The following is a 144,179-nucleotide window of genomic DNA, read 5'->3' as shown; positions in this document are numbered from 1 at the left end:
GTAATTGTAATTGAACATATTGGACAGACATAAATACCCATGTAACAACCTCATCCTTCCTGCTCTCCTTGTTTCTACTGCAACTTTATGGTCACTTTTAAAGTTCAAGTATGTAAAATGTTTAGTTAGGTGCCCTACATTTATGAACACTAATAATCGTCTTTGGTTGAGCTACACAAATGACATGTTACAACACAGTTGGTTCTAGTTGGAATTCTGAGCCCAACCGGTGGGGTCGTTTGTTTTATGAGCAGTCAAGGTAAACCCTTTAAATGTCTTCATGATTTAATGTCCCCCAAACAGTTGATTGTGCTCTGAAAACACAACGTCCACATGAATCGGGGTTTTTTTTAAAGTTGATATTAAATTGAAAATGCACCTGGGGATGGCGTTAAAGACGTATTTTAAACCACTGCAGGGTTACCGCTCCTGCTTTTCAAGCCTTAATTTTATTTAAAATTTTTTTGCTTGATATTCTGTGTTTTCAATGGTACTCTCTGGTTTTAATAAATGTTTGCCTTAAAGGCTGTTTTATTATTTTGTTGTTATTTATTTAGTTGAGGAAGGTTAATTAACTGTTATTGGATTATAATACATTGTTCCCTGCGCCTTAGGGTCGGGGAACAGGTCCTGACTGTCATCTGCACTTATGCGCCGAGTGGCAGTTCAGAGTACCCAGCCTTCTTAGAGTCCCTGGGTGGGGTGCTGGAAGGTGCTCCACCTGGAGACTCTGTTGTCCTGCTGGGAGACTTCAATGCTCACGTGGGTAACGACAGCGAGACCTGGAGGGGCGTGATTGGGAGGAACGGCCTCCCTGATCTGAACCCGAGCGGTGCTTTGTTATTGGACTTCTGTGCTAATCACAGTTTGGCCATAACAAACACCTTGTTCAAACATAAGAGTGTCCATAAGTGCACGTGGCACCAGGACGCTCTAGGCCGCAAGTCGATGATCGATTTTGTAATCGTATCACCAGACCTGCGACCATATGTTCTGGACACTCGGGTAAAGAGAGGGGCTGAGCTGTCAACTGATCACCACCTGGTGGTGAGTTGGATCAGGTGGCGGGGGAGGACGCTGGACAGACCCTGTGCACCTAAACGCATAGTGAGGGTGTGCTGGGAACGTCTAGCAGAGGCCCCAGTCCGCGAGATCTTCAACGCACACCTCCGGCAGAGCTTCAACAGCATTCCGAGGGAGACTGGGGACATTGAGTCCGAATGGACTATGTTCAGCGTCTCCATTGCCGAAGCTGCTGCATTAAGCTGCGGCCACAAGGTGGTTGGTGCCTGCTGTGGTGGTAATCCCCGAACCAAATGGTGGACACCAGAGGTGAAGGGAGCCACCAGGCTGAAGAAGGAGTCCTATCGGGCTTGGTTAGCCTGTGGGACTCCGGAGGCAGCCGACAGGTATCGACAGGCCAAGCGGAATGCGGCTCAGGCAGTGACTGAAGCAAAAACTCGGGTGTGGGATGAGTTCGGAGAGGCCATGGAAAAAGACTTTTGGACTGCCCCAAAGAGATTCTGGCAAACCGTCAGAATTAGAGAACTTTTGTAGTTGGTAAAGGTGACACTTGGTCAGTTATGAAAGTGTCTCTCTTTTTAACTGGCCAAATCCTAGTGGTAACTTTTGTTGTACAACTTACCTGGTCAGGTGCACGTTATGTTTCAAGTTTCAGTTTAATATCTGCAAAACGTGAAACATTTTCACAGATTCTTTTATTTACAATATCTTACAACATGATACCACAAGCCACAATTTTTAGATTAAAAACAATTCTGGCTTTATTTTGCTATCAATTCATAGAATATAAATATGCATGTTATAATAGGTTTATTGAGAGTTAAAGTTGGGTGCATGGCTGCTTTGACTCACAGCCTATCCATTCAGCTCCATCTGGCGACTTCACTTCCACCAATTACTGTCACTTAACTGGAACAGATTCATTATCTCTCTCTTATATATTTATGGGTTAGCCCATATGAGCTGGTGGAGCTGGGAATCTTTTTATTTATGTACTAGCAAAGATAGCAAACATGAAGCGTAAGAAAGACATTAAAAAATCAAAAAGAATGTGGACTATACTGGGGCCAAATTAGACATTCGCTGATTTAGCTCACATTACAAATGCACAAATTCAAATGGTCAGAAGTGGACTCCATGTGGGTACCAAAAAATAGGAGGAGCACTGAGGCATTAAATGAACACATAAGCTTTTGCATTCCATTAATGAAGTGAAAACCTTTTGACAGTGCACTCAAAATCACCTTTGCAGGGGTTCCTGTTAAATATATCGCCATGAATAAAGAATAGCTAACAAAATAAAAACCAGTGCTATCATGACTGGTAAAAATTTCCAGGAACATGGATCTCTTCTCACGTTGGGCGTATCAGGTAAATAATACACCCAACGTGTCTTGTGTCAATATTTTGGCAGGTGGAGAATGTTTGCCTTAGGCTCAACCATAATATCAGGCAATGATTGTTCAAATATGACACCTTTCTGAGTATTATTGTTCTTTCTACGAATGCGTGCACACCCATGAAAAGATTAATAAAGTGCTTACTTGCCTAACTAGTTTAATACCTGATTCCTTTTATTCTTGAAAGCCAAAAGTTATCATCTTATGTCCTCTGACAGTGGACTCATCTCTGTGCTTGTCCTGCTAGACCTCAGCGCAGTGTTTGATACTATTGACCATATTATTTTATTATAACGATTAGAGCATGCTGCAGGTATTACAGGTACTGCGCTGCAATGGTTTGTATCAGACTCCAATTTGTTCATGTAAATGGAGAGTCCACTTCACACACTAAGGTTAGTTATGGAGTTCCACAGGGTTCAGTGCTAGGACCAGTTTTGTTTACATTATACATGGTTCCTTTAGGCAGTTTCATCAGAAGACATAGCATACATTTTCACTGCTATGCAGATGACACACAACTTTTTATTATCCATGAAGCCAGACAATACACACCAACTAGTTAAACTGCAGGAATGTCTTAAAGATATAAATCAAAGATATCTATTTTCCTGCATCTAAATTCAGATAGAATTGATTTTATTATGCTCAACCCTAAAAATCTTAGAAATATGGAATCTAACCAGATTCTTACTCTGGATGGCATTACCTTGGCCTGCAGTAACACTGTGAGGAACTTTAGAGTCATTTCTGACCAGGATATGTCTTCCAATGCACATATTAAACACATATGTAAGACTGCTTTCTTCCATTTGTGCAACATCTCTAAAATTAGACATATCCTGTCTCAGAGTCAAACTGAAAAACTAGTTCATGCATCTACTACTTTGAGTCTCTAATTTGTTATTTTCAGGGTGTCCTAAAAACACCCTGAAAATACTGCAGCAAGAGTACTGACAGGGACTAGAAAGACAGAGCATATTCCTCCTTTATTGGCTTCCCTTCATTGGCTCCCTGTTAAACCCAGAATTGAATTCAAAATCCTGCTCCTCACATACAAGGTCTTAAATAATCAGGTCCCATCTTATCTTAATGACCTCATAGTGTTACTGAACGGAATCATGTGCAGGCTCTGGGTCGGGAACAATAAAGAGTCTTTATTTACAGAAACACCTGGAGAGCTATTTACAAAGTGAGGGAAAAGATGGGTTCCGGGAACCCACACGAACAGGGAAAGAAGCTTGCACTAAACACACGCTCCTAGGTCCACACTCCGTCCACGCTCCATGCCACATGCTCCTCTTCACTCTCCTCCGATCCACAAGAAACACAAAGCTCGATCCAATTCTCACACACTCGGTCGCACAGGTAACACAGGTCCAGGGAAATCTATTCACAAAGATACAAGAAGATTACCACAGGAAGATCGCTAGAAAAACATGAGAATTTTAAAAGGGAGTTTTGCCTTCCCACTGTTGCCAAAACACTTACTTATAGGGGGTAATGTGGGGGTGAACGTACAGACGACACATGAGCTCTAGCTTTTTCCTCAGACTTTATTCATCACCAAACATCAACTGTAGTGATGGGTCGGTCGTGAACGAAATGGCTCTTAGAGCCGGATCTTTGACATGAACGACGTGAGCCGGCTCCTTATCACGAGCATTTTTTTTTTTCCTTTCTCTCGCCCTCTCTCTCGCACTTTTTTTCCCACTTCACTCAGCATGCGAGCCTTGTGCTTTACGCTGGGAAGAGGGGGGTAGTTACACTCAGTAACACAGGAACAGAGCGGGAGGGAGAGACAGAGAAAGAGAGCCAGGGACAACAACGTCACATTAGAAAGGTATAGTAATCATCCACAACTATTTTCAGTTGCAGATGATAAAGGATTCAGAAAGTTTATTCATGCAGGCCCATATGACAGAGAATATGCATGTTCTTTTTGTTTTCATATTATAATTTATATTTAATTGTGTTGTGGTTTGCAGTGGTTTGTGTTGTTTCACTTTAAATTTGTAAAAGGAAAAAGCTGAAAATTTAAATAGTTAAAAGTTGAAATGTGAATAGTTGATTTTTGTATTATATGATTTATTTATTACATTTTATGTGGAGTGAATAAATAAAAGTATATTTACGGTGGCCCCTACAGACAAAGCACATACAAACTCCAAAACACGTACAAACTCTGAAGCACGTACAAACCCCGAAGCACATACAAACTCCAAAACACGTAAAAACTCAGAAGCACATAAAAAAGACAACAGAAGTGCTCCAGGATGCTAGGGCGCAGTGTTGAGCTTTTGTTACCTAGTGGCTACACAAGTCAGGAAGTACCAACGACCAGATTTGGTGTGTGGTAAATTAACTTTTTTTTAAAAAATTATTTGACTATGTATGAATGCTTGTGTATAAATACACAAACAATACACATGTGCTTTCATGCTTTCAATTGTGTAATTTAGGTGATCTAGGTAGCTCTGTTTTGGAAGTTCAGTTCATCCTAGAAATGTGTTTTGGAGTTTGTACGTGCTTTGTCTCTAGGGGCCAACACATATATTTATATATAAACATATATAAATAAAACCACTTTTTTTTACATTAGTAATTCCTTTTGTGCATAATTTTATATTATTGTTAATAATAAATTAATTAAAGCAACAAAACAACCTGAAGAGCCGGTTCGGAGCCGAAAGAGCCAGCTCTTTTTAGTGAGCCGAACCGAAAGAGCCAGTTCTTTTAAAAGAGCCGGAAATCCCATCACTAATCAACTGAATACATTGCGCCAAAACCCAGCAAATCCCCTCCTCCCGACCTGGGTGTGAGTGGAGCCCTCTGGTGGGCCACCACGGTAATATCATTGTTGGGGTTTTCTCTGTTGTATTATTGTAGGGTTTACCTCACAATATAAAGTGCCCTGAGGTGACTTTTGTTGTGATTTGGTGCTGTATAGATAAAATAATACTGAATTGAATTGAATTAAAAAATAAGCTGGTGTAGAATTGACTGAGATTACATTAACAAAACAATTAAATTCAGCAGCATGCTTTGCATTTCTCTAGTTTGATCTTTAATTCATGAGTTTTACTTTGAGACGCTCTGTGCAGGGATACCAAGATATTAAAGCAAGCAATGAAAGAAAACCTTAAGTGATGCTTATAGAGGATAAGGCTTATGTGGCTCTTTTCTTCTTCTTCCTGGCTTCACTCATTCTTGAACTTCACCTCTGTTATCCATCCCCCATTTGCTGCAGGGCAAAACAATATTTATCTCTGTCCTTGTTTATTCTCCTTTAACATTAAATATTAAGGGATCAGAGTGAGACATGTAGAGGTGCAGACAAAGACAGATGGGAAGAGAGCTTGGGGGAAAATTCATATTTCACACCCGCAGGGACTTTAAAAAAAGATAATATAAAAAAAGTTTAGAGGGCAAAAAGCAAGCTAGAAAAAAGAAAGGCAACAAACCATAACTGATGACTTTAACCCTCAGCTCCCATGTCCCCATCACTGTTATGGATCCAGAGTAAATAGCAAGCTGTCACACTGTGTAATCACATGGGAGTACCAATTCAAGAATCTGAAATTATTACTTTTCATCCAGTACCCACAAAAAATGTCTTGGTATCAAACCTTGTCAGGCTGGGTGTATAGCTGCTGTCTGAAAGGTACTACTGGCTTTGTCCGCTCCTGGAAAAATTCTGTGATTTGACCACATTAATCCCACTAAACACTGGACACGAGACAGATGTGCAGGTCATTTCTATATCCAGTCCGTTGGACGTCCAAATTCTGGACATCTCATCCACAATTTGGACATCCAACCACCAACGGCATTGGGACATTCAACATTTGAACTGAGTAATTTTTTGGAACATCCTGTGAATGTCTATGACAGGTACAGGAAGTTTAAATCATTAGTAAATGCAATTTTTTTTTTTTACAAACATCAACATTGTTGTTATCAACATCATACATATGAATACAGATTACCCATAAACAAACACAGTTTATTATGTGTTAGTCTATTGATTTTTTTGGTACATGTGGGCTTTTTTTTTTGTTGTTGTTTTTTTGCTATTTTACATTTTCATGTTTTAATTTAATTTAATTTAATTATTTAATCAACCAATTAAATGACCAGGTTAAAACTGCCATTTATTAAAATGTGTAGAAATATTAAAAACATTGAAATCCATGTTAAAATGTAAAATAATAATAGTTAAAGTATTTAGAGAAGGAGTACAAAGTTTTTAATAATTTAAAAGAGCATTTGCATGCATTTATATATAGTTCATTTTTGCAGGTATCCTGTTTTATTTTGAAGAACTCATGACTGTAAGAGAAAGTAAAAGCTGTAGCTGGACTGAGAGAAGTTGTGATGGAAAGTATGAGAAGTTTATGCAGATGTGTATGTATGAACTATCTGCTTGACAGCCTTTGTCAATACATGCATCTTGCAAACTCTCTTTGAGAAGCCGGGGACATTTCTGCTCAAAATCCACTGTGCAGATGCTCACTTTTGTTTTAGTGTCAAGAGCCCGCGCCACCTTGAAGATGTCAGCTGATCACTCTTCACTCATACTCTATGATCTAGTCCCATTTCAGAAGGTGGCACATTGTTCCACATCATTTTCCAATAACGTCATTTCATTCTCTCAGCCGCAGATGATAACTGGAAACACATACAAAAGAGTAAACAAGGCTACAGAAAAATTAATTGGTAGCCTATAGAAAACATGTCCTCCACCCTCTGGAAACATGGGACCACAGAGCATATAGAAGCAGTATAAAAACCATGTATAGTTTGATGTTGAAAAGACATCATTTGGACTATAAATAGCCAGTACAGGTCCAACGGATGTCAATGCTAAACGTTCAGTAGAGGCTGAAAAAAACAGGTCGCCTGGTGTTACAAGACATGTAACGCCAGCTGAGCTAAATGTTCTTGTAACCAGAGCTTGTTAGTAATATTTAAGAAAAGGCAACTAAAAGATACTGAAAGTATTAATTTTCAGCACTTTACCACAAAAATCAAATAGCTTTGCAACAATGCAGATTACTTAATACACTGTGTAAAACAAAGCAAAAAAACACAAAACAAAACAGTAAAAACAGTAGCCTTTTGATAAATTAAGCTGATTTAAATTATATTTCAACAACTCATTATAGGACCAGCCAGTTGGTTTAACAATTATAGCAAGTCTCCTCCTGCGTTTTCAGTTTTAAAACTCATACTATGTTGTTTTATCTAAAACTTTGTTAGGAGCTAAATGCAAAGCTCAGACAAGGCTGGTAACAGTTCAAAGACTTTTCAGCAATGCAGGAATTCTGTTTGACGATGGAATGCGACCAGTCAGGAAGGTGCTGCAGCAGGTGAGTGCCAAGCAGACATACTGCTGCCAGAGTGAGTGCAGCAGGTTGACTGATGAGGGTGGAGGGTAGCAGACTGAGGGAGATGAACTACTGGCTAAAGCCTGGCAAGGAGAAAAGGAAGAGAACCTGAGGCACTGATAAACACAGGATTGTGTAGCCTGAATGGTCTGGTGGAGAACAGAGCTTTAGTGTTCAAACGGCAGGATTGGTAGGTGAATCAGAGGTGCACAAATGAATTGGCAGCAGGATGAAAAGTGCACCCGAGGTGTAAAATGGTGACTCACAATAACACAGGGAAGAAGAAAAAAAACCCCCAAGAAATACATTAAATGAGGGAGAAGTGTAGTCTAAACCATGACAAAACTGTGCCTTTAGGTTTTACCGTGCTTTTTCTGTATTGCAACAGTCCAGTTGCTTCAGTTTAGTGGACACTAATTTAATCCCCCAAATACAGTTTAAATAAAGTCTGATTTTGCTAAATATTTGTCATAAAATGTAATATTACAATAACCATTTCTCAGTGTAGTGGAAAAAAGGAAGACGACTTTACACCTTAATGCTTAGGGTATTATCAGTGATTTAAACAGTCTTGCATTATACATGTGCATCAGGGGAAGAATGAAAACAACAGCACTGACATACAATTATAGGAAATGATAAAATGGCTCAAGGTAGGGCTAATCCTTATCATAAACAACTACAGACTGGAAGACTAATAGAAAAGATAAGAAAAGATAGTGAGCCTATGTAGACTTTAGAAATGCAGAAAATAATAAAGCTTCACAGAATCCTGGAAACTAGATGTTATCATGGATATACACAACTGTGCAAAAATCTTGATCACCCTTTCTTTATATTTTGATAGGAAAATAGGGAATAGGTGAAGCAACATGCAAACATAAATGGAAATATAGTATATGAGGCAAAAATGAGTCTAATGAGGTATTATTAGACTATTATTCTATTATTATTAGACTCAACTTTATTCTTCAGTACAGCCTGTGATCAGCTTTTTTTCTAATTTCTTTAACACTAGAACCACCAGGAAGTGTCACTTTGACCTCGTTCTGCAGGAAACAGCAGTAATGGCAAATAAATAACTTCTTGAAGAGGTTAAGTTTATAATTGTTCTCTAATTTTTGAATTGTAACTAAGATTTAGCATTTCGGATGGGGCTTCAGCAAACAGCAGATGGATCAACTGAAGGTCAACTGTGTCTCTCAGGTCCTGCGTCAGGATGTTGGAACTTTCAGGGACATGACTTTCAGATACTGTTCATCTAGTGTAGATCGTTTATTACGGGTGCCACTTCTTTTATCCTTCACTTACCTCATTTTTTTAAGCGCACACTGCAATTCCAGGTTTTCAGCTAATTACTCTTTTGGAATCACCTTGTTGGTGCAAAAATAATACTTCATGACTGTCAAACTGTATTAGCGTTGGCACTTTTAAAGTGGGAAATGGGAGCAAATTCCGTGTTTTTGTTATAGGGTGCTAGTAACTTTTTTCTTTTTCACTCACTATGTGTTTATACACCTGTGGTAGAACTTGACTTTAGTGGCCAAAGAAGTGCAGGAGACAGATGCTGTCCAGTGTAGAGAGTGATTCATTCACCATATTGTGACCAAACAATATTTACAAAAATAAATAAGAAACTCAACTCCATAGTTAACTCGGTACAAATAAACATAACTGAACTTAAACCAAACTAAGCTAAACTAAGGTCAAAATGCACACAGCTACACTGACCTGGTCGTTTCCCTGAACACCTGCATTCATCTGCTTAAATAGTCCATTCACCCCTGGACTATTCCATTAGGTAGGTGAGACAAACATTTCAATACTCAAATCTATACTGCTACTCCTTCCTAGCAATAAAACTCTAAGGTATAGTCAGTAGGAAATCTTTCCTGCCTGTGGCCATTTCCCTGTACAACGCATCCACTTAACACACTGGTTACTGCTACAACTACACATGTTTCTTTTCCAGCTATTTATTAATAAGTGACTTATATATATATATATATATACTACTATTCTTAGTTAGCGTATTGTCTGTCTTGTTAATGTTGGTTTATAATGGAGCAGTGTAACAAAAAAATAATTTCCCCCAGGGATCAATAAAGTATTCTGATTCTGATTCTGATACATATTACAACAAATTCATTTCTCTACAAGCACTCTAAAATCAGCTTTATTAAATTACAAAGATTCTCCCTTCTTCACCTAGTCTCTTCCTGTGACCTCAGATTAACCAGGAAGCTATAAATACAGGAAATAAAACCACATTTTCTCCTTTTGTTCCTGGAACACAGGTAGGTAAGGTGAGTTCAGACTACACAAATTAACAGTTAAAATAAATAACATTTTAACTTAACAAACTTTGTCAGAATTTATTTAAACCAAGAAGTTATGTTATATAATCTGTAAAAGTGCAAAACATAAACAAACCTGGGATAGTAGATGTTTACCTATTACAGAATACATATGAGATATGGCTAAATCAAAACAAGAATGTTAACTAAGACTTTGGACAAATGGTGTTCTCACCCACTTCGTCACAACACCTCTCTGCATTTAATTATTAGTTAGGCCCCTCTTTTGTGGATCCAGCCTTCAGTTTGGATTCGGGAGACAGACGCCATCTCTACTTGTAAGATTAGGCTTAAAACTTTCATTTTTGCTAAAGTGTATAGTTAGAGCTGGATCAGGTGACCCTGAATCCTCTCTTAGTTATGCTGCAATACGTCTGGGCTGCTGGAGGATTTCTTCTTCAGTCACCTTCTCCACTCACTGTGTGTTTATACACCTCTCTGCATTTAATTACTAGTCAGGTTTTCTCTGTTTTCTTAGTATTATTGTAAGATCTTTACTCCTTAAAATATGGTGTCCTGAGGCAATTTTTGTTGTGATTTGGTACTATATAAATAAAACTGAATTGAACTGAATAGTAACAAAATGTCAAAAGATAAAAAGACAAAACAATGATTCATCCATTGACTTGGGTACCTTTTAAAACAAACAAACAAAAAATACTTCTCTGAAAAGGATTGGTTACAAAGAGTGGACTGAAAATGAATGAACAAGAAAGTCTGTCTCCTTTAAGCAAAATACTAAGAAGTAAAGGAAACTGAGGTAACAAGACCTTTGCACAATGTTACACTACAGTAGAAGTATAAATTCATAACTCATACTGCTTTGTAGGTACTGCAAAGCCACTACTAGTATATTATTTAAAAATGAAAGCCACCACCTTAATTTTAAGGAACTGCCAAATCTAATAACTGAAACTTATGAAAGATTAAACCCAGATTGTAGAGCTTTAATTTATAAAGAGAGGCAAATCCAGTCACTTTATTGGCTTAATCATTCTCATAAATCATTAACTCTGGGTCTTGAAATCCTAAAAACACTATACTAAGTAAAAAATCAGATAAAATGATGGGTGCCAGTTGTGATTATATTAGAGCTAACCCATGACATTACATAGAGAAACATTTTATTAAAACACAACAGAATTTATAACAATAAAACAAAAAATCTCTGTATGTGTGTGTGAATTGGTGAGTGAAACAAAGGAAAGAATGCGATGCAGGTTCAGATCTGGCTGGTGTAGGTGTGGAGATAAGCAGACAGAAGATTTTAGAGCTCAGTGGGAAACTTTGAATTAACTTTCACCCAACATTACTCTTAACACAGAGCCAGACGAGCTCAAGCAGAGTCGAATTTTACACGAGAGTAGAGAGACAAGAGCACACACAGCCCTGTTCACAATAAGGACTGCACAGGTCAACAATGTAGTGTGCAGCACACCACGTGCTTTTTCATTTATGACACCTGCACGTACTGACAGAGGATAATGTTGTCAGTTATTTTTACTTTATAAATCAAGCTTTCAATGTTTGCAGTGCAAATTGTCCACAGCAATTTTTACGAAACTATAAGACAGTAAGTCTGTTACTGAAATACAGGCAGCAACCAAACAATCCAGTTACGTGCAGAGACTGAGAAAGGAGTGCCTGGAGAAACACTGTTGTATTTGGAGTCAGGGGACTGCAAGATGAAAGAAAAATGCAATATGAGAGTTGCTTCTTATTAGAACACTGAGAAATCCGGATGTTTAGGACTATGATTATCCAGATGATTGCAAAGATTCAGTAGGGAACTAGGACTCCCTGTAGACTGGCAAAAAGCTAATAAGTAGTATGAGATGCAGTCGCATGCACACGAAAGTTTACATCCTTATGGCTATAACTTCCACAGACATTAAGAGGGAAAGTAGCAAACAGGCACTGGTAATTCAAATACTGTATACTTGACAAGCTGATCATCAATAAGCATGAACACCACTCTAAAAGCAGTGATTTGGGGAGGTTATGGGGTTTGTAGCATTACAGTGTGTTTTAAAACAATGCCAGACATTAACAATAACCTCAGAGAAACGATTGTTGTTCCACACCAGTCTGTGGATGGTCATCAGGCCATTCCAAATGATTTGAAGGCCATTATTCTACGGTGAGAAAGATTATTTACAATTGGAAAAACATCAAAACAATAAGTTGCAAATATTCCCAGGAGGGGACATTCCTGCAAATTCACTGCAAGGTCAGACCATGCAATGCTCAAAGAAAACAGAAAACAGACTCAGACTCTACTGGCTTCAGTTAGGATGTTAGAGTGCAATCAGAAAACAACTGAACAAGTCTGGCAATGTAATGCACATTGGCAAAATCCAAACACAGCATATCAGCACAAACAACTTATACTAGCTGTAGAATGTGTGTCTGACTGATAAATAAAATGCCAGCAAAGAAAAAAAATCAAGTCGATGCAATGACTGACATCCTATGGCAAGACCTTAGAAAAGCTGTGAATGCTTACAAATATCCAGCAATCTGTTTTCTTCTGTTTACCAAATTCAGCACAGTAGGGGAGCTAGAGCTTTTTCCCAACTGTCATAGGGCAAGAGGCAGGGTAGACCCAGTGTGGCCAATCTATCACAAACACATAGCACCAGGCAACCATTCACACTCACATTCACCAATTAATCTAACCCTGTGCATGTGCGAGGAAGCTGGAGTACCCGGACAGAACACATGCAGACACGATGAATACATGAAAACCCCACACAGAAAGGCCCCAGGCTGCATTTGAACCCAATGCGTCCTGGCTGTAAGGAAACAGTGCTAACCACAGAACCATTCTGCCACCCACTTACAAGCATTCTTAGTTTTATTTTTTTTACAAACTGTCCTTAACATTTTCTTCTTTCTAAAAGGGTAAAAAGAAACAAACTATAGATACAAAGCTTTCTGCTTCATTAACTGGAACCAACCATCTGACAAATAAGTGGCTAAAGTAGCATGTGTGACCTACATAGAGGACAGACATGGAGACATGGACTGAAAATGAGCCAGGGGATTGAGTAAGTGTCAGAAATAATCATCAAAAGACACAGAGAAGCTCTGGAAGGGTTGACTGACTGAGCTGTGGTGTGGTTGAAAAAACAAAAACTGAGACAAGCTTGTTGGAATTTTTTTGTTTGTTTGTTTTATTGTCCTCAGTATACTTAAAGAGAAAAAAATTCAACCACATAAACAAGCATATGTGTGTCAAGCAAACACATTAACTATACATTATCAAAATGCATCAAACTCTTAAGGATATGCTGCTATAACTATTTAAAGAATGTTAGCTATGTTTATGTTTCCGTGATGTAGGAGCACATCCACATCCACACACTAGTCATTAGCATGTGTGCGTCTTTGATCACACTCGGGACACGCTTGCTTGTTTACTCCAGTGCAAGGTCACTCTTATCGCTTTGTCAAGTTGTAAAACTCAATTAGTGATTTATCACTTTGTTTCAGTTGGATGAACTGACATTCAAATTCATCATCGTCATGACTACATTACAGTATGTGGCCTGTGCAAAGCCCACGTTATTGCTTATCCATATATCACAATAAAAGAGCTGTATATTGCCTGCTTGGCATTTTCCAAATCTACATAATGTTCTGCTTTTCTGCATTGAGTGATACCTTCCTAGAACCTGTGTGCATGTTGGAAACTTGCCCAAGACAGATTAGTTACGCTAATGGTGTATTATGGTGCTAGTACTGTTATTCTGAAGGATATAATGGTTTGACATTTTTTTTACGTGTTACAGGAAGAAAGGCTGATACATCTCAGCGGCTCTACGTATCCTTGTGTGTAGCACTCTGCCTACACAGTGACAATGATTGTGAGAACCAACGCTTAGTTTACTGTTCATCCATGCCAAGCCAATAAAGTGTTCCTCATGGGTGATGACAGTATGCATAGGTCAAATGCGACGGCTTGAATTGAAAAACACATATTCTTTGCAGTTATAGCTCATTAGTCCGCCCACCTTTTCTTCTGCACATTTTCAGTGTAAATATTTAAAGAAAAAAAAAAGTAAAAAAGTAAATTTTGGAAAGAAATGGAAACAAAAAGAGAAAAAATATAAACATATGAATAGGGATGGGTACCGGTACCTGTACCTGTTCTGACATAAACGGTAGTAACCAGACTGAAAAGCAGCACACATTTCGGTGCTTTCTTTCGGTGCTTTTTTTTCCTGAGATGTCATACACTTTCCATTGTTTAAGCACTGCTTCCAGCCAAGAGTGATACCATATATGCCCTATAGCTGCAGAAAAGCCTAACATTGTTATCTTTTTACAAAAAAACAGCTGAACATGAGAGGTTTTTGGACAAAGTGTGTGTTCTCCATTCTTTAAGCACCAGTTTGAACACCGTTTAAGCACTGGCACCGTTTCAAAAGTACCAGTTTGGCACCGGTATCGGATAAAACCTAAACGATACCCATCCCTACATATGAATATATAGCTCAGTGGTGACAGTTGCTGCTTTTTATTACATGTTATTAATGTGCTTTTTTGTTGATTTATTTAGCAAATCCTCTAAATATTTGCACTGCTTTAAATTCAATTTCAATTTTATTTATATAGCACCAATTCACAACAACAGTTGCCTCAAGGTGCTTTATATTGTAAGGTAGACCATACAATAATACATACAGAGAAAAACCCAACAATCATATGACCCCCTATGAGCAAGCACTTTGGCGACAGTGGGAAGGAAAAACTCCTTTTTAACAGGAAGAAACCTCCGGGAGAACCCGGCTCAGTGAGGGGCGGGGCCATCTGCCGCTACCCGTTGGGGTGAGTGTAAATTTACACTTGGATTTAATAAATGGACAGGCCTCGTCTGCTCAACAGCCTTACAATATTTAAATAAATAGAGATAGCTGTGTAGTGTGTGTGGAGTGTGTAGCTTTACAATACTGAGGAGAACATACTCTACTGTAAGTGTTTATTTCAAAGTTATTTTACGGCATGTGTGCTGGGTTCATCTCTGGCCTATGGCTGGCTACAAAAGGAGGGTTTTATTTGTTTGAAGACATTTTATAATAGATTTACTTCACTGTTCGCAGTTATTGGTGGTTCCTGTCGCAACGCAATTCTCACTCAACTTCAAATTAAGGACACCCCGACCTGCAGTAATCACCTAACTTAATAAAACTGGGAATTTCTTTCCGTTAGTTGGTGCAAGACAGCCCCAAACCATAATGTGTTATCCACCATAATGCACTTTTGGTGGGATTATGTTTTCATGATGGTATATTGTGTCTTTTTTATGGCACATAGTCGATACTCCCAAAAACATTCATCATCCCAAGCGAAACATTACAGAACATTTTCCCAGTTGTGTTTTGGATTTCTCTGTTCTTTCTCTGTCTTACTCGCTTTGTCTTCACACCATAATGCCTGTTGATTGGTTTGTTTTAGGGCAGAATCATGCACATAGCTGTTTACAAAGGCTGAATATTAATTAAATCCTTTGGATGGTAATCTGTGGTTCATTTTTACCTGATCGCACACTTAGATTTTTCTTTTGAAATCAGCTCAGTGAAGCATAGGGAACGGTAGCCTATCACAGTAATAAATCATCCCCATTTATGAAAGATTGTTTAACTGATGAATCGCTAAACACAGACCAACTCTCAGTCTGGAGTCTTCTGACATCTTTTTTTTTTTTTTGACCATTTTAAGACAAAGATATTAATATTTCTGGAACGGAGAACAAACACTTTGGAATCACAGATACAGAGCTTACACTGGATAATAGTAATGCTCAAATGTCTGTGCAGCATATCTTCCCTTTTCAATTATTATGTTATTATGCTGTTGAATATGTATATATTTATAATATAAAGTTAGTTCAATTATGCACTTACAGCTTTTTAAAAAGCAATGAAAATAAAATTCATTTTCCAACTTTAGAATTGGAACCTAAAAAACATATGTAACCTACAGAAAAACACTAAAACACAACTAAAATACCCATAAGCCTTGAGAGGTGTGTTATCTCCACTGCACCTGGTTCACTGTCACTGTATGTTTGTTTCTCTTTCTCTCTGTGAAACTGGGTAGTGGAGGTCGGAGGGGGCCCTACCTGACCCTGCAGTGACACAGAGAAAGATAAGACACAACCAGGCAACCAGAAATGAAAAAAATGTGTCTCAGTATTTTTTTTTGCTCAGTTGGCTCAGGTGCTGTATAAAACTCTTATAATTTTAGTAAAAACCCTGTAATTTATCCTTGAACCAGTATGTTTTATGAGAATTTAATAAAAACACATATTGTACTAAGCTGTTATGGCTGCTATAGGGAAACAGATAAAAGTGATATTATCATAGCACACTGATGCATTATAATTACAACAGAAAATAGTTTATGTAGTAAATACTCTCCAGCCTAAGATTCTGTGCTATCTACGCTAAATTTTAAAAAGCTGTGGTTCCTCAAAATCTCAAAATATGCATTCAGTCATGATGATTCCACATCTATTAGTCTAAGAATCATAAGAAGTCAAATGGATTATTCAATAGCAATCCCCTGACAAGCTCGTGGGAAGTGCATCAGTGTGTGTCCTATTGTAGTCATGCTGGAGAGAGACACAAGGATTACTGATTTGTTACAGTCCAGTGTGTACTGACATGTGACCACAATCTTCTCTTTTTTCCTCAACAAAACACTCCATGTATTCCTAGGAGCCATTTCTGTTTTCGTCTGGTTTTTGTCAAAAACCACAGATGGTCCCAGCACTCATATCGTTAAAACAGAAAGGAAAAAAAAAAACAGAGACAAAGACAAAGACACACAATAAGCCAAGTGAGGCACCCATGACCGAGATATTAGGGTAGGTAAAAAAAAAACAAACAAAAACAATTTTAAGGTGTCTGTTCAGTATATACAGCGGTGTGAAAAAGTGTTTCCCCCCTTTCCGATTCCCTATTTTTTGTATGTTTATCACACTTAAATGTTTCAGATCATCAAAAGAATTAAAATTTAGATAAAGATAAAAGTAAACACAACATGCAGTTTCTAAATGAAGGTGGCCCACAGGTGGCGTTGGGTGAATAAGTGATTGTGCCCCCCACTCCACCAGCACATCTGCTATAACATCATGTACAACATGTATCACAACTTTGGAAAGCTGAGTTCAATTTCTCTAGCCACACCCAGGCCCGATTAATGCCACACCTGTCAGTCACCAATCAAGAATTCACTTAAATAGGACCTGCCTGACAAAGTGGAGTATAACAAAACATTCTCAAAAGCCAGACATCATGCCATGATCCAAGGAAATTCAGGGACAAATGAGAAACAAATTAAATGAGATCTCTCCCCCACAGTGAGAATCATTATCCACAAATGGTAAAAACATGGAACAGAGGTGAACCTTCCCAGCAGTGCCTGGCCAACCAAAATTACCCCGACAACCTGTCCAAGACATCACAAAAGACCCAAGAACAACATCCAAAAAACTGCAGCCCTCACTTGCCAAGGTCTGTGTTCATGACTTCATCATAAGAAAGAGACTGGGCGAAGATGGCCTGCATGGCAGAGTCAAACCAAAAACCACTCCTGAGCAACAGGAACATAAAGGCTCATCTCAGTTTTGCCAGAAACATCTTGGTAAACCCCAAGACAAGATACAGACGCATTAAACACTGTAAATGTTCATGAAAAGTCAAATTTATACTAACCAAAATATAGATCATGAATAAAGTACTTACAGAAATGTGTTTTTAGCAGACATTTAAATAACATTTGAGGGAAATATAAAGGAAACATTGGTGCTGCTACCTCAAAAGACTGGTTGTATCTTGGTTTTAAAAGATTTCACGCATTTAGTCATGTAGACACGGTAATTTGACCTGCTGACTTTTGGTTGTTTATGCCAGGCGAGTTGGTTTGAGTATTTTACATTCTGTGGTTTACAGAGAATGGTCCAGAGAAAAAAAGAAAAATATTAAATAAGACACAGTTTGCTGAAGAGTTGATTGAGTCTTGCTGATGCCAGAGATCAGAGGACAATGTAGTATCCTTAGTACCAACTGAGCATTGTTTAAATGTCACAGGCTCCCAGAATATTGTTGCTGACCATGTCCCTCCTTTATGAACACAGTATATTAATCTTTTGATCGCTGCTTCCTGCAGGATAATGTGCAAAACTCAAGTTGATTTATTGAACATCACAATAACTTCACTGTCCTCAAATAGTCTCTACAGTCACCAGATCCCATTCCAATAGAGCACATTTGGGATATAGTGCAATGGGAGATTCACATGATAGACATGCAGCTGACAAACCTACAGGAACTGTGTGAAGATATTGTGTCAAAATATGGACCAAAATCTGTGATGACTGTTTCCAGCCCCTTGTTGAATCTATGCCAAGAAGAATTAAGGCAGTTCTGAAAGCAAAAGCGGTCTAAGAAAGTGGCCCATGGCTGTAAAACATTCCCAACAGCAATGATGGAGCTCAGGATTCAACCTGAGGGCAACTGCTGTGTATAAAACGTCTTTGTGTCTCAGTTGCACAGAGTAGATTTTGATTTGCTGTTAGGTCCTGATATAATCTATCTCGGGAGTAATTGATAGTTCTGACTAGAAATAATGAATAGTTATGGATAATGCTTTCGCATGCTGTGTCATGCCATATTTCATTAACTGAAACAGCTGGAAGCAACAAACATTGCTTCAGCTCCTGTTGTCAGACCAGTGAGGCTGACTCCGATAACTCAAGCAGGTATACCATTCAGTGCTCTCAGATATTTATGGATCAAGGTTGGATCTGAAATGTGGAAAAAGTCTCACTAAATACTCCGTACAGAAAAAACAAGCTTACTTCGCCATTGTCTGGGGGAAGTGTTGTGTTTCTGTTATTTTTCCACTCGGCTCCTCCACCTTGGCTTTGCTGGTCTTGGGCGGAGTCTGGCACCAGGGCCAGCCCAGTCTCACCTGCAAGCCATTGGCAGCAATCAGCGGTCCTGCATTTAAGGCCAGCGCTGATTTCCACTCTTTGCCAGATCGTCTGCTACTCACAGTGGTAAATCAGCCTCCATGTATGAGTTCAAGTTTGTTTTCCAAATGTTAATATTCCGTCTTCCTGTGCTACAGTCTCCACGCCTAAGGACATATTTTCCTACATTTCAATAACTCCTTGGATCACTGTCCCGCTGGCCATTCTTGCAACATCCACGGCTCCTGTACCACTCACCTGCTCACTTGCTCTCAGGATTCCCCAGATCACTCTCTGCTAGAGCAAACACCTGTCAAAGGAATTCCCCTCCTGTATCCTTCTCTGTTTGGACACCTCAACACTTACCTGGACACTCCCCTTCCCCCTCAAAGCTCCACAGATCTGCCAAACAAAGTAAGGAGAATGCTGGTCATTTCCATAATCACTTCAACAGCTACCTCACCTCTACCTCTGTTTCAGTATCTCCTCACCGGTGACTCTTGTCTCTTTCCTGCCCCTGTGATCCAGTCTCTTGAGAAAAAGATGAAATAAACCTTCCATTCCTGTGAAACTTCCCTTCTGTTGAGTCTGCTTTTGGGTCCGCCTTTTTGATCCAGCCTTTTGATTGTCTGGCAGACTTATGTTGTTTTTTTGCTTATTTGTCCTTAGATTTTCTTTTTTGCCTGGCATGAGAATGTGTGAAGGAACATAGATCACATACTTCACTCATAACTCATTATGAGCTCTATATGAAATGGTATATTTGTAATAACCTGCTTCCTCAGGAAAGCAATCAAATCCTTAGTTTGCTAGATTCTGAGGATAAAAAGGATATGGTGACCTTGATTTTTCTTTATATGCAAACACTTGAGCTAATGACAGGAATGAAGGTGGAAAGGAAATATTTTTACTGTGGGTTCATGACTTTGTGGTGACATTACTTTCTAATTCGAGTAAGGACCTGGCAATGCAACTCGGTGATAATGTGGTAATAGTGGTGTAATAAAGTGGAAACAAGGAGAGCAGTAATTTGTAAGTTTTTTACCAATTAATTACCACTTTTGTATCCAAGTAATTATCTTGTATCAACATCAGTTATAGTTTGTGTGACAGGCTAGCAACAGGGTTACTAATGTGGAAAATAGTGAATACTCATGAGGAAAACAATCCAGCGCTACAGAAGAGGAGCGAGCACAAAGAGAGCAATGTTTTTTTTTAAGTGGCAGGTAATTTAAAATGCAATTGTTCAAACAATTCAACAAATTTCAGAAACAAAGCACAGAATTGTGCAATTTCTCACACAGTTTGTCTGCCAACTAAAGTTACAGGTGCTGTATTTCCCAGGAAGAGAACAGAGTGTGAGATGGCTTCACTCACAGAAGGTGAAAGATGTAAGAAAGGCAGGACAGGAGAGGAAGAAGAGAGGTTACATTTAAAGTTGAGGACTTCTCTGCAACATCTGTTAAATTGGAAATTTAGAGCTCACATGTAACATTAGGACAAACAGATTAGCTCAGACGTTCCCAAAGTGTGGGGCCCGCCCCCTAGGGGGGGCGCAGAGCCATTGCAGGGGGGGCGCGGCATGAAAAGGGAAAAAAAAAAAAAACCAACGCTTGGACACTGCTAGCACGGGCGCCCACACAAAGGCAAAGCAGGAGATGAAGCATAGCTGAATATGTTTCCAAACCAACTTCATTCTAAGCCAAAGACTAGAAAATATGGTGAAGCATATCTTCCCTTTGGTTTCACCTGCACAAATGCTGAGGTAGGTCTCCTTGCAGGATTGGTTTTCCCTTCGTTGGGAGCAGCGCTGGGCTGTTTAAATCATGGACAAACAGTATCCCACATTCTTGATTTGTAGTTCACAAACACTTGTTGTAATGACTAACTACTCTTGACATTTTGGAGATGTTAGCTCTTTATACAGTAAAGTTACAGTGGGATACAAATAACATCAGGCTGATCCTGCCACAATTTGTTCCCCGGTTCAAATCACGGACAAACAGCGTCCAACAGTTGTTTATGTTTTTGAACCCATTTTGCAGAGGGATTTTTTGAAAAATGTATTGATAGCAATGTTGAATATTATTACACAGAAAAAAACAACTACATGTAAAATAATTACACCGTGACGCCTCTGCCTTTGTAAATGGAGGGACAGTAACTGCATGTATATGTAAGCGTGTAAAACCTGCAGATAGTCAGATTAACAGTATTTCGTCTCTATCTGCCATTCTGCAATTCATCTCATGTAAACAATAACGTGCACACAGCGTGACGTGAAAAAAGGCACATACCTTTGACATTGCATGACGAACTCTGTATTCCTCATCCAGTAAACGCAAAAAAGGAGTTTTAAAAAATCTCCATTCTCGGTGATTCGAAACGCCGTTTACGTGTGGACGAAACAGCTGCGTTTTCAAAAATACCCGTGTAGGTGTGGACATAGCGTAAAAGAGTTAGTAGTTTATTTTCTTACTACCTGTAATTTATTGCAGATTACTTGTAATTATTTGCTTAATTGTTTACTAAATGTTTGAGGTGTGAAATAAACCGCAATGGAGCAAAATATGGGTGTGTGTGGTTGGAGGATGTGTTCGGGCGTGCGTGCGCGTGCGTGCGCGCGCGTGAGGGGGGGCGCGAACATTTTTCTTGTAAAACAAGGGGGGCCCAGCAAAAAAAGTTTGGGAACCACTGGATTAGCTTGTCTTGAATTTACAGCCAAACACTGTGTTGCCCTGGTGCACAGTGGCTGTGTGGAGTCTGTTTAGATGTGGAGACAAATACTAATATAACAAAAATAGTTATTTTTGTTTGTTCTCTTTGCACAAAAATAGTTAGTAGAAATGTTCTCCAAAGACTTTTTACTGTGAGTACATTTCAGAGTCTGTACTTTATCACTTTGACTACTTTCACTACACTTTTAAGTATTTGTACTAAAATTAAAAAATGTGCTGATAATGATGAAAAAGATGTTGGCTCCCCCAGAATAAACAAAAAATTCATTGATCAGGAATCCTTCGCTGCATGCAAATTTTTACAATTCATTCATAAATAAATCATTACATTCAAAGGACTTTAGACTACAAGAAACATTTGCCCATACAGCACTTTATTCTATGTACTCTGGAGGAATCCAGAGTACCCCAGGCACAGAGAGAACATGCAAACTCCGTACCACAGGGCCCATCTGCAGAAGATTCAAATGCAGAACTTTTTTGCTGTGGGTGACAGGTAGCCACTGTTAGCCCCAGAATTGCACATCCTTATTCTTGTGTTAGATGGGCTATCAGTGATGAGCTATGGGGTATCACCATGTGTGCACTCAGCATTTGTTACCTAGAGCCTGTGTCATCTGTCCTTACAGTTTACATGTCAAGTATGCACCTGTCCAACACTGTGTGTTGTCTCTATGCCTGTCTACAATGGAACTAACTCTGCTTTCAACAGTTGTCTTATTCTGCAAAATAGTATGCAAAAGTCTAAAATCCTCCCTCATGTATTTATATTTTTCAAGGAAAAGGGGGAATAGGTGCAGACATAAATGGAAATAAAGCAAGGGTTTAGTTTAGTCACCCTTATTCTTCAACACTGCCTGAACTCTGTTAGATAAGCTTTTTTGTAATATTTATACGTAGTCTTCTAGAATAGTTCTCTGGACTTCTTGAAGGACATTCAAAACTCTTCTTCAGAAGTGTTCTGAATGTGTTGGTGACCTTTTGTTCAATTCTCTGCTTAAATAATGGTCCCTGGGACTCTGGGTAGGCAGACTTTGCTCAGTTGTGTGTTTTTATATTCATGTATGCTTTAACTGCAGTATGTTTAGAACCACTGTCATGCTCAAGAATTAAGTTGTTGCCAGTCAGATGTTTTCTAGATGATACTGGATGGTGGACCGAGATCTGACCATACTGACTGTACTGCACTCATAATTCCATCAATTTTGTCAAAATTGCCAACACCACTGGCTAAAAAGCTGTTCAAGACCAATGGAGTATCTATCCCTCTCTTTTTGGCTCTGTTTTGTCACTTCCTTTTTTACATTTACAGTAATTTGAATCTGAAAATGGTGAGGTACAGGACTGGACTGAATAACTTTGACAGTACATCAGAAAGCCTGGAAAACTATTACAGTCTGCCTCCTTTTGAGACACACAACAGTGTATTGTTTTAAATTATTACCACTGTTAGGATATGCACAGGGTTGGTGTGACAGCATGGTGATGCTAGGAATAGGGTAAGATGAAGGGAGATGATAAAGACGAATAACTGAAAGAAAAAGACTAAATGTGAAATTTTAATTTGAGAAATATTATCTTTTTCATAACCATAGCTACATTTTCAATACACTGCAAGCGATGCATATGAAAAAAGTGGGATCAGGGGCAAAAGACTGGAAAAATTCTGTAATGCCATCGCCCATCAGTATGTCATGTCACACATTCAAGTCGTGAAGACAGATGTGACATCTCAACCAGCTGCAACAGCATGGCTGGCATTGTTTTCAGTCTGTCTTTCTGTATTTGTGTGCTAGTGGCAAAATGTGGATCTGAAGACACCTGCTGTAGCGAAAAGTAGCACAGAGAGTAGTTTGGCAGATGTATATATATCTGGCTGTATGTGGATAGATTTTGTTAACATGGTGATGTTGCTATTGCTGAGATGCATTCACTCAGACCCACGAATGCTGAATAAGGGGCACTGGAAATGAATCGTTTCCCACTTTACACCCCCGTCACACAATCTTCTGAAATTTTCATGCGTTTTAACTCCAGCTGAGACATATTTTCATCTTGTGTATGAAAATGTAAATAGTTTATAATTAGTGTGGTCTGCAAATTCTGTGTTGTTGCAGCTTTTGGGACCCCTTTTTCTCCAGCCTTGTGAAATTCTATTCAAGAAACTTGGGGAGCAAATGTACCCACACTAGTGTGACTTTGCTGTTAGCAATAAACTGTGCTAAGGGAGCAAACATTAAGCATGACATTTTGCTTTCAGTTGCACTTCAAAGTCAAACCTGTGCCCCAGTCCACCCCCGAGAACTCCCCACATCAAGATATTCATTTTGTGCCTGTGTGTCATTGTGCCTTTGCATTCTCACGGTTAGCTTTCTGTTTTCATCTTTCTCTCTTCAGTGCCTCTGTCTTTCTCCTGTATAGTATGTTAAATCTCTAAAATTAAATGTACATCAAGGGTTAGGGCTAAAAGTGAAAATGTGATAACAGAAAAAAATACTGGGAGGAGAGATTGTAAAGAGGGAAAAGTAACTAGAATGAATCGAAAAATATAGAGACATTAAAACCATTAAAGTCTATTTGGGGTAACTACAAGGAGAACGTGGTGTGTGAAGAAAAATGCTGGAACATAAAAATTGAGAGAGATGTGCGCATGTGTGTGTGTTTGTGAGAGAAAGCGAGGCAGCAGATGCAGTGTGGAAAATGCATGTGTGTACAAGAGCGAGATTTAAGGGGGGAGAGAGAGACAGAGCAGAGCAACACAGACTGGTAAGAGAGTGGGAGCTGCAGACTGAGAGACAGAGGAGAGTGCTGGAGAGAGCAGAGACCGGCAGCACAAGGCAGCAGCATGTCTGTTTCTATCTGACGACTCTTGGATCTCCCTGAGCACAGCTGTCGGGCTGCTGCTGCTGACGACTTGTGTGCTCACTCAGTGAGGGAGCGCTTGAGCGCGTAGTATACACCAGAGTTTACCAGTGGCTATGCATGTTCAACTCTACTGGTTTTCATAGCACTACCACACGTGTGAGAAGATTTAACCAGCTTCGCACTGGACCTGACTCAACACCCATGATCCCCAGCCAACCTTGGCATACCCTCTCATTAAGGTAAGGAGATCATTTATTTTACTGACTGGATGTGTTTGGCGTTCTAACCAGACTCGTACAACTTTTCTGTTTCTTTGCTCAAACATTGAATTTCTGATTATAAAGTATTGCTGTACAAGCTTTGTAAATTTAGAATACTATTTCTTTAAAATAAATAAACTACATGTAGCCAAGTACATATTGAGCTTGTCCCAAGCTCAAGTTTCACTGTTTATTGTCTGACCTGCTTAACATGTACACACATTTTTATAGACTTGCTTATATCAAGTGCTGAAATCCCAAAGCTCTTACATTACCGGTGAGATTCTAACGAAGACACAATCCTACTATGTTCTTACATCCAAGAGTAACTCTTTTCCTTAAGGAGTTAATGCAATAAAAGGTGACTGGGTGAGCGTGTAAGTGTAGGTTTAAAAGATTATGCTGTTGAGTTATTTGGTTTTCTTGTTTCATCATCTATTGAATTAAAGTCACTTTACATCTGTCATGTGACTCACAATAGCTATGGCTAAAATACATTTGACTCATTTACTCTGTACACTGAGTGTATTTTATAAGATGAAGATTCTATTAAACTTTGATTAACCTTGAGTAACATGGAGCAAAATGTACCCCTGCCATACACGCGACTCGGATTTCCCGGTTGATGTGTCTGTAAATTGTGTCAGTGAATGTACTTGTAGTGAAGACTCTCATAAAACATAAATAGGGATCATCAGTGTCTCTCCTGAGGAGCTTGACCAAAGATACGTTGCTCCCTCAGTAATGCCAGCTGTATCTATCAGAATCTCTCTCTGTCTCTCCTCATGTTGAGACTCCAGTGTGTCTAACTCTATTTGCTTTGGTGTTTTATGGTGAGTTTACCATCAGAGTTTGACACGGAAAGGTCAAATGTGAATAAAGACTTTCTCGTGTTAATGGGCTAAGAACAAATCCTTTATGTTGGTTATCTTATGAGCTAACCAAACTCAATACTCGATTTGATTTTATCTAATCAATTCTGCTCAGTTACAATGATGCCTTCTTGAACTGTTGTTTGACGCAAAAGCTTGCCCAAATAGGTAAATCAAATGTGATTGCCTTCAAGCTTTTTGGTTCTCTAATTTAATCACAGCTCGATAAAATCTTTATCAAAGGTGTTTAGTGCTAAAGATAAAAACAAAAGTATCACGGGGAGAAATCTAACCGCTTGTGCATCTGTTAATTTGATGATCACAGCATCGCTAGACTAGAAAAGCCTGACAGGCAAAGCAAAGACATTTAATTACTTACGGAGGCTATATACAAATCAGCTGCATAATATTTGACTTGTAAAACAAACAAAGACTCTAAAGGCAACTTGTAGCATTAGGCACTAAGACTTTAGCAGCAGTCACATTGTAAGGTTGTTCTTACAGCACAGAAGATACATCAAACTGAAAACAAGTCAATGCCTAGAAGTCTTTGTTGTGTCCTCTAACCATTCCTCAGCAGCTCTTGCAGTGTGACAACATTAGAGATCAGAGCCAGCCTTTACTTCCCATGCACATCACTATGCCCACATCCCTGTCACCTATGCATTGGTTTTCCTTCCTTCTACTAACCTCTGCAGAACATTTCTGACCCTTTCTACCCACCACAGTTTGTCTCTTTTCAAAAATCTCGTAGGTCCTATCACTTATCCACATTTAGCTCTCCAAGGAATGACTGTTTCTAATAGGATATATACCCCAGCTTCCACCCCCTCCACATAACTGACACCTTTGTAACAGTATTAATTAATCTCACCTGTCAGTAGCTGGTAGTTGTATATGTCCTGTATAATGATGAGGATCAGACATGGGAAAAGATTAATGTTAAGGATTCAAGGACCACAAACGCCTCCACTGATAAGATATCAGCAGAGGCAAACAAAACACTACGTAGCCACAGTAGTGATTTTAAAAAGGAACATGATAAATATCTGAGATACAGAAAAAGTACTGATGAATTAAAGTTTCAGTGAATTTCAGTGGAAGGTTTAGCATTTGAGAATAACGCAGGGTCTTAAATCAAACAGGGAATTCTGTGGAGTATTGATTTGTAGTGGGACTTAAACAACCTGACTAGAGGCAGTTGCAAAGTAGACTTCTATGTGAAAAAGCTGACATTTGAATTTCAAATATTTTAATCAATATGAATAGAAAGATCAGTCCGAGGCGAGGACCAATTTCTGGGGCACATCTTCAGATGAGCCCAGGAAGCTAAAAGTGGTACTCTGGGCAATTGCATTGAAATCTGCCCAACAGGATATTATTCAAAGCCTTCCTACATGGGTCTTTAAGTCTTCAGTTTAAAACTGATCCACAGAGTCAAAAGCTTTATAGATGTCAATAAAAAGCTCAATGTTGCATGCTGTTTTTATCTGGATAAATTGTATAAGTTGCCACAGAGAGATTAACCCTCTCAGGCTCAAAGTAAACTTTTTTTTGCTAATGCACAACCAAGTCCTGCAGTGGTACTTCTGAGTAAAAAAACCCCCATAAAATATGTATGTGGGGTAATCAGGTTGTTAGTTTTTAACTGTTGCAAATCAGCAAAGCCTGTCTTGAGAGGGTTAAAAAGATATGGCAAAAGCAGAGTAATAAAATCCACTGCTAGCTTTAAAAAGTAAAAGTTTGAGGTTTAAAGGACCTGCTGACTTCCTGGCTTTTAAATGTTTGAGGGCTTTATGCACCTGTGGGACTGTCTCTGGAAGAAAATTAAAGGAATAACTTATGAGAATATTATCATTAGAGCAAACATTAGAGGGACTCTGATAAGTAATGTTAAGAGAATCAGAGAAAATGAAAATCTTGTTCAGACTGGCAAGAATTTCAGCCTTATCAGAAATTCTTTATGAATCTTTAAAGATCTTTGTGACCTTGTTTTTGTTTCAGACATTTTAAAGATCAAATGATTCTTTAATCTTAAAAATTGAGCTATTAGTTGCAGGTCTAACATGAAGTTATGAAGACATCCCTTTGACTTCAGTGAATGGTGAATCTTTTTGTCTTTCATTTCTGACATTTAAGATCCTCATAATAATCGCTGGTTGATGCCCTACTGATTATGTATACACCTATTTGTGGCACATGTTTGGTGTGTGTGGATGAATGCGTGTATGTATGTGTCATCTGACTCTGACTTTATTTATTTATAACCCATGATATAACCCAGCTAGTCGCACTGTGACTTTATGGAGGTGTCATTTCAAGCATCAGTTTCCACATCAATGTGGGAGGGAAGGCGCTTTGCAGTGACGTGCCAGTGGGTGTGAAAGGCTGAGTCCACAATAAATCAGGTTTATGGAGCAGATGAAGGAGAACTCCCAAGTACCTTTGTATTAGGAAGGTGATATTTTATATTGACCACTCACCACATCTGCTCTTTCTTCAAGGTGATTACATCATGTTGGTGTCCTGATGTTTCCGGACTACTACTTTTTTACTCTATTTGCTCCTGTTATTTTACATCTTTCCTTTAAAATGGGTTGAAGAGTTGCCAGAACAAATTAATGTAATCTATTTAGTTGGGGAAAGTGCTAGCATGCTAGAACGATAGTCAAGGTTACGTCATTGATTATGAATAAAGAGGGCATGCACACACACATGAACACGCACACACTCAAAAAAAAAGACTTATTACCCTTGTTTTTATTGTGAGATGTAAGTGGACGAGGTCACTGACAGTGTATAGGAGTGCATTATGAATGAAAATTCATCATATTTCCAGTGGAAAGTCACACATGTGGTTATTATGTTCACACACAAACTGGCGGAAAGGCTCATTGATCCATTAACTTGTAAAATCAAGCGTGTGGATGTGGGCCAACTAAATCATGTTTCATTTACTTTTGCTAACTTGATGTCTGTCATTTGAATTTCATCTTTTTGCACATTTAATGAAGATGCAGAATGAATGTTTGAGAATCTTACAGGAAAATGATAAATGATAATCTACTGTTAGTAGTTGATGTATTAGTACATCTTAATATGCTTCTACCATAATTAACTACGTAGGTATAATTGAATTATAATTGCATTTAGTCGGTTACAGTGTATACGGACAGACTGCTGTGCAGTGTTTTTGTGTTATTACAATCAGTCCAAGTCTTGGGTGATAGAACAGCAACTCGTTTTTTTTTATTACTCTATTTGGTCTAATGCAACAATAATATTTATTATCTTACAGTCAAAGTAATAAAGGTCAAAATTATTTATCGCTTCTTAAAAAAATTCAAACAGTCTTTTTATAATCTTTATCCTTTATATGAAATTTTAAAGGCTTAAAAACAAATAACAGGATCAATAAAATAAATCTTTTACATATCTGGCCCTCCAATAACACTGCTCACTTTTTTCCAAATTAAAAAACAAAAACAAAAATAAATAAAACCCAATACCAAACCATATAAATAACAGATCACAAATCCCAGCTTCATTCAAGAATGTCTTAAACAGAAAGTTGGAAAATGCTGCTTAGGGCATTATGAGAATCAGAACAAGTGTAAAGCACATAGTTTTCTACAAAGAGCTTTTTTAGCTGGAGTCTGATCTCAGAGCTTCTAAAGACCATAACAATTTTGTCAAAGATTTCCCCTTCTTCCCAGCACAAATCAGCAGAAATCACAGGACATGCCCAAGGGATAATGTGACATCGAAGAGCACAATACACTCTTTGCTTTCATTCTCATTTGTTTCTTACCACATTGAGAGTTTAATACATTACAAATACACAGAACGGCTGAGAACCTCAATTTACATCAAAAAGACCTTTTTTTTTCTCTTTAGTCTATTTATAGACTACTCCATTTGAAATCCTTAGCTTTTCCTTGTACGCAGCACTATCTCTACTCTATGCTTCGTATGTGGACCATATGAAATTGCATTTTAAGGACAAACACAAAGAGCTAATAAAAGTTAAGAATTTCTTGACTTCCTCAGTGTGTCCAAACAAGCATTTCTTTGCAATTTAGTGTCCTAATCTGCAACTTGTGCGTAGGAATGCAGTTTAACAGCATTAATTAAATGAATCCAGTTTGGAGTTACTAATGTGATTCATTAACCATGTCTTGACGTTTTACTTTTGCTGCATGGGGAAATCATGTTTGCTTCTCACTATCTGCTCTGTTGCAGCTGCGGGCTCAAGTAAAAACAAACACAAGGAAAATCCTCTCAATTCTCCAACCTACAATGAATATCAGTTATTGAATTGGTAATATTTTGCATGCATTTTACACCTAATGTTTGCTGAAGGCAGACACATTGCACTTCTTGCTTCTCATCAGATGTTAACACTCTGAAAGCTGAATATACACTGTGTAAGGCAAGAGTCAAAAGCCCGCCAATAAAACAATTGACATTGAGTGGCTGTAATTTGACAGTAGCTGTGACAACTCATTGAGGTAGTAATGGTTCTTTAAAACGCTTAGTAAAAAAATCCCTTCTCTGAGTTACCATATCCTACAATACTAGGTGTGACATCATCACATGAAATAATTTGCCTTCGATTGTGATGATGCCTAGCAACTAGAGTGACAGGCTACACCCATTGCCTAGCAACAGCGAAAAGGCACCTAAAATGAGACCGCCAACCTCTAACTTCAGGGTGCACTTACAGTGGGGCAAAAAAGTATTTAGTCAGCCACCGATTGTGCAAGTTCCCCCACTTAAAATGATGACAGAGGTCAGTAATTTGCACCAGAGGTACACTTCAACTGTGAGAGACAGAATGTGAAAAAAAAATCCATGAATTCACATGGTAGGATTTGTAAAGAATTTATTCGTAAATCAGGGTGGAAAATAAGTATTTGGTCACCTCAAACAAGGAAAATCCCTGGCTCTCACAGACCTGTAACGTCTTCTGTAAGAAGCTTTTCTGTCCCCCACTCGTTACCTGTATGAATGGCACCTGTTTGACCTCATCATCTGTATAAAAGACACCTGTCCACAGCCTCAACCAGTCAGACTCCAAACTCCGCCATGGCCAAGACCAAAGAGCTTTCGAAGGACATCAGGAAAAGAATTGTAGACCTGCACCAGACTGGGAAGAGTGAATCTACAATAGGCAAGCAGCTTGGTGTGAAAAAATCAACTGTGGGAGCAATCATCAGAAAATGGAAGACATACAAGACCACTGATAATCTCCCTCGATCTGGGGCTCCACGCAAGATCTCATCCCGTGGGGTCAAAATGATCATGAGAACGGTGAGCAAAGATCCCAGAACCACACGGGGGGACCTGGTGAATGACCTGCAGAGAGCTGGGACCAAAGTAACAAAGGTCACCATCAGTAACACACTATAACGGCAGGGAATCAAATCCCGCAGTGCCAGACGTGTTCCGCTGCTGAAGCCAGTGCATGTCCAGGCCCGTCTGAAGTTTGCCAGAGAGCACATGGATGATACAGCAGAGGATTGGGAGAATGTCATGTGGTCAGATGAAACCAAAGTAGAACTTTTTGGTATAAACTCAACTCGTCGTGTTTGGAGGAAGAAGAATACCGAGTTGCATCCCAAGAACACCATACCTACTGTGAAGCATGGGGGTGGAAACATCATGCTATGGGGCTGTTTTTCTGCCAAGGGGACAGGACGACTGATCCGTGTTAAGGACAGAATGAATGGGGCCAAGTATCGTGAGATTTTGAGCCAAAACCTCCTTCCATCAGTGAGAACTTTGAAGATGAAACGAGGCTGGGTCTTCCAACATGACAATGATCCAAAACACACCGCCCGGGCAACAAAGGAGTGGCTCCGTAAGAAGCATTTGAAAGTCCTGGAGTGGCCTAGCCAGTCTCCAGACCTCAACCCCATAGAAAATCTGTGGCGGGAGTTGAAAGTCCGTGTTGCTCGGCGACAGCCCCAAAACATCACTGCTCTTGAGAAGATCTGCATGGAGGAATGGGCCAAAATACCAGCTACTGTGTGTGCAAACCTGGTAAAGACCTATAGTAAACGTTTGACCTCTGTTATTGCCAACAAAGGTTATGTTACAAAGTATTGAGTTGTATTTTTGTTATTGACCAAATACTTATTTTCCACCCTGATTTACGAATAAATTCTTTACAAATCCTACCATGTGAATTCATGGATTTTTTTTCACATTCTGTCTCTCACAGTTGAAGTGTACCTCTGGTGCAAATTACTGACCTCTGTCATCATTTTAAGTGGGGGAACTTGCACAATCGGTGGCTGACTAAATACTTTTTTGCCCCACTGTACTTGAGTCCCCAGCAGTGTGCCTGGATAATCGGTTCTCAGAAAAAGTACAGCAACACACACAGAAGCTCGATTCAGTGGATGTTAGAGATTTACACGTTAGATGATGTGCTTCTATGGCTGAAAAAAAGTACACAGAACATTTTATTTTTTACCATGGTTTTAGATTTAATTAAGTCAATAGTGAGTGTGCATCCCTTCAAAGGCAATTTTGCAGCTGTGGTTCCTGCTTATCACACTCAAAAAAAAAGTAGGGACATTTCAATTTGATGACAGCAACATGTCTCAAAAACAGAGCTATGTTTGCCCCTCTTTAGCTTCCCCTTTTCTTTTAACAACAGTACATGAATGTTTGGGTACTGAGGCGATCAGCTGCTGGACTTTTGGGAGAGGAATGTTGTCCCATTATTTTCTGATAGAGAGGTCTAGCTGCTCAACAGTCCAGCTGTATCCATTTGTTTCATCATGCAAATGCCACCAGATATTTTCAGTTGGCGAAAGGCTGCAGTATGTTGTTTCTGCAAGGCCTAGCCTGAAATTATCTGGATGAGAACATGTTGAATCCAAAACCTGTACTAACGTTTCACCATCGATGGCAAAGTTGAAAGAGTTTGAACTAAATTCTTTAAAAATTAATGAATTAACTAATTAATTAATTTTAAAGTCTTTAAAATTAAATTTGCAAATTATGATTAAATACGTATTAAATAATAATAAAAAAAAGAATGAAATTTAATTAAAATGTCAAAATTAAATTATTGACTAAATCAAATTAGTGACTTACACTGTTGCCAAATGGTGATTGAGAATATGCTGCTATCATAAACATGCTGCAAAATTTACAGTACTACAAGCTGATGTCCCTCATACAAAATGTTTTTAGTCATGCTAATGGAAATTAAACAGTCAGGATTTCAAAAGAAATCATGCTGAACACATTTAACAACAGCTATATTTAAAAGCATTTGTATTATGAAGTAGTCAGAGGGAAACTTTGCAGTGTGTTTGTAAGCGATGTCATATCACTGAAGCTGCATACAAAACAAAAAAACTGGCATTTTCTACAATTTTAACAGTGAATCAGTCTAAGATGATGCAGGGTGAAGTGGAACAAGAAGGACCTTCCACACTGAGGTGTAGATGAAGAGCTGCAGGCAACAGTCGGAATCCAACTTCTGAGCAAGGTAACCAGCTCCTTTGACTGTGCCCTGCTGTTTCACAGGCTCACGTTCAGCATAAAATCAGATCATAATGGTTCCCTGAATAAAGAAATAATGCCAATTGCTCTCTCCCTTTCTCATCAAAAAATTAGCAATTTCTTTTTGCTTCCCCTAGAATTGTGTAATTTCCAGCATTGAACCATTTAAGCTGTTTTATTAGGAGCAGCTAATCAGAGTTAAATGTCCAAATAGAGTGTTTTTACTCAGCTGTGTAGCTGCAAATTGGTTATGGGTTTAGTTTTGCAAAACTCTGCAGAATTTGTTATGGATAAAGTTACAGTAATAGCATCAGCCAACTACTGCCTGCAGTATAAAGACTCACATGTTCAGTCAGTCCTATACTGTGAATTGTTAACCTAATGTTTGCCTTAGTCAGTGAATTTAAGAAATCCATGAGGAATTTCAGTGGCTGCTTAGTGGCTTTTGGTATGTTAGTATATTCAATTCTATATTGAAATTATTATACAAAAATTTCCAGGTTACACAATGTTCATAAAGTTGACTGAAAAAACAGTCTTGCTTGCTAGCTTTACAAAAAGAGATCATGTGATGTGGAATTAAATGCTATCTACCAGGCTGAGACTGTGGCCACAGTAATTGCCTACATTAAATGGTCTGTGTACAACATTAAAAAAAAAAAAAACCTTCTGTGTTCACAGTCATTTCAGAGTTTAAACAGCACAGAAGTAATTTTCATGTTTCTTTAATTGGTATCATTTTTAATTGGGATTTTGAGGATGTCACAGGTAAAGTTTTCACTGAGGGCAAAGAGTACCAGAGGTCTACTAATTATGACAATGGTAAATGCCTTAAATACCCAACTGTGTTCCAATTAGGGCGTTCAACTCTCAGCCTAATGCTCACACCATAACCACCTTTAGTGGAGGGCATCTTTTCATTTTTTTTCTCTAAACACTGCGTCACACCATTCGCATGTATACCGTTCTCTTCTCGTACAGCCTTTCTTGAGCATAGTTTTCTTTTTGAAAAGCAAAATTGCTACTTGAGTTGAAGCTGATATTCACCTGTAAGTCGAGTTCAGCTCCAAACCCACTTCCCTTCTCTTGTGGTTCTCTCGCCCATAGTCACAAGTTCCCTGGCTATAAAAAATTGCCCTCGGCGTGCACACAACTAAATACAAGTGTTGATTTATTTAGTATGGTGCAATATTGATATTATCGCAAGTGGCACAATATTCATGTGCTGTGTTGCCTTTTTAAAATTAGATTTACTCACATTACAAGGAGATTAACTCAGGTGAGTCAAAGGTTGAAAATAAAAATCTTTTCTGGCACAAACTATAACCTTATAACTCTATAATCAAAAGTGTTCACCCAACGCACAGCTTTAGTTAACTATACAAAACAGTAAACCGGTAAATGACTGACAAACATAAATCTAAAATGTTCAGACAGCTCTTTAAGTTTTGTTGTGACATGCTCATAACATTTGATCTCCTCTTGATGAAATAAACAGACGGTTTAAAAATAAAAGTGTTCTTGCAGCAGTAAGCCCTGGCTGTGCAGCTGCTTCCTACATGTCTGTGTCACAGAGTTATGTGTGTTATGTACTGTATATGCTTCAGTAGACAACTTATGTAACATGCTGGTCTAAATACCATAACTGATGCAGTGTGGCTACACTTTACATTCTGGACAAATATTATAAAAATGAAAAAGAAAATGTAACTGTGTCGTAATTGCAACCAAAAAATAAGAATTAAAAATGCTTGAATTATACATATTTGACTGTAACTCTCACATTTGACTAAGCATTGTAGACACATGAGCCCATGCTGCATGCACACTGTGCTTTAAGCTGTTTAATCAGCTATTGTTTAATATGGTTACACAGAGATGAATCCAGCCTTCTGCCATTTACAGTACCCGGATGAGAAATACTGTATACTTTGGCTTATGTACAGCAACTTGTGTGTGTTAGAGGGTGTGTGTGTGTGTGTATTAATACCCATGTGTGATTATCGGAAAGCGTAGTCCCCCCCAGGGAAGAAATATCCTAAATGACGAGCAACCAAATGTCAACTATCCTTATCCTCATGTTCTTAATGCATTATGTATGAGGCTGTCACTCTCAGCTTAGACTATAAGGACAACATGAACATGATTTTGCACACATACACCAGCACACTAGCAAATGCATAAATAAAAACACATATACACACACACACACACACACACACACACACACACACTGTGTGCTAAATTCCATCACATTTACACACTCAGTTATATTGGTAATTTAATAGGTTGTGTTCATACTTGCCAGATGTCTGTCTCTGTTCCTCTTTAAATATGGTGCTGTAATCTCCCAGACTTAGGAAGCTACAATACAATAATTATATTACTGTGTTTCATATAGCGTGTGTCATATATTGTCTATATGTGATTATTAAAATGTGCCTACACTAATGTTAGGCAAACACATTTAAGTTGGCAAGCTGAATAGACATATCCAACAACCTAGCCAGCAAGTATAATAAAATCAACACACTGTTGGATTTAGAACTGATTATCATGTCTTTACAGCTGGAGCATGTAGCATCCTGTTAGTATGTGTCTTTTGTCTGGTTTTCAGTTCTCTTCTATCTGTAAATCCATATCCATACACACAAACAGAAATACTCTCTCTCTCACACGCACACATGCAGATGGATATATTTAAATATTTACTACTTTGCCATCTTCAAAGAAAAGCAAGTCCAATCACTCAAGTAAAATCAATTTGCAACAGCAACAAATTTGTTCCCAAGATGCATCCATGGCAACAAAAATGGGAAGTACCCATTTGTTGTCTTTCATAATCCTCCCTCCAGTCATTCAGAATAAAGCATCAGCAACACCTATGCAAGATTAAATATATAAAACCAAGAATACCAGATTCAGGTGGAGAAACTCTGTACACTGCAAACTCCCACATGTGTTATGCACACAGGCTTAAACTTCGAGGTGATTCATTTAGGATTCACTATGGATTCTGACAAGCAGTTAGTAGAACAGTCCACATACCTTACAGTGTCGCCTCTTCATCTCTCACATTCTTTTCCTCTGAAAGATTACATTACATCTCTGTGCTATTCTCCCTCTTGCCATTCCCTTTTCATGTCTGACACAGATCCAAATCCCCAGTACCACCCCACACCTTCTATCAACCTATAACCACCTCATTTGTGTCAGGTCTGAGGGTGACACACTCTGAATTCTTTAAAAAATGTAGTAATATGATGCTCACCAGTTTTAGATAAAGAACCAGAATTTGAAAATAACCCAACTGTTGAAAAACTCACACTGCAGCAGACATGTTCCACCAATATACAAATAACTCTGTATTGTACCTGCTGATATGAATGAACCTCCTACCTGTTTGCACCTCCACTCTGTGCACTGGACATCCTACTGGCACAAAACAGTCATCCACACATGTATTTTTCTACAAGGGAAAAATGCATTTCAAGGTCAGGAAAAACAGCTTCCACTGGCTGTTCCACTCACATGAATAGGGTTTTAAAAGACTACAACGTTTGGAAAAAACATGACTGCCTGTGTCCGATATGCTAAAAATACTCGTTTTTATGCTATAAAATATACGTTGAAAATTACAAAGATGTACTGTATAATGTATAAGGCAGGATCCTTTTGGTGTATGACATCAACAGCTTATCAGCAAACAAAACCTTTCTACAAAACCCTGACATCAGGGTTTTGTAGAAAATTACTCATAAAAAATATCCCTGCTGACCATAAATGCTCCAAAAGTTATGCAGTTTCAGGGATTACCTAGTTATTTGTACCTAATGATTTGGCATTTACCAAAGGTACTCAAGACTTCATGTTTTCCTAATCTAAAACATCCAGAACAAAAAATATTATTAAAAAGCCTTCACACCATACCGTAAAGATAAGAGACATGAAAGTGCTACAGAGGCCTGGAGAAGTCATACGTCAGCTAAGTTTTATGATTAATTCTTGACACGAGGCAGCAAAAATTAATTAGTGTTCACAGAAAAAAGTTATAAATGTCATCATGCCAAAATTTTCCAGGAACCCATAAATTGTAGAAATTCATAGAAGTGCTAAAACCACCTGCAGCAGGGGTGTAATTTCTAGTTGTTGAAATCTGTCACTGTTGCCAAAGTATCAGAATTTTACAATTTACTTATTTAAAGAGTCTATATACTACCAAGACTACATGAAGTACTTTCTGAAAGCCTGCTAGAAGATGTGAATGCTGCTTTAAGGCCAATCCATCACTCAAACCAAAGTAGCTGATTTACACCAAGGCAACAGTGATTCTTGAGAAGCTTGGCAATAAGATAAACAGTACCCAGCAGCAGCAGTAACCCCCATGATGGCCAAGATCAAGGTAGCACAGAGAGAAGTTAGCCAACTGTCAGAACTGTAGAAAGGTGTGATGAAGAAAGGGCTGCCTAAAAATACACCAAGCCACTGGTGCCTGAGGTCTTATGATGGCCCAGGATCCAGAAACCATCACAGCGGCAGACATCAGAGAAAGTAAAAAAAAAAAAAAAAAAAACTCTTTCACAGTGTGTCTTGTGTAATGAACATTGTTTGTTGTACAAAGCTTGTGACTGATATATTCTTATGATGTTATTCTATATAGTGGAAAAACAAAAAAATACTGTAAAAATACAAGTCAGTGAATAACAGTATATTTTAGACAAGAATACAACCTCCAGTATCTCATATTAGAGACTCATATTTTACTGCCACCTTCTCTTTTGCATTTCTGTGGAAGGGTGAGTTGAACAAAATATAGCATCATTCAAGCAATGCACTTACAAATCTGTGAACCTGTGATCAGCAAAAACACTTTAGGGAGTTTAGGGATCAAGAAATACAGCACATTCATGGCACAAATGATAGTAAAGGAGGTTGTGGAGTTTGCTTTTGTGACAATGGCTTGAAGGAAAATAGAGTGCCACCCCCTCTATTTGCTTTTGGCTGGTGCAGTATCATTGGGGCATTGATAGGAATATGTGTGTCATTGATGCCATTTATATACACTGTATACAATGTTTCCAATCAATCCATTGTCTCTTGGAGCTGTGCACCATTTGAGACGCCAACGCATACATACAAAAACCAATTCATATCAAAATTCATATGAGGCTCCAATTCAATACAAAATAACAGTGACACTAATAGGATTTCACCAGTGTATTGTTTTACTCCTTAGGTTTGACTTAACAAGTTCAGATACAGTGTCAAACATGTTTAGACTCTATTTATCTACATAAAACTGTTGAGACATTTGACCAAGCCACAAAGTCTCATAATCTCCCGCTACTTCCTACTTTCTGTGACTAGCACGAAATGAGAATCCTCTGTTTGCAGGATCTAAAAGGTTAAGACAACTTTATATATTTACTGTTTATTAATAGTCAGAGAATTAAGTGGAGAATAATTGAACTTCACAGACAGATAATCAGATCTGACTGGATAAATGTGCTCTTTGAGTGACAGTAGCATCTGCCTTGTGACAACCTCAAAGGGGAATATTTGTGTCAGGGGGCTGGGTCTGTGATCCAGCATTTTGAGTTATTTTGTGTTTTTTGATTACTTATTAGATAAGGTTAAGTTCTGGGGTTATTATTAGTTCGTCTTAGTTGAAGTTTAGTCTAGTTTATGTTATCCTCCATGTCTACTTGAGACTTTTTCTGTTTATCATGTATTATCTCCTTGTCTGTGTAGGTTCCCCTTGTGTCTCTCTCCTCTGTGTCCCTCCTCCTCTCTTGCCCCTCTCTCTGTCTCTTGTGTCAAGCTTGCGTGTCCCAGTTCATGTCTCTCCATGTTTCCTGCTTTATTTTGAAAGTGCTGTTTCCATGTTCAGTGTGTTTAGTTTTGCTTCCTCTATGGTGTCATTTTCAATTCAATACAGTTCAATTCAATTTTATTTATATAGCGCCAAATCACAACAACAGTCGCCTCAAGGCGCTTTATATTGTACAGTAGATCCTACAATAATGGATATAGAGAAAAACCCAACAATCATATGACCCCCTATGAGCAAGCACTTTGGCGACAGTTGGAAGGAAAAACTCCCTTTTAACAGGAAGAAACCTCCGGCAGAACCAGGCTCAGAGAGGGGCGGCCATCTGCTGCGACCGGTTGGGGTGAGAGAAGGAAGACAGGATAAAGACATGCTGTGGAAGAGAGACAGAGATTAATAACAGATATGATTCAATGCACAGAGGTCTATTAACACATAGTGAGTGAGAAAGGTGACTGGAAAGGAAAAACTCAATGCATCATGGGAATCCCCCGGCAGCCTATGCCTATTGCAGCATAACTAAGGGAGGATTCAGGGTCACCTGATCCAGCCCTAACTATATGCTTTAGCAAAAAGGGAAGTTTTAAGCCTAATCTTAAAATCTTAAAATCCAAACTGGAAGCTGGTTCCACAGAAGAGGGCCCTGAAATCTGAAGGCTCTCCCTCCCATTCTACTTACTCTAGGAACAACAAGTAAGCCTGCAGTGCGAGCAGTGTTCATTTGTGTCAGCTGTGTTTCCCCAGGTGTTTCCACTTCCCTCATTACCCTTCTGTGTATTTAAGTCCTCTGTCGTCCTTTGTTTAGTGTCAGGTCATCTGTTGAGTTTTTGCCTTCATTTATCCAGGTTTTTCCATGTCCAGGTTCTTTTTATGCTCAAGGTTTTATTCTTTGTCTATTGTGTTTAGCATTTAGTTTTCTCAGTTTAGTTCTTGTCAGGTTTGCCTCAGTTTACATCTGCCTTTTGCTATGTACCTTTTCCCGGCCACAAATAAACTGCTCGCCTTTTGTGAAATTATAGTTTTATTCTAAGTGTCTGCATTTGGGTCCTCTTCGACCCTAAACACGGTCTGCCAATGCAAGCTGTGACATTTAGTTTTTTTTCTATCAGTTTTCAGCAATATCACTTCCTCACATATCACTCACATATCATTGTAGTGAAAGCTCTTAACAACAGTAACACAGAGGTCAGGGCTACATGATCTCTTTTCCTTTGGCTTCTTAGATTGTTTCAAAAACAACGCTACACTACATTTGTGATGTTTATTGACTTGTATTTTGGCGGTTAAACAGTTTGTATTTGGATATTCAAAATGGAGTGAGCCTGAAGATTTTTTCAGGCAGACAAGCTGCACTGCATCATACATAGGTAACATGCAGTTTATTCAGGCCTTACAATTTGGTGTTGTTTTTAGGCTGCAAAGTTTCAAATTTCTCCATCTGACAGTTCTCTCACATCCCCTCCACCTTCATCCTACCATCCACCTGTAGACATTTAACTCTCTCCCTATATGTAATAAGTGTCTTCATTTAACACAACATGAAAACAGTGCATACATTAATGTCAGATAAGTTCAATAAGAAACTAGACAAGCATTGTTTTTGTCTAACACAGATCTTCATGGCCAATCTAATAATTTTGCTTTGATGCACTAACTACAGACTGGTCTTTGGGCTGGAAGGATACAAATGCTGACTGAATGAAAGGATTGTTCCCAATGAAATTATTCCTCACTAGACAACCAAACGCATCATAGTTTCAGTTTAATGCATCCTGTCACAACTTTGAACAAACTCAAGCCTTTTTTCCTGGCTTTCTTTTAACCAACACTCACTGTAACATTGACACTACGAGTAGAGAACAATTGCCTAAGGCAACATCTGATAGACTTCTGCTGAAATCCATTGGACTGTACATTGCAAAAAGGGTTCTTTTATGTTGAAATGGACTATAATTTCTTAAATAAAAGTTTTTCAAAGTTTTTTTTATTAACCAACGTATGTGACAAGCTGTGAGTGAGTGTTCTATTCAGGTATAGTGGAACTGTAACCTTGTCATTGTGGATATATATTTTCCCTCAGCTACCTGGTAAATAATCCATCTGGATTGAGATAGCTTTTACTTTGAAAAGACTCAACAGGAATTTTCCTAAATTATGTTACACAGTGCCTCTAATTTGATTGTATTTAGAGGGTTAGGTTGACGCATGACTCATGAGGAATGATAATTGGTTGGTTTAGATGCCAGGAGGGAATGAGAGGCAGAGTAGGGTCAAAGACATTGAATAACTTTTGCTCTTGAGCTACTTAAATCTCAAGTGAATAAATAACTTTTTAAGGTTTACTTTATTTCCTTGTTTTATACAAAAAACACTCATCTTCCATGTTTCTATATAAACAGCTCCTCCAGCTAAAGTGGGAAACTGTGTAAAATAAAGTCCCTCAGACTTTTCTAAATTTCTGGCTTTGATTATATTGCATCTCTAGGACCTTGTCCCTTTAGAAGTATATCCATTTTCATTGGACCACAGGTGCTAAATTTGAAATATGACAGATCAAGAGGCAAAATTCTGGACCTCAGTAATTCCCTGGTTACAGCCCTGAATTCAAGGTACAGCAAATGCTTGGAAGTCAATGGCTTTACTTTGGTAAATCTACTCAATGAGCAGTCTCAAGAGTCTAGTTTAATGGGTTTATTTCAGTATTCTGTCACCATCTGTCCAAGAAATAATCTGCCACTGAATCAGTCTAGTGATCTCTTCTCTTCTACCCCCCTTTATCAGTTACTTCATTTCCTTTGGTCAGTTTCATATCAAGATTCAGGGTCAAGCTGTCCGTCACCATAAATCCTATTTTCTTTGCCATGGAACTCACAATTTTGAATATAACCCAGCTTGTAAAGTAATTAGAAGGGAGTTTAGAAAGGGTCTGAAATTAGAAGTGAAACATCGGTGAAATATTTTTTTTAGAGATGTCTGACCTTGATTTGAGGTGGGTGTAAATTACATTTATGAGCAAGCTCTGGGTGTGAGCAAACACTGGCATCTTACCAGCACTTTATCTCTCTTGAAGCTTTTTGGCATGCACATGTTCTGCAGCTTTCACTCCATTACCGTGGATCAGCCAACAGACAATGCAAATGAGGTGTAGCTTTTCTCCATTGTAGCCATTTGATTAACCAAAATTAGATTCTTCAGTGTAAGCCTTCCTCTGGGTCACTGAATGCTATAATAAATGACTTCTTCACTCTGCAACATGAGAATAGTGCGGCTGTGACGTTTCAAAGGGAACAAATCGCTGTTAAAGTATATACCCACCAAACACACGGCTACTACTGGATAAAAATGTAAAAATTGTATAGTTTTTATAGTCATACGTTTTACATACATCTTTTTTTTATATGGCGATTTGTGTTATATATTGGTTGAAGTAGAGAAAACATCAAATATTTAGCATACAGGTTTAATACCTAAGCTTATCTGTGATTCCCTAAGCTCTCATAAAGTACCAGTCATATAATTCCCAGCTAATCCACTTTAAAAGTCAGTATCTGTGGGTGATTTTTGTCAAAACTTGGATGCATTGTTTTGCAGTCACATGCGATTTGGAAAACACTGCAAACTGGCAAGTTGTCTCTTCATAAGCACTGATGCTGGATACGCTAACAGGATTGTCTTTTATGTGTTGTTGTTGTTCCTTCTGTTTAGGCTGAAATCAGTTTGATGTTTGTTTGAAGGCACACTGTGACACCTCTGCTTTTTGTGTAGTGGCATGGCTCCAGGGAATGTTGGCCTATTAGTTAGACTGTTATGAAATTTTCTACATTTTGTGGACTGGAGAATAATGCTACTGGGACCTTTGATGTGTTTTTTTTTTTTTTACTATACCATAGCAAGTCTGATTTTTTTTAATTTAACTGGAATATCTTGTGTGGGTTTTCAGTACTCTAAGTGTAACACAGGCTTTTATCATTGCCAGAGGATGAATTGGGACACTACACTATGTGTTGGACAATGTTGCCAAGCCAACATGGTAAAATGCTTATAAACTATAAATGTGATTATAATAACTGTCAGACGATTTGTGTGTGGATTTCATCATCTAGCTTCATATTTAATGCAACAGAAAAAAATGAGTCTTGCAATGTTAATTAATATATATATATATATATATATATATTGCTTTTATAATAAAGTAAATAAATTAAAAGTTAAGTTCAATTGCAACCTTACCCACAGATAAATTTCATTTTCTTGAAAAACCTTAAAATATCCTTTTTCCAGGGAGTTGGCTGGGCTCACAGGCTTAGCAGGTGACTTTGGGTTGCAAGGCTGAATGCAGTCAGGGTTTGACTCCAACCCAAAGCCCTTTGTTTTCTTTTCTTCCCCCACTCTCTTTCTCCTCTTCACTGCACTGTACAATAAAAGCAGACTTAAATCTTATTTCAGGTGTTATGACTGTTTTAAGTGTAGGATGTGAGAATGGAGCTGACAGGAAGGTGGAAAAGTGAAAGACCACAGAGACGATTCATGAATGTAATGAAGGAGGACAGAGGGTTGGCGTGACAGAAGAGGATAGGGTGAAATGGAGGTAGATGACTCTGCTGTTGCAACCCACAAAAAAGAATAAGAAAAACAAAGATTTTGTTTCCTTCAGGAAGAACAACTTAAAAGAGGTTTTGACTTTTCAGGAAGAGCCATCAGCGGGTCTGCAGTCTTTCCAGCATATATGGAACATAGCAAGTTGTGTACGAAACATGACTCCATGACTCCATCTGCTTTAATTGTTTGTGGTTTGTGATCTTCACTATGCAAAATGCATTGTAATCTCTATTCCTGCTGTAAACATCGGCATAATTGCAAAGTGTGTATATTAGCATGCTGACATTTAGTTTAAAATAAAAACGCAAAAAAAAACAAGTTTTAAGTACAAACTCGACAGTTTGACTGCAACAGAATATATTTTTATCGCTTTGATTGAAAGTCAGTGTTTTCGGTTGAAAAGCAGAACCGCATACATCATCATACATATTTTAGAACTTATAGCGTATGACATATTCAGTGCCAAGGTTCTGGAAAAAGGGAAGAAAGTACTGTGCCAAACAAGGATTTGAGTTTTCTTTGTACCGGAAAGAACCACATCATTGAATAAAGTCATTGATTGCGTAATGCTGCTAAAAAAAGATCCCATTAATGTCCTCATTCTGTCATCAGCTGACTGAATTAACTATTATAGTTCAAGAAGACTCCTTTGGCTGAACTCTTATGACACAGTATAGCCTATTGTTCAGCTCCCATGTGGACGTTAAACAATAGCCTGAATGCATGAATCCTTCATATGCAGTGTTCTTATCAAGTCTCCCTCGAGAGTACATAAAGGTACACGTAAAGGTATACGTTCCTTCAAATATGAGATATTTTTGTCTTGTGTCTTATTATAAAGGTGTTCTCTGGCTTCCATAACCTTTTTTCTTTACTCAGGGGTGAATAGCTGGGGTGTCAAATCTAGTGTCCGGGGGTCAGAATTGGCCTGATAAAGATTCAATTTCGGTCCGCTGGATGGCTTCGGACAATATGAAGTAGGACAAATTTTGGACTTTCCCCATAGCCATTCACAATACACCAAGATAATTAATTTATAGATTTCTGTGATTTTCCATTTTACTGCTTACAATTTAGGAAGTAAATTTACAGTTTTTTTCATTTACTACAGCAGCATTTCTTTATCACGTAGAAACTAAGAGATGCTGTTAAAATTGTCCTTCTTTCTCTTTTATCTTATTGATTAAATGCATAGATAGTTTAAGAAAGAGATAGTTTAAGAGTTTAAGAAAACATTTTTAACAGGGGCCATCAAACAAGGAAAATGGTATATAAAAATGGCACGCAAGTTTTGGATGTGTTTGTATGTTTGGGCCCTTTTTTTGGTAATTCTTCACAGCCTGTTCTTACAACCAGTGAAATATGGAGATACTTGTAACTTTTAACCATGATATAAACATGTGTTTGATGTACGTAAATATGCGATTGTCGTTAAAGTTTTACTTATTGAATTACAAAATTAAGCAGTGTCTTATGAAATTTGCACACTTTTTGAAACAGTTTCTTCATTATTGTCTTACACAAGGCTCCTTGTATATTATAAAAGCATTTGTGACCCCTTTTTCCCCTCTCTGTGTAACTGGTCAGTTCAGCAGTTCATAGAAAACAAACAAAAATGCTATTGTGTGTTTTGGTTTTATTCTTCCTCAGTGATATCCTCGTGGAAAACAGCGGGCCAATTACTTAATTTGTTGTTTATTCTGAGGTTGAAATAAAGCATTGATCTGAAGTGTTCAACCTTATCTATCTTGACCTCATCTAAGGAGATCTGTAGAGCAGTGACTTCGCCTGAGGTTACAGTGATAATGTCTTCTTGGATTAATTTAGTAAGTTGTCTTTTACTTTTTTGTTTTCTGTTCATCCCATTGCAGTCAGGATGTTAGAGCCTTGAAGGCTGTTATGTTGAAGTTCATGACTGGCTAACTTGTAATGTAATATAAAAAAAACATTTTATAATTTATTTATTTTAGAACAACAGAGCATTTTGTAGCAAATCAGGGAAACGTATTACTAAAGGTTGTGGTGGCTTGCAGAGATGTGGTTTACATGGTAATTGCAATGACATGCTCAAAAGTGTTTCCTTGGCAAGTGATCCTGTTTTTGAAATGCTTTTTATTTTACCAGAATACTGTCATTGGGTGATGTGATGATGTGAAATGATACAGTTATTGTCCTCACTGGTCATATTACATGACTAAACAGCCCCTGACACATTGACACATGGATACAGAATCTGGACTGATAACATCCACAGTGGGTGTCACATGTTTGCAGCAGATCTGTGTGTAAAGTCTTCTATGATCAGGGTTGTTCTGGTGCATCACTTGTACACTCGGTCGGATGGGGATTAGGGCAGTTTTGCTGTGTTGTTTTTTCTAGCTATTCTTGAGCAGTGTGGTGGGGTGCATTATCATGCTAGAGGAAGGTCACTAGTGTCAAGGAATGCCATTCCCATGAGTGGGTTTGCTTGGCGAGAAACGGAGTTTAGATGCATGCCGAAAATAATATAGACATGAATGCCAGGAACCAAAAATATCCAGCAGAAAATAGCTTCGTATTAATATCATCAGCATTATTCACTTGACCCGTCAATGGTTTTGATTCATTAAAATCCTGAATAGATTTTGCCCGAAACGCCAGAATCTCAGGTTAAACCTCACAAAATTTCAACAACCACCAAACATTTAAAACAGTACATGAGAGCAGGTACACGGATTCTGCACAAAGACGTAAACACAAAGCGCGGACCCACCGACGGATCAGAATCAGTGAGATGTCGCCTTTCTCACCCGACGGCACGGATACGGTCGGGGCTGAAAGCTGACAGCTCGCTGATTCTGATGTTTCGTCGGGTCCGCGCTTTGTGTTTACGCCATTTTTGTGCTGATTCTAAAGCTGTTAGTTTTATTTCTCTCCAAACAATACTGACCGAACCAGCAGCAAAAGAAGATCCAAACTACGCTTCACAAAAACATCGTCATGAATTCCCTCTTACTTTTGCTGTTTTGCTTCCACCACACTTCATGCACAGCTCTCTCTCTCTCTCTTTTGGTGTGCTTCAAGAACAGTTTCCCGTCTAAAAATCTGTTTTCTGCATTATTTGCTTGCTTGTTACGCACAAGTCTAACGTTGTTTACTGTAAATGACCTTTAAATTTGGTAAATATTTTTACGTTTGTTTGAAAGGTACTTTGGGTTTTATTTTGAAATCCATGCTTTTATTTTGAAACAGGAAACTGGCGCAAAACCGTTAAAGGGCTTGTTAGTAACGTTTCTTTTAGGATATGGTAAATAGGTCGTTCATGGGCTGCATCCTCCTTCGCGGTCTACGTGGGCCGGGTCCTCAGAAGGTCGGGTAGGCTGAGGAAATTGGACGGTCTAGCCTTCTGATTAGTGCCACCGCTGTCTCGGTGGAGTTTAATAAACTCGGCCTTCTGCTCATTGCTATCTAAAATATAACAGGACACTGGCGTAAATTCTCGACCGTCTCATACTTCTGTTTAATCAGTTTTCTATTTGACGTTTAGTCAGCTGTGTAAAAACCAAGGAGGAACCCACCTGAGGGATTAATAAAGTTTTATTTTATCTAATCTAATAACTTTAATCTCAGCCAAACCGATTTACTCACGAACAAACAAAACACTGAAAAAAGCCCAACAATAACATTTTTAGGTTGTCTAAGTCCATCCATCCATTCGCTTCCGCTTATCCTTTGCAGGGTCGCAGGGGGTGCTGGAGCCTATCCCAGCTGTCATAGGGCGAGAGGCGGGGTACACCCTGGACAGGTCGCCAGTCTGTCGCAGGGCCAGGGTTGTCTAAGTGACTTATATATTACGTTTAACCCAAGTAGCGAAAGTCCGCGGTGATCTGAAAATGATGTGCCGGGAGTTGTGCCTTTCTCGGCCGCATCAGTAATCCTCGAGCTCCCGGCTAGCTATCGAGCTGGTGGGTAGCAGACGTCTCCGAAAACGTCGAAGCACTTTTGCAAATATGCGATATCTTGATAAATCGAGCAGATATTTCTCGCCTTTTTTTGTGACCCAGAAAGATTAGTATGAGTAATTTTAAAACTTAGTAGCGGCCGCCATTGTTGGAAACTGGAGTTTGGCTGGGCCGCGCTATGAATTCTGGGATATGGTAGGCCACGAAAGACACACCCGACCCATCCTTCAAATTCGGGGAAAAAGAGGACACATTTGTCGGCTGCATTCGGAGGAGTCTACAAATTTGGACAGCCTTCGGCGCGTCACTGTGACGTAATCGGTCTACAAATGCGGCCTCAGGAGGATGCAGCCCATGAATTTGGACACGACAATAGTGTGCCTTAAAGTGAAAAATATGTACGTTTCCTTTGCCAATTAGTACCTGGCTGACAGTGGCACAAGGTTTGTTAATGTTTCCTTTAACAGAATAAGTTACATGCAATCAAAATGAGTTTATGTGTTGTTAACCTTGACCTTTATGTGTAGTTGTAAGTTAGTGAGGTGATATAATGAATTGAGTGATGTAAATTTGATGTATATGCTATATGTGAGCAGGAGAAATTTGTTTCCTTTGATGTTATGGTATTAATATTGCTGGTTTTGTTTTGCTCCTAGCTCTTACGGTGTCTTCACTGAATGTTTCAATAAAAACCTTTCCAATAAAACCTCTGTGAAGCATCAGTATAAGAGACCATCATTCAGCCAGGGATGCTACATTTACAGCGCTGTCGCCCGCTGTTTTTTTCCTTTTACTTACTTCCAAAAAGAAAGCCTCATTTCTGCTGTTCAATAGGCTTCTGAACAAATGTAAACTTTTTAAAATTATATAAAATGCAAAAACGCTTAGCCGCGTCTCCAATAAAACCGCTGTAACTTCAGAGGAAATGTTCATATGTTGATTAATGGTTTTCTTTCGTTTTTGATGTACTGCAGAATATTTTTATAAAATCCCAGGCCAGGAAAAATCACCTTCATGTTTTTCTGTATTTTATCTTCAGCTACTTTGACACATCTGCTGTGATGCTCACACCTTTGATAAAGTCTTGCGAGTGTCAGCTTCCTTTTTATGGATACAAAAATATGTAAAATGTACTGATCTGAATTATAATATTTCTGACTGTCTAAGGCAAAATTTCCCAGATTTAAATTGAATTGAATCAATTCTAGAAAACAGTGACAATACCCAGCCCTAAATGAAACTTCTTCCCTGTCTCTGTCAGTCCCTGCATCAATTATGCCTCCAATACAGATGCATAAAAAAACACTCCCAAAACAGAATAAATTATTACAAATAAATTATTACAAAATATATAGAAATAAAATATATAAAAATAGAGGCAACTTTGCCTGTGGTAGAACGTATACAATGCATGAAAAAATCTTTACTGCAGATTAATTTAATAATACTAATTTTGTGTTGTAAGATTTATGACTTTCATGCTTTCATAGTGGTACTTAGGAGAGCTTGACATTTTTTATCAGGTGGCACACTGTAAAAAGTTTGAGAAACACTGATAAGGTAAGTGTATGTGTGCTTTTGGAAAACATTTAAAGCTGCTGTACAGAGTCTTTGAAACAAGCTTAAAACATTTTGAGAATATAAACAGAGCACTCTGCTTCTCTTTACAGCTCCTCACGTACGTACTAAGGCAGTCATACAGACAACTGGACGGTCCAGAAGTTGGCCTACGTATTACTGGCTGAGGTTTTAGTAGAGTTGTGGCTGAACCACATAAAAATATATCATTAATTTTAATCTCCCCAATCAATTATAATGTTATGTTGGAATGTTGTTAAAGAGGGTCAAAAATGTTTCAACCCAGTTTGTTTTGCAGATTCTGTATAACAGCTTTAATATAGGGAGAACACTTCCAGATTGTGTGAGTAAAATTAGTTTTTTTTTCTTTGTCAGTTTAACAGTTTCTGTTGTGCCTGTCACTGTTCCCTGTCTGTTTTCTTACCTGGTTCTTCCTGACCTTGTACTTTCTCCTCACATTCTCCTCTTTCATCTCTCCCTGTTCGGACTGACAATCATACACAAATAGATTGTATTCAATTAGATGAAAAATTACATTAATATGAAAAAAATACTATTAAGATCACTAACAAAACGTCCTCTCTCAGTTTACTTTCAACAAAAAGGCAAATAACCAAACCACATGAACATCTAATAAAAGATATAAATATTGAAACACTGATCCAACGTTATTCTTGATTGACGGATCATTTGATTTTACACTTTTACCTGAATGTGGCTTCCTTATATCCATTATGAACCTGGCTGTCTCTCTCTACACAAACACACACACACACACACACACAACAGGAGTTATAAGGTTAATGGGCATCCAGTCAGTTAGCTAGTTAGTATCTGTAACGTTTGTCCTGTAAAGCATCCACGGGACACGGGTGTGAGGACAGCAATACTTTTATTAATACTGTGGTTTTCAGTTCACTGGGACACAGTCACTCCCGCTCTCTGCTGTCAGGTCCACTCTTCCGCCTCCGACTGTCACTGCGAACATATAAAGAGTGACAATCACCTTCACTTCTCAGCACACCTGTTCACCGCCGCCCCGGGAGCTCACTGCGTCAACCCTCCTCTGCAGCCGGCCAGAGACCACACCCACGCCACAGTATCCATTTCAAACAGGACAGTGGTAACAACAGTAGGCTACGGACAATTTTAAGTTTTAGATTTTAAATAAGTTATATAAATTTCAATGGGAGCAACAGGACTGTCAAATGTCGCTGATTTTACTACAGAGCAGGACGGATTGTAGGGTAGCAAACATCGTTGTTTTTAACACTGCAGGTTACCTGGGTGTAATGTTTTTCAGCTAAAAAGAAACATGTTCTGACTCCTACCTAACTATATAAAGAGTGACTGAAGGTTAAATGCAGCTAACATGTCCTGTTTTAAGCCAGGCACTTACACCTCCGCTCCGCTGCGTCTCAGCCACCATCGCTCTAGTAGCAAGGGCGCTAGAGCCAGAGTAGGGGAGAGGCGAGCTGGTACAAACCATTTTGGGAGGGGGGGGTATCTATACTTTTGTTGTTGAAATGTTACGTTTCAACCAAGTACTGTAATCTTTTTATATTTTTAGTAGTGTGTCACACAAACAGCAAATATTGTGAAAAAAAAGTAAGAAATCTTTGGGGGTCCTTTGATTCATTTCGGCTAAAATCGCCCCTGGTGAGGACATTTGACAGTTTGACAATTTTTTAAAATTCCTACTGAATCCTTTGCTAGCTACCGGTAACTATCTTTCTTACTATTTTTCTTGCTGTTTTGACACTAGAGAAGATCCAGCACCCATTGCAGAGGCACATTGCAAGACTTCCACTAAGAGACGTAAAAACAGCAGTTTCAATAAAGAGAGTTCAGAGGTGCATAAGAAAATAATCCTGAACAAAACTGCAGTTGGGGATTTGACTTAAACAGTTCTGCGTGCTGAGGAGCAGGTGAGAGCTAGTGTTAGAAATAAACACCTGTCCATCACTCATAGTTAGAATCACCATCAACCACCATCATTCTACCACTCAGAATAAAATAACACCTGAGACTTGGGCTTCTCTCTGCACCAAATGCCACTGTTTGATTTCTTTTCATGCAGACGCGTAATGGAAAAAGGCTGAAACCCTAAATTCCCAAAACACTTAAAGCAATGCAGAGCACCAAAACAATGAGCAATGCACACAGGCACACACACGTAAAAATCCATGCCCACAAAGACCACAAAACACTGACAACTGCAAGACTTTTTTTTAAATCGAATATTCTGACAGTACACAGTTGCAGTGATATGAATATTGACCTTAACAAGACAGAAAAACCCCACTCCACAGCAGACACTGACAGCTTTTTAATTTAACTAATCACATGTTAACTTTCTGCAGCTGTCTGACACATCCGCTGCCCTCTAGAAAGTATTCCCAGCACACATTCAAATACTGAAATGTTAAAAAGGGGTTGGCTATTGATGTCACATATCACATGTGACATCAATAGCCCAACTGGGCTGTCAGATGCAATAGAGTCATGATCTACCAGATGTCTAAGAGATGACTCATGCTATATTAAGTGTACTAAATAGTAAATAGTCTGGTACTTGTGTAGCACTTTTCAACTCTATTTGAGCCCTCAAAGGATTTTTGTACAACATGCCTCATTGACACAATCACTTCTTTCTCTACATCTGAGCCCTTTTAATCTAAAATTCACACATCAGTCGCATCAGGGGCAACTGAGGTTTCAGTCTCCTGCCCAGACAAGAGGAGACTTGAGCACCCATTATATGTCCTGAGCCAAAGTTGCTCCTCAACTCCAGCCACAAGGGCTGGCATTTGCACTCAACAGATTAGCTTAAAAAGTTGCAGCCAGAACAGAAGAATGCTTTTTCTTTATACTGCCTTGAACCTTATGGACGTTTTTGTGTAATTTTGTACATGCAAGTAAAACATTTGAAGTTTTGAAAGCAAGCAAAAAATTACATGAGGATTGTTTTATTAAATTTAAGCTTTTCATTGATGCATTTGTGCAGTTAAATGCATGTTTTGCAAACATACAATATTACTTTAATAGCCAGATACAGAGTCTCTGTAATATCATGCACATGATACTTTATGTGCATGATAGCCCAGTCAGAAGAGTGTATCAGTTGATGTCAAAACTGGCCAGTTACTAAAACAGCTTCATATAAACCACCTTCTGTTCAGAGTTTGATTATTTTTAAGAGACCTGATGTGGAAAACAAACCCAGGCTCTAGCAACTAAACTTTGACATTTAATCTTCACACGCCATCACCACAAATGTCCTTCAAGCCAAGGAAATTGGAAAACATTGAGATGATAAGGTAGGCATTTACTTATTCACAGGGGACATATTATTCAAATTCCACTTTTTTGTTCTTTTTTTTTTTTTTTATCATAATTAGTTGTTAGTGATGGGATTTCCGGCTCTTTTTAGAGATCCGGCTCTTTCGGTTCGGCTCACTAAAAAGAGCCGGCTCTTTCGGCTCCGAACCGGCTCTTCAGGTTGTTTTGTTGCTTTAATTAATTTATTATTAACAATAATATAAAATTATGCACAAAAGGAATTACTAACGTAAAAAAAAGTGGTTTTATTTATATATGTTTATATATAAATATATGCGGTGGCCCCTAGAGACAAAACACGTACAAACTCCAAAACACATTTCTAGTATGAACTGAACTTCCAAAGCAGAGCTACTAGATCACTTAAATTACACAATTGAAAGCATGTTTGTGTATTTATACACAGGCACTCATATGTATTCAAATAATTTAAAAACAATGTTCATTTACCTGTTACTACCACACACCAAATCCGGTCGTTGGTACTTGCTGGCTTGTGTAGCCACTAGGTAACAAAAGCTCAACACTGCGCCTAGCATTCTGGAGCACTTCTGTTGACTTTTGTACGTGTTTTGAGTTTTTATGTGCTTCTGAGTTTGTACGTGTTTTTACATGTTTTGGAGGTTTTACGTGTTTTGGAGTTTGTACGTGTTTTTACGTGTTTTGGAGTTTGTACGTGCTTCAGGGTTTGTACGTGCTTCAGAGTTCGTACGTGATTTGAAGTTTGTATGTGCTTTGTCTCTAGGGGCCACCGTAAATATACTTTTATTTATTCACTCCACATAAAATGTAATAAATAAATCATATAATACAAAAATCAACTATTCACATTTCAACTTTTAACTATTTAAATTTTCAGCTTTTTCCTTTTACAAATTTAAAGTGAAACAACACAAAACCCTGGAAACCACAACACAATTAAATATAAATTAAAATATGAAAACAAAAATAACATGCATGCATTCTCTGTCATACGGGCCCGCATGAATAAACTTTCTGAATCCTTTATCATCTGCAACTGAAAATAGTTGTGGATGATTACTGTAACTTTCTAATGTGACGTTGTTGTCCCTGGCTCTCTCTCTCTCCCTCTGGCTCTGTTCCTGTGCTACTGAGTGTAACTACCGCCCCTCCCCCCTCTGCCCAGCGTAAAGCACAAGGCTCGCATGCTGAGTGAAGCAGAAAAAAAGTGCGAGAGAGAGGCTGAGAGAAAGAAAAAAAAAAAAAAAACCCACATGACGGCTCGCGATAAGGAGCCGGCTCGCGTCGTTCACGTCAAAGAGTCGGCTCTAAGAGCCATTTCGTTCGCGAACGACCCATCACTATTAGTTGTGTATCCAGAAATCCAAAAAATTATGAGAATAGACTGTCCCTTTGTTTCTTTCCTTTCTCCATAGGTCATAGGTGCTCCTGAAAAGCCCTCTGTTCAGATGTCAAAAACCTTCCCCTTGTGAACACATCGAAACGGCACAGATCTGCCATAAAATCCACATGATCAGCCACAGTTTGATGCTGTTATTTGCTCACTAGAGCTACTGTTTCTAACTCTAAGTGAAGGAAGCCAGCGGCCTGTTTCTGTCTGCAAGAGTGAACAGAGTCTTCTTTAACTCCAAGCTGATAACCCAGTGAAAATCTATCAGAAAACAATTTCCTAAACTGCTGGCTGGCTATAATAACAGTCAAATAACACTCATAAAAAGTGAACTATTTTATAATAAATTGGCTTGAATAACATAATTCTTTTTATTTCCATGCATGAAAACATTTAAGAGTACAAAATATTGTTTTCAGGGGTGTGGTATTTAAAACAGTGCATTAAAACTGAATTGAAACTTATTACAAAACCTAATTAATTCATTACTTCACTTCAGCAAAACATTTATTTTTTATGGTAGCGTTCAGGATGGAGCATACAAGGCGTGAGGAACATAATGTTGGAATTAATGCAAATTTTTATGCACTGATTACAGTGGGTGTAATTACAAACAGAGCTGCTGCAGGCTATACAAAATGAAATTAACACTGTGGGTTACACAGTTAATTTAAAATAAGTTTGAAAGAGTGATCTGCTATCTGTTCTGCTTTACCGTTTATTATTGCATTCCCAGGAGAAGTATTTTCTGCTCAGAGCTATATGTACATTATACGCAGTGTTGGGTAAGTTACTTTAAATTAGTAACGTAGTTACATTACTAGTTATTTCTATCAAAAGTAACTCAATTACTTCAAGTTACTCGTTACTTTCAAAGTAACTAGTTACTAGGGAAAGTAACTTTGGTTTTACTCAGAATTCTCTTGTTAATGTGTTGCTTCCATAACTTTGCCAGTCTTCTAGCTTGCTTACTTGCCACAAGTGCACTGTGCCACCTACCAATAGAAAGGAAAAGATAATGTGCATATTTCCACGACAGAAATCCCACACCTGGACCGTCATTGACTGCTGCCATGATTCTAGCCTACATCACAGCGTCATGTGCGCCTTTTACATCCAACACAAAAACTGCAGTCGTGGTGCTTTCGATTGTACTCAGAACTCTGAAATTCTGCCTTCTGAATAGGAAGATGTAAGCAACACCAGACTGCAGATGAGCTGCATACAGGGCTGGACTGGGACAAAAAATTGGCCCGGGCATTTTGACTAGAGACCGGCCCACCATTATAGGAAAAATCATAAAGCCTTTGAATGAAAACAAACGCTGTTGTGACAGTGATGTACACTGTCTTGATGGTATATATTAGGGGTGCAACGATACTCGTATCGATATTGAACCGTTCAATACATCTTTCGGTTCAGTACGCATATGTATCGAACAATATAAAATTTTAAATTTATTTTATCAACTTTCCTTCTGACGATGCTGTCTGTGTTGAGCGCTCAGTGGATCTGCGCTCGACAGTGCAGCCTAGGCGGAGTAGTCGAACGCAGATTCACTGAGCGCAGGGCAAGCTAGCGAGACAGAAGTTAAGCTCTCCTTGCAACATGGCAAATTGAACCTCCCCCACCCTCATTCAGATCTGGCGTTTGGAACTATTTTGGTTTTCATGTAAAGTATGACCCTGAAGGTAAGCGCGTCATGGACAAGAGTAAAACAGTATGTTGGATGTGCCACGCAATGCTCAATTACATGGGTGGGAACTAGTGTGTTAGCGCAGTTAGCTCGTTAACGTGTTGGCCGTCCAGCCCCACACACGGGGCGATCCGCGGTAGCTCGTTAACGGAGATTTGCCGTGTTGTGGCGTTAACGTCATTTCAACGAGATTTACGCTGACATCATCCTAGTGCAAAGACAAGTGAAAACAGACAAAAGCAACAAGCACGCATGCTACAAACTTTACCCGAGTCATTTAGACAGCCGTTAGCACATGATTCTCCTTATGGGGACCTGATATGTTTAATATGCTGCTGAGAATATAGCCCAGAAGAAGCGTATAGTATAGCTTTTATTTTGGAAAGAGACATTTCTCTGTAATAAACTCTCTTTTCCAAAGATGAGTTATTCCTCAATCAGATACAGGGCTCGCAAAATCGCTAGCCCGACGTCCCGGGGCTAGCGATTTTTCCAGTCGGGCTACCAAAATCTATCTCTGCCGTGCCCGTGGGGCTATCGTAGGAAGGAAAAATATATGTCAATGCTTTTGCATTCTTTCGGAAATGTAGCTGGGTAATTATGTCCTTGGCATCGGTGAGCCATTGTCAATATGTGACATATTGAAATTGCGTTTGAATTTGCGCTTGTTTTTTGCTTTCACTTTGCAATTGCGCGAACTGTTTTATAGAGAGCGACAGCACTGATTGGTGAGTGATGATAATTTGCGCACCAATTCCTCTGACATCGTCTTATCAATCGTTAGCTTACTATGCAAACATGACAAGTGAAATCTCCTCCTTTAAGCAATTACTGTGATGTTCCTCCACCTCCAAAGAAATGTCAGAAGGAGTCCGAACCACAAAAGAAGTGCGTATTCTCGGAAAAGTGGTTGCAGGAGGTGAGCTGGCTTCAAACAAATGATGAACGCACAGAGATGTGGTGCAGAATGTGCCGTGAAAATTCAATAAATGACAAATTAAAAAGGCATGAACATTTTTTTTTGTATCGAAAAAATACCGAACCGTGACACCAAAGAATCGAACCGAACCGAACCGTGAATTTTGTGTATCGTTGCACCCCTAGTATATATGTATCAATCTATCAATCGTTTGTTGTAAGATTCAGATAATTATCTTTTAAAAGCTAGATATTTTAAATGAGAATAAGAAAGTAAATGGTAAATGGCCTGTATTTGTATAGCGCTTTTACTAGTCCCCCCTAGGGACCCCAAAGCGCTTTACACACCCAGTCATCCACCCATTCACACACACATTCACACACTGGTGGAGGCAAGCTACAGTTGTAGCCACAGCTACCCTGGGGCATACTGACAGAAGCGAGGCTGCCATATCGCGCCATCGACCCTTCTGGCCAACACCAGTAGGCGGTAGGTGAAGTGTCTTGCCCAAGGACACAATGACCAAGACTGTCCGAGCCGGGGCTCGAACCGGCAACCTTCCGATTACAAGGCGAACTCCCAACTCTTGAGCCACGATCGAAAGAAAAGTATTTCCTTGTGCCCACCTCTCCCTTTTAATGCCCTACCTGCCCCCCTGGCAAAACTTTGCTAGATCCGCACCTGCACAGTTACCAGCTGTCAGCTACCTAAAAAAGGATCCTGGTGTTATTTGTCTCTCAGAAACGGTTCATAACTTCCCTTCAGCTCATTTATGTCACCTAAAAGGTAAACCTGTTTCTCCATCACCTGTTCAGCTTTGATGATTCAGTAAGGACATCTCCTGGTTTCATCTTCATGTTTCCCTCTCACCAGATAACCAAACCGATATCATGACCAGCAGCTTTTTTGCAGCTGTGGCTCCAGCAAACATCAGCTGATACTAGAAAGTAATATTAAATAAATTCTAACAACAGCTGATCAAGCTTAAACGTGCTGCTGTTGTTTAGTGCGACATCGGCTGGTTTCCTCTTTCTGGCGCAAAGTGAGTGATAAACAAACAAGAGAGAAAAGCCGATCAGCTGATCATTGATCAGTTTTCATGATTGAAGTAGAAACAGGAGATGGACGGGAGAGAATGAGAGAAGAAGAGGCAGCTGTGCAGCAAAGACACAGAAAAACTCCAGCTTTGTGTCTTTTTCATTGTAGCTGAATTACGGGACAAACTGTTCCTTTTCACCTCAATAAGAAACGCGTAATATTTTCTCTGAATACCAGACGGGACGGTTGGCAACTCTACTAACTTATGAACAAAATAAAGTTCAACATCTTCATAGCACCCACCCAGCTGTATAGAAACTCCGTCATGCTAGCTAGTACGCAGTACAGAAAAAGTCAGAATAACGAAAATAAACTCCACCTAAACTTGGTTTATATCTGACCCAGATAGACTGCAGGTCATAACTTCTTACCTGAAGTTCAGTTCACACTTGGACCGGCGGCGGCCTCGGGTCTCTTTTCCTTCTGCGTCCCCTTTCTCTCATCCACCTGCTGGCCTCCACCACTTGCTAATGTTACTGAATCTGTGGAAGCTCCGCGATAGCCACCACACGAAGTAACGAGTAACGACCCTATCTAAATCCTAGTGACGACTAACATGTTCCTGATTTTGGCATAATAACTAGTTACCGTGCTCGTTACCACAATAATAACGTAGTTACTGTAACGCGTTACTTGATAACGCGTTAGTCCCAACACTGATTATAAGTTATACAAGATGAAGAAATAAAAACAAGTAAGAAAAGTTTAAATATATGTAAAGTACTAAAAAGTATTCACATTATACTCATTGCCTCAGAGTAAGCCATGGGTGCATGCTAAAGTTTCTTTTCCAGCATGCTCTGAGACAACTACTGAAGTAAAAAATGAAATAAATTGTTAAACTACATTAAATAAATGCTGTTAATGTGATCAAGTGTAGTCATTGATGTTATAGTTCTTCAAAAATAATTCTGCAATGTTCCTGCTATGAAATACACGTTGCAATATGACTGAATTGTGGGCACAGTTAATAACTTACCTTGTAACTTATCTTGTAAGCACAGTACGAATAAGCTAAAAGAAATGGTCAATGCCATTAGTCCTTCTGAAAACACGAGATGGTTGTACACTTTTTCAAAATAATTTGTATGTCTGAAATGACAAATGAATAAAGGGAAAATTGTGAATTATTATGTTTATTAAATATTATCTCTCCATCAATTCTTTAGTATACAATTGATATCAACATTATCTAAATTTTGGATCAGAAGTTAGTATTGATAAAGCGCTCATTAAAAGTCAGGTCATTCCTGCTTCGTCCCTGACTTGTTCTTAAATAGCTAACCAGGTTTTTGTGCCACTTACAGCAAAGCATTGCGCAATCCAAAGAACTTTCACACTGTGTCTTTTTCACCATGCAGATGCAGCTCTACACTGCACAACAAATCTATCATTCTATCTGTCTAAACTGAAACTCTGAACTATTTTTGGTAACTTTATTGGAGTTAAGGATGAAGTTAAAACTGCAAAAAACAACCAGATAAGTGTGTGACCAGATCAAGGTCTTTCTATTATTTGAGCAACAGTGCAGTTGATTGCTCGCTCACTTTCTCTCTCTCTCAATAGAAAAATTGAATTCCTCACTTGTCCCTGTGTTGCCGTCTTTATGTTTAACTTTGGGTCCTCTACCAGAGGCCTGGGAGTTTGAGGGTCCTGCGCATTGTCTTTGCTTTTCCTGAGGACTGCGCTCTTCTGGACAGAGATCTTGGATGCCCTGCCAGCTAGCATCTTGAACCCTGCTGTTATATGCATGTGATGGATTGTCTGGGGGTTTTCCTGGTGTGGTAGACCAAGAGACTGCTCCTGTTGATCATGTATAGTTTTGGACTCGTCAGGATCAATGTGTGAGGCATTCTTTTGAGGCTTTACTGTAGTCAGTACACAAGATGCACAGATTGGTCAGTCTGGTCTTACACTCTTCAGTGGGTGCTCTATCAGTCTATTAGTAGTTGGTGTTTTCCCTCTAGAGTTTTGCCAGTTACTTTCTCAACGCTGCTCATGTAATGACTGAGCAATGTGCCTGTCCAACAGGAGCTTGCATGCTGTGCTGAGGCTATTGACTGATCACATCTGTGGATCCTTGGGGATCAGAACTGTCTGGCTTTTGGCAGTTCTGGGTGTGTCTCATCCATTAGCAATTGGTTCATTTCTGTTGCCGAACTCTCATGGAGTGCAATTTGCTTCTTAAGCCAAGGGGTAAATCTTGTCAGGGTCTAGTGTTGTCCAACTCTTCATGCTTGAGATTCTTTCTTGGATGTCTGCAGCTATGGTGGTTACTTGATTCTGTTCAGGAAGGTTGCTGTGGTCTGTGGGCATTGTTGTTATGGGTTGTGTACTCCAATATGCTCTTCCAGTATTGCTCCGTCTCCAGCCTTGGTGGGGCTGTTCTCAGATTATTACTGAGAGTACACCTCGGATGGTTCAGTGGAGAACAGCTTGTCAAGGCTGTGAGTATTTGCTTGGGAGTTTCTAAGGCCTCAGGTATGAACAGTTTGTTGAACTTCTTAGGCCTACCTTTCTTCATTAGCAAAAACAAGTAAATATCATGGTCTGGGTGAGTCACAGTAATTCTCCCTCTGGGTGGAGCCTTCATCGCTCTTCCCAGGATTCCCACCTGGAGCTAATCAGATCAGCTGTATTTCTCAACCAGCCTTTGCCAGATTGTCTGCTAACCAATTCGGATCATGGAAAATACTTAACCAACCTCGCCATAACCCAGACCTTCCCAAAGTGTGGGGCCCGCCCCGTAGGGGGGGTGCAGAGCCATTGCGGGGGGGGGGGGGCACGGAATAAAAAAAAAAAAGGGCGGGGGGGAGACAAAACGCTTGGACACTGCTAGCACGGGGCGCCCACAGAAATGCAAAGCAGGAGATGAAGCATAGCTGAATATGTTTCCAAACCAACTTCATTCTAAGCCAAAGACTAGAAAATATGGTGAAGCATATCTTCCCTTTGGCTTCACCTGCACAAGTGCCGAGGTAGGTCTCCCCTGCAGAAATGGTTTTCCCTTTGTTGGGAGCAGCACCGGGCTGTTCAAATCACGGACAAACAGTATCCTACAGTTGTTTATGTTTTTAAACCCATTTTACACAGAGAGGCATTTTTTGAAAAATGTATGGATAGCAATGTTGAATATTATTACACATGAAAAAAAAACTACACGTGAAATAATCACATTGTGACGCCTCTGCCTTTCTAAATGGAGGGACAGTAACTGCGTGTGTATATGTAAGCGTGTAAAACCTGAAGATTAACAGTATTTTGTCTCTATCTGCCATTCTGCAATTCATCTCATGTAAAAAGTAACGTGGCGCACAGCATGACGTGAAAGGCGAAACAGCTGCGTTTTCAAAAATACCCGTGTAGGTGCAGACGTAGCGTAAAAGAGTTAGTAGTTTATTTTATTACTACCTTAAGTTATTGCAGATTACTTGTATTTGCTTAATTGTTTACTAAATGTTTGAGGTGTGAAATAAACCGCAATGGAGCAAAATATGGGTGTGTGTGGTTAGAGGCTGCAGTAGCGGTTTTTGACACGGGCGGTTGCCCGGGGCGGCATCACGGGCATATTGGGAATGGCATAGGCACCGATCGGTTTTCTATCGCCCATTTGCTGGGAGTAAGGGCGCCCTCCGTTTGCGAGGTGCGCCTGCTGCTTGCGGCACAGGGAGGAGAGGGCGGGGCGGCGGGGGATTCTCTGGCTGGCTGGAGTGGCATCTAATAACCAACTCGCAAAATAAAACTAAATAAAAACAAAACGTCACCAGACATCATGATACAGACTTATAATTTGCACCGATGTTTTTTTTCGAAATTCTATAAGCGAAAAGTGTGCGCCTGCTCGCTGCTGAACTCAAAGTAAACTTTATTGTCATCTCCGCTACATACAGTCCAGTATATAGAGAGACGAGACGACGAGGCTCCAGTTACAGCAGTGCAAGTAAACAAACAATAAATATAAGAAGAGTCAGAAAATAAACATACACTTTAGTTTGATGATTTAAAGTCTCACACACAACCCGTCGAAAGGGGAGGGAGACCTGCTGCTTCCAAATAGAGCACATTTCATTCACAATGATGTAAATCCAAGCCATTATGTATTCATGATTTGAGTCCTGGGTTGTGTGAAATCCCAGAAATAAACCTTAGACAAAGTGAATCTGTGAACTAAGGTGTAGGTTTATTAGGTTATGTTGTGGTTGGGTTATCCTCGAGTTGGGGGATTTGTGTTCATACTGGAGTGCAAAATTAAAACCAATATAAGATGGACAAGAAAAGTTCAAAGCCATCACGTGCTCAGTTTAGAAAGAAATAGAAAAGAAGAGGAAGAGAAACAAGCAAAAGATACAGGTAAGCAGGTGTGTCATTGGATAATGGCAGGTCATCCTGAAACAATCAGAATCAGAATACTTTATTAATCCCTAAGGAAATAATGTGGATTACAGTTGCTCCAAAAAGAAATGGTAAAAATAGCAACAGTAACAGACTAAACTCCAAACAATACAATATGTTACAGATTTCAATATTAATTAGTCATTGTCAGTTGTTGATTTGTCCTGTTCTCATTGTATGACGAATTATGATGGCTGTTTGGTAGCCGTTTGCATACAATGCATACTCTTTCTCTCTTCATATGTGTGTGTGTGTGTGTGTTTCTCTGGCGAAATTCAGTATGGTTCCGACAACAGTTTTATGTTAATGTATAATCCTTAATATGTTTTATGTGTGTGTGTGGGGGGGGGGGCAGAGGGAGTGTTTGCCCAGGGCGCCAAACAGGCTAGGACCGCCACAGGGAGGATGTGTTTGTGCGTGGGGGGCGCGAACATTTTTCTTGTAAAACAAGGGGGGCCCAGCAAAAAAAGTTTGGGAACCAGCCTCACCTGCCTGCCTCCCTACTCCTCTGTTTTGAAAACCTTTGAACAATTCTCCACTGGACTCATCCAGGTCTCTACCTCACGTCCTCCTCCTCCTGCATCACTTCACCTGCAGACAACCGGAACAGTATTCATTCAATCCTCGGAACCACCCTGACTCTCCTCTCCCTCTGTTTCAGTGGCCTAGACCACCAGCTCTCGAACCACATTTTGTTTGTCAAGCTCGAGCACCTGAATCCAGTCGCCCTAGCCCGGAACCTCACTGTCCATGTGTATTGCATTTAGTTAACCTCAGTCTAGAATCTCATAGTTCATGTTAATCATTTATAATCTTGTTCAGAGCTTTAGTTCATGTTTTCAAGATGCCTTTCTTGTGTTCACTTTGTAAACAAAGCACTCAGTTCATGCTACCAAGCCTCCATTCGGCTCTTGGGTCAACTTATTGTTCCTGATGCCCACGCCATGACAGTAAAGGCACAGTTTAAGCACTCCAAGTGAAAAACATGTCTTGAATCACTATATCTAGAATTAAAAATACCCTAATGCCATGACAAACAAGCAGGACATGTGGTGACGAGTCATGTTCACATTTTTGATTAGTAATGAATCATGCTTCTAATTAGTAACAAATCATTATTTTATGAGATATGGATACACTGTTTAGGCAAAGCATGTGGGCAAATACACACCTGTCCTGTCTAGTAGTGCAGAAGTATGTTTCTTTGCCTCATTGCCGTACCTATATCTGTCTCTCAGCTTGGCTCATGCTTGTTGATAAAATGAGCTTTCAAAGCTAATCTTGCAGGCTGTGTTATGTGTGTGTTGTTTGTATATTGAGGAGTGGGGCAATATTTCTGAAAGCTTTTTTATTTGCTCTGAGATCTCAGGATATCAACTAGAGAATAAAAGCGCAGTCTGGGCTGCCATCAGCCACATGCCAGAAACAGAGGCAGAGACACGCTGCCTTTACTGTCTTATCTTTATTTCATTATTTAAAGCCCAAGGACTTCTAAGAAAATTACCAGTTCTAAACAAAGTTATATATTTTACTTGCACTCCAGACATGGCTCTTTTTAATCTCTACCTTGTGTGCATGTAATTTGCTCTTCTCACAGTTGTTTCGTGCGGCCTTTCAGGAAGCACAGAAGTGTGCTTCTATTTTATGGAAATGGGAAATGAAATTGGATTCTGACAGATGAGGAATTAGAAATGACAGTCATGCAAGTTTTTTGTTTTTATTTATTTTTTTGTTAGTTATTTTCTTCTGATTTGCATTGTTTTTACTGTAAACCAGATGTTGACCACAATGATAAATGGTGAGAGACTGTGTGTGCTTAATTACTGTGAGCTACATTGTATTACATCTTGACCCTTATCACAGAGCCAGAAGTGGTCAAAAGCTGAGAATGCAAGACAAAAAAACATTCAAAATCCCAGAGATCAACAAATTAATCTGTCAATATTGAATTGACTTTCTACGGAGCCCCGCAGGGGACATGGGAGAAAAAAATTAAGAGAAACTTTTGCGTGAACTCGCAAAAGTTTTGCGAGTTTTGCGAGATCTCGCAAACGTTTTAGCCGCATTCTTCGGACGCTGGCTCAAAGCCGACCGGGAGGTCGAGGCACGATGTGCCGGGAAAGCGGTGTTCCGTAGGTCTCGACCTTCCGTTAGCTTCGAGTTAATGGGAAGAATGCGGCTAAAACTTTTGCGAGATCTCGCAAAAGTTTTGCGAGATCCCGAGTTTGTTTTGCGAGATCTCGCAAAAGTTTTGCGAGATCCCGAGTTAGTTTTGCGAGATCTCGCAAAAGTCCGTCTTAATTTTTTTTTCTCCCATGTCCCCTGCGGGGCTCCGTAACTTTCTTATAGAATTTGAGAAAAAATATTATTAGAGATTGATTTAGTGTTTCTAATACGCCAATGTTACACAAATGTTAAACTTATTCATTTTGTCTTGTGCCAAACTGTGAACTTTATACATAGTGCACTGGTGGCATGTGTCACTAAGTGTTGAGTTTAGTATTCTTTAATATTTGGATTCTGGGCTTTTAGTTTCTTAGTTTCTGGTTTTGATTTATTTCTAGTGAAGTTTTTATTCCTTCCAGGGTTTCGAGTTTTATGGAGTTCAAATCTCACTTTAGATTTGATTCATATCTAGTGTTTGACCTTTGTAAGAGCTAGTTATGCTTTTGGTATTTGTTTCTTTGGTTTTTTTCTAATTATAACCTAGCAGGCATCCTTTACATGTACTTTTGGTCTGTTTGTTGGGTTTTGTAGGATTATTTTTCTTGATATTTGCTGATTGGAGTCTCCATGTGCTTATATTTGTACTTGTAACCTTGAGTTTTTGTACTTCTTCCTAACTTTGACACTTTGTTTGCCGTGTTCATTTCTCTTTCTGTTTTATCCTTAGTCTTTCTCTGTTTATCTTTATTCCCACAAAAGGATTTAAGCATTGTTTTGAATGAGTCTTTGCTATATTATAGGCTTTCTGTTCTTAGGGTTTGGATTACTGTTTTGATTTTCATCCTAAGTCATTTTAAAGCCTTTTAAATATAGTTATTGTTAATATTTGTGGTATTAGTTGTTCTCTCTCTCTCTCTCTCGCTCTCTCTCTCTCTCTGTCATTTCTATGTTGGTAGGTAGGTGTAGTGTAGGTGTAGTGTAAGTCTTCATATGGTCGTGTTCAGTATGTATCCTGTAGGTTGTTTTTGTGTTGTATTGGTATGAATGTCTGTGTTAGCGTTCCTCAGTTTTACAGTGTTTTACTTTGGAAGGTTTGTTTTCTTTCATTTTGTGTGTAAGTTTTACTTCCTGTCTCTGTGTTCACTGTATTCTAATAGTTATCACTGCTTCTCATTACTCATCTGTTTTCTTTCCACTGTTTATGTGTCTGTGTATATACAGCCTAGTCATCCTCTTGTTCTTTGCTGATTTGTACTGTGGTCTTTGCCTGCTGGCATGCCTTCCCTGGATGTTCTAGTTTACTCCTCATTTCCTCGTTTTATTTTTTTTCTAAATTGTTTCTGTTTTCATTTATTTTTGTTTTTTTGTTGTTGTTTTTTGTTGTTGTTTTTTGTAACAAGGATAAAACTCTTGATATTATGACAATAAGTCTTCAGGTTTAGCTTTCACATTTGAGGGACTAAAGCTGGTCTCCATAACAGTTGTGATGTCTCGAGTTTACTCTGTCTCCTTTAGCAGATGGATGTATGGTCAGTCTTAGTCTCATTCAGTGTTTTCTTTTAATTGCATAAATGTAGGTTTGCAAAGAAGCAGGAATTCCTAAAGGTTCATAAATAATGTAAATATTAATGTGATACAGCATGCATGAGGCCAGTTAAATGCATTTAACATAACCAACTCACATGGAATATATATGTATGTGCAACTCTAATTTACCTTTAGAACACAAGACTCGGACCCGACAGATGCATGCTGTAGTTGAAGTGTAGCTTCTCAAAAGCTGCCAACAGTGGCAGCAGGTGGATGGTGGATACAGGCATGCAGGAAAATAACGAGCAAAACCCTGAAGTTTTAAAAATACCACCATACTGCACAATGTTCCATTAAGTTTTAAAATTAACATATATGCCTACCGTCAACCAGTCAGCAAGAGTATATGCATTGTAATAGAAACGGTAAACATATTCACAGTGTATTTAAAGTGTGTATGATGTTCTAGAGAGTTTCATTGCAACAATACTGTGTTTATATGGTGGCACATTTGTGCAATGAACTAATCAAACCTCCCATAAGAGATGAAGGAAGTAGTTCGCTGCTGTAGTTTAATTGAAGACAGCATTGAAAAACAAACTAACAAACAACAACAAATTTGTTTACCAATCTGAACAAAACCCTCCTCCGGCAAATCTGTCTCCTGTAATTATTTTTGGAGGAGAAACTGGAAATTTGTAGCAGCAAGTATGTTATGAGAAGTGACTTTTTTATATATTAACATAAGAATACATCACTAAAAAAGGTATCTGCCATGTTAGAAAATTATTAAATATATATATATTCTGAACATGAAAAAATGTCTTTAGTTTTTCCTGCAAAATTGAAATATGTACACTCACACCAACTAAAGATGGAAACTTTATTTTGAAATACTCAAAGCACTTGAAATATGTTATGTAAGAAATATGGCATTGGAAAATGTTTCTCCCTCCATCCAGTAACCCATTCCTTTGATCTTTCCTGTTGTTAAAATATTTAGAGCACTTCCCCTGAACACAATACAGCATTAATGTTTGCCTTGCAACAAGACTGGTTGTATCATAATTAAACTGGTTTTAACAGTAACTGATAATTCATTAAGTGCACATCAATCCGCATTAATCACGATTTTCTCAAACGAATGTTTAACATTTTGTAGAAAGTTGGAAAGAAGCAAACATATCAGCTTTTCACCTGTGACAGATTTGTTCCTTATCCCTTTTCTTTGCATGCTGCTCTTTCAGCATGTAAAGAGATTCAGGTTTGACGTTCTCTTTTTTACCAAACACCTGCATGTTGTTTGGGATGTATTCAGCAGTGGTGGTTTGTTGGAGAACTGCCCATCAAACTGAAATGTTTTCCTTCTTTCTGTGCCATGCAATTATCATATTTAGATTAACCTACTGAAATTTAAACAGACAATTTTCTTTGCTGCCTTTCAACTCAGAGGTTGGAACGAGAGCACATTGTAGGAAAAAGCCAGCAACATGAAGATGATTTATGAAGGAGGAGAAGAATGTTTGTTCTCCTTTAGCCTGAAACTCTTTCGTACACATGGCAGAACTTGCTATTTCTGAATGATGCTGCTTGAACCCTGGTTTTCGGAGGTTTTTTGAAGGTAAACAATCAAAAACTCTTTTCTTGTTTCTATGAGAAATGAAGCCCAAGTCTAGCCTGTTCCTTTTCACTCACAAACACACACAAAAACAAACAAACAAGATACATCTATATGTCTTTGCCACAAAGAAAAAAACCCTTGTGTAAATAAATCCCCAAGCCTTGTGTTTACAGCAGCCCAAAGCTTAACTTGAGGTGAGCAGATGGGACAGTAAAGAAAGAGTTGTTGGATTCACTGATATTACAGACAAAGTAAGAACACCAAGAGGAATCACTAATGATGAGTGTTGTTGTGCCATTTGAGATTTGTCAGAGACAAACTGGTGAACAGATGGAGATATAACAGGTGGAAGTCAGGGTATATGTGTAGCGCAAGCAACCCTAGCAAGGGATTTGATTTACATGAGCTTCATTGTTTCATTGTCATTTACTCGCACCATCAAAAAAGAAAACACCGTTTTTTGTTTTTAATAATATGATGACTGTGTTTCACTCTATTAGCTAAGGAGTAAATGTACTTTTTAGGATCTGAAAGCATTTCATGGTCTTAGAGTCACTTATACAGCTTACAGCATATTATATGATTGCTATCATATCATTTTCTTTTAGATCAACTGAAGACAAATCTCTGTAACACCCTGCTTATGCTTTTCATAATTTAAGACCATTTTTCAGGTTTTCATCTGCCCAACCTAGAGCTTGGTTTCACTACACTGGTAATCATGACACTGACAGGCAGGCTATCTTGAGGTGACATAACAAAAGAGTCAACCGTAGCAGTTGTTCACTACCAGAGGCAACAAGTGATAAGTTCAGTCATCTGAGTCCTCAGCTGACCAGATGACCATGAGCTGGAATCACTCGCTTTCAAGTGATTCAAGAAAAATGTGAATTCTGTTGCTTTTACATTACTGTCTTTGTTCTGAATGAGATCATCTGAATGAGATCATCTACATCACCATGCACTAAAGCTTTACTTTCTCAGTTGTAATCTAATTATCATTTTTTTAGATTTTACTTTAAAATGTTGAATCTTTAACACACCTTTTTATTAAACATGTTACTTTTGCTACAAAAATCTCAAAAAAGAAGCAATAAGATACAAAACAGGTTTGTTTCTGTAATCTGGTGCCCCCTACAAAAAACAGGAACAGGAAGCTGCAGCAGTCTACTGAAATGTGTGAAGCATTTGGACATAATAAATACAAAACTCAAATTCTTGCATGGGGAGCAGGTATAAACATGCAGTGCATATTTTATTTTTCAGTTATCTGCAGGGATTAAAAGATCAGACAGACTTACAGTGGGGCAAAAAAGTATTTAGTCAGCCACCAATTGTGCAAGTTCCCCCACTTAAAATGATGACAGAGGTCAGTAATTTGCACCAGAGGTACACTTCAACTGTGAGAGACAGAATGTGAAAAAAAAATCCATGAATTCACATGGTAGGATTTGTAAAGAATTTATTCGTAAATCAGGGTGGAAAATAAGTATTTGGTCAATAACAAAAATACAACTCAATACTTTGTAACATAACCTTTGTTGGCAATAACAGAGGTCAAACGTTTACTATAGGTCTTTACCAGGTTTGCACACACAGTAGCTGGTATTTTGGCCCATTCCTCCATGCAGATCTTCTCAAGAGCAGTGATGTTTTGGGGCTGTCGCCGAGCAACACGGACTTTCAACTCCCGCCACAGATTTTCTATGGGGTTGAGGTCTGGAGACTGGCTAGGCCACTCCAGGACTTTCAAATGCTTCTTACGGAGCCACTCCTTTGTTGCCCGGGCGGTGTGTTTTGGATCATTGTCATGTTGGAAGACCCAGCCTCGTTTCATCTTCAAAGTTCTCACTGATGGAAGGAGGTTTTGGCTCAAAATCTCACGATACTTGGCCCCATTCATTCTGTCCTTAACACGGATCAGTCGTCCTGTCCCCTTGGCAGAAAAACAGCCCCATAGCATGATGTTTCCACCCCCATGCTTCACAGTAGGTATGGTGTTCTTGGGATGCAACTCAGTATTCTTCTTCCTCCAAACACGACGAGTTGAGTTTATACCAAAAAGTTCTACTTTGGTTTCATCTGACCACATGACATTCTCCCAATCCTCTGCTGTATCATCCATGTGCTCTCTGGCAAACTTCAGACGGGCCTGGACATGCACTGGCTTCAGCAGCGGAACACGTCTGGCACTGCGGGATTTGATTCCCTGCTGTTGTAGTGTGTTACTGATGGTGACCTTTGTTACTTTGGTCCCAGCTCTCTGCAGGTCATTCACCAGGTCCCCCCGTGTGGTTCTGGGATCTTTGCTCATCGTTCTCATGATCATTTTGACCCCACGGGATGAGATCTTGCGTGGAGCCCCAGATCGAGGGAGATTATCAGTGGTCTTGTATGTCTTCCATTTTCTGATGATTGCTCCCACAGTTGATTTTTTCACACCAAGCTGCTTGCCTATTGTAGATTCACTCTTCCCAGTCTGGTGCAGGTCTACAATTCTTTTCCTGGTGTCCTTCGAAAGCTCTTTGGTCTTGGCCATGGCGGAGTTTGGAGTCTGACTGGTTGAGGCTGTGGACAGGTGTCTTTTATACAGATGATGAGGTCAAACAGGTGCCATTCATACAGGTAACGAGTGGGGGACAGAAAAGCTTCTTACAGAAGACGTTACAGGTCTGTGAGAGCCAGGGATTTTCCTTGTTTGAGGTGACCGAATACTTATTTTCCACCCTGATTTACGAATAAATTCTTTACAAATCCTACCATGTGAATTCATGGATTTTTTTTTCACATTCTGTCTCTCACAGTTGAAGTGTACCTCTGGTGCAAATTACTGACCTCTGTCATCATTTTAAGTGGGGGAACTTGCACAATCGGTGGCTGACTAAATACTTTTTTGCCCCACTGTATCTACTGATTGGTGTGAATATATTAAAAAAAAAAGATTTAGTGTAGTACAACTAAAAACATGGTTTACCTAAATGTCATAGCTCACTTTGCACTTGTTCTTGGACAAGCCATTAAAAGACTAAATGTTTCGATTTCCCACATTAATTTAAAGTAATTTAAATCAACAGTCAGCATTTCTAGAGATTTCTTAAGCAAAACTAATAAAACAGAATCATGTCTTGGTTGAATGTACCTGACACGTGGCTGAAGTAATGATGATCTAAGAAGCAGGAACAGTTCAAAGACTTTATTGCCAGGTGTGGGATCCCACAAATCCTGGTGGATTTATAGTGGGGGCAAACAAATCCAACAAAAGAATACTGTCAGGGACGTCAAAAGCAGGTTGTGGATCAAAGGGGGAACAGGCACAATGAAAGGGAAGAAGGGATGTGCAAAAAGAGGAACAGGTACGTTGTAAAATATCACGTAGGAACTAAGTGCAGTCTGCTTATCTTTAATAACTGAAGTTTTGTTACTTTAAAAGGTTTGTTAATTTTAAGTTCAGTCAACATAAAACATGACCCACTGTATTGGATCTGTGGCAAGTCCAGTCCAGTCCAGGATCTAATTAAATGATTAGCCAACTGCTAATAACTAAAATAGTACACCCTACAGTAACTTCAAAGTGAAAAAGTCTGAAATTACTGCAACTTCAAGATGAAAATGATTTACATATAATATATATTAACCACACATTTGCATATAGTAATTAATTTCATGAAATTCAGTTGTTTATACAGCATACTGGCTGTGTGTCAGCACAGCTCTCAGTCTACAAGTCTTTCCAGCAGCTATTCTCATTTAAAAAGGAACCAGCAGCTATGCAGCAGGATCAAAGCTTTGGATTCTGCTGTTACTCGACCCCCCACATGCAAACCTATATTTTCATGTGGCAATGTTTCATAACCTAAGATTAAGTCTGGGCCTGGGTTGCTCATTAGAGAAATGTGCCAGTCAACTGATATTTACTTAAATTATAATTACTGATATTTACTGGTAACTGAATTAATTGAAGCACAGTGGGATATTCCTGTTGCTCTATTTTCTTTGTCACCCCAGAAATGCTTTAAGACATCAGGAAACAGATGCATCCAGCTAACGTCAGTTACACTAAACATGGCCAAAAATCCACACTATTTACACACGTTGTAAAGTACACCTGAGCAACTGCTCTTTAATGCAAATGTCTAATCAGCTGATCACATGGCAGTTATGCATTTAGCAATGTAGACATGTTCCTCCAGGCATTCCCATGCTGTCCCTTTGTGCATGAGAATCACAGACCTGGGTAGAAAGCAAACATGAGTTCTTTGTCAAAGTGACCTGACTTTCATTTCAAGGATCATCACTGATGATATTCCCAATGTTGGGCTGCTTTGTATCAGGGTAGGAGTGGGACCTGGAGCAATCTGACTTTGTTTGTTTTTGAAATTGATTTTCAAGTGCTCAAGAGCCTTGTGAATCAGTTCTTCCAGGCTCAAACTGTCGCTGAGGAGTTTTACTCAATGATAGAGCATGCCAGTGTGCCATCTTGCACTGGCACTCAGCAGGGCACAACAACACAGTCTTCGCTCACCATCAGTTTAAATCAGCGTAATTGCCTCCCTATTAATTCTTTTTTACTTGTGTGTTTTTGCTTGTGTTTTAGGATTGAGCTGCACATTTATGTACTAATACTGAAGTAATTATTCAAACCTAATCACAGGGTGGCTCTTTACCTATTTCCAGGGTTCTGACAGTGCCACCCTTGTGCACCTTTCAGCCCATTTGCAAAAAAGAAACAATGCACACCTTTACATTTCATTCATCAACAGTTCATGTTATACTAGGATATGTATACGAGTGAAGAACAAGACCAAGGAAGCATTTCCTTCTCAATTTAAACTCCTCTGTTCTAACAGTTATAGTTTATTAGATTTTTTAACAACTGGTATCAAGAAATATAGTAGTTCTCTCAGTAATAATCTGACAAAAAATATGACAATTATAAAGCTAAACCACCATCATCTAAAAAGACAACAACAAAAAAAACTTGATAAATCTGCTTAAAATGTTACCTAAATTATATTGTTGTTAAAACTACAAAACAATACATGTGTTGGTATTCAGAGAAGTTTTTTGTTAAATTGCACAGATTCTGCATATTTTGGACAAATTTATAGACTCCCCCAGCACCAGGTATCTTAAAAACCTAGGAATAGGAATAGAGACAGATGATGTCAATAAAACACACCAGTGATTATCAGTGGCCTACAAATTCAGTCCTCAAGATACTCTACTCACTAAACTATTGTCTCCATAGGTGTTGTTTTCAGTTTAAGGATATTTCATTTCATTTATTTATTTAAAAGGAAAAATGCAGTTTAACGTAGTTCCAGTATGGAGAATGAAACTGACGTGCTGCACATAGAGTTTATGGCTGTTGCTACATTTCAACCCTTGTCCCCATTTTAACATCATATTAACAGAAGATGTAGATGGAATTTTTTTTTTTACTCTGCCTTCACAGCAATGGAACTGATATCAGGCTGATGAAAAAAGAATGAAATGAAATGAAACCATATTTATGTAAGAGAAACAAGCTGAAATAGGGTGCTAGAGGAATAAATAGCCTTAGGGATAATGGGACATCAGGTTAAATGATGAAGACAAGAGGTTGTGGTAGGGAAGAAGAGCAATGGGATACATCTACAAACATTTTAACTTCTTTCTCTTTTCTTTCTCCTTCGCTCATCAAGAACCATATTGCAGGAAGCAACAGCAGGAACAGAGTTGAGGAATGAAGGGAATAAACCCAAATGGAGCTTGTTATGTGTAGTTTATCCTCTGTCCTCAATAACTGATACACAGTACTGTGCAGTCACCTTTCATTTCTTTATGTTTTTCTAGGGAAACATCTGCAAATATCTATGGAACTACAAAAAACAGAGTTTGTTCAATTCTACTAAGCTTTAAAGTCTTTCTGTATGACCACCTTTATTCTTATCTAAACTATCTTGTAATTTCTTTTAGTGATTTTCTCAAGGCTTCTTGAAGGACAAAGCTCTTCTTTGGATGTTGTGCTTGAATGATTCATAGGTCAGTGTTCAGCAAACAAAAAAAAAAGCTTTCCACTCAAAATGGTCAGGCACAAGGACAAGAGTGAAAATGAGTCGTAAAAGCAGCAAATGTTCAAAGAAAAACTTTAAAAGACCTCCAGAGTGCCTGGAGAGCTATTACTCACGTACACTTTAAATATTGACAGAAAGTCTGGCTCCTTGGAAGCAAAGTACAAAGAAATGTGGGTTGACTCGTGACTTTTGCACAGTATTGTATGTTATTGATAAAGTGGCCCTGTCAGAAGTGACGTAGCTCAAGCCTGAATTGAGCTACATCACTGGACACTGAAAATACTGCTGGCTCTAACTGCCAGTGTTGCAAGTATGAAACTGCATTCAAAGTGACACTTACTGTGAGTTATGATGTGTTATATCCACATTTCTGGCTCTCTGACAACCGCGATTTTTCAAAATCTACCAGTGATGTGACCAGAGGGAGCTCCGGTCACCTTCCACAACTTAAACAAGTTCATGCTAAGTTGCAAATGGAAAGCAACAAGGAATGCATCAGCATTTTGTTACTGGGTTATGGAGTAAAGAATGATTGATGAGTTTTTAATCATAGAAGGGTAAGACACAAACACTGGGAAAGAAAAAAAAAAGGGGGGGGGGGGGGGGGTTAATCATAGGACTGGATTCTTCATGTTCCATGGCTTTCTTATCTGGATGTAGGGGGGAGGAGGGTGGCTTTGGGAGATAATCACTCATGTCCTGTTTACATAATCGTGCTTATTTGTTGTAACTAGCTCCCACTGTATCATTTGCTTCTGGTTCAGACTCTGCTCAGTTCTCAAAGATGCATCCCTCGGGCTGGGTATTTTATTTATGCTCCTTTTTGTGCATTTGGATTTAAAGCATACACACTTTAGGGTCAATGTAGCAAGATTTGCAATTATTAATAATAAGTTTAACTAGACTTGCAATAGCTCGGTAAGTGCCAAGCTTCTAGTTGCTTGACCTCACACAGCTACTAGGAGTGTGTGTGTGTGTGTGTGTGTGTGCGCGCGCCTGTTTCCTCTCTTTTCTGCCTTTTAATGGACTTGTAAATTCTTTTTACTTCACAGCTGGACTGATGTAGAAACCAGAAAGACCAGTTGATCCAGTATGCAGCTGTATAGCTTTATCAAAATCCAATAACTTAACACTTATCTCTGCCTACACTGAGTGGGCTTATTTATATTTAAGAGTACCCAGACAACAAAGTGAAGCAGAAGAAATAAAAAATGTGCAAGGAAGAAATGAAAAGGAAAAAAAATTCTGGTTAATGGTCTGGTCATAAGACTTTCTCTACATCACATGCATGTTGCCTTGAGCTTGGCAGCATCAGCAGTATTACCTGTACTTCTGTATGTGATTGTGCAGTAGTGAGCCAGTGTGATACCCTTTATAAATTAACCGACAGCAATTCAATTTTATTTTTTTCAATTGTATTTCAGTTAAATTTTTATATAGCAACAAATAACAACAATAGTTGCCTAAAGGCAATTTATATTGTAAGGTAAAGACCCTACAATAATACAAAGAAAACAGAGAAAATCCCAATACTCATATCATCATGGAAACTGAACCCTCATAGGGGGTTCAGTTTCTGTGCCGTATGTGATTAAAGTGGTGGGTGGGTTCTTTTACATTTTGAATGAAGCCTTTTGAGCTTAATAATAAATTAAATGCCATGTTGAGGCTGTCATTTTTCACCCACAATCACCATTTCATCTGAACTGAGCACTTACCCAAAATCTGAGAATTCAGACAAAAACTCTGTGTAAAATAGATAACAACAAAAAGTGAATGAAAATTCTGTTTGGGTCTTTGGTTAATTAACAAGCTGGTGTGGAAGATTTCTGCCAACCCATGTCGGCATGCACTTGGAGGACTCTGACAACTAGTATAACTCTGGGGTGTTGATTCATTTAAACTAACATAATCATCACGCTGTAATCAGGTTTCTGTAAGGCAGAGTAAATTGATTTGTTGATCAATTATTAATTCATGTACTAACAGGGATTTCGAAGAAAGAGATCTAATGTTTAATAATCCACATTTCACTGTTTTACTCTTTGGTGCAGCTGTGGATACAATATTGTCCTTTCTTTGTGATTTTTTTTGGTTTTTTGAGCAGATAGAGTCTCTAGAGGGTTTTGTGGGGATAACAGGAGGAGAGAAACTGCAGAGAGGCCCAATAGTCATGTTTTGGGGGGTTTAATGAATTTAGCCAGATTTCTAGAAATGAGAGATGCTCCATCCAAAGTGGGATGGTTGCCGTCTCTCCTAAAAAAACAGATTTTCCCCAGAAGGTTTCCCAATTTTCTTCAAAGCCCACGTTGTTTTTTGGACACCACTCAGAAAATTTAAGGAGAACATGCGGCTAAACATACCACTCCTGGTCAGATTGGAGAGGGGACCAGAGAAAACTGCAGTCTGACATTGTTTTGGCAAAGTAACACAGCGATTCAATATTGATTTTAGTGACCTCCGATTGACGTAACCAGGTGTCATTTCTGCTGATATGAATTATAATTTTACAGAATTTCCCTCAATGTCGCCTGCTCTGGCCCCTGGAAGGCAATTGTGACTATGGTTGCTGATGTTTGTAGCTTCACATGTCTCAGTCCAGAATCGTACCAGAGTTTGAACCCCAGTGGGTGTGTCACATAGTGGGGAAAAACAATTACACACATGAATGGGCTGGTGGTGTACCAGGGACTTCTGTTGAGGATTATGCTTCCTCCTCACCCAGCCATTCTGTTTCCCCAGCTGCTCAGGGCTCAGGACAGTCTGTTGGGGGGGGCAGCTAGCGGGACCTGCAGTACCTTCGGCTGCACCAGCCACAGGGGCTTGGCTAGTTATGGGTTTTTTTTAAGGGTGCAAAGCCAGGTCTCCAATTCAGTGATCCTGACCTCCAGAGGTGCAAACAGGCTACACTTATTACAGGTATGATTATTGCCAAGGAGTAACTAAACATCTGACGCAATGAGCAGGAATGAGGGACAGGTGAAGAGTACAGTAGATGTGCTTGGTGTGAGGTCTCGCAGCAAGCTATCAAATACGGTGCATTTCTCGGCTTTTAAAAAAACGCTATGCGTTGCCAGGTGTTTCATCAGATTCGAGGTGTTACCTCCTTTGCACAGTATCAGCTTAAAGCACTTGTTGCAGGCTGCTGAGTTTGCATCTTTTGCTGTGAAGTACAGCCAGACTTTTGACTGCTTCGCCTTGGGCATTTTTAATCTGTAGCTCTGCTCTAAAAGAACGTACGTACCTGGGCCCGCCTACTACGCTTGCAAAGGTAAAATGATTGGCTGAAATCCAAAGTGTATGACATCTCAGAAAAAAAAAAGCACCGGAATAAAGCACCGGAATAAAGCACCGAAATGAAGCACCGAAATGTGCACTGCTTTTCGGTCTGGTTACTACCGTTTATGTCAGAACCGATGGCACCGGATACCGGTACCCATCCCTACTAGCGAGTCGACTACAAGGTAAGCTAAGCTAGCAAAACCGTAAAGACACAAGTTGTGTCCAAAAACCTACGCCGCATCCTTCGGAGGACCCAGCCTTCGCAGTCTGTTGGACTGGGTCCTTCGAAGACTGAGAAGGCCGGAAGTGCGAGGCTGTGAAATGGGATGGTCTAGCCTTCAGATTTGCATACCATTGTCTTTGTGTACCATTGTCTTGGTGGAGTTTAATAAATTCAGCCGTCTGCTCCTTATTATCTAAAATATAACAGGACACTGGTGTAAATTCTCAACCATTTCACACGTCTGTTTAATCAGTTTTCTGTTTGATGTTTACTCAGCCGTGTGAAAACCCATCCAAGGGATTAATAAAGTTTTATTTAATCTAATCTAATAACTTTAATCTCAGCCAAACCGATTTACTCAGGAACAAAAAGCCAAACAATAACATTTTTAAGTTATCTAATTGACTTATATATCATGTTTAACCTGAGAAGCGAAAGACCATGGGAGGTCTGAAAATGATGTGCTGGGAATCTGCTGTTCTTACCAGCTCTAGTGACCCTTGAACCCCCGGCTAGCTATTGATGTGGTCGGTAACAGACATGTCCGAAAACGTCGGAGCACTTCTGCATATATGTGATGTCTTGATAAAACAAGCAGATATTTGAAGTGTACACACCTACATTCTCGCCTGAAAATATATTAAGTTTATTTTGTGACCCAGAAAGAGTAATATGAGTAATATTAAAACTAAGTAGCTGCCGCCATTGTTGGAAACTGGAATTGGCTGGAATACTGGGATATGGTGGGCCACAAAGAATACACCCGACCCATCCTTCAAATTCAGGCCCATTTATCAGCCGTGTCACTATCCGATCCGTACCGGAAACCCGATCGGTACCACGCATGTGCGAAAGGTGTCTACTTCCGTTCGAAGCATTTTACGATAGTTACGGGTCAGAGTATCTGTTAAGATGTTAACAATAATAAGTATCTATTAAAATGTTTGCAATAATAAAACTTTTCAATATAATGTAGACAAAAACAAAAAATAAAAAGATAGTTACTGATCAGGACTCCCCGATCCGTACCGTGCATGTGTAGATGTTCTCTTCTTTTTCTGTTTCGTTTAATGGTGATTTACTCCCCAGTGTATGAGCATAGCCCCACTTGCTGACCGAGCGAATGAGCGCTATTGTAAACTGAACTTGCATCATAACAAATCGTGTTTCTGTATGCATGTTAAATTTGATTTAGTGATAGTCGAGTATGTTTATGCTCGTCTGTGTGGAGAGGATTGTTGGAATTGTGATGATGATGTCCGCTATCACTGTCAATTGTCAGTAAACACTTAATTAGGGATGGGTATCGTTTAGGGTTATCGTTTTATCTGATACCGGTGCCAAACCGGTACTTTTGAAACGGTGCCGGTGCTTAAACCGGTGCTCGAACTGGTGCTTAAAGAATGGAGAACACAAACTTTGTCCAAAAACCTCTTATGTTTTTATTTTTAGCAGTCTCTTTTTTTCTGCAAAATTTTTCTGTTGATACAACATACCTCCTTTGGTTGGCACCGGTAATTAAACAATGGAAAACACAAACTTTGTCCTAAAACCTCTCATTTTTAGCTGTTTTTTTACTAAAAAGATAACAATGTTAGCCTTTTCTGCAGCTATAGGGCATATATAGTATCACTCTATCAAACAAGAAGACAGCTGCATGTAACTACGACGGTGTTTGCTAGTTCACCTTGCGTGTATTAATTTAATAATGTGGTTAGCCTACTCAGCGTAAATTACACAGGAACAACATTAAGCTACTGACCCAGAGAAGAACGGCTGCTGCTGCCATCATCATCCGTCATCATTTCTGCTACACTGGCAGGGCTAGGGGCCAGGACTCTCCTCTTCGGGTTCTTGGGGGATGTTGCTAACTTCGGGTCCGATAACAGGCACCGCACCTGCAGTAGAAGTGCTCGGTCTTGCAGCAAGCTATCAAATATGGTGCATTTCTCAGCTTTTAAAAAAATGCTATGCATCGCCAGGTGTTTCATCAGATTTGAGGTGTTACCTCCTTTGCACAGTATCACCTTAAAGCACTCGTTGCAGGCTGCTGAGTTTGCATCTTTTGCTGTGAAGTACAGCAAGACTTTTGACTACTTCGCCTTGGGCATTTTCAATCTGTAGCTCTGCTCTAAAAGAACGTGCGTACCTGCTATCCTGCTACTATCCTTGGAAAGGTAAAATGATTGGCTAGAATGACATCTCAAGAAAAGAAAAGCACCGAAATGTGCGCTGCTTTTCGGTCTGGTTACTACCGTTTATGATACCAGTACCCATCCCTACACTTAATCTGGCTGATGAATCTTCACGTGTAATATTGCCAAGTCTGTATTATTAAGTCTGTAATTAGGTGCCATTCTTCTTATTTTGCAGTGCTGTTATTCTCCGTTGAGGAGAAAAGCATGAATTTGTTTGTATACGGAGGTATCCATTGTTTAAATGTCCCGGGAAGTCAAAAACAAGGCAGAGCTGTCGAGAAATGCTAGGAGCTAACTGGGCGCTGGGTCATTCACATATATTAACTGTCGCAATGTTGGCAAAGTGAGGAAGTGACATAAGATTTGCGCATGCGTGGTACCGATTGGGTTTCCGGTAGGGATCAGGTAGTGACAGGCCACGTTTGGAGCAGCCTTCGAATTGGGACAGCCTTCATCGCCTGGCTGTGACATAATCGGTCAACAAATGTGGCTTCCAAAGGATGTGGCCTAGGTTTTGGGACACAGCTACAGTGAGTGATTACTGTGAATATAATTAGCAGGTGAATCAACAGAGAGTGTGCTTTGGATAATACACGTGAACATTGCACTGTAAAATTAGACATTGTTTATAGTTTTTAAATTAAATTGGCTATGCAGATAAGCTACACAAAAACACCATTGTGTAACAGATACAGGAAATTATACTCTACTGCAGAGAGAGCCATTTTCTATTTTCCACTTTGGCCATTCAGCAATTCACTTTGAGCAAAACTCTGACATTAAACACTTGACAAAAGAATTAAACCTGTGGCAGTGATTAAGAAAACGCATCTACTCCAAATGAAAAACTGACCTTGGCAAACAATGCACACATGAAAACATGAATGTGAACAAGCTTTAGCATTGCAAATATAACCCTGGTAGCTCATCTCTTTTTAAAGATAAAGTTGCGAAATATAAGAATATGAGAGAAAAATGGTAGCTGTGTATCCTTTGAGATCACTTCAGTCCATCCACCCTCATGACCTTACAATTTTAAAGCACAATCACCATTGTACTGTAGTATTTTTTGTCTTTCATTTTGTAATAACACAATTAATTGTAATTTTAATTTCTAAATATATTCTTGAAATTCTGGATAGTCTTCACAGAGGTGTGTATGACAAAAATTTAAAAGTGTACAAAGAAAGCAGGGCTTTGTCTAAAATATGTGACTGTGTTATTACTGCTTTAATAAAGTATTCCAAAGTGTATATGTTTTTGTTGGCAAAAAGCCTTTTTTCAACAAAGGATTGTTTGCAGTGTTTCATTATGTCCTTTTATCTCCAAGTGTTTTGACAAGGAGTGTTTAAGTCCAAGCTGAAACTTAAATTACATTTCTTGTTTTTTAAGGACTTTGTTTCTCTCTCTCTCCAAGTAAGGAAACACTTAATGTCTCTACTATTTATTTATTTATCAGTTGTTTATACCTTTACTGTATTACTGTGATCTGCTCTTTTTGAATGCACCTGGTCAGTAACCTAAAGAGTTTAGAGACCAGTATGCTTTACATTTTATTAGTGGATGTGGAAATTGAGTATATATCCCTGTTCTATTTATGTCGCTGCTAAGTGGTCATTTCTGTATGTCTGCAGACCTTCCCATTGGTTGAATTTTATATACAAATCTCTTCTTCGGCTGCTTCTTTCCAATCTGTTTGCATATATGTGTAAAATGTACAGTCAGCACAGCTCTCACAATATTTTACAAATGTTTCTCCTGAGAATAAGAATAATTTTAGGAGGGAAAAGGCTTTTAAATACGCTTGTCCTGTTTCAAGGACTTCAAATTGTCAGGACCGGTAATGAGTTTTCAATAATTTTAAAGGATTGAGTAAATTGTTATTTTGGCGAGTGTTGCTTTTTCTCTTCATGTGTAATTGTACATGAATCAGATCTTTGTATTTAATTGCCTGTGTTGAATGTCAGTTGAATTGTTTCTTAACGTGTGTAATAATTGTTGCAATTTCAACCTTAGATCTCTCTAAAAATTGCATTTTTATTCTGAATGAGACTGCATAAATAAAAGCTATGATAAAGGTATGAAAATCATAATAAAATAGGGGGGAAAGCATTAAAGTTCTTTGTAATCCTCTTCATTCCAAGGTGAAATGTTCATTCAAAGGCAATCATTCATTTTCTGTTCATCTAGTAACTTTGTCTACTACAGTATGCCAACTGCATACTGGAGATAGCGCTTCTGAAGGATAACTGCATGAAAACAAAATGAGGCATACAATAATAAATTATGGCTTCAAGCTGAAAAGGATATAGGCCAGCTGGATGAATGAGTCCCTAAGGAAATGAACACGATCATCATTATTTAATCTCATACTGGCATCCAGTATTGAAGAACAATAGGGCCGGTTAAATGTAGCAGAGAATATACATCACTGAAAAGAACATAACTGTAAAAGATTCATGTGAGTCCAGTTCTCTAGTGAGTTTGTTCTAATCATTATCAGTTTTGGTGCTGTAAAAGTAGGTGTCCTTAACTGGCTGTGTGGAGATGTTTGCTATAGTTTGGGTATTCCAGATTTACTAACGTGTTGTGCAGTGCAAACTGGGTTTTGGTGTAAAAGAGAAAAATAAACATTTTTGCTATAGTCACAAACAGAGTAGTGAAAAGATTACATGCAAGAAATGGGAACTCAGAAATTGTTACAACTGACCCTGTTACAACCCTGTGGCACATCTGGCTAACACCTTGGCATTGCACCTTGCTAATGAAACCAACTTATCTCAAAAGGTTCAATTCTGAGATTGAAGGCAAACCCTCTCTGTTTCCAGTTTACATTGCAATTTTGGCCATTTCTTTAGCACTCGTTGGTGAGCGTTTGCAGTAAAGATGACTCGTAAGCTGGAGAGGAAATGGCGTGTCACAAATTTAGAAGATCATCTGGAGAAATAGTTTGCTGCTTTATAAGAAAGCCCTCTGCAAAGCCAGAACATCTTACTATTCATCACTGATTGAAGAAAATAAGAACAACCCCAGGTTTCTCTTCAGCACTGTAGCCAGGCTGACAAAAAGTCAGAGCTCTTTTGAGCCAACCATCCCTTTAACGTTAACTAGTAATGACTTCATGAACTTCTTCACAAATAAAATTCTTATCATTAGAGAAAAAATTACCAATAATGATCCCACAGATGTAATATTGTCTACAGCTACTTTTAGTACCATTGATGTTAAGTTAGACTCTTTTTCTCCAATTGATCTTTCTGAGTTAACTTCAATAATTACTTCCTCCAAACCATCAACGTGTCTTTTAGACCCCATTCCTACAAAACTGCTCAAAGAAGTCCTGCCATTAATTAATGCTTCAATCTTGACCCTGGAGAACCCATGGGGTCAAATTTGACCCCATGGTTTCCCTAGAAAACCAATGGGGTTGGCTCTGACCCCATGGGTTCTCCAGGGATAAAATATGATCAACCTATCTCTAATAATCGGCTATGTACCCCAGGCCTTCAAGCTGGCTGTAGTTAAACCTTTACTCAAAAAGCCATCTCTAGACCCAACTGTCTTAGCTAATTATAGGCTCATCTCCAACCTTCCTTTCATATCAAAAATCCCTGAAAGAGTAGTTGTCAAACAGCTAACAAATCATCTGCAGAGCAATGGCTTATTTGAAGAGTTTCGGTCAGGTTTCAGAGCTCATCACAGCACAGAAACAGCTTTAGTGAAGGTTACAAATGATCTTGTTATGGCCTCTGACAGTGGACTCATCTCTGTGCTTGTCCTGATAGACCTCAGTGCAGCATTCGATACTGTTGACCATAATATCCTATTAGAGCGATTAGAACATGCTGTAGGTATTACAGGTACTGTGCTTCAGTGGTTTGTATCATATCTATCTAATAGACTCCAATTTGTGCATGTAAATGGAGAGTCCTCTTCACACTCTGAGGTTAATTATGGAGTTCCACAGGGTTCAGTGCTAGGACCAATTCTGTTTACATTATACATGCTTCCCTTAGGCAGTATCATTAGAAGACATAGCATAAATTTTCACTGCTATGCAGATGACACCCAGCTCTATCTATCCATGAAGCCAGGTAACACACACCAATTAGTTAAACTGCAGGAATGTCTTAAAGACATAAAGACCTGGATGGCCGCTAACTTTCTGCTTCTTAATTCAGATAAAACTGAGGTTATTGTACTCAGCCCTGAAAATCTTAGAAATATGGTGTCTAACCAGATTCTTACTCTGAATGGCATTACCTTGGCCTCCAGTAACACTGTGAGGAACCTTGGAGTCATTTTTGACCAGGACATGTCCTTCAATGTACATATTAAACAAATATGTAAGACTGTGTTCTTCCATTTGCGCAACATCTCTAAAATTAGAAATATCCTGTCTCAGAGTGACGCTGAAAAACTAGTTCATGCATTTATTACTTCCAGGCTGGACTACTGCAATTCATTATTATCAGGATGTCCAAAAAACTCGCTGAAAAGCCTTCAGTTAATCTAAAATGCTGCAGCAAGAGTCCTGACAGGGACTAGAAAGAGAGAACATATTTCTCCTGTTTTGGCTTCCCTTCATTGGCTTCCTGTTAAATCCAGAATTGAATTCAAAATCCTGCTCCTCACATACAAAGTCTTAAATAATCAGGCCCCATCTTATCTTAATGACCTTGTAGTACCATATCACCCTGTTAGAGCACTTCGCTCTCACACTGCAGGCTTACTTGTTGTTCCTATAGTATTTAAAAGTTATTAATCTCTGTCTCTCTTCCACAGCATGTCTTTATCCTGTCTTCCTTCTCTCACCCCAACCGGTCGCAGCAGATGGCCGCCCCTCCCTGAGCCTGGTTCAGCCGGAGGTTTCTTCCTGTTAAAAGGGAGTTTTTCCTTCCCACTGTTGCCAAAGTGCTTGCTCATAGGGGGTCATATGATTGTTGGGTTTTTCTCTGTACCTATGAAGCACCTTGAGGTGACTGTTGTTGTAATTTGGCGCTATATAAATAAAATTGAATTGAATTGAATTAAAGTCAGCATCTTTAATTAAGGATGACCACAGCAAACTGCAAGTGACCAAAGCAATCAGATTGAGGTTTTCAGTGCAACATTGTATTCTTCCTTTGTGATTGAGTTCACCTAGCTACTGCTAGCAACCTCCCACAACCACTTCCCAACCGGTCAGGGAATAAACTTTTTTTTTTTTAAATTTTCCTAGCAACCAGTGATGACCAGGTAGTAGTTAACCAGCCGCTAGGCCTGCATAACTGGGGCATAAGGGATGTCACAGCAATTTTAACATATACACACCACATATAGAAGATGATAAAAAATAAATGTTGAAAAGTGAACATAGAATTTACATGCAAATCATATTCTGTAACGATTAAACCAATAATCAATAAGTTCTTTGATAGTTTAAAATTAACAACACAGGCATAGAAGGTTGCAGAATCTCAGTATGTAATATCAAAACCCTTTGCACAAAGAAGAAAGAAGGCAAACAATTGAAGACTACATGTTACCAAAGATGATTAAAGCAGTAATTTCTTCCAAAACAAAACATCAATTTATCTGTTAGCAGGTTGCCTCTTATTAGCATGTTTTAATTATGAGCAACACTAATGCTAATTCAATCATGTGTGTAATAGCTCTTCCCTAGATAATTTTATTCATTGTGAATCAAGCATTTCACTCAGGAAAATGTGATGTTGTTTATTTAAGCTGTCCTTATCACAGTAGCGAGCACAGTGTTGCTGAGAAGCAAGATATGTAGAGTTAAATGTATTGTCTGTTACATGCAGCATATATAAGAACAAATAAAGCAATTTACAGTATTATGAACAACTCAAGAAAGGCTGGTTTTGCTAATCTTCAAAGCTACAATTTAAATTTTGTTTTTGTGTTTTTCTGAGAAAAAAATATTTCACCCTCATTTTTAGAAGCTTGGGGTTCTTGGGATTGATATATCAATCACTGACTGCTTCAGCATCATTGCCCTAAAAAAGTGTTCCATCTGCATAATGTTGGAACACAAAGGTTAAAAAAAATGCTATTTGAATAAATAAATGAAATCAAAATCTGTCTTTAAAACACCAAAATATTCTTCTTCATATATTCATGTACACGCACATATGTTTTTGTATACTTATTTCAAAAATGATATTAGCGTTAGAAGTAGCTGACATTGTATCCTGTGCAGATTTGGTTCCTGAAGAATAAACACTCAGGTCAAAGGTCAAACTCTTTTCATCAAATGAATGTGGTTTGTTGCCTAAGAGCGACGCCATGCCATAGAGAGCTAAACACCACTATTCCAAAGAGTCAAGACTTGCAAATTCAAATATGTGCAACTTGTTATTCCCCTACTGCTGTCTTTGATATCGGACTCAGGGGATCAGTGAATGAGAAACAGTCATCTGTTTTCCAAATAACTTCAGAAGAAAAGCTGGACTCATTAGTGTCCAGCTCTCTTAATCGCTTTTCTTTCCACAAGGGGATTCAATGATATGTGAGAGCTGCGTGGATGTTTTCATTTCTACAAAATTTTCTCTTTGTCTCATATTTCTTCTGACTAATCTCCATCATTCTGCCCTCGATGCTTCTGACAATTTCAGTTATAGGATTTCTCTCATCCTACACTTGTCCTTGCCTATTTGTCCCAGCCTACAATCCTTTTATAACATTTCCACCTCCCTTTGTCTCCTTGAAAATTTTGCCCTCGCTCTTTGTTGTTGAACTGTGTGTCTGTACATGTAATTCGTGAAGACTGTAAGTTCCGGTTGTGTGACAGCAAGGCTTAAGCTGTCCAAGACGTTCTCTACAGTGATTAGCTCCAATTCCACAACTCGGCTAGAAGCTGACAATCATGTTATGACTTTTTCTTATATTTTATTGCACTTTCCCCTTTTCAAACTAATGGGGGTGAACATGCATTCCTATCTTGCTGTACGTCCCTCCCCTTTCATTTTCTCATTTTAAGTGTCTCTGCCTTGACTTCATCTTCTCAGACTGCTAATCCAGTCTTGCCCCTTGTACCCCTGACATTGCCGCAAGAAGAGCAGATTGTAAAAGGGAGGAAGTGGGAGGTAATGTAAATAATCACAAAGACAGGCAGACGTGGTGTCATGTGAAGGTCTGTTCTTTGTGTGTGTGTGTGTGTCTGTGTGTGTACAGTACTTCTGTTTTGAAGCTTTTCACTTGTATGGAAAGAGGGCAAGCTGAAGTCAAGACAGACAGTTTTAGCTGCTTTCGCAGTGTTGATAAGAAGTCAGCAGAGAGTTATGTTTTCTGTTAGATGTGACCCCGATTTAAGGAAATGGTTTCATACTAAACCATCACATTCTGTGAGATCTTATGAACCTTCATACTGGTCTCATTGATAACATATAATCCATAAATCACCTCCATAAATCAGCATGCTTGATATAGATCAGCTTCCAGTGCCAGTGCTTGACATTCTCATACTCAAGACTGCCAATAAATTGCTACAATATAGAAAGAGAGAACCTAACGTGGAACATTTCCATTATTGATCTTTCAAGGTAAAACCAGTACGTATAACCATGGTTAAAAAGAAACTACACCTTCCATTAATTCTTAAATTTTACATATTACAACATATAAGAAGATGTCTGGTCCACAGTGTGATTATTTATTTAACAAAAACTAAGCCAATGTACAAAAGCAGTGTATGGAAATCTAAGAACACTAACAGTTTATAAAGGCACTTTTAGCAGCAATAACTTGAAGTATTATTTTTCCATATCAGTCTTTCACATTGCTGTAGAGGAACTTTGACCTGAATTCATGGTCAGCTCAGTGCCTAGTTTGCCCAGATCTTGTGGCAGCAATGCAAAGTCCAGTCATTTCACTGCTTATATTCTCACATTTTGAAATCATTTGAAAATAACTGCATAACTTGGCTCCAAATCTGCAGCCACTATTATATTTGTTTCCTATGAGAGCCTGACAAAAACTGAACAACTCGTATTGCGCAATGATCAGTTCTTTGGCTCTTTTCAAACTGTATGCAAAAGCATAAACATGCAATTAAAGATGAGGGATTTAGAAATCTTCAGCAGTAGACCCAATAGATTTAGATGGTAGTCTGATTTCTTTTATTTATTTATTTATTTATTTTTGATAAATCTTCAGCAGTAGCGAAGATGTTTGTTTGTTTTTTTTGTTTCTTGTTTTGTTTTGTTTGTTTGTGTGCTAAAGAAAACCTTCAATTTTATCTTTTCAATAAAGAAACCTTCAAATCCTGTCTTGTGTAAAGGATTCATTTACAACTTTTCTAATCTATTTCTTAGGCAACCCCAGATGCTCAGCCCTGCTAGGTATCTTTCAGACCTGACATAAACCACCTATTATGCTGAAACAATGAGCAACCTTGTTGCTTTTGTTATTGTCTATCTTTAATCAGATTCTTTAAAATTACACGTATCAAAGCTGCTTTACATTCTTTCAACCTTTTGTACTGAATTTTCTTTTCTGTTTTGTGCTCTTTCAGTGTTTCTTTTTGTTGGCATATTGCATTCTTTAGAGTAGACCAGATTAAATCGCACTTCAAATTCCACCCCTTACAGGGAACTGTGTGCATTTTTTGTTTATTGCAATAGCTGATGTCTGATTTTTATGGAAGCATGCTAAATTAAATGAGGTGTCGTGGCTGCAAAAAATAGATGAATAAAGCAGTTTTTGGACATTCTTCTTAATAGCCTAAATTATACACAAAAGAGTAGTAAATTTGGGTTTATAACAAATATCTGAAGTACAGCTTCTACTTCTTTTGCTTGTTATTACTGACAACAGCTAGATTTTTTGTAATATTTAGTTGTTACCTAAATAATGTATCATTCTAGTAGCCCAAGACCAGAAATGATCAACAAGATGAACCTGAATTAGCTAATAATACAATTATATAATGACAGAGAGGTGGTGATATGATTTCAAGTAATCTCGGTGGAAATTCCTGCTATTTGTGTCTTACCTGACTTTGTGGTGTAGTTTCTTAGTTTACTCATAAATAATTATAGATGGTAACAGAAAACATTTTTCCTAATATTTTGTGCTAAAAAATTGCATATATATGAATCTTTCATTCCTCCTGAAGAGTAATAGGTGATTGTAAGCTAAAAGATTGTGTAGTTTACAGTATTTCCTCCACTCGATAATGCTGTTTAAGTGCATCAGGCTTCTTATCAACTAAACCTGTAGATGGTCTGACTTTATAGCTGCAGTACTTTACTGCAATAACAAATATTAACAACTCGTCAAAAGAACCAAAACAAATATGAAAATGTTTTAAAAATGGATCACACCAAATTGTTAACATTTTAGTAGAGACGGTCTGCATAGCTGCGTCTCTGAGGCCCAGGTATGCTGTATGTCATTATTTGATCTTTTCAATTTTGCCACATTCTTCATTTAAATGGTCCATTTCCTGAAAAGACTGCCAATTGAAATATATGTTTTTGAAACCAGAGCTACCAACACACTTTTTTTTATTAAGACTATATAAATTTTAAATGATATAACGGAGAGTGAACAGCAACACCCAAGTGTTACAAATAAAGTATTTGTCCATACCTATTTGTTTGTCCAAACTCACATTGTTCTTCTCATATACCGTAACCATCTATTTCTTCTTTTTAGCCAATAAAATCATTAGTATCTCCTCATTCATGACCCATAATCACAGTCACAAACAACTCAGGTTGACCAGTACAGTAGTTTACCTCCCTTCGGGCCATAGACATAGACAGCCCATGTGAAAATATCCTTGCTTTAGCACAAACGTTGTTCCAACATGTGATGTGTAGAGTATTTTTTTTATCATTTGCAAACATTTAGAATCAACTTGCTGATAGTCCAGCCATGGTATGAAGTCTGAATACAAATTTCTGAATGCTGAATATTCAGTGTTTATTCATTAAGGCATAAAAAACCTTAATGGAAGTTTGGCTTGGCTCCCATGTACACTTCGCTTGTTGCAAATACTCAGAACTGCACATAAAATGTAGTCTGAAAGTCTGAGTGCACAACAAGAGCACATTTATTCCATCATTCATTTTCAAATGCTGTGTCTTGGGATGTTTTGCTTTACGCGAAACAGGAAAAGGGTATAAATATGCATTTGTTTGTTTTTCATGTATGAGATATCCATTTGGTGCTGCCTTGGTGAAAAGTCGTCAAAATTGAGTCAGGTTGAGATGAAGGAGAATGAGAAGCAGAAGATTTAAGCATTCTGTGGATTATTGAACTGATTCTGAAATTTCAGGTCAATCAAGGAGACTGAAAATGCACCATACTTTTGCTTTGGGATCACATTACATGAATGGAATAAAAAGACAAGCTATAAAGCAGAATTTTGTTTTGTTTTGTTTTTTTAACCGCAACGTGTTCAGTGATGATAACAATTTAACAATTATTTTTGCTAAGAGTAATTGATATTATGTAATTGTTCACTTATCAAGAGAAAAAAAACACTTTGTTTTCAATGAATATTAAAAAAATGCATCTTAATTTGAAGAAGTTCATGCACCAGAAGTTCATCAACTTATTTTCATTAATTCATTAATGCTATTCATTGGTAAGTATTTTCTTCTTGCTCTCGCTACTGGACTTGAGGTCAGCATACATTCACTCTGGGTTCCTTTATACCTCTGTGTTTGCATGCTGACCATTTTCTTCATCACTAAAAACTGTAATCAGCTATCTGCTCATCATACAAAAATTGAACCACCATTCTCTGCACCTGATTATAAAACATGCAAAAAAAAGATTGCCTCTTTTTTTTTAGAATCTCTGAAAAACAAATTTGTATATCACTCAACTTTTTAATTCTCAGCTTGGTCCCTGACTCTCTGGTTACCATCCCTCTTTTGGCTACTGTCCACCCAATTATACTTATTCCCCATTTTTAGTTTTATTTTAGTATTGTCTTCTATTCCACCTTCAAATTGTACGACCCACTGTCTGTCAAGGTTCAGTTACAGCTGTCCGTTTCAAAATGGGCCTGTAGTGTGTGGCAGGGTTAGACCCTTAGTCTGGTATCTTCAGGTAGATCACTTTTTACTATATATCACTATGGTAGCCTATGCTCCACATACAGTATAACCTGCTCCAACTTGCTCTGTGTTCAAGCTCCAGGCTGAAAACCATTACCATTTTCCACAAATGGGAATGCAGTGGTTTTCTTTCCCCAGACATAAGACAATACGTTCTATTACTGTTTCATCAGTCCTCAAAACATTATTCCAAAAGCCTATCATTTCATTTTTAGCAGAAAACAGATGTGCACAAGTGCTTATTTGGGGACGCAGTGCTTTATTGTTGCTCAGTATTCTCACAATTATTGACACATGAACATTAGCAAATATGGGACAGGCTTGTAGTTCCTTGTGAACTCTTTCTGGAGTGGCGTTTGAGCGCTCATGAAGAGCAGATCAATAGTCTTGAATTTCCTTCATGTGTATACCCTGTCTAAGTGGAGTATTTATCAACTACGTGACCAGCCTTCTCCTTTTTCTCCATCATGGTATGAAGCGAAGATCAAATTTTATTAGATCCTTCTTTCTTAAATAAAAATGGTTTCCTACGAACAGTTGCCACTAGTGTCATTGAAAACACCTAATTCTAATTTAACCAAATATACTGATAAATCTGGGATTCACTTATTATGGCCCTTTGCAAACGTGAAGTGTATAATTATTTTTCTTAGGTAAATGAAAAAGTGTAATGGTTTCATATAATTTGATTAATTGGGTTCTCACAATTAACTTTTAGGACTTTAAAATATGATGTTTCAGGTCATATTTCTATTTAATCTTAAAAAACAAATGAAAAGGGAAAAGGTGAAAAATCATTTGTCACAAAACATGGCTGGCTTGAAAGTATACATATCAGCTGATGTAGTAACTACAGCTTGTCGCATATTACATCCAGCAGTTTATGAGAAAAAAAATCTAATTAAATACTGAAATTGCATATCTCAATACTTATGCAAATACTAAAGCAAGTGTTTACACTTACACACAAACTTGAGCAGGACTGTATCTACTTACAAGCTATGCTTGGCCACATAAGGGCCACATAAAATTGAATTAGAAAACCCACACAAAGAAATCTCTGGCTCTTTGAAGATAAATTCTAGTGTGAATGGTTATAGAGATTTATACACAAGCAGCTCAACTCTTAACCCCAGGTGATTTAACTTGCCAGTGCCCCTCAGTACAGGTGAAGTAATTGAGTAAATAGAAAGGCTATGAATATATTTCCATCTTATCTCCGCCCATAATTTTCTTTAGAAAGCTTACCTCAGCAACTTGTGTTGGTCACAATGAAAACTGTATTGGCAGTGGGTCATGCTGTGTATGCACATCTCTGCCTGCTTTTCAAGATAAGAGTGATTATGAAGTGAAGGGTGGCATCAGATTTCTGCACCATCTTCTGTTCTCTTCTCTGCTCTAGTCTTTAATGAGACTGCACAAATTTTCTGAAGGTTTCAAAAAGAAGCAGGGGGAAGCATTAAAGCCACTTGCCTATTCTTCAGTAGAATCACAATATGCAACCAAAAGACTTTTGGTCTCTTGAAGTATAGCAAGAAAAATAAGTTACAAGGGTAACTTTTTTGCACATCCAATGGATGCATGACCAGGCTGACATCTGGAGAACTGAAAGGACAAGCCAGCACTTCAGTTACAATGGGCAAGTTACACAGTTACAATCCTTATCCATTTTTGCCCTCCAACACATCAACTTCAAGGAATTCTTACTTATGTGGCTGATATGTTTAATGACTGTCTGATGTAAATGATGAAATATGCTTGATATGGCCTCCTATTTACACAGTGTTGATCAGGGTGAACTATTTTGTTGTTGTGTTCAATCCTCCAAAGATATCAGTATGTAACATTTTAATGCAGATATTTGTGCCGTTGTGTTTTTTGCTTTGTGTTTTTTTATGCCTGAGGGTGAAAACACATATTCTCTGTGTTTTTCTTCCTTTTTATTATACCTGTTTGTTTTTCCATTTTTGTTCTAGATGGGAAATGCCTCCGAAACATTTCTGTTCATGTCTAAAATATCAAAAGACAATGACTTCATCATGGGAACTCTCTACACCATTTTTGGTGAGTGATTTATCCCCCCCAAGGTCAATCCTTTTAATGTGGACTCAAATTCTTCAGCTCTTTATATTATATTGCTCTGTTTCCTAGGTGTGCTGTCGGTGCTTGGAAATGGCATCCTGCTGTTTGTGGCCTATAGAAAGAAGTCCTCCTTAAAGCCAGCAGAGTTCTTTGTGGTAAACCTGTCCATCAGTGACCTGAGCATGACCGTAACCTTGTTTCCATTTGCAATACCTTCAACCTACACACACATGTGAGTGACAATTCAGGTTTTCATATTTTTTTCAAATTTCATCTAGTCCTCTTTTATGTCATCTTCATATTTTTATCTTCATGAGAGACAAGGACAGAAGGAAAAAGACAGATGAAGAGTGAGGTTAGAGGAGTGGTTTGAAAAGCAAGGCTGTAGCTGCTGACGAAAACTAGGGCTTTAACAGCCTGAGCAGTAGTTTACGACATGCATTAAAAGACAAATTAAGGTTTTGTAAGCAGATGCTTGCAGACATAAATTTATCATATTTGATTGTTTGTTGATAGGACAGATGAAATACAAATAAAAGCATTTTTAAAGGCTTTTGTGGTTTTTCCATTTGTATAAAATGGAGGTGGAAATATACTATCATGCTAGATTTGCAACACATTAATGGTATATCTGATATTGTCACTTTAATCTTTCAGAGCAATGTCTTCAGTATATTCAACAATTTGAAAAAACTGTTGAAATTTGAAAAAACCCTCCACATTTATGAAAACATTGATATTCTAATTTTGAGATCCTTTTTGCTTGTAATTCTTGCTGTGTGCTCATAGCATAGACCTTGGGAAGAAGCAGTAAGTGATTTCTGACTTTTTGGCCAGAGTTTTGCCTCTGAGGCTTTACAAGGTTGTTGAGCCCAGCTGCAGCCTGAAAAGATGACTACAGATGCTACTCAAGGTTGGAAAAAATGCTGAAAAAGACACAAGTAGCATAGCAAGGCCCTGTGTAGTGCAGATGAAAAGCCAGCATTTTCACTTTAACTCTGTGTGAAGTTTCCAGGTGTATGATTTTAAGTAGTATTTGTGCAAAAAACAATAAACAATGCAAATGTCTTTTTAACTCCACTGTCATTGAGCTTTGGACAATAACATGTTTCCTATTTTTGTAATATTTTCTTTGTGTTGCACTGATAAAAATGTTTTAGATAATGTGGAAAGCATTTATGTCTCCTTTGTTCAAGCAACCTACATAATACCTTTGTCTGTCTTCTGTCTCTTCCTATGATTGTCTGCCTGCTGTCTTATTCTCTGACCATTTGCTGCTGATAGCTGTCATATGCACCACTATTGGGTTAGAGTGCTTCACCGCATGCTACATTTGAATATGACTCAGGAGACCAGAAAATGTACTGCAGTCTCATTGACTGAAATTCACCAAAGGGAATTTGCAGGCAAACCCTCACCTAATATCACACAGTAACACATGTTCTGTTTTCTTTCTCTTCTCATTCAGGTGGTTGTTTAATAAGACAACCTGTACTGTGTATGCCTTTTGTGGTGTTTTGTTTGGCCTGTGCAGTCTGACCAACCTAACGGTGCTCTCCTGTGTCTGCTGGCTCAAGGTCTGCTGTCCTAACTACGGTAACAACACCAGTTTTTAATGCTTTACATTGCAATTCAGCATAAAGTTATTATCATAATAGTGAAACAATGCACTATTTTAACACTAAGGAATTTAGTGACCCACGAGAATGACCCAGACTGAGGCAATGAAGAAAATCAAAGACATGGTTGTTTAGGGTTATTGTGAAACCAGTGAAATAAGATTCTGTGTGATCCCAGTGAGTTTGCTTGAAATGTAATTCCATTATTGGTTGTTTTCCATGAATGATCTACAGAAACCTTTTAGCAAGTTTTCAGGTGTTTTCCATTTAACATTTTTTTCATTCTACAACTCATTTTGAATCACAACCAAACTTATGCTCACTCACTCACATGAACTACTTTGCTGTGTCAAACTGTTTCTGTATGGGAGTTCTCAGGATGCAGTTGGCATAAGATGCAAGTGTCCCTGCCTCTTTCCAGTATCACTTCACAATAATTATTTCATGATGCTTTATATTGTAACTAAAGACTCTACAGTATTATTCCAAGGCCCCCCAACAATCCAACTATCCCGGCAGCCACTTGGCAGCAATGGGAATGAAGAACTCATTTTAACAGGAAGAGACCTCTGGCAGACCCAGACTCAGGGAGGGAGAGCTATCTGCTGTAGCCATTGGGGAGTATGAGAAGAAGAGAGAAAGAAAAGCATAGAGAGACAACATACACTCCAAACACATACACATTGCAGTGCATCAAGTAATATCATTTTGTTAGATGCAGATAACATCACAAACAAACCCAGAAGGTGTTTTGTTTTGTTCTTTTATTGTTGTCGTTGTTGTTGTTGTTTTTTAAGTGGCTGCCAAAGCAGCAGCATTATTGGATGTTACTAGAAAAAGTCTGCATTGAGAGGAGTGGTGGTGGAGTATGCAAGTTTCTTGTTTATACTCCTTTTGGATATTTGAGTTTGGAGCTTTGGTTTTGTTTTAACCCTTTTATTTGTTTCATTTGTGGCTTTTTTATTCTCTTGTGTGGGTTCTCTCTGGCTTCTCTCACAGTCCAAAGACATCCAATTATTGGGGTCAACTGGTAAATCTAAATTGCTCATAGGTGTGAATGTGAGTGGTTGTCTCTACTGTAGACCAAGACAAGTTACTGTTTCAGAAGGGTTTTTTTTTCTTGTTCTGTATCATGCATCCCCAAAGGTTCTGTGTGATATATGTATATGTTTAAATTATGAATAGTGTGGCCCTAACAACATGTCCTAAGATTTTGTTAGGGCCACTATGCAAAGTGATATTATTCCTGACACTGACAGTTCTCATAAATGTCACTTTTAATCTCATAATCTAACTCTATAACTTGCTTATATAGATGTGAAATTATATGTTGTACAAGCAGCTACTGTGTACTGTAACACAGTACACAAGTTTAATAAATGAATAGGTCACCTGTCCAGGGTGCACTCCTCCTTTCACTCTATGGTAGCTCTAGCCACAATTGGAAAAGTACACATTTACCAACAAACTAGGCACTTTACAAATATTATGAGTATTCTTTTATTGACAGTAATTATTTTGAAGTTTGGCTTTGCCCATATTGATCCTTGTTAATAATGGTGTTTGTTGCCCCTTCTTGAAGGCAAAATCCTTGATTCTGTAAAAAGAAACTAATCAAAGTACACCAGCAACTCAAGAGTTCATTACACAGTGTAAGGGGGCATGCTGCAGTAATGTTAATTTTCAAGGCTATAACATCTTGCAGCTGCATCATATTTATTGAAGGAGATGTTTGTTGGGCCTTCAAATGTTGCCCATCTTTAAACATGTATTTTCCAACAAGGTCTTATACTTGAAAAATATACAGTTATTCACAATTTATTGGCAGCATGCTTAGCTACATTCTTGTAGGGATTACTAATAAATTCAGAGTTGTGTTGGTCTTTTACAGGATAGTACAGTACTGAAACCTGAGTCATTTTCTTTTCCTAGAAGAGATGGGCACCAATGTCCCCACTGTTGCTTCATCAGTTCACCTTCCTTGGACCACATTGCATTTTAATTTTAACACTTTAGATGTGATTGAAACTTTCAGCTTTAATTTAGAGGGTTTAAAAAAAGTATTTCATGAACTTATTATTCCAAAAATTTGAAAATTTAAATTTGAAAATTTGATATTGAAAATTCTAGTGACATATTTCCACTGGAATTCTCAATAAACAATCCCAAGAGTTGTCGATATAAGTGACAGGGGTTATCTATAGGTTGAAAAATCTAAATAAACCATCAGACAACCAAAAGGCATGAGAGACCACAGAAGAGAACTAAAGTGTGTGATGACAGAATTATTTCCATGGTTAAGAAAAACTCTTCCATCTCCACGGTGGTTTGCGTGTCATTGTCAAGGTTTATAATCAAGATATGTCTATAGTCAATATATGTCTTCATGACTAGATGACAAGAGGGTTTCCTCAAGGTTTATATTGGTAGTTACACTGAAGATTATGAAGGCCAGAAGTAGCTGTACTATTTTAATGGTTTTGTTAAGCCCTTGAATTAAAGCTGAAAGTCTGCGCTTTTGTCACAATTTATTTAATCATCCACTCTGGTGTGTACAAAGACAGAAATTACAACGCAAAATGTGTCATTGTCCGAAAACAACTAATGACTGCAGCTTTAGCAGCAAGAAAGGCTTCTATAGATGAATTGAATGAATCCAAATAATTTTAATACATAAAAGTTTGTGTTTCCTGTCATTCACTGTGTGTTTTAAAATGTTAGTTGTTCACATGTGCATTTTTACCACTTCAAATCAGTATCAACAAAGACATCTTTATTCTGGGTTAAAAATCAAGGTGTTGATTCCTTGATTTCAACCTTTCAAAACTCTCAGTGCTATTGCTATGCGAAGCTTCACTAATCATACTTCTACTCACCTTCTTTTATTTGTGGGTTTGCATCCATAGTCTAAAAATCTCAAGGTTAGGAGTTTTAGATAAAATTCCCATTGAGTTCAGATAGAATAATGAGATTTTTTCCAGTCACAACTAAAAGGGTTCAGCTATTTGCTAATTAGCAGCAGTAAAAGAGTAAAAGTAGACTGGTTATTGAAAAAATGACCAGATTTAGAAATGCTAAAGTTTTAAAATTAAATTCTAAAAAAAGGAACAGAATTAGGCAAGAGAAACATTTATTGCAACATTCATGTTTGTGTAGTTGGATAGTTTAAACCAGTTAAAATGTCATTGTGTCATATATATTAATTATTCACAGTTAGCATTTTGTTTTTAATCCTGGATTTTACCTCTGTAGTTCTCACCATCATGCTGGCGTTTGTACTGCTACAAATCTGATGGTAATATGGTGCCCTTTCCTCTTGAATCCATAGAAACCAAGGGTTTTATGGGACACTATAAACTGGGGGAATTCTGCTGCCGCACTCCTCCACAAAATGTTAAAAAGCACAGTTACGTTTTGTGGGCTCTGATAATTTGTTGTTCTACACAGTTGTCTATGACTAAGCCAAACCAGCACAAATAGCTGATTCTGGGTCAGTGTAACATTTCAATACACTGTTAGCACATCCAAAAAGCACTGAACTCATGGTTGATAAAGGTTAATTTTCAAGACTTATCATTTACTTGTATGTGCTTCATTAAACCATCCTTTTCTTTAATATTTGAAACTTTGATAATCCGAAGCAGCACTTGACTATAATTCATAATTTATAATTCATAAATCATCATTTTAAAAAAACACTGAATATGCAGGCATAAATTAATTGATAACCTGTAATTAAATTTTAATTTTGAACCCTTATTACTATTCTCACTCGATGAATGGGTGTGCTGATTAAGTGCCAGATTTAAGCAATATTCTCATTTATATCCTTTGCACACTTGCCCATACACACTGCAGGGATCACAGAACTGGGGGCTGCATCAATCATCTTTATAGTCCACTAGGTAAAACCCTGCCTAACAGGCATGTTCTAGTACTATAATATAATAGGAAAGCAGGTCAAGCTGTTCAAGAAACAAAATCAAAACAAATGGAAAAAAGAGCACAGACAGCACAAAACTAATGTAGTGCTGCCGGATGAGTTATGAGATGCAGGTGGAGATTATATACATCTAATGAAAAGTGTCCACTTACAGTATATGATGCAGATATTTCAGGATTTGTCCTAACTTTGGCTAATAGGCACATTATAATTGAAGGCTGTGTTATGAAATAGCTCCTCTTGTCTGTTTTTTAGTGGCACGCAGTCTATAATGCAGAGAATAAAAGCCAAGGGACTACAAGCTTCACAAGCAAATGTGTTTGAAATGCAAATGAGCACAAATAATTACACTGTCATATATTTTTTCCTGCAAGAAACTTTGTACAAATGTGTTGTTTTCTTGCTTTTATACACTGTTACACAGCCCTCCTAGTCAAACAAGCACACAAACAAAACAATGTGGATGTTTGGATCCAGACAATAATTGCAACCATGCAGTTACTGGAGTTTCACACCAACTTATACCATCTGCTAGCAGAAGGTTAGACCAAGAATAAGTGTAATTTGTTGAATCAGAGCAAGCCTCCAACATATTTGCGCCTCAGAAATCCTTGGCCTCACGCTACTTTATGTAAGAATTTTTCTAATAGCTTCCAGACTATAAAAGGGAGAGTTGTGGACTTTCTTAGAAATAATATTTCCTTGATGTGCCACGTGGATAGCTGGAGTTCTGATTGGGAAAGGGGTGGCCAAAATCAGATAAAAGCCAACTGTAATTGCTGACACAGTTGAGTGAGTGCCTTGGGGCAAAATGACCTCCCCCACCATCAGCTTGAACCATAAAAACGGGCTGGCATCCTGCTGAAGGGGCTGTGTGGTGTCATGAGTAAGGTTTCCTCTGTTCTCATCTTCAATTATTACCCCTTAAATCAACTTTAGAAGAGTGTTGCCAGTAGTGATGTGCGAATCGATACTAAAATATCGATTCCTCCGATACCAGTCATTTATGTTCTAGAATCGATTCTCATATTAAAATATCGATATTTTAGTAATTTAGGGTAAATTTGTAGTTTATCTTTAACAGGAACACAGTGGAAACGATATAATTGTCTACTTTTGAAGGAACTACTTCCTTCCTGTTTCGCCTTTCATAGTCATGTGCGAAATACGGCTGTATAAATGTGTCGCAGCCCCTTGGCGTGCGCACTCACAACAATGGCTGAGAGTAAATGGAGTCATGCGTGGATGTATTTTACCTCCACAAACAGCCGAGACGTGGTTTGCGATACATGTGGCAAGACAGTGAGGTGTTGTGGCAACACCACTAACCTCGTCAAACACCTCACAGTAAATCATATCACAGAATATGACGAGTGTATGTTGAGGCGAACTGAAGAGGAGGAGAGGGACAGGTGCTGCTAGGGCGAGACAGACGTCTCTCACGGAGTCCTTTAGTGCTGCAGGCAAAATTTTCAAATAGGCACAACTTCAGTTTTTTTTATTTCTATATGATAATTCTGCATTATTAAGCGATAAGAACAAGTAGTTTGATGTCCCGTAATCATTATGAAGCTATAATTTGAGATACAATAAATAAAATAAGTTTTTGTACAAAGTATCGGCATCGGATCAGTATCGCCGATACCACCCAAGGAAATCAGTGGTATCGCACATCACTAGTTGCCAGGGTTGTTTTGGCATTTTTTTCTGAGCCCCTTATTTGCTGGATAAGTGCAGTACTACTTGTAGTATGTTAATAAATCACAGTGTATCTTAAATGGAGCCTACTATATCTTCTTTATGTCCTTATCTGTTGATAATCAATTCTAAAACTCTTTTCTCTTGTCCTCCCTCTGCCTTCTTACACTCTTCTTTAGGTAACAAGTTTTCATATGTCCATGCATGCCTGCTGGTTGCAGGCATCTGGTGCTACGCTGGAGTCTTTGCTGTCGGTCCCCTGTCGGGCTGGGGAGAGTACGGGCCTGAGCCTTATGGTACAGCATGCTGCATCAACTGGCATGCGCCGAACTATAATTCTGCAGCTATGAGCTACATCGTCTGTCTCTTCTTCTTCTGCTATATTTTGCCCTGCACTATAATTTTTCTTTCCTACACATTCATCCTGCTGACTGTCCGTGGCTCACACCAGGCTGTGCAGCAGCATATGTCCCCACAGAACAAGATCACCAATGCACAAACGCTTATCGTTAAGGTACGTGCATTATTTTCTTTTCAAATGACTTATACTAAATATTATTTCCTTCATGAATTCATGTTTGCATTGCATGTTATTTGCTGTGTTGTGTCTATTTTTAGCTTTCAGTGGCAGTTTGCATCGGTTTCCTGACAGCATGGAGTCCATATGCTATTGTGTCCATGTGGGCAGCGTTTGGTAACTCAACAACTGTACCACCTATAGCTTTTGCTGTGGCAGCTATCTTTGCCAAGTCCTCCACCCTTTACAACCCTATCGTCTACCTGGCTTTCAAGCCCAATTTTCGCAAGTCCTTGTGTCGAGATGTGGCGAATTGCAGAAGGAGACTCTGTGGATGTTTGTGCCAGGGTGGCTCTGCAGAGAAGGGAATTTGCAGGCAGTCCCATCACAAAGAAGAATGCAACTCTACAAGGTTATCCAATGGGTTACCAGAGAACCACAGGACCTGCAGACACTGTCCTTGCCCAGAAACAGACACCGGCAATAGAGAAAATTGTATAGACTACAGTCCTCAGCAAACCGCCAGGATTCTTCAAGGATCCGTACACAGTGAAGTGGCTGTCAGCCAGCTCTCCAATGAGATGCAGAGTGACTTTCTCTAGAGGAACAAGTGGAACTAGACAACAAGTCACTGTAAAAATGAAGTATGAAGCAAAAAGTGGCACGAATGAACCCCAAATAACAGTAAGTGCAAGTTGGGGGGAAAGTGAAAATGCAATCAAACAAACAAACAAACAAAAATGGTAAGACTGATTTAAAAGAAAAAAAAAAGTTTAAAACTACTTTCATGCCTCAAATATGTGATACTGCCAAAAAAAAAAAGTGGTTAAAAGCCAATACAGGAGGATAAGCAAGCCAAACATTTCACTGGTGTGTGCATCAGCATTTTATCAGGTCAAATTAACAAGTGTCAGCAACTATCTGATCAGTTCAAGTGTAAACCAAGACTGAAGAGTCACCATGCAAGTCATTTTACCCTGGACTTGGAGGGAGGAACTGACGATGAAACTTCCTACTCCCTGAACCACATTTTATCTGTTTATTACGAGCACTGTATTTAAATATTATGTATTTATGTATGCCTCAAATTGAAGGACCACAGGGTTATTGTTATTGTTGTTGTTGTCTTTGTTGTTGTATCTAAAATGAAAAGAGTGCTTTCACCTCATTGTCGAGGAGAAATCAAAACCTCTACTCCTATAGTTAAAGCAGACACTTTGGGTGTTAATACAAAGCACTTAGGGAAAGATTTGGCTTGGTGAACCACCTTTTTGTCCAGAAGGTATATCTGCAGGGAGGAGATGTTGTCTTCTATTTCCATTTTTCCTAGTCACCTCTGTCCAGGCAAGAAGATCTTGATGGAGTGGAGAGTGTCAGCTGTTTAGGCATTTCAGCCATTTTTTATAGTAAGCCCTTTTTCAGTGACTCAAAAGTAATTGGACTAACTAACATAATTTTATTGTTTTCAATACTTCGATGAAAATACGTTGCAGTCAATCATTGCCTGAAATCTAGAACATGGACGTCACCAGGTTGTTGATTTCACCGGTCCTAATGTTTTTTCTGATATGTCCGTGTATGTTCTCAGTAATCCAGGTCATGGTAGTCAAAGGAGATTGGAAAGAAAGCAACTGGACTTCTTTGTGAAGGTCTTTCACCTGTCATCCAAGATGCTTCTTCAGTTCTGAACTTCAGAACTGAAGAGGTGAAAAGTCTTCATGCAACATCTTCACAAAACTTAAAGAAGTTCAGCCACTTCCTTTCCAAGCTCCTTAGACTATCTCTCTGATAGATTTTCTATGACTTTTTAGCCTAATGCACAATGAAAATATCAACATTTAGAGTGAACAGCTACCAAAAAGCATGTTCAGCAATTAACTCCAATTCTTTCATCAGTTTTAATTTGTCGTAGAGTAACGATGGAACAGGTCTCATCTGGGCATGAAACCTTTTGACAGTAAATCGTCCAGTTACATTTGAGCCTCTAAAATTGAGGGACATATAAAATTGAAAAAAATAAAATAAAATAAAATACAATACAATAAAAATGACTGTAATTTATGAACTTAAACTTTAGGTTATTGCAGTTACTTTTGTTAAACTTCTTGTCTGATTTAAAACTCACCGTGATGGTGTGCAGAGGCAAAATTGCCAAAAAAAAAAAAGAAAACACTGTCCAAATACTTATGGACACTACCTGTTTGTGATCAGAACTACATTGAACTCTGTCAGTGATTCTCTTTGGGTGGTTTTAGCAGATTCTGAAGACCAGTTTGAAAGAGCAAAAAGAAATTTCTTTGTGCAGAATTTCTGCTACAAATGAATTAGTATCTTTTATGACATTAACTGTGGAAAAGACTCATTAAAAGGCTGATTGATGATTTATTTATCTTGAATTCCGAGCCTGGGATTATAAGGTTGCCTTTGGCGGCAGAGCTGGGTCATATTTTCATTCTTTTCAAAAGGAAGAAGAAAAAATAAATAAATAAAATGAAAAAAAAAAAACCACCTGCAGCATTTAGAACTTAGAAGCTTCTTTTTCATATTTTGGGTTAGGATTTTTTTCATGTCACAGAAGCATCTCTACAATGAAGCCCAACTAGCCAAGGAAAAAGTGAGATGGTTATTTGGTTTAAAACAAGCACTTTAGGAAAACAAACTTTTTCATTAACTTTGGTTGCCTTAGGCTTGGAAAGAGGCTTTAATTAGGGTACTAAAAAAATGCTGTCCTGTTCCAAATTTCCGCAAATAAACAGGTTAGTGTGTTATTATTACTGGCTTCACTGAGCACCAAACCTATGAGACTAAGACCCAAAATTGTAATAAAACTGAGCGATCTTTTAATCAGAGCCATGTTAACAAAATGGGAGAAAAAAGCCTGCCTGTGGATAGAACGCTTGCCTTTAGTACTTCTTTTGCTTGTTTTTAATGTGAGAGACACAAGGCTTTGCCTCAGCACCTATCAACATTATTTTAATTTAAAAAAAAAAAAAAAAAAAGCATAGTGAGGATGGATGAGGTTAACTGAAATGTTTGTCCAACAAGCAATTTTATACCCCCTCCCTCCCGACAGCATAGGCCATCAACTCAAAAGTACAAAACGACCTGCCATGGGCAAAATTAATTAGATGTGCTGGAGTGCAACTTGTGATTAACTGGCATGACTTTGATACCACAATTCCTTTCTTACAGAAAGGCTGAGACCGAAGACTGCAGTTCTGTGCAGTTTACACACAAGCGCACACACACACACAAAAACTACAAAAGCATTTTAGATTTTCTGCTTTCACGTTCAGTTTGGCATGGCATAATTAGCTTAAAGTCATGCAAAACAACCAGGTCAGCACATGTGGTGCATTCTGCTGTTTGCTACAATAACTCCTCTAGCCTCAGTCAGGACCGTTTATGGAGAAATGGATTCAAAATTACTAATACCACCTGAACTATAATACTCCACATGGGCTTTTCACAAGACACTTAGCCCTGGGCTTAGACGCTTGTTAGCTCAAGGCTTATTTCTCAGTTGTGAACTTAAGTTGTGTTCAGGCTGACATTAGCACTGCTCAGTTTGCTGAGGCTAGAACACTGATACGTGGGAGATTCAGCAGAATTATGTACTTCTCTTTTTGGTGTTGTGCGTGTAAAACTTTGTGTTGAGGTCTATTGAATATGAAAATGAATATGCACAGCCGCACACAATATTATTCAAATGTGGACGATGCTGAAAACAGCAGCTGCACAGTATTACCTCACTTGCTCTGGCACTGTGCACAGGCAGTAAACTGTATAACCTTGGACGAGCCAGGAAAGAAAAGGAGGGGGAAGTCCAATTTATTTTAAGCAGCTTTAATAAAATTGTCCCAAAAGACACTGCCAAACTTATTAACTATTTCAAAATCTAGGAATTTTTAAAATATTAGCAGAATTCTTTCTGAAACACGTATGAGCACTGTGAATCCAGGGAGTCTGAAATAAATTAAAGTAAGTCATACTTACTTATATATGTCACAGATATGAACGCGTGCCACATTCTCCACCTTTAAAGAAATTACTTCTGCAAAGAAAAGACACAAGTTAGGGCAGAATAGTGATTAAATGTGATAACTCATTAGATTCTCATTAAATATGTGACAGCAATACAGAATATGAGAGAGGTAGGTTACAGAAGCATGTCTCATAGTGTTGCAGTTCTAACTTTTGTCTCGGTGTTAGGAATTACTTCACAGTGTTTCGCCATCTGACGGAACTCATCTATTACTTAAACCAGCTTTGCATGAATATGTTACTCAATCAGATCCACTACTGACTTTATGATTAGTTTAGTTTTATTTATTAGTTAGTCACATCTTATTAGTTTATTGAATATATAATTTCCTACAATATTCATTAACTACAATGTCATTAAGATAAGGGAAGGCCATAAGTATGATTGTATCCATTTTGGTTATGCGACTAATCAAAGCTAATAAGGTCAACACTTTCTGCATCGCATAAAAACTCTCTCCTACACGACACTAAAGGTCAGTCAGGAGGTACTTTATTGCGATATGATACTAGGTTGGTGCGTCTTCATCCTCATGCAACACACCACCAACAGTGCAGCCTTTTGCGTTTTCTACTGCAGTGCTGTTTTCTGGCTGAACACCAAATGACAGCTGCTTCAGTCTCTAAAGTGGGATAACCCCAGGCAACCTTCAGCTCAGAGTTTACAAAGCCCAGATCTGTAGTATTTGCTGTAATATAACTCTGATTGTTCTTAAAACTATTTTATGAGGTTTCACAAGAATAAAAACAATGGAAAATCTCGAGTCTGACCATATTAAAAGAGTTATGTACGTCAAGTGTTGCGATAAATTTAATCCAGACTTGTGAAGTTCAAGTTTGAGAATCTTTTGAACCTGGAGCTAACTGTGAAATGAGGTGAGGAAAGCCTCGGGCCGTCTGGAGCTCGAGTTGATTTCAGCTGACTCATGTACATGTGAAAACTTGCTCCCTTTGCAAAGACAACAACAGGCTCTCCACGAAATCATAGAGTCAGTTTTTTATTTTTTATGAGGATGTTGTAGACAACAACATCATCTTCAGCTTTTCATTTATATATCAAAGATTTCCTGGATGTTCAGGGTAAGCAGCTCATTGCTGTTTCTTGCTCCACAACCTCCAGGTTGGAAAAAAAAGTGACACAAAGCCTTTGAACTGTGTGCAGGATGGTATGGTAAACATTTCCTAGAAAGAAACAAATGATTGTACTTATTTTTCTGATATGTGACTAATGATGGTGGTTTCATAGTAACTATAACATTAGTAGTATAAAAACTGAAGTGTGTGAAGTTTCTGCTTGTCATGCTGCAACCAAAGGTTACAGTCACCTTTACACTCACTGTCAAAGCCAAAATACTGTCTTGGACTGTCATATTTTTCTACCAATATCCAGGTTAACATAATAAAAAAGAAAAGAAAATGAAAAACAACATATCAAAGACTCGGCTGCAAGTCCAGTGCTTGATAGGCTCTGTTTTGCCCACAGTCTTTGGGCAAAAAAAGGACATTCAAAACAGGAAACATAACTGTGAAAATCTAATTCTGATGTCTATTTTTTCTATTCTGTTCTACTCTATGAACAAATATTGCAAGTACCTAGGTGTGCAGTCTGTACCACTAGCCATTCTACCTGGGTAATCTACACTGACTTTACTCCTTCAAATAATATTGCATTGTATATATCTGACGTCAGGGATTTCGTGTAGATTGTTTGCATGGATGAAGATAATACGTGTTTGTACAAATGCCTAATTATAATGTATGTTATTATAAATATCAGTCAAAACATGAACATAGAGATGGGGCAACACCTTGCAGTGTCTTGAAATGGTGATGATTTTTATTTTCTTGATGTTTTAAATGCAGTCCAAACAAGGTTTCAGTCCAAACGAGCTGCTTACTTCCTTTGTTCCCTTCTAATGTCTATAGAAAAGAGAAAAAAGGCTGGATATTCAATTGGCCATAATATAAAGCCCATTATCCAAGTGGAAAACTTATCTATAATGATGTTAATGTGCATGCATCTGGTGAACTTGAATTGAAAGATTTAAGTACTTTGAAGGCTTTAATGTTGTTAAACAAGCTTATATGAGCATTTTACAATGAGGGAGGTTACATTTAGTGCCAATATGTCTGAGCTGTCTGAAAAAGTTCAAGCTTGGTGCAATTATAGTTAGTCCTTACATTAATAAATCCTGTTCCCACCATTAGAGTGTGTTAAAACTTTTGCTAATCATATTAATCTTAACCTTCTTTCTGAAGGTTTCTGTATCTGTATCTTCTGTATCTCTATATTCTGTCAAGATACAGCTTGGCAACATGGCAAAGACCTTTGAGTCTATGCTTGGTCAGAATATTACGTTACATTCTGTTTGCACTGTGTCCATATAGCTGTATTAATGCATTGTAAATAAAGATTAATGTAATTGAGCAATGCAACTAGAATTTTCTGACTAAAACAGCCAAGTCTTTAAATCAATCCATGTTTCCCTTTTTATTTTCTGAGATGTAGTTTTGTTCATGAGAACACACACACCAGGAGTTTTGATGCACCTTTCTTCAGCTTCTTAGACACAAACAAAGCTGAATGTGTTGTGTAAATATGTATATGTGTGTCTGTCTGTATGTATGTATATGAAAACAATTCTGTCTAACTACATAGGCTTGAACAAATGCGTTAGATGTATTAAATTATTCTCATTGTTGTCAGTGATGTTTCAGATGCACTGTGAAAATGTTTATAGCTTTTGTTTCTTGTTTTAAAATTGTTAAAGATTGTTTAAAAAAGTGTAAAGTATATTTAGCCAATGCAATATCATTTGTTCAGAAGTAAAATGGAATGATAAATAAATATTATTTGGTATTTAATTGGGGTTTTCTTTAACTACTTTTAAATACTATACACAGAGCCCTAAAAGACACAACTTAGTCCTCCAACCATAAACACTGAAACTGGGTCCAGTGCAGTTCAGGCATCAGACATAGGCAGGGCTTCTTGTTGTGACGGGATAGCCACAAGCCCCTGCTGATCACTACTGCTTTTCTGGTGTTTTTCCTGGAGAGCCTTACCTCACTTTAACTTACTAGATCTTACCAACCACAAGTTCGCCTTGTAATCGGAAGGTTGCCGGAACAGTCTCGGTCGTTGTGTCCTTGGGCAAGACACTTGACCCGTTGCCTACTGGTGGTGGTCAGAGGGCCCGGTGGCGCCAGTGTCCAGCAGCCTCGCCTCTGTCAGTGTAGCTGTGGCAAAAATGTAGCTTGCCATCACCAATGTGTGTGTGAATGGGTGGATGACTGAATGTGTAAAGCGCTTTGGGGTCCTTAGGGACTAGTAAAGTGCTATACAAATACAGGCCATTTACCATAATCTGGGAGTAGTTCCAGATATCTGTCTTTATGTGGGGATTTCATTCATCTTCAGTGGAAAAACATGGAGGTTAGTAATGGGAAGAATGGCCTCCCTGACCTAAAACATAGCAGCTTTTGATTGTTCTGCACTAAGCATTAAAAAGCTATCGCAAACATCATGTTCAAGCATGAAGTAGCTCATGAGTGCACTTGTCACTGCAGTACCCTAGGCCAAAGGTCAATAATAGACTTTTTTTTTTGTCATATCAGCTTGTAGCCATACGTCTCATACGGTCCTGTCAAGCGACCACCAACTAGATTACTCTACTGATCCGTGTATTTTTGAGCATCAGCCTTCAGTTTGAGGAAAAAAAATGTTCTAAAGAAAAGCATTGCCTGAGGTGAAGGTCAGCCTCTTTCTGTCTCAGCAACCCTGCTAACTTATAACTTGTGTCTATCCCTATTTTCTTGTATTATGTCCTGTTTGTGTGCACACACAAACATGCACATCATGTTTTATTGGGGTTTCATTAAGAGGATGGCATGGACTTTTAGTCCTAATTGACTTTTACAACAGCGTTGTGCACTTCCAAAACACAAATCCTGACTGACAGTGGTGATTATTTGTCAGCTATTCACCGTAAATGAGAGGGTTTTACATAAACTTCCTTTCTTGTATGTGTGCATATATTATGAACGTGAAAAATAATTATTCTTGAAAGGCTTTCATACAGTATAAATTGAAATCTATGTTTTAGCAACATCTTTGACCTTGAAACAACGTTAAAAAGCCAAATATTTTTTCCCCATTTCATTTCATAGGAGATTGAAAACACTATCAGCTGGTGTTGTTTCTGCCCTTTTTTTTTTTTTTCATTCTTTTCCTTGCACACCTGGCTTATTGCTTTAACCCTGCAGATTTAGATATAGTTGAGAGCAGTTGCACTCCATGCAAACAGATGGATGTGATCTGGCTACCTCACCTTAACAAGATGTCCCTGCTGAACGCCATCTGCCAAAATAGCTACACTCTGCCAGTAGCAGGATGGGGAGGCAAGTATGATCGTGGAGTGACTGCAGAAGCTAAGTCAACACATTCTCACTGCCGGCTCGTCACATTCTGACCCCATCTGGTTATACTTCAATGAACTGGGTACCCCTTTAGCAGAGTTTTTTCACCTTGCAGGGTAGTACTTTGAAATAAAGCAAAATGCAAATGAGAAAGCACAAACACACTAAGCAAAGTTTACAATTGGAGACACATGAGGTGGTGGTTTAAACTAGGATTTTCAGCTAGAAGGAACAAGATTATATCTCATGCATCCTGCTACTTTGTAGGTTTTCATTATCAGAAACTTTGAGGTTAGATTTACTAAAAATAAAAATAAATAAATACAGGTTATATAGGCACACATTCACTTCACATTCAAACACATAAAGCAAACTTTTTCCATCTGCAACAAGCTTGTCCTCCGCTTTCTTGTCCTGACACATTGACAACACTATCATCTAGCAACTTTCCCACAGCCTGTGTTACGATGGTAATTGCAGCTGGTTGATCAATAAGAATCCAGACTAACAGACATCATCTGGCTTGTTTTGTGAAGAATGTGAATAATAAATTATTTAATTACCTAAATCACTGCACATCAAATCCTAATCTTGCCCAAGGCACCAGGAAGGGTGCCTGACTGTTGTCCCTTTATGTGAAAATTTACTTCAGTGAGCCAAATAATGAGTGAACTAGCTGTGTAAGCAGGGCTGAGCATATGTAGATTAATCCCAATGTCCTTGTATACACTGGCAGCAAAAAGCAGCAAAATGTGAATTTATTACATTTTCCTCCTTTATTTCAAAGTAATGAAGTACAATTAATCTTAACAAGGCTTCAGTTTCAGGGACAGCTTTTAATCATAAACTTCTTCTCCAAGTGCCAGTACTTGCAGTGTTTTTAATAGTTTCAGGGATCAAATCCTTTGTGCTTTCACACTTACGCTCGCATTTTATTTACTTGTTGGATTTTTTCTTCTCTTGATCCTGGTTCCACATCTTATCATGTGAAAAATGTCCTCGTTAAGACCTAAGCCAAGTCATCATTTCCTGCTTAAAATTCATTTAGAATCCCTACCCTTGTCTCCACTTCCACAGTCTGCATGCTGTAGTGACCCAAACTACACTACACTGCCAGTAACAATAATTTCATCAATGAATAATAACATCCAATCTCCCATACATGAATAAGTCATCCACGAACACAGAATATTAGTCTAATTAGATTTTCTGGCTGGAAGAGTATTAAAGTAGGTTAGACACAACTGAAATAACAAACCAATTCACAAAGAAACACAATGGTGATCTCTTTCTGTATGCTGTGTTTGTAAAAGTAGATGTCTGTCACTGCAGAAGTCACTGAACAAGCCAATTTGTTTAAGACAAGTTGTGAGAAGATAGGTGGGATAGAATGTTGAGTATGATGCAGTATGGTGCAAAAAAAGTGTCAGCTAGGACAGAAACTGAGCTTCAAGAACTGTTTTAAATGGATCACTGTGCTCAGGTGTTGTCAGTTTTAGAGGTGTTATCATCTACCAACACCTCCCCTCCTGTACCTGCAAGGCATGCTGCCACAAATCAAGTAAGAGGAAGACAGTAACGCAGGACAGAGAGTTAATTAAAAAGCTGTAATAGAAACACTATTTTTGTTTCCTTCCAGCGGTAGTGAACAAAGAAGAACCCACCTGAAAACCAAAGAAGTACTGTCATTTCAATCTTCCCATTCAGTTGCCTGAGCATCATCCAGGACCAGTACGTCTCTTCTAGTCACATCTGTCATAATATTGCCAACAACAGTTAGCTCATTTTTAAGATCCTGCACCCTGGTGACAGTGATATGAAGCCAAAATGAATCACTCGTTTCATTCTGAAGATTTTCCTGACATCAAATTTGGGTCCAAGTCACACTATGTATTTTATTAACATACAACATACAAGGAAAAGTTAAATAGGATTTACATTTTTCAACACAAAGATTACCCAGATTGTTTCAACAAACGTTAATATCTTGAGAATATGTGTAGAAATTAAGTGATATTCAAAGTGCTCTGAGCTCATCCGTGTGTTTGGATAATTGTTACCTCTGAGAGGTTTTATGGATATTTCCTGTGCCTCAGACAGAGTGAGATGCTGCCTACTTTGTAGCATGCTTGTGTTAAGCATTAATGTTTTCCCACCAGACTTTCAGAAGAAAACTCATGTCTTTCTGTGCTTAAGCACAGAGCATAAAAGAGGAAAATTATTTGTACATGACTTACAAATTATTGCTCTGACAGATTAATTGGCATGAGATTTAATTTATACACTCCCAAAACATTTTGGGTGCTTTAGAAAATAGCACGTGGTACGTAAACTGTAGTTTGCAGTAACTCGCCCTAAAATATACAGAAACATAAACGGTAAATTTTTAAATGTGAGTGCAACACATGAGTGAACCAGTCTGCAGCTGCAATAACAACACAGCCACTGAGGTAACTGTATAATTAACTGTGCCAAAGGCTAAATGGTTTTCTAAGACTCGAGCCCAAAACACTGTCTATTAAAAACAATACACTATTCTGGTTTTAAGGTTGGTGATTATTTCCCATATAATAAGCAGCCACTGGGTCTTTTTTAAATAATTTAAATAAATCATGATTGAGTGAAGTTAAATAAGCAATTAGTCACATAAGTCAAGCGACCAGTCAGCAACCCCTGGCAACCTCCAATCACTAAGGAAACATGTCTACTCTCTGACCGGTTGGCAAGTTGGTCAACTGGTAGCAACCAAACCATATAGTAGGCACACAGCAGCTTTCACTTTTATGGAAATATAATCAGAATCCAACCTGTTGGAAACCCGTTCAGTCCAGTCCCCCACTGCAAAGACAGATGTCCCAGACAAGCTGCACTTATTGGTGCAGACTGTCTCAGACTGATTGCACTGTCTGTGTTTATGAATTAGACAAAAATCTAAAATCGATTGAAAGCAGTAACCAGATGTTTAGGATGTTGCTCAACGCCTCCACAACGACTTGCAATCCACTGTCAAATGGAAAAGCATCTATTTATACTATTATTGCTGTTTGCCATACTGTTTATACTGGTGTATAATCTTGTAATGCCATGTGTGACATATTGATACAACGGTTTTTGTGAGTTTTGACACTTCTACATACATAAACAGTGTGATGCCCCTCCCCAGATTTTTTAATTTGTCAGAGTGATCAATAAACATGTTTTTCTGGGAATTATTTCATGGATCAGGCTTTAAAGAGGCCATTTCTGATCTATTTTTAATAATACACGCTCATGTTAAGGTCCACATTTGGAGAAGCTCCTATTGTTATTCACATGGACATTATGTAATTTCCCCCTAGTTACTGAATGACAGGGCATATTTTCCTCATGTAGACATTCAAAACTAATTTTACAAATGATGTGTGACAGTGCCAATGCCTCTAATCTACTGTATGTCTTTAATATTAATGATACATCTATAATATAGGTGTTGTAGACACTTGTCTTTGCTTGGGGAAAATGATTGGTCATTAAAATGCTGTCATGTTCAGGTAGAATAAGGTAAGATTTGGAAACCAGAAACAGGTATTTTTCATCTGTTTGGGCAGACTATTGTCAGTGCCTGCAGTTACTTATTGATGTGTGTAAAACCTCCTGATGATTATCTGCAATATTTGCACGTTTTTTGGCCGTTGTTTTTTCACTGTAAGGTGGAACAAGGAATAATTTTGCCACGATCAACAGTATTCATGCAGTTCAGAAACAGAATTTGCTTGCAGTGGGATGATATGATTTCATAATAGCATGTCAGTGTCAGATGTGATTATCAAGACTGGACAGGCAATGCTATAAAGTTGACCATCTGTCTTGTTCCATAATTCTAATCTTTAAATCCTTCTCTTAAATCGTAGCCTGTGAAATTTGTGTGGGAAAGTATGTGTGCCTCCTAAAATGCACTATAACTGATTAGTTCAAGGATGTTTAGCCGTGTTATATATTAGAGATCATGTATGTAATGTAAGTATCTAGAGTACATCCATCCATCCATTCTCTTCCCTTTATCCAATTCAACATTTTCAGGGGTAGAGCCTATCCCAACAGTCATAAGGCCAGAGATCACCAGTCTATTGCAGGGCTTACACAGAAAGACAGACAACCATTACCACTCTCATTCACACCTATGGGCAATTTAGAATCACCAATTAACGTGACCCCACTAACTACACAACTCTGGACTGTGGTGGAGATGGTGGAGTCAAACTCGGTACTGTGTGAGGCAACAGTGTTAACCACCACCTACCTATCTATCTATCTATCTATCTATCTACAGTACTTTTATTATAAATATGAGGCCACAGACAATAGTGATTAGAAATATAAAAACTGTAATATTAGCTTTGGCATGTTACCTTCAATGCCGGCAATGCCTCAAAATTTCAATATAAGTAAGTGAGTCTTTAGTAGATGCTGTGAAAAGTTTTAACACTGTGGTGGTGAATGCTGTTTTCTATGCTGCGGTCTGGTGAAGGTGGGCAAAAGCTTAGTCCTGAGGGTGGAGTTCCACCCTCTGCATACAGATGTAGAGAGGTGGATGCTGTCAAAATGTGGAGATCTCAGTTCATTAACTTCCTGCTAAAGTCCTTCAACCGTCTAGTACAGTTTCTGTAACTGCAGTAGACGTAATTTACTGTTGAATCACATTACACTTTGCATTCAGTTTATCTTTGAATATGATAGTAATTTACTGTTTATACTATACTATGAATAGTAATGTTCTATGAATAATGTTTCCATTTGTTCTTTGTACAATGATTCCACTTTATTTATTACTTTTGAATAGTTACATTTGTTCAGTGTTTTTTGTGTAGTTTTTAAATAATCCGGTCGTTAAGTGATGACGTGACGAATCCTACTTGCGGGCCTAAAGTAGTCTGCGTTTAATATGGCTTTTGTGTTGTTAACATGTTTAATGTTTTGTATTTTCTTCTATTTAATCTCAAAAAGCTCCTAGAACAGTCAGTGATCACTGTTGACCTCCCTCAGCTTTTATTACCTCTAATCATTTATTTAAGCTCAGTTTTTAAAACCTTAGAATGTAACTACAGCCCAGCCCATACAGCAGTATATGAATGGCTAACCTCATATTGTGGATGGATTATCTCAGTTGTTCTCCTGGCTTAAGTTTGGTCCTTTTACAGCATCCTGCCATGCGATTACATTTGTTCCTGACCACCGAGAACACTCACGTTAACTTTTATCGAGTGGAAAAAAAGTTAGCTTGTTTATATTATGCTAACATAGCTGTGTCGCTAGTGGTCACGTAGCACATCATTATATACCAGCTAGCCAAACTTCAGTAACCCTACAAACATCACTGCTGTTTAGTTTTCTGTCTTCATTTATGTTGGAAGTGATAACAGAGCTGTACGTTTTAATTTGTTTCCAAAACCCCGCAGTCAGGACATGCTATATTGTATTTAGATAGAAGCTAGCGAGCTAACTTCCTGCTAACTTCTAACTCCGTTAAATGTCATAAATTCCGTTTTCATGGATGCCTGGATGTTAAACTCAATTGTTACACCTGGTAGAGCAGAACGCTGATCATTTTATTAAAGATGAAAGACTTTAGACAGTTTTTCAACTCTCAGTAATGCCATAGTGATCGTTTGATATATGGACCTGCAGCGGAGTTTAGGCCCAGACACGGCTAGTGACGTCAGATTTAACAACCGGATACAACATTTTTACTATTAGTATTTGTATTTCAATAAGTAGAGGCCATTAGAAGGAACTGAAAATGATTTATTGATGTACAGAATTCAGTTTGAGGTATTTTGTGGTTAGACTCTGATGGCCCTTCACAGCAGAATGGAATCCCAGCAGTGATAGGAATTAGTGCAGGATCCCCTGGAGTCATGACATTGGTGCTGGAGATGAAGATGGAGGCTTGAATGGAGTCTGAGTGATGATGGAGATGCGGTGATGGGGAGGAGGTGGGTTGCACAAATGCGTCGGCAAGGGAGAATGACAGATCCAAAGTAAGATTTATGCACTGTCAAGGCTGATTGGCCAGAAGAAGGTCAGCAGAAAGATGATTGGATTCAACCAGTGATGTCACAATCAGCTTGACAGTGTGGGAAAGTGAAAGTCACTTCTGTAGGAGGAGAAAAAGGGGTTGGTTCAACATAGACTTACAAAGGCAAAAAAAGCATCAATCAGTTCAATGCATTCATGTAACACACAACTGCTTTCAGGTGGCATTTTGCAAGATTTGTTCTATCAACCTGGAAAACACAGGGACCTTTAGTTAGCTGTTTAAAATGTGGTGGTAACTTAACTTTCTACATGTCTAGAAAAATGAACTCACTCGACAGTATATTGTATTAAATTTCATTTTATTTAATTATTCATTAACTGAAAGTGACTGCTGCTTTTGTTTTAATGTTTCTTTTGTCTGAAAGTGTCTAAATTTGTAATCCATCTTTTGCTGTAGGTGTGTTGTTTTTTTTCTGGGTGCTCTGATCACTACAGGCTTAAAGCTGTATTTATAAAGGTAGCAGAAGCTCACTTTACTGAAAAACATGTAGGGGCAGTAAATGAAACTAGGTTTAACTGGTTCTGGCTGAGGCAGAAGCAGAAGCAGGAGAAAAAGTGTGTTACTCTTTCACTGAATAATTACTTTCAACGTTTTGCTGACCTTGTACACTCAGCTGACATTCCACATGGTGGATTTAACAATCTGAGAAGTACAAATTTAACTGGATTAAACATTTAAGCCTGGAGAGCATCTCAAAATAGTCTCTTAAACACTAACAGATGCGTGTATGTGTACTTCTAGGACTCCTTTTGAGGGGATACAGGTCATTTCAGGATGTAATTTCAGGATCAGGACAGGACCTAAGCAAGTAAGTGTTTAGAGGGATAAAGTAAATGTTCTCTCCGCCGCTGATATCTCTGTTTCATCTCTCAAACACTTCATTTGACGACGGATAAGAGCTGGCGGTCTTCAGCCAAACATGTTATACTTTCTCATGATAGCATTTAGTGAAAATCTGATTACTTGATTTAATAAAGCTTCTGGACTGTGTTCAAAATCATCCCTTTATCCCCTCATTTACAAATCAACAACAGTTTACTAACAAGCAGTAAATTAAGCTCTCAGTCTGACGTATTACCATCATTTTACTTCTTTGCTGTCAGTTATAAAGTCACACATGATCAGAACACTCACATAAAGTCTGTAGCAAATATGGAGTAATTTGGGACATATTTCCAATTTTGAGGAATATTGTGTTTCTGCATAATATTCCATAAAGAGTTTTAGCTTTTTATGTTCATAACTTTTTGGACATTTTTTAATTTTAACTAAGACAATCTAGATGTGATTGACGTGCAGAGGGTTTAACAAAATATTGCATTTACTCTTGAGGAACTGGAGCCAGTTCAGTCCACTGTCTTCAGAGACTTAAAATTAATTAGGCACACAAACATAATGTTAAATATAAGGATTGTGTTTCATACTTAGATTCAAATCCTTTGTAGCCAGTGACCATCTGAAGCCTTAGAACCCATGGGCACAACCAAATGCTGTGTTTCCTCCTTTGAGATGCTCTGCTTTATTGCAGCCACTTCCAGTTGCTCCTTGTTTGTGGGTCTTTCTGCATTAAGTATCTGAAAAGCATGCTTGGCCGTTGAATGATATTTAATTTATTTGCCTTGAGAAACTTTTGGGCCACTTTTGCACCAAGCTTTCGGCCGTTATCATGGCCAGTGCATTCATTCATTTTTGAGAATGTACCAGATTGTTGATTTCTCTTGAGTAGGTTTATTCTGTTTTGTATTTTGTCAGATTAATGATGATGGTTTCCCTAACGTGCATCAACTTATCATTGACTTCCAGTGAACTGCTAACAAAAACAAGTTCAACTCAACATCTTTTGTCTGCCTAGTTTGTCGTGGAATAAAAAGGACTCTGCTACTCATACAATACAATTTTCCTGTTACTTTTGAGCCTCTGAAAATGACTGTTTTCAAAGACAATAATGTCTGTAAAGTTTATAAAATACTTTTGTTAAACTGCTTGAAATAGAGCTGAAAGTCTGCACTTCAATCACATCTTGACTGTGTAAAAACCAATGTGGTGGATACAGTTAGCAAACAACGAATGTATCTCAAGAGGAAGTATGTTTCATCCGTGCAGCATGTACTTTTTCTTCAGACTCTCCACAGGGCACTCATCACCATGGCAACCAAGAACCAAAGCTTTGAGAAAAAAGTCTCAGTCCCTGAATTTTAACTTAAACACAGATAACGAAATGTAAATCAGCTGTGTGTGGGGACTATGGTTATTTCACAAAATAATTTATGACACATCAACCTCTGAAGTCTTTAGCCTCAAGCCTCCAAATGTTAACCCTGTTCATGTACATTAACATGAATCAGGTGATACAAGTCAGACCATAATGGAGGAAGTAAAGACCAATAGAAACAATAACAACATTCACTACAGTCACAGTGAGAGAACATGTTTCTTTTTATTATTATTAATATTATTATTATTATTTATTTTAGTTTTATTATTTATTATTTATAAATTGTTATTGTTTATATGGGTTTTTTCTTGGTTAAAGAGACAAACAACACCAGATACACCTTCCATACAGCCATTCAACCAATTTAAGCTCATAGTGGGGCTGGAGCATATCCCAGGTCACTTGATCTGTCACGGTACTAACACAGTACCTGGAGATAACACACACAGTCACGTGGAGGACATTCACAGCTTACAGTGCTGTCTCTTCAGAAAATAATTACACTCTGGACTGTTAAAAATCCTTTGTTCTTTGACTACTTAGACATAATAGAAAACATGATGAATAGCATTCATCCTGTTTTTAAAAATGCTTCCAACTTGTGTGAAATGTTTACATCATTATGAAATCTTAGGAGATGCCCTGGGGCCAACTCCAGTTCTTGTGCAAGCCTGCATGCAGAGTCCCACAGAAATGCCTCACCAGGAGTCAGAATCTCTGAGCCACCACGATGCTTGATTCAGATAATGAGCTGCTGAAGTCCCACTTGCCTAGAAAGGATTTAATACAGCTACTTTGTCAGCTGTGTTATTTGAGCAGGCTATAGAACATTTTATGATTTAAACTGAATGTTTTAATGTCCTCACTGTAGGCAGACATGCCTCATAAAGCACATCTGCCATTCCAGTTTCACCTAACATCCAGTCTAATTAGCTTGCATTTGCACACATGACTTAAGTGTACAATTCAGCATTATGACAAGAAGATTGTCTTGATCATGGCTTCTTTGATTCTTTTGAGTTATAGCTTCTATTTCAAATATAGCTCATCTGCCTTTTTACGCCACCTCCTATAAACAACATTTATATTCCCCTGACATAAAACTGATTTACTACAAATGTTACTTCACCTTGATTATGTTTTTATTAATATAATGTACCATGTTAAATTTGGATGCTTAACATATCAGTCAGAACTAACTAATTACTCTGTGTTTTTTATCGTCACTAGTATCTCCTTGTAGAATCTAAAAAAAAAAAAGTGGCATGTAATTGTTAATTTTAGGCATGCAGCATTTGATTCAGGATAAGAAAGGATTCTTTGACTAGCATGAAAAATATCTGCTGTTATTTGGAGCACAAGATCTGATATCTGATGCACTTTATCGGCGTGTCACTAAAACTGTGATCTTAAGGACAGAACAAATTAGGGCCAAGTTCATGGCCTTAATTTTTTTTTTTTTTTTTTTTTTAAATGGTCTCCGGTTGATGTCTGATGAAGTGTGATGATTTCAAGCCCATCAAAGGCACTTGGCACAGAAGCCAAATACCTCTTATATCTGGTACAAAAATGCACCTTTTTCACTGGAAAACAGTTTCAGTGAACATAAGCCATTATCTCTATGTCAAGGTACAACTTGAAAAATGAATAAGTACCATGAATACTTTCTGAAGAGAGGGTGTGCTATGGGCTCAAATTGTGGTCATGAATATTTTGTACTTGTAAAATCAGGATTTGTATGTGTAAAAAGAATTTGTGTGTGTGTAAAAAAAAGATTTGTGTGTGGACTTAGCCAAAAAACTACGTGAGAAAGTCTGCACTCAAGTTTCAAGTTACAAGTATGAATTTTGACCCTATTTTTCTTCCTTTGATCCGATTGGCCAATGTCATGTCAATCACAAATTTAACTATCCAATCAGATGGGTTTGGCTGTCGGAAGGTGCTTTTTTGAACTGCAGGTCCTTGAAGGGTAATACAGTTTGAAGCTGGAGGATCTCTATGTAAATATACATAGAAGCTAGGTCCCCTAACTTTCAGCAGATGTTGAAAGGATAAAGTTGTGGTATATCAGTGGTTAGAAATACCATTATTACTTTAGGATTATGTGGCAGCACGAGGTGAGAATAAAGTAAATACTCTTCACAGTTTAAAAGACAACGCCACTCTGGGAATTTCACCCAGAGAATACTGGAAGTAACACTAATCACCAAGAAGGCAGTTATGTTTGTTATACTCAGTACAGAGACGAGGTTCAATGATAAAACAAGACAGAGAGTTGACAATTTATTAATAATTATTTAAAACACCGTATAAAAGCACAATCATAAATATCCATTTACAAATATGCTTAAAAAGGTATTCAGAGCTGAGGCTTACCAGTGGAGGGGCAGGGATGCCACGCACAAACTCAAAAAAAAAAAAAAAAAAAAGAACACACCAAGACACAAGTGCAACACAAAATCACACACTCACACTAATAAACTAAACAAGGCAGGTGTGTACACTCAAAGGATACGCCAGCTGACTCCCATAACCGGCATGCATATGGCCACTGTCCACGCCGACGTCCACTTTAAAAAGCTGGCAGCAGCAGGAAAAGAAATCTCGCAACGGGAACAGACGGTAAAAGCAAAGCAGCAGCACTTCAGTTAGCGTAGCGTTGCGTAAAACTAAGGCCCACACTTCCTGCAAAGCATAATAAGTAATTACTATAAAAAAACAATAAAAGGCAGAGATCGTAACAAAATTGAATTACGTACCGAGTAAACCGCGTCATGAAACATGAGCAGAGTGGCTCATAGGAGGCTTCTACAGCTATGACCTAAAAACAATATCTGTTTACCACCAAGTAAGGTAATGCACACATTACAATGAGTAAACACCTACCAGCCGCGATGGAGGCTTCAGAATGATCTCTGCAACACCAAAGGGAAGTCAGGTGACCAAAAAGGAGATCACAGGTAAGCGATCCAGGAATGCTCAAATGGCCACTATTTATACTAGCGCCCCCTAATGCGCCAGGCTGAAAGTGGGTTGAACCAAGGAATAACATTTATCCTGCCACAATTAGTTTAACTAACTTCGGGGCTGATCCGGGATCATGGCTGTGAGTCACAGTGTGCAGCATAAAGGTCCTTTCACATCAGACGCAGCATGTGCTGCTAATGCTAACTGCTGACTAAAAGCCAAGGATCCAGAATTTTTATGCTCCGGCTGCTGAGCTCTGTGGGTTTTTGCAGCAGCCCTACCTGTACGAGATGCACCTCCTCCTTGTCGTTTCTTTCTCTGACTTTATGTCCTCTACAAGAGTTATTGTTTTTTTTGCTGGTTCTTCAAATGTTCAATTAAAAACATGTATGCTAATTCATAACGAAGGAAAGCTTTGTAACTATCCCCACTAGTGAAGACTGTCATTTCCACAACACTGCCCAACACTGAACCGGAGGTTCGCAGCACTGTTGAAAAGGTTCAGGAGGTCCCTGTATTAAGCATGTAAACCTGTGACACAAAAATCACAAAACTCAGACCACCACAGACTGTTTTCCTTCTTGGCGATGAAGGAAAACGCTGGGCTGGTATGTAAAAGGGCATTTATTCCCTTCAAGGACCAGCAGTTCCAAAAAGCGCCCCTCCGACAGCCAAACCCATCTGTTCTCTGATTGGATAGTTAAATTTGTGATTGACATGACATTGGCCAATCAGATCAAAGGAAGAAAAATAGGGTCAAAATTCGTACTTGTAACTTGAAACTTGAGTGCAGACTTTCTCACAGATTTTTTTGGCTAAGTTCACACACAAATCTTTTTTACACACACACAAATTCTTTTTACACATACAAATCTTTGTTACACACACAAATTCTTTTTACACATACAAATCCTGATTTACAAGTACAAAATATTTATGACCACAATTTGAGCCCATAGTGTGCATACTAAAACAATGAACAAAAGAGTATTCTTTTTTGGCACAACCTTGCCTTGTATTGTGAAAAAATCTTAAACCATCCCTAATTTCTTCATGCTTTTCTTCCAAGAATTATTAGGGCATTTTTGTAAGTTTTTCAAGTAAAAAATTGTTCTCGAGGTTTTCTGAAGGTCTTTCATAGTTTTTGCACAGTGAGTGTATCCCTATGGTATGCCACACATTGCAAAAGCTTTCTGCAGATGAAGTACAGTTTTTTCTGTTTTTTCTGGTAGATGTAATATTTTCACATGAGCACTTTGTTTTAGCTTTATGCGAGACACGGCTGACTGCTCATATATACCACGATTGCTATAAAGTTGGTGTCTGTCTTCACACCAAAGGGTTTACTGTTGGAGGAGTCTTCGAGAAACTCATGGCAGCATTTCTAGAACACAGCATTTAACTTTTGAATAGTTCTTTGTAGGAGCCAGAATGCCATCTGGGCTTGAAGACAGCCAGGAAAAAAAAAAAGTAAAATTTTATTTATTTCCAGGTGAGTGAATATCCAGTGCTCTATAGCCACAAGATGGCAATGGTATTGGACATACTACTATGGAGTTTGCTGGAGCGTAACATTCCCATTCAGTCTGGGATGGAGGTGCTCACATGGGAAAGTCTCAGGGGAATTTCTGCCACTCTATTATAATCTCTCTGTAACTGGTACAAGGCATTCTGCCTTCTGGTAACTTCCTTCACACAGCCAAACAAATGTTGGAGATGGATAACAAATATATTATAAAATGACATACATGTCTGGCAGCTGCTGGTCCTGCTACGCCTGAAGTGGAATTGCCTGATGTCCCTGCAGGGTTGTGATGCCTCCTGCTGTGATTTTACAGTGGCTCTCTCTTGCAGAGCAGGCATCCTTTGGCAGTATTAGCCAATTCTATGTTTATTTTCCTTTACTGCATATAACAGCAGGGCTATGGAGACAACAACTAAATTAATATTACATGGGTTTCTTTAATGTAATAATATCTAATAAGCATCTAATAATACCTCCACGCATTGCAGATCATATCAGATATATTGATGTATGCTCAATCATCCAGGTAAGTAAATCCCAAAACGGTTGATTCTGTTCATCTGGTCGTAGCGGTTCGTCACTCATCCAAATGAAGAACCTCTACGACCAAATGAACAGAATCAACCGTTTTGGGACATACACATAAACATTAATCTTATATACTGGAAAGGTATCATATTTTTGATATAATGCTACATGTATTATACAGGACAACGAATTTATATTAACTGGAGAAACAAATTCTAAAGTGAGAAGGGTTCCGTTATTCAACAGCTTATTAGTTACAGAGAAGACCATTTTGAATGAAAATTCTTGCATGCTTGGTATAGTTAGGACACACTGTTCAAACTGTTCCACAGAGACCTTAAAATGGGTAAATGCCTCTCCTTTCATCTCTCCCATCACTGCCCTGTTTTCAGCCTCAGTCATTTTACATGAACCAGGCTCATGCATCATCTGATCTGACAGATCATGAGGTTACTTTTGCGTCGGTTTGGGTCACGTATGCTCTGGAAAGTCTAGAAAAGCCTCCCAACCCACCACCACACGCGCTCAGGCACACACACAAATACACTCCCCATCAATCTCTGAAACCTTGCAGAGCAGCTGTACTTTAGAAATTAATACATAAGAGTGCTACAGTTACAGTAATACATGAAAAAATATTAATGGAGAGCAATTACAAAAATTACAATATGAAGGGACTTGCCAGTCCTGTTGTTATTTGCATTACTTATGGTTGGTGGATCATTATGCTGTGGAACTGCTATTTCCATAATTTGGAAGGTTTGGGAATGCAAACAGGAAGAATAATGCTAATAATGCCATGGAGTCAGTGAGTTAGAGAACCAAACCCCAATAATTCACTCTGTTTGTATTTTAGAAAATGTGCATAATGAAAAGTAAGCTGAATAATCTTTTTAGCAGTTCTTATTGTCAGTCAATGGGAGCATTGTTATGCTTTTTAAATACAGAAGCTTTGCAAGATGAAGAGATGTGGTTTTTGTATGCGTGTATGTGTGTATGAAACCATTGCTGACCCTGCATCTTTGTTCACATCCGCAACTTACCGCATGTCTACACCCCGTCTGTTACTGTGACAGCACCATATGTCTCTGTTTCTGTCCCTCTCTTTTGCTCCCCATTTAATTTCACCCCGCATTCACAACCCCCGTAATGACTCATAACACTACAAGTGAATTTCTAAATGACATACTTTCACCCCGTGTGTTATGAGTCACATCCTGTTTTGATCATATTTTGGAAATCACATTTTTAACATATGGAACACAGAGTAAAATATTTATTTATGCTGCCCTTGTGCACATCCATGTTTCAGACCTGTACTTGCTGAGCTGTATTTGAACAGTTGAATATAATTCTGTTTGGTTTTTGGATGACAGAGCATTGCAGCACTTTTTCCAAAACTGTGGGCATCCCCTCCGGTCCACATGTCAAAATGCCCCTGAACAAAATACAGAACTCGAGAGTCTTCTGATAAATATGACAGTCCCTTGTATGACGGTTTGCTGTGAGTGGTTTTGGTGTGACAAACTGTAAAGCATTCTGAATAAAAGAGCAGTATCAGTGCTGCCTATTTTCACCAGAAACTGAAACCAAGAATGCCATCTAATTTTACTGGTGTCAAACTTTGATTTTCACTGTGTTTTTCAAAAACGAGACCTTAACACAAACTGTCAACAAGCTTAGTTGTGCATGCATAATTTGAGTGTTTGCAGGTCATAAGCTGGTGTGCAGTTGCTCCCTGAACAATGTGCAGTGATTGCAGGCCCTAGTTTACGTGGTGTCCCAGAGTAACCTCTCAGATTTACTACTGCAAATCCGAAGGGAATGTACACACTGTGCAAAAAGACAAGGGAAAAAAATGTGCAAACGTTTGGCATTTGTAAAATCTGACACTATATGTCACTTGAGGTTTTTAGTCAGAGGAGTTGGTCCTCACTGAATCCAACACTGGGCACTTGCTGAATGAAGCTAGGACAGCCACTGATGTTTCTTCATTAGTGACAGTTTTCTTGCGTCCACATTTTGGCAAATCCAACACTGAACCAGTTTCACGAAACTTAGCAAGCAGTTTTCTAACTGTAGCATGGGAGATGGGTGGTCTCGTAGGGTGTCTTGCATTGAAATCTGCTGCGATGACCTGGTTACTGCGTTCACCAGATATAAACACAATTTCGATCCGCTCCTCACATGTTAACCTCTTTGACATGTCAATGGCTGTGAACAAAGAGAAACTTGTAAATAACTCATGAAAGAATAAAGTTACGTTGAAACCAAGCACACCATTGTTTTTCTTGTGACATTACCAATAAGTTTGATGTGTCACATGGCCCTCTTCCTATTGAAAAAACAAAAGTTGTATCCAAGATGGCCAAATTCTAAATGGCCACCATGGTCACCACCCATCTTGAGGAGTTTGCCCCCTCACATATACTAATGCGCCACAAACAGGACTTTAATATCACCAACAATTCCCATTTTATTACGGTGTATCCATATAAATGACCCACCCAGTAGAATCAAAAGCATGATTATGTATTTAGTTATTTCTAATTTCTTGCACTTGCAGAAAAAAAAAATAAAAACGTCATAAATATATTCTGCTTGAATCTGCACAAAAGATTAAGAGCCCCATTAGGAAATATCGGGTTTCTGATAAAATATCAAAGATACAAATAAATGCTTTGATGAAGACATTAACTATGACTTGTGTGCAGCTTTTCATTTGGAAAAATTTAAATCCATGAGCTTAAAATGTCCAGTATGTCCAGTAACCTGGTGATGTGCAAGCTCTTCTCTCAAATACAAGTTTGGTAAAGTGGCCTGATGCAAAGACAGAGTTGCTCACGATATAAATAGAGTGAAGATTTTTCCATAACACACTGTGTCCCTTCTGACTGCCTTCATAGGGATTTTTAGAAATGATCCCCTCTTAATTACGCAACAGTGTAGTGATAAGGCTTCCAGCTGTCAAACAGAATATAACTTATCTCCCATATATGGATTTACTTTCCACTACAGGCTGCTATACAATTAACTTCTTAGTGGAGCAGTTGTGGTCCTAATCTCTCTAATCACTCATCAAGCTACAGCTTATCTTGATTTGCTTTTTCTGAACATATCTTTTTTTGCGTTTGCTCAGGCAAACGTGACCCCAACAGAAGACATGAATAATGTGAAGGAGAATAAAGGGCATGGATGAGAGAAACCTCTCACACAGGAGGCAATTTACTGGAATCACTATCTGAGATAACAGACACCGTTGATAGTTTTATGAATTTTAATGCAAAATGATTAAATAATCTCATGCATCATTACAGCGGTTGCATGCTGATGTCTTAATTATTCTAACATTAACACAGTACACAGAACACCTGTTTTCTTGGTTTATTTGATTAATCTATCCAGTGTGTTTTTGTCATATTAGGATCTTAGGAACCTCACAGGTGATCCCTTGTACTCCACCCAACACCTGTTTAACCTGCTGCCCTCAGATCCTTGCCTCAGGTCAATCAGGTCCCACACCAATAGACTCACACACAGCTTTTTCCCCAGGGCCATTCAGACTGTCAACAAACACCATCCCCCGACACCCCACCCCTGCCCACAACCTCACTAATCTGAGCCATGGTCTGTTACCTTCATCACTCTGGCCATTCACACATGAATCCAATTCAGACCAAGTCTTTTCTTTCCACTTCCTCCGAGCACTTTGCAACTATTTTGTTCTCCAATGTGTGCATTTCTCTTATTTTTGTATATATCCCTCTTGATTGTACATATTTCTCCCGTTTGCTATTTATTCCTGCTGTCTACTATTTATATTTTATTCTGGCACAGTTGGTGTGGAGCGCCCACAATTTGTACATGCACAATGACAATAAAGGGCTATTCAATTCAATTCTATTTTATTCTATTCTATTCTATTTTACTCTACAATTGCAGTATCATGAATTATGTATAACCTGACTTTGATTTGTTTACCAGACAACTCCACATGGTCATTATGTTGTTCATTCAGGCAGACAATGAAGCCAAGCTCCAACATGTCAGCTGGTTTCAGCTAAGCTATCATTAGGTCATAGCTTAGCTGATATCCTCCAATATAAATCTCACTTAGAGGACACAAATGGCAAGCTTTAGGCGGCATGCATTCTACACCATAGCTCCTACTTTCATGCTATTTCTGGCTTTATCTATGCCCATTGCCTGGACACAATAACGTAAGTACGTCATTACTGGAGGAGAAGTATAGTAGTTACTAAATTGAATCTCTTAAAGTTTCCACTAAGGACTTTAGGTCTGTTCCACCTACTAGAAGTCACAAGGCATCAGCTGCAACTATAATGAATGAAATCTGTTTTACTCAGTCACACACAATTTCTATTCCACAATATTACGAAGACCAGAACAACACAGGAACAGCTGGCACTAAAGTAAATTAAACTACTAAAGAACATTGCCATATGAGTTAAATAAGATTGTATGAGCCCCTCCTTGTGTTGCTGATCATGCAGCTGCTTGGTAAGTTAACTGAAATAGGTTTTTTCTAGATAAATGTCATACTTTATTTAGGCCACCTATAGAGCAATAACAGTATAATCAATAGTATAGTAATAATGATGGATTATTTATTGATCAGGACATACATTTTACTGTGTCCTTGCAGCCAGGTTTGCCTTTATTGCCTGTTCCAAAACTTGAACAGCTGTTGCTGATTTACTTTTATGAAGTGTTAGGTGTCTCGCAGTATTATTGTATGTGGTACAACAGCAGAATGGGTCTGATGATGATTTGGAGGAATCTAGGAAATAGTTTTTCTGTTTTCATGTTCGGTGATTCAGCTACAAGTCTGACTTGTAGCCATGAGGTCTGTCCCTCTTCCACCCTTCTTCTCATCCAACCGTTTTATTCCTGCACTCAGAAAAATAAAGGTGCCAACTGGAACCAAAAGTGGTACTTTAGACTGATGCCATAGTCATTGTTGATTTTGTCTTCACTCTCCATCCCCTGCCAAGCTGCACCTGTGATTCTGCGGCTGCTCGCTGATGAGCTGACAGATAAGATCTTTTCTTATCCTCTGCATCCTTACCCTATCACCTCTGCCTCCCACAGGGCGCCAGCCTGCCCTGTTGAAACACTATTTTTTTGCCTTTGATCCAAAGTAGAATGCCTTTGATCCCTTGTGATGTCATCATCTTGCTGAGAGAAAAAACCCTTAAGTAGAAGCTTTGCTCTGTTAAACTTTGCTGCTCAACGGACCTTGACCTGACAGTAAGCAAACCCCTTTGGAGAGTTTTGAGAAAATTTCGCGTTACTTAGCAATTCACTGACCAAGCCGACACATTTCACCATGTCAGCTAACCCATCCTTCAGCTCAAATGAGCTTGAAATAGTTAAAGGGTGCATTTTGGGAAACCACTACAAGGTAGAGGCTTTCCTTGGAGAAGGGGGCTTTGGTATTGTAGCCAAATGTCGTGATACCATGACCAACCGAGCTGTGGCTATTAAAGTCAATAAGAGCGACCCTGATATTCTGCAACAGGCAAAACTGGAAATTTTCATCCTGGAGCAGCTGAGAATGTTGGATCCAGATGCCGCCAACATTGTTAAATGGAACGGCTTCTTCCACGACGGGGAGCGGGTTTGCTTAAAGTTCGAACTCCTTGATCAATGCCTGTGGGAATATATAGGGGACCGGAAAAACCAGGGTCTCCCCATAAGCGAAGTCAGGCCAATTTTAGGTCAGCTCACAAATGCTCTGTCCCACCTGGGTTCTGTGGGAATAGTGCACGCTGACCTCAAACCTGGAAACATCATGGTTGTAAACCGCCATGAGTCTCCCATCAAAGTCAAACTTATAGACTTTGGCCTCGCATGTCCTGCATCTGCAGTGATGCCTGGTGACCGTGTGGGGACGGTTGGTTATAGTGCACCTGAAGTTATGCTTGGCCTTCCTTACAATGAAGCAAGTGACATGTGGTCTCTGGGGCTGGTAGCTGTGGAGCTTGGTACAGGGGTGCCACTCTACCCTGGAAATGAAGACTATAATGTTTTGAAATTCATCATAGAGACTCAGGGTCAGCCACCAGATCATGTTCTAGACTTTGGCGTGTACACTGAAGACTATTTCATTGAAGACAACGACAACCAACAGCGCTGGACATTTAAGACCGACCAACAATTTAAGTACGAGACACGATATGAGTCCCTGGAGACAAGATACATCAAACTGACGCGTCTCGATGACCTCGAACAAGTAATGGTGTTTAGAAGAGGACCTGAAAATGGCCAACGTTTGTTTGTAAGCTTAATTAAACAGATGTTGGCCTTGGATGCAAACCAGCACATAACACCGTTGGAGGTTCTCCGGCATCCCTTTTTCAACCCTAAGAGTTCCCCTTGCATTGACATGAGTGCTGAAAGACCACAAAACCCTGTGGTCTTTCAGCACCCTTCAAACTTGAAATGCAAGAGATCAGAGAAAATCAACTGCAGTTTTCAAAACTCGGTTGAATTTTCTCAGCATGTATTCGTCCACACGTCAGCCAGCCCATCCTTCAGCTCAGATGAGCTTGAAATAGTTGAAGGGAGCATTTTGGGAAACCACGACAAGGTAGAGGCTTTCCTCGGAGAAGGGGGCTTTGGTATTGTAGCCAAATGCCGTGATACCAAAACCAACCAAGCTGTGGCTATTAAGGTGAACAAGAGCCGCCCTGATATTCTGCAACAGGCAAAAAAGGAAATTTTCATCCTGGAGCAGCTGCGAAGGTTGGATCCAGATGCCGCCAACATTGTTCAATGGAACGGCTTTTTCCTTGACAGAGAGCAGGTTTGCCTGAAATTTGAACTCCTAGATCAATGCCTGTGGGACTACATACGGGACCCAAATAACTGGCGTCTCCCCATAAGCGAAGTCAGGCCAATTTTAGGTCAACTCACAAATGCTCTGTCCCACCTGGGTTCTTTGGGAATAGTGCACGCTGACCTCAAACCTGGAAACATCATGGTTGTAAATCGCTATGAGTCTCCAGTCAAAGTCAGACTTATAGACTTTGGCCTCGCATGTCCTGCATCTGCAGTGATGCCTGGTGACCGTGTGGGGACGGTTGGTTATAGTGCACCTGAGGTTATGCTTGGCCTTCCTTATAACGAAGCATGTGACATGTGGTCTCTGGGGCTGGTGGCTGTTGAGCTTGTTACAGGGGTGCCACTCTACCCTGGAAAAAAATATTATGATGTTTTGAAATTCATCATAGAGACTCAGGGTCAGCCACCAGATCATGTTCTCGATCCTGGCGTGTACACTGAAGACTATTTCACAAAAGACAACTACAACTACAACCAACAATGCTGGACATTTAAGACCGCCCAACAATTTAAGTACGAGACAGGATATGAATCTTTGGAGACAAGATACATAAAACTTAAATGTCTGGATGACCTCGAACAAATAATGATGTTTAGACGAGGACCAGAAGATGGCCAACGCTTATTTGTCAGCCTAATTAAAGAGATGTTGGCCTTGGATGCACACCAGCGGATAACACCCTCTCAGGTTCTACAGCATCCCTTTTTCAACCCTGGCCTCTCCCAAGTATCAACATTGAAAAACCATACAGAGTCAATCTCCAGCATGGCATCTTCCACCCTGGACAAAAGTGATAAAAACACAAACTGGAAATATTAATTAAGCTGCTCCAATAATTATCACTTTGGCTTTTTTTTTTTTTTTAAATTTTCACTCCCCCCCACCCCAACCAGTCGTGGCAGATGACTGTCCCTTCCTGAGCCTGGTTCTGTCGAAGGTTTCTTCCTTTTTAAAGGGAGTTTTTCCTTCCCACTGTCGCTAAATGCTTGCTCATAGGGAATCTTCTGATTGCTGGGGTGGCCAAAACTCTAGGGGAACTAGCAATTCTTGTGAAATTTAAAAAAAAAAAAGAAAAAGGCTACCAATATTCAAAGCAGAGCAGCGGACACCTTACCATCACATCAGTCCTTTAATCTGACCTAAAACATCATGTTTACAGAAATAAATTCCATACAAATTGGAAATAAATTGTTGTTTTTGATTGTTTATAAATATATAGTGCTACCCTTCAGCCTCCTAGTAGACATACCTGTGTTATAAATGTGAAACTCCTCCGATTTTCGGTCACTGAGATTTAAGCTTCACAGAGATTTTCAGTAGATGCAACCATGGTATTGATTTGAAAAATCTACACAATCACAAACTTGGATGTCCACAGCGCCTCGCCATATACCAAAGATTAAGAGGTGGTTTTTTCTAGGTTTTTATAAAGATTACAAAACACAAATAACAAAAATGCCAACGCTATTGTCATTTTTGACAACGCTATTTTGATGTTGTCTAATGTAGTGCAAAAAAACCAAAACAAACCTAAAATTTAATAAATAAAGTAAATAAGGTATATACTACATAGTATACAAAATTTTAGTGGTCCACAATGGGGTCAATGAACAGAATAAAGGAAGTAAGTCTTTTATATGACAATGGTGTGAAAAATCGTTTTCCTATTTATTTGTATGTTTGTCACACTTAAACATTTCAGATCATCAAACATTTTTTTTTTCTTTTTTATGTAAAAAGAAAAATTCTTTAACTGTCCAGTTTTCTTGATGTTATGATGCTTCTACCACTGGTTTGTCATTAATAAATCAGACTTTGGCTGCTGCAGCAGAAAAAGACAAAGAGAAAATGTAATCACACAAATCAGAGGTGCAGATTTACACTTTACCTGAAACAGAGCAAAAGTGCTTTTTAAATAGGTTAATGAATATTAAGTAATATAGGCTAGATGTCTGGACATTACTAGTTTCATTTGGGCCTTCTGGGCCATTAGTCCTCTGGCTTATTGCCAGTTACCAGCCAAATAGCTTGTGTATTTTATTATCTTAGTGTGTTAAAGATTCTAGTTCTTATTCTGGTCAAACTGTGCTTCATTATTTGTTTACAGCACAGCTACAGTTCCAGGTGACTTCAAGTCAAAAGGATACTACATGTCAATGGCCAGCAGCCTGTATTCGGTGTGAATATTGCAGTAAATGTACCTGGATCTGTTTCTATTGGGTTGTAAATTTGGTCTTACTGTTACATCCAACTTTTAGAGTGGGATAAAGACAAAAAGAAACAAGAGAGAATGGATTTGCAGTTAGAAATCCAAAGTTGCTTCTGTTTTGCCCACACACATTGATGATGATTTCACATCATTAAGCAGGTTATCAAATGTGGACCGAATGTTAGCAGAATCTTATAATTCTCATAAGATTCTGTTTTTGTGTCATTCAATACAATGTGTTTATGTGTGACATACTGATATGAATCATAGTATCTTATGGAATTCCAAAAATGTGACACACTACAAATCAACTCTTTGATGCTCTGTGCTGAGTCTGCACAATAACCTGCACTTAAACATTCATTTAATATCACGTACTCAAGAAGACACTCAGAAAAAAAAAGAATAACATTGAGACTGTAACTTTGCCATAAGTCATAGGTGTCAAACTCTGGCCCGCAGGCCAAATTTGGCCTGGCAGCCTAATTACATTTGGCCCGCGAAGCCATACCAGATTACTATTAGAGCTGGCCTACTGGTATTATACAGCTAATATATATATTGTTTAGTATTAAGCTTTGCTTGTTCCATTTTCAGTTTCCCAGCAAAACTTATTTGAGTCCATAAGAAAAGATTCATTCTTATATCTGGAAGAAGATTTTTTTTTCAATAAATATTAATGTTAGCCCGCGACTTTGTTCCAGTTTTGAATTTTGGCCCACTGTGTATTTGAGTTTGACACCCCTGCCATAGAAGAACCTTTTTTGGTGCCACAAAGAACCTTTCAAACAATGGTTCTTTGAAGAACCATTTCTTTCAGTGGTTCATTAAAGAACCTTCAAATGTATGGAGGACCACAAGAGCCACGCGCATCGAAATAAAGAATTCTGTGCTTAAATAATGAAATGCATTTGTAAATTCATTTTTGAATTCCAATTTAATAAACTGCATTTCAAAATCTTTTTTCCAATTGCACTTTAATAAGATGCATTTCAAAATCCTTTTTCCATTTGCGCTTTAATAAACTGCATTTCAAAATCCTTTTTCCATTTGCGCTTTAATAAACTGCATTTCAGAATCTTTTTTCCACTTGCACTTTAATAAACTGCATTTCAGAATCCTTTTTCCACTTGCACTTTAATAAACTGCATTTCAAAATCCATTTCCCTTTCCTGTTCGCTCCGGGATTAGGTGCTGGATTAGCTGCTGGATTAGCTCTTCGACAATTTCCTCGAGGCTATTCAAATTAGCCACACCGTGGGATGTAAGGAGCTCTCTGATTGGTTGGTCAGACACAGGCTGTCTGCCAGCCCGGATTTTTCTAGCTCATAGCTTCGCCCTGCTAAGAAGCCTGTGTGCTTGTACAAAGGCTGTTCAGCCTCAGGATTTACACTTGGCTCGACACAGATATGTGAAGAATGAAGGGACCCTGCACCGAAACGGAGAGCACAGCCTCTGACTGAGTGCCTGTTTTCGCAGTCTGACCACCTGTTGAAGGTAACGTGCTAACGTGGCTAACGCTAGCATCACCGCACGTAGCCCCGTTATTTTAAGGTCATTTTAGTTTATGAAAGTTTTACGTCGCAGCTGTACGAGCTAGCTACGTGTTTTGTAAGCTGCTGTGCTCTTCACAAATAAAGCTGGAAGCAGCTCAGACTGTTAGAACCAGCACTGAGGCCTGTTACATTTATACAGTGTTAGAGCAACGGCTGCAGCCTACAGCCTTTAAACTAGCGATTAAAATGCTGACAGTAAACTCGTCAGTCCAGATGTTACCACATTACTCTGTGGTACTTAGAGTTAAAACAACTGAGACAGGCTGATTAAAATAACAGCTGTCAGTTTCTCTCATTCCTTATATCAAGACTGGAGATCACACTACTGATTTCAGTTCATTTAATATGTGAGTGCACAGATTCATTCTCAACTGGACATAAACGATGATCAAAGGTTGTACATATGATAAATTCATCAAATCCCAGCCTCTAACACAGTGCGCTGAATCTTAGCTTTGAATGTCCAGTATATTCTAATCAGTGCAATGTAAGCATTCACTGAACCTACAGTATCTACACCTGTGTGGTAAAGATACAGATAATGAAATTTAATTATTAATACAATATACATCATGAAAAACAAAAGCTGAAATTGATTCAGTTTAGTACTTTTCTCTGTGTGCTCTGTGATTATAAAGGCCTTAAATTCTGTGATATATACTGTAAATGATTTTCACAATTCAATTCAATTCAATTCAATTTTATTTATATAGCGCCAAATCACAACAAATGTCGCCTCAAGGCGCTTCATAGATACAGAGAAAAGCCCAACAATCATATGACCCCCTATGAGCAAGCACTTTGGCGACAGTGGGAAGGAAAAACTCCCTTTTAACAGGAAGAAACCTCCGGCAGAACCAGGCTCAGGGAGGGGCGGCCATCTGCTGCGACCGGTTGGGGTGAGAGAAGGAAGACAGGATAAAGACATGCTGTGGAAGAGAGACAGAGATTAATAACAGATACGATTCAATACAGAGAGGTCTGTTAATACATAGTGAGTGAGAAAGGTGACTGGAAAGGAAAAACTCAATGCATCATGGGAATCCCCCGGCAGCCTACATCTATTGCAGCATAACTAAGGGAGGATTCAGGGTCACCTGGTCCAGCCCTAACTATATGCTTTAGCAAAAAGGAAAGTTTTAAGCCTAATCTTAAAAGTAGAGATAGTGTCTGTCTCCCGAATCCAAACTGGAAGCTGGTTCCACAGAAGAGGGGCCTGAAAACTGAAGGCTCTGCCTCCCATTCTACTTTTAAATACTCTAGGAACAACAAGTAGGCCTGCAGAGCGAGAGCGAAGTGCTCTAATAGGGTGATATGGTACTACAAGGTCATTAAGATAAGATGGGGCCTGATTATTTAAGACCTTGTATGTGAGGAGCAGGATTTTGAATTCAATTCTGGATTTAACAGGAAGCCAATGAAGGGAAGCCAAAACAGGAGAAATATGCTCTCTCTTTCTAGTCCCTGTCAGTACTCTTGCTGCAGCATTTTGGATTAACTGAAGGTTTTTCAGTGAGTTTTTTGGACATCCTGATAATAATGAATTGCAGTAGTCCAGCCTGGAAGTAATAAATGCATGAACTAGTTTTTCAGCGTCACTCTGAGACAGGATATTTCTAATTTTAGAGATGTTGCGCAAATGGAAGAACGCAGTCTTACATATTTGTTTAATATGTGCGTTGAAGGACATATCCTGGTCAAAAATGACTCCAAGGTTCCTCACAGTGTTACTGGAGGCCAAGGTAATGCCATCCAGAGTAAGAATCTGGTTAGATACCAAATTTCTAAGCTTTTCAGCGCCGAGTACAATGACCTCAGTTTTATCTGAGTTGAGAAGCAGAAAGTTAGTGGCCATCCAAGTTTTTATGTCTTTAAGACATTCCTGCAGTTTAACTAATTGGTGTGTGTTATCTGGCTTCATGGACAGATAGAGCTGGGTGTCATCTGCATAGCAGTGAAAATGTATGCTATGTCTTCTAATGATGCTGCCTAGGGGAAGCATGTATAATGTAAACAGAATTGGTCCTAGCACTGAACCCTGTGGAACTCCATAATTAACCTCAGTGTGTGAAGAGGACTCTCCATTTACATGCACAAATTGGAGTCTATTAGATAGATATGATACAAACCACTGCAGTGCAATACCTGTAATACCTACAGCATGTTCTAATCGCTCTAATAGAATATTATGGTCAACAGTATCGAATGCTGCACTAAGGTCAAGAAGGACAAGCACAGAGATGAGTCCACTGTCAGAGGCCATAAGAAGATAATTTGTAACCTTCACTAAAGCTGTTTCTGTGCTGTGATGAGCTCTGAAACCTGACTGAAACTCTTCAAATAAACCATTCCTCTGCAGATGATCTGTTAGCTGTTTGACAACTACTCTTTCAAGGATTTTTGATATGAAAGGAAGGTTGGAGATTGGCCTATAATTAGCTAAGACTGCTGGGTCTAGAGATGGCTTTTTGAGTAAAGGTTTAACTGCAGCCACCTTGAAGGCCTGTGGTACATAGCCGATTATTAGAGATAGGTTGATCATATATAAGATCGAAGAATTAATCAATGGCAGAACTTCTTTGAGCAGTTTTGTAGGAATGGGGTCTAAAAGACACGTTGATGGTTTGGAGGAAGTAATTATTGACGTTAACTCAGAAAGATCGATTGGAAAAAAAAGAGTCTAACTTAACATCAATGGAACTACAAGTAGCTGTAGATAATATTACATCTGTGGGATGATTATTGGTAATTTTTTCTCTAATGATAAAAATTTTATTTGTGAAGAAGTTCATGAAGTCATTACTAGTTAACGTTAAAGGGATGGTTGGCTCAAAAGAGCTCTGACTTTTTGTCAGCCTGGCTACAGTGCTGAAGAGAAACCTGGGGTTGTTCTTATTTTCTTCAATCAGTGACGAATAGTAAGCTGTTCTGGCTTTGCGGAGGGCTTTCTTATAAAGCAACAAACTATTTCTCCAGGCTAAATGATGATCCTCTAAATTTGTGACACGCCATTTCCTCTCCAGATTACGAGTCGTCTGCTTGAGGGTACGTGTTTGAGAATTATACCACGGGGTCATGTACTTCTGATTAGAGACCTTAGTTTTCACTGGAGCTACAGTATCCAGAGTCGTACGTAGTGAGGAGGTGAAATTATTAACAAGATAATCGACCTCTGTTGGGGTAGCGTTCAGATAGCTGCTCTGCTCTGTGTTGGTACAGGGCATTGACGATGATAACAGTGGCTGGATTATATTCTTAAACTTAGTTACAGCGCTTTCAGAAAGACATCTACTTTGATAAAGTCCACTCTCCACTGCTGCGTAATCAATTATTGTAAATGTAAATGTTATCAAGAAATGATCAGACAGGAGAGGTCTTAAAGTACTTAAATCACTGCTGATAGTCTGGTTGTTTATATTTTCACGTTTTTGTGTCTGTAGGGCTGTTTGATGACGATTTGGACTCCTCTGGGAGATGAGGACAAACCCACATCTGTTATACTGCAGCCATGGATGGTGTTACGGCTCTGAGTCAGCTTTGGGGCATCAGACGCACACACTGGAAAACCAGCACCTGGACTTCATGCAGGAGAGACGGCCTCAGTGATTTAGGTTCATAAGCGAGTTCAAACACTTCTGGCCTCTTATCACTTAGATTTCTTAATCTTAAAAGTGAATGCATTTAAAGTAGGAACTGCACACCTAGCTGTCAAAAGTTTGGCAGCATGAGTACTGTAAAGTTTTGTAGGTTCCTTGTTAAAAATTCCACAAGCACCACACCACATTTGTCATATATATATATATATATATATATATATATATACTAGTTATCCACTTGTCAGTAATTTTGGATGGAAAAATGGATGTCACTGATAAATCAGTGGTGATTCACCTGCAAATGTTTTTAACAAACTTTGTTTTTTGTAGAATTCATCGGCAGCTGTGGAGAGATGCATTTGAATATCTTCTGGTTCCACTTTTCCTTACCTGGAAGCTGAGTATTGCTGATTTCTGACAAGGACACACACCTCAGCACTTATCATGGGTGTTACATCCTCCGTGCAGCAATTCCAGAGAAAACAAGAGCGCAACGACCACTCATTAAGATCAGCCAGAAATCTGTCCCTTTCTGGCAGCTGTGGAAACTTCTAATAGGGCTTTGGAGCGTGATGTCACGGGGGTGGGCGTGGAAAGGATTTTGGCCTGATCCGCCATGTTGGGGGTCTAAGCGCAAGCGACGAATGAGTGAAAGCACAGCCATGGTTCGTACTTGCTGTGTGGTCGGCTGCAATGTTCGATCTTACGATCGGCACGGGAATAAGCTTGGGTTGTCTTTTTATGCTTTCCCAAGCTGGAAGCAACATCAAGGAGCTCAGGTATCGGATATTACCAAACGAAGGCGTCGAGCCTGGATAGCAGCCGTGAGACGAGCTGATATCAAGTTCGTACAGAACGACCATCTAATTTAAAGGCTCTTGCTCAAACGTACTCGCACTACAAGGGTACACACACCATGAAATACCTGATCGGGATTACTCCACAAAGTGCAATTTCGTTCATTTCTAAGGGGTGGGGGGCCGTGCTAAACACATCACAGAGCAATGTGGCATACTTAACAAGCTGTTACCAGGGGATGTAGTTTTGGCTGGCAGAGGCTTTGACATCAAAAATGCGGTGGGAATGATGTGTGCGGAGGTTAAGATCCCAGGATGTTGTGTTTTGGTTAACATGTGCCCCAGTGTGGTAGTGAAACCAGACACACGAGACTTGTTCTTGTTAATTAATGATTGTGAAAACTTTGAGTAGGTCTCTGAAGAAATAGTACTAGGAAAACCTTTTTTGTTATGTGTAATTGTATGAACACACTGACATTACATTATGTAACCATTTCTGTATCTGTATACCATAATTGACAGTTTATCATCGCTTTGAACTCTGTGTTTCACTAAAATGACATTATAATAAAAGCCAGGTAACGACAAAGATCTGCATTTGACGCTTTATTTTACACTTTGACAATTGTTACAAAATAGCCAAATCTTGCACCCAGCCGTTTGTAAATTGTATGTGCGCCTCCAGTGACTTGTAATTACGAAACTGGTTCGCTGTGTAGGCGCTTACTCCACAAACAAGATACGTGACGATATCGGGGTAGGACAGTGGCAGTAAGTCATCTGGGTCTTTACTCCACTGCCGTATTTCATATGGGTCCAGATTTGCGATGCACTCTATTTTTTTCAAGTACCGCTGCTTCGCCTCTGGACGCAATCGGTCTCTATACCGTCTGTTTTCTTTGGAGCTGCTTTTAAGCATGATTCTTGTCGTCGTCGTCGTTCCAACACAGTGTCTGTCTTGATTCGTAGACCCCGAACATGGCGCTGCGCTCCCACAATGCATTGTGGCGTGACGTCAACTCCAAAGCCCTATAAGAAAGTTTGCATTCGTAGAACAATGCTGGATCATGTGTGATGTGTCATATGAGGATATTACATTTTGCCTTCTGCTCAATTAAGTGTTTTGATCGTTGATCCAGTATGGCAGCTTTGTGTTGTGCTGCAAGTTAAAACTCATTGTCCTCATGAGCACAGCATCTAACAACTCTCCTTAAAAAAGTCGATTGCTGTGTCCTCTGTTGTTGACTTGGCTGTCTCTGACCACTACTGTGTGTTTTTTAACATCACCGGTTTTATTCAGCGGGAGACCTCAGTGCGAACTGTGAGGAGGCGCTATCTAACCTCTGAAGTGGCTGCAAATTTTACCAGGGTTTTAGACAAATGCCCCCCTGTGATTTTACCTGCACCCTGTGATTTTATTTTTAGTCATTTTAACAGCAAACTGAAGAAAAGCCTTGACTCCGTTGCTCCACTTACCACCAAAAAGATTAACATAAAACATGCATCACCCTGGAGAAACGAAGAAGTCAAAAAATTCAAAAGAAATTGCAGGGCAGCAGAAAGGAGATGGAGGAAAAATAAAAATACAATCAACCATGAAATATTTTGCGAGCAACTTAAAATGTACAATAATACATTAAGGAATTCAAGAAATTCATACTTTGCCAAAATAATCAGTAATAACAAAAATAATCCCAAGGTCCTCTTTTCCACCATAGATCATTTATTTAACCCTGATTTTAACAGCTCCCACAGAACCCCCACAGACTCGGTCTGTGAGCAGTTTGCAGACCACTTCAGGGGAAAAATCAGCGCCATCAGATCTGGTATTTTATCTTCTCGCGATATGATTTTAAACACATCTGAGGACTCGATTGTACCTGAGGAGACACTGGACAGCTTTGTCCTGGTTAATGCTGAGAACCTTAAGAAAGTTTTCTCCACAGTGAGACCCACCACATGTCTTTTAGATCCAATCCCTTCTTCACTCTTTAAAACACTTTATGGATCTTTTGAAGCTGAGCTTTTATACATGATGAATTGCTCTCTTCAGTTGGGTGTCTTCCCTGCTGCCTTTAAAACGGCGGTGGTGAGGCCCCTTCTGAAGAAGAGCAATTTGGATTGTAATGATTTTAATAACTACAGACCTGTATCCAACTTACCATTTTTAAGTAAAATTTTAGAAAAACTTGTTTTTACTCAGATTAATGACTTTTTGAGTGATAGACAGATCCTGGAGATATTCCAGTCTGGATTTAGGGTGAACCACAGCACAGAGACTGCTCTCCTAAAGGTTTTAAATGATCTTAGATGTAACTGGGACTCCCAAAAGCTCTCAGTCCTGGTGCTACTGGATCTAAGCGCAGCCTTTGATACAGTAGACCACGCTATTCTTTTAAACAGACTGAAACACATGGTGGGCCTCTCTGGTGCTGTACAAAACTGGTTCACTTCCTATCTCTCAGACAGAACTTTTATGGTGAGTATGGATACATGCTCCTCTAAGATCCATAAAATGACATGTGGTGTGCCTCAAGGGTCAGTTTTAGGCCCTGTACTTTTTAATTTGTATATGCTCCCTCTCGGCGGTGTCATCAGGAGGCATGGAGTGAACTTCCACAGTTACGCTGATGACACTCAGCTGTACATTTCCATGTCTCCTGATGACACCAGACCAATGGATGCCCTTTTTAACTGTATTTTAGATATAAGATCTTGGATGGCAGAAAACTTTTTACAGCTTAACCAGGACAAAACTGAAGTTTTAATCGTCGGTCCTGAGGCTCAGAGAGAGAAACTCTTGTCTAAATTACAGGCATTTTCACTATGTCCTTCGCTACAAGTGAAAAACCTGGGTGTTATTTTTGACTCTGAGCTTGGTTTTATCCCACATATTAAACATGTAACCAAAATCGGATTTTATCATCTAAAAAATATAGCCAGAGTCCGCCCTATTCTCTCTCGGGCCAACACGGAGATGTTGATGCATGCTTTTATTACCAGTCGCATTGATTACTGTAATGCCCTGCTCTCTGGTCTTCCTAAAAAGAATATTTCAACTTTACAACTTTTACAAAACTCTGCAGCTCGTGTGCTGACGAAGACGAGAGGGCGGGCCCACATTACACCGGTTTTAGAATCGCTGCACTGGCTCCCCGTGTGTTTCAGGATCGATTTTAAAGTTCTTTTATTGGTTTTTAAATGTCTTAATGGTCTTGGGCCTTCTTATCTCTCAGATCTGCTTTTACCATATGAACCCTCGCGGACCCTGAGGTCCTCTGGTACTGGCCTGTTGATTGTCCCTAAAGTCAGGACACATACTCACGGAGAGGCAGCGTTTCAGTGGTATGGTCCTCGTCTGTGGAACAGCCTGCGCTCAGGGGAGCTCAGGGCCGCAGAGAACGTACATGTTTTTAAGAACAGGCTCAAGACCCACCTTTTTAATTTGGCTTTTACTTAACGTTTATTTATTTTACGCTTATTTATTCTATCCTGTTATTCTATTGTTAATTTAGGTTTTACCTAATATTTATTGATTTTATTCTTATTCATTTTTTAATCTTCTTACTCTATTTATGTTTATATTTATATTGTATCCCGTTCTTATTTATTTTATCTTTTTACCCAGTATATACTCTTATTAGGTCATATCTCCAGTGTTTCCTCAGAGGGCGCTCTCTGCACCGGGGCTGTGATCGACCGTGGCTGCTGGGGCTCTGGGGGTCCTCTCAGCCTGGCTGGGGGGCTTCTTTGCCTCCCTCCTGCTGTGTGCCCAGCCTGGAGGCTGCGGTCTGTGACCGGCTTCCGGTGCAGACGGCTCCCCATGATAGTGTTTCCTCACTTGGCTCATGCGTACCCAGTCCAATTTTACTTTTTAAGTGTGCGCGTGTGTGTGTGTGTGTGTGGGTGGGGGGGCTGCTTTTAACCATGTAAAGCACTTTGTGCTACATTTATTTTGTATGAAAAGTGCTTTATAAATAAAGGTTGATTGATTGATTGATTAAAAAAGTCGATTGACTTTAACTGGACACAATGGTTTCCAGTGGGAGATACATTCATCACTCATCCGTGACACTGGAGAAGTCACCTGGATGAGTGATAAAACAATTTTCCATGGAAAATCCAGAGGAACTAAACTTTGTTGTTGTTTCTTTGGGCTCAATTTTGCCCGAGGCTGAAATTGAGCCTTCTTTCAGAAGAAAACATTCTTTCAGAAGAAAACATTTTGCCAATAATCAGATAAAAAGATTGTTGAACCAGGTGGTGTTCTCTGGAGTTTAAGACCAAAACCGAACTCAGTGAATTGACATTAGACTGGAATTCATAAGATGAATAGAAATACTGCTGAAGCTGAATTATATATATATATATATATATATATATATATATATATGTGTGTGTGTGTGTGTGTGTGTGTGATCTTTGTTTTCTCCAATTCACCAGGTCTGTAAAGTTCAGTATGACTGTGGTACATGATGCAAAAGAATAAATACAGAAGAATAAAAACTTTATGTGAATAACTTTACTCTTCTTGAAAATAACTCTTAAAACAAGTAAAAATACAAATGTGTACAAGTTAGAGACTTCCTCAGTAAGTTTACACTCTTTTGGAGTGATTTTAATTGTGTGTTAAAGAAGAAAGAGATTAGGAGGTAAAGTAGAGGATACAGAGTGAATCACTGAGGCCGTCTCTTCTGCATGAAGTCCAGGTGCTGGTTTTCCAGTGTGTGCGTCTGATGCCCCAAAGCTGACTCAGAGCTGTAACACCATCCATGGCTGCAGTATAACAGATGTGGGTTTGTCCTCATCTCCCAGAGGAGTCCAAATCGTCATCAAACAGCCCTACAGACACAAAAACGTGAAAATATAAACAACCAGACTATCAGCAGTGATTTAAGTACTTTAAGACCTCTGTGAAAATCATTTACAGTATATATCACAGAATTTAAGGCCTTTATAATCACAGAGCACACAGAGAAAAGTACTAAACTGAATCAATTTCAGCTTTTGTTTTTCATGATGTATATTGTATTAATAATTAAATTTCATTATCTGTATCTTTACCACACAGGTGTAGATACTGTAGGTTCAGTGAATGCTTAGATTGCACTGATTAGAATATACTGGACATTCAAAGCTAAGATTCAGCGCACTGTGTTAGAGGCTGGGATTTGATGTATTCATCATATATACAACCTTTGATCATCGTTTATGTCCAGTTGAGAATGAATCTGTGCACTCACATATAAAATGAACTGAAATCAGTAGTGTGATCTCCAGTCTTGATATAAGGAATGAGAGAACTGACAGCTGTTATTTTAATCAGCCTGTCTCAGTTGTTTTAACTCTAAGTACCACAGAGTAATGTGGTAACATCTGGACTGACGAGTTTACTGTCAGCATTTTAATCGCCAGTTTAAAGGCTGTAGGCTGCAGCCGTTGCTCTAACACTGTATAAATGTAACAGGCCTCAGTGCTGGTTCTAACAGTCTGAGCTCCTTCCAGCTTTATTTGTGAAGAGCACAGCAGCTTACAAAACACGTAGCTAGCTCGTACAGCTGCGACGTAAAACTTTCATAAACTAAAATGACCTTAAAATAACGGGGCTACGTGAGGTGATGCTAGCGTTAGCCACGTTAGCACGTTACCTTCAACAGGTGGTCAGACTGCAAAAACAGGCACTCAGTCAGAGGCTGTGCTCTCCGTTTCGGTGCAGGGTCCCTTCATTCTTCACATATCTGTGTCGAGCCAAGTGTAAATCCTGAGGCTGAACAGCCTTTGTACAAGCACACAGGCTTCTTAGCAGGGCGAAGCTATGAGCTAGAAAAATCCAGGCTGGCAGACAGCCTGTGTCTGACCAACCAATCAGAGAGCTCCTTACATCCCACGGTGTGGCTAATTTGAATAGCCTCGAGGAAGTTGTTAATCGAAGAGCTAATCCAGAAGCTTTTTTTTTTTTTTTTTTTACATGAACTTTATGTAGAACAATAACAACTAATCCAGCAGCTAATCCAGCACCTAATCCCGGAGCGAACAGGAAAGGGAAATGGATTTTGAAATGCAGTTTATTAAAGTGAAAATGGAAAAAGGATTGTGAAATGCAGTTTATTAAAATGAAAATGGAAAAAGGATTTTGAAATGCAGTTTATTAAAGTGCAAATGGAAAAAGCTTTTTGAAATGCAGTTTATTAAATTGGAATTCAAAAATGAATTTACAAATGCAGAATTTATTCTACAATTCATTATTTAAGCACAGAATTCTTTATTTCGATGCGCATGGCTCTTGTGGTCCTCCATACAAATGTGTCCCAAAGAACCATCAAGAAATGGTTCTTTGGGGCACCTTTAATGGTTTTTCAAAGAACCTTTTTGGAAATGGTTCTTTAAAGAACCATTTTAAATCCTTGAGGATTAAAACTAAAGGCATGCCTACCCTCAATCTCTCACTCACTCTCCCTCCCCCCGTCTTGGCTTCTTCTGCTGTCACTCCTCGTCTCACTCTCTGTCAGCACATCTGTCCTTCATTGACTCCATTTCCACACATCACTCAGGCGTTTTAGCTCTTTTTCTGACTGCTTCTATTGATCTGCATCTCCTTCTTGTTCCCTGCCTCTCAGTTCTCTCATTCTCCAGCAAATTCTTCAAATTATATTTTCTCTATGTTGGGTTGTTGCATCCATCTTATTATGTCTCATCTCTTCATTTTTTTCAGAACGTGTCAGGGGTTTCTTACGCATCAAGAAATGCAAAATCAAGCCGTCTCTCTCGTTCTCTCTTATACGGCCTAAACTTATACTCAACAACAGATGTAAAGCCACTGTCGCGTGCACACACACACACACACATACTTCACGTTGGACTTTCACTCTGTTGTGTCCAACATACATAATGCTCCTTTGCAGCTTATATAATGCACATTACATAACAAATTGCACATTTTTACATACAGCATTGTGCAAAAGTCTTAATACACCCCTTGTTTTTTAATATATTGGTTTCAAGGAGCCAGATTTTGTAATAGTTTTATGGTCATCTTGAGCAACTTCTACAGGCTTCCTAGACTTTTGGGAAACTGGCTGCTTTTCACCCATTTTCATCCAGTTCTTGTACCTGATTATTTTGAGAGGGATGGGGTTTTTTTTGTTTATTTATCCACTTAATACTGATCTGTGAATCACTGATGCATA

At 38.7% G+C, this 144,179-nt stretch overlaps 2 protein-coding genes and 1 pseudogene across 3 annotated transcripts; 2 read left to right on the top strand and 1 right to left on the bottom strand.

Moving 5' to 3' along the window:
- Nucleotides 1-24,702: 24,702 nt before the first annotated feature.
- Nucleotides 24,703-104,121, top strand: opn7b (opsin 7, group member b). Of its 2 annotated transcripts, XM_006796322.3 has the most exons (7): nucleotides 24,703-24,995; nucleotides 33,291-33,398; nucleotides 92,310-92,397; nucleotides 92,485-92,647; nucleotides 93,884-94,011; nucleotides 99,855-100,189; nucleotides 100,294-104,121. In XM_006796322.3, the coding sequence occupies exons 3-7, from the start codon at nucleotides 92,310-92,312 to the stop codon at nucleotides 100,792-100,794; spliced, it is 1,215 nt and encodes a 404-aa protein (XP_006796385.1). In that variant the 5' UTR covers nucleotides 24,703-24,995; nucleotides 33,291-33,398; the 3' UTR covers nucleotides 100,795-104,121. The 2 variants fall into 2 exon arrangements, with proteins under 2 accessions (XP_006796385.1, XP_006796386.1); XM_006796323.3 differs by lacking the exon at nucleotides 33,291-33,398.
- Nucleotides 75,724-79,726, bottom strand: LOC148096985 (uncharacterized; annotated as a pseudogene).
- Nucleotides 104,122-127,316: 23,195 nt separating the features above from the next.
- On the top strand, nucleotides 127,317-129,628 carry LOC148096984 (homeodomain-interacting protein kinase 2-like). The gene is made up of 2 exons (XM_087833467.1): nucleotides 127,317-128,375; nucleotides 129,569-129,628. Exons 1-2 carry the CDS (start codon nucleotides 127,317-127,319, stop codon nucleotides 129,626-129,628), a joined length of 1,119 nt encoding a protein of 372 aa, XP_087689593.1.
- The last annotated feature ends 14,551 nt before the right edge of the window (nucleotides 129,629-144,179 follow it).

The sequence above is a fragment of the Neolamprologus brichardi genome, chromosome 20 (genome assembly GCF_056152115.1).
Source record: "Neolamprologus brichardi isolate AB-2024 chromosome 20, ASM5615211v1, whole genome shotgun sequence".
NCBI lineage: Eukaryota > Metazoa > Chordata > Actinopteri > Cichliformes > Cichlidae > Neolamprologus > Neolamprologus brichardi.
Note: the sequence above shows the minus strand (reverse complement) of the source record. Positions and strands in the feature narration are given on the sequence as shown.

Bases quoted from the DNA above. Each gene is read 5' to 3' on its own strand.
- opn7b (XM_006796323.3), top strand. From the start codon at position 92,310: ATGGGAAATGCCTCCGAAACATTTCTGTTCATGTCTAAAATATCAAAA. The intron at 94,012-99,854 runs GTAACAACACCA...ACTCTTCTTTAG, and splicing joins GGTCTGCTGTCCTAACTACG to GTAACAAGTTTTCATATGTC. The intron at 100,190-100,293 runs GTACGTGCATTA...GTCTATTTTTAG, and splicing joins CACAAACGCTTATCGTTAAG to CTTTCAGTGGCAGTTTGCAT.
- LOC148096984 (XM_087833467.1), top strand. From the start codon at position 127,317: ATGTCAGCTAACCCATCCTTCAGCTCAAATGAGCTTGAAATAGTTAAA. The intron at 128,376-129,568 runs ATGAGTGCTGAA...CCAAGTATCAAC, and splicing joins AGAGTTCCCCTTGCATTGAC to ATTGAAAAACCATACAGAGT.